Below are 142796 nucleotides of genomic sequence, written 5' to 3'. Positions count from 1 at the left end.
TGTCTAGTATAAGAATTGTTACTCCAGCTTTTTGTTTGTTTCCATTTTCATGAAAGTGGCCTTATGTAATATGTGTCCCATGGGGCTCAGTGGTGCAGTCTCTCTGGTCACTTAAGCCAGGTACTCCAGGTGTGTCCCTTGTATGGGTTGTGTGTGCCCTAATGTTGTAGTTGAAACTTGGTTGCTGTTTGGACATCAATTGGAGGGACTGACCTTCAGGATGATTCATTGTGACTATAGTGGAGGAGCTGTTGTGTAGGGGCTGACCCTATGGGGAAGGGCCCTGGTGCCTGCCTAGTCTGCTCTTTGGTTGTGTCATCCTCGGATATGGTCCCAGGTTGTGCTCCAGCTGAGACCAAAGCTGGTCACTGGGCATGCAGGCCGAGGCCTCCTGGGAGGGATCCCACTGCAGGCCAAGTTAAGCCACAGCCTATGCCTTGCCTGGGGCTATCTGGCATGAGCTACCAAGCAGTCCACAGATGGCCGCCATGCACACTGGGCTTGGATGTGTCTCAAGAGGCCAATTCACAAACTGAGGCTGGCTGCCACTAGTGCTAGGCTTAGGGCTGCTCAGCAAGAGGTAGATGGCACACTGAGGCCAGATGCTGATTATCTGGGGTTTGTGAACCTTTGAGAGATTGTAGGAAAGTTTTCAGCATGAGCTAAGGCAGGCCCTTTGTATCAAAAATCCACTGGAAGTGGCTTGCGTGGGTTCACAAGTTGGGGCTAAGTCTCTGGGTATCACCAGGGCAGGGCAATGAGTGTCAGCCAGATTGATAGAGACTCAGATATAGCGGCTGCCTGTGTCTGTATGTAGGAGGGGGGAGGGCTCAACAAAGGAACAATGACTTCTTCCAGCACTTCTGTCTGGGAGGAAAGCACCCCTCCAGCCTTTGCCCTGAAGTCAAACAACTCAGTCCCTCACTGTGTATCCTTGGCATCTTTCGAGCTGCTACCCTAGTGCTGGAGCTCAGAGCAAGTAAGTCCATCAGTGGCAAGTCCACATGAGGCCACTTAAGAGGAATGCCTGGTACTCTAACTCCCCCGCCCCATGCTACTCAGATACAGCCTCACTGGTTTTCATAGCCAGAAGTTGTGGGAACTTCTCTCCCCAGCACTAGAACCCTAGGCTAGGGAGCCTAGTGTGGGGCCAGGACCCCATGTTACTTTGAGGGGATCTCCACAGATGACATATCCCTCCCAATTTTTAACTGCCACAGGTGGGTTGTGGCGACAGCCCCTTCCACATCTCTGCTCCTCCTACAACTCCTGAGTTGGCTTCTTTGGTATGTCCTTGGTTATAGGACTTCTGTTCAGCTAGACTTCAGGCACTTCTCAGTGATGGTTGTTCTGTAGTTTAACTGTAATTTTGAGAGAAGGCAAGCACAGCATTTAACTACTCTGCCATATTAGTTATTTAATTTTCATGCAAGAATTGAGAGAAAAAATTATTGTGAGTCAGTACAACAGCCAACTGGGATCAAGGTTTTTAGATGGGAAAAAGTCACTATAATTCACCAGAGACCCAATATACAAGTATACACAATAGTAAAATACAAATACCAATGTGTTCCTGCAGGTGAGAAAGCTCATGGTTCTGAATCATAAGATGAGAAATCTGAAACCTAGAAAAATTGTGAGAAACCAGAAGAACTGCACAAATTTCGGAGTTTGGGGAGTCACATTAGAGAAGATGGGGTAATAGAAGTCTAGGACCACTCACAGGTAGGTCTTGCTTCTTGTGATAACCTTTTGCCTTTTGACATAGCCATGCTAAATTGAGTCAGAAAACAAATACATGAGAGCTCCAAGCTGGTGCTCAGGGGTACAGCAAAGAAAAATAAAGTGTTCCTACTAGTAAGGAAGGGCTTTTAAATTGTCTCTCCTCCCTCACCCACCAATCATTCATTCTTACTAACACCAAATATTAATGGTAATCCCAGATCAAAATAGTATTCAAAATGCATCTCAATCAGGGAATCCAGTTCTCGCCCTTCCCATTTCTAAATCAAGGTAGGTGAGAGTTGTCAGACTCTTGCAGGATGTCTTGTGGTGTCCCTTGCCCCAGTAGTAACTTACTGGCCCCTTAGGTATAGTATGACCACCCCTCTGGTTCTAGGACTCAGAGTCATCAACTAGAGAGGGGGCCAGGACTGTGCCTGCAGGGATGTTCATGACTGGGAAACTGAAAGTAAAGGTATAGAAAAAGATATTTCATGCTAATAGAAACAAACAAACAAAAAGCTTGAGTAGAAATCCTTATATCAGACAAAATAGATGTTAAACCAAAGACTATTAAAAAAAAGAAAAGAAGGAGATTACAGAAGGATAAAGGGATCAATCCAACAGGAAGATATAGCCCTTGACAACATTTATGTACCCAACATAGGTACCCCTAAACATATAAATATTAACAAACATAAAGGGGGAGCAATACACTCATAGTAGACTTTAACACCCCATTGACACCAATGGACAGATCTTCTAGACAGAAAATCAACAAGGAAACAGTGGCCCTAAATGAAACATTAGACCAGATGGATTAGATCGCTACTCTGAAAACATTTCACATCAAAACAGCAGAATATACATTTCGAGTGTATATGAAACATTTTCTGAGATAGACCACATGTTAGGCCACAAAACGTCTTGATAAATTTAAGAAGATTGAAATTATATCAAGTACTTTTCTGACCACAATACTATGAAACTAGAAATCAATTACAAGAAGGAAATTGAAAAACATGCAAACACAATGACAGTAATTAATATGCTACTAAACAATGAATGGGTTAACAATGAAATCAAAGAAGAAATCAAAAGATATCTTGACAGAAAAGAAAATGAAAGCACAATAAACCAAAATCTATGAAACACGAGGAAAGCAGTCCTATCAGGGAAAATCATAGCAATACAAGCCTACTTCAAGAAACAAGAAAAATCTCAAATAAACAATCTAACTTTACATCTAAAATAACCAGAAAAAGAATAGCAAACAAAGCCCAAAGTGAGAAAAGGAAGGCATTAATAAATATCAGAGCAGAAATAAATGCAACAGACTCAAAAAAAAAAACAATACAAAAGATCAATGAAATCAAGAGTTGATTCTCTGAAAAGATATACAAAACTAATAAACCTTAACCAGATTCATCAAGACAAAAAGACAGAGGATCCAAATAAATAAAATCAGAAATGAAAGAAGAGAAATGACAATGGACACCACAGAAATATAAAAGGTTATAAGAAAATACGACAATTATATGCCAACAAATTGGACAGTCTGGACAAAAGGGATACATCCTAGAAACACTCAATCTTCCAAGACAGAGTCAAGAAGAAACAAAATCTGAACATACTGATAACTACTAATGAAATCAAGTCAATAATAATAATAATAATAATAATAATAAACTCCCAACAAACAAAAGTCCTGCACTGGATGCTTCATGGGTAAACTTTACCAAATATTCAAGGAAGAATTAACACCTATCCTTCTCGAACTATTCCAAAAAATTCAAGATGAGGGCAGGCTCCCAAGGTCAATTTACAAGACCACCATTATCCCAATTCCAAAACCAGACAAAGACATTACAAAAATTAAAATTACAGGCTGATATTCCTGATGAATATAGAGGCAAAATTTTTAAAGAAAATATTAGCAAAGTGAATTCAGTAATCCATTAAAAAGATCATACACCATGATCAACTGAGATGTACCCCTGGGATGCAAGGTTGGTTCAATGTCCACAAATCAAATAATGTGATACACCACATAAACAAAACGAAGGATAAAAAGTATATGAACATATCAATAGATGCAAAAAAGTGATGAGATTCAACATCCATTTATGATAAAACCTCTCAGCAACATGGGAATAGAGGAAACATACCTTAACATAATAAAGGCTATATATGACAAACCCACAGCTAACATCATACACGACGGGGGAAAGTTAAAAGCATTTTCCTTAAGATCAGGAAGAGGGCAAGGATGTTGAATTTCACCAAATTGGAGAGGAAAAAGTAAAACTATCAATATTTATAGATGGCATGACAACATAAAAGAGAACCTTAAAGTTTCCACCAAAAATAACTGTTAGAACTAATGAATAAACTTAGTAAAGTAGCAAGATACAACATTAATATTCAGAAATTGATTGCCTTTGTATACACCAATAATGAACTATCAGAAAGAGAAGTTAAGAAAACAATCCCATTTACAATTGCATCAAAAAAATTAAATACATAGGAGTAAATTGAACCAAAAAGCTAAAAGACCTCTACTTGGAAAATCACAAGACGTTGAAGAAAGAAAGAAATGGGGCAACAATATACAACGGGGCAAAGACAATCTATTCTATAAATGCTGTAAAAACTAAAAGGACACTTGCAAAAATAAAAGAAACTGGATCACCTTCTTATATCATATACAATAATAAATTTAAATTGGATTAAAGACTTAAATGTAAGGCCTAACACCATAAAACACATAGAAGAAAACATAGGCAGTAAACGCTCCGACATTCCTCTTAGTAATATTTTTTTCTGATATATTTCCTCGGGCAAGTGAAAGAAAAGAAAAATAAACAATGAGACTACAGCAAACGAAAAAGTTTTTGCGCAGCAAAGGAAACCAAAAAAAATGAAAAGACAACCTACTGAATGGGAGGTGATATTCGCCAGTGATACATCCGATAAGGAGTTAATATTCTAATATCCAAGATTAATAAAGAACTGATACAACACAACACCAAAATAAACCCAAACAGTGCAACTAAAAATGGGCAGAGGACCCGAATAGATATGTACTCCAAGTGTGTACTCCAAGGAGGACATATGGATGGCCAATAGATATATGAAATGATGCTCAGCATCACTACGCATTGGAGAAATGAAAACGAAAAATCACAATGAAATACAACCTCACACCTGTCAGAATGGCTATGATCACTAAATCAACAAACATCAAGTGTTGGCGAGGATGTGGAAAAAAGGGGAACCGTTGTGCACTGCTGGTACAATTGCAAATTGGTGCAATCACTATGGAAAACAGTATGGCAATTCCTCAAATAATAAAAAAAATAGAACTACTTTATAATCCAGGAATTCCACTTCTGGGTATTTATCTGAACAAGTCCAAAACAGTAATTCGAAAAAATGTATGCATCCCTATGTTCATTGCAGTGTTATTTACAATAGCCAAGATATGGAAGCAACCCAAATGCCCATCAATAGACACTTAGCTAAAGAAAAGGTGGTACATATATACAATGCAACATTACGTGGCCATAAAAAAGAATGAAATCTTACCATTTGCAACAACATGGATAGCTTAGAGGGTATTATGCCTAGTGAAATAGTTAGGCAGAGAAAGACAAATACCATATAATCTCTCTTATATTTGGAATCTAAAGAACAAAATAAACAAACAAACAAAAAACGTAAGCAGAGTCATAGATACAGAGAACAAACTGATGATCACCAGATTGGATGGAGGTTGGGAATCTGATTAAAAAAGACAAAGGGATTAAGAAGTACAAATTGGTAGTTACAAAATAGTCACGGGGATGTAAAGTACAGCATAGGGAATATAGTCAATAATGTTGTAATAACTCTGTTTTGTGCCAGGTGGGTAGTAGACTAATAAGGGGGATTACTTTGTAAATTATATAACTGTTTCCCCACTATGCTGTACACCTGAAACTAATATAAAATATTATTGAATATCAACTGTAATTGAAAAGTAAAAAAATATTTTAAAGAATTGGTGAACCAGTGTAAACACAGATTTAGTAACAGACTAATTCTGGATCCATTTAAAATAATACAGAAATAACCACACCAGCTTTAGGTCAATCATTGTGTGAGTCTTACAAGAGAACCAGTATTTTTATATAACAGAATTGTTATGAGATGAACTGTGTCTCCCCAAAAAAAATGGATGTTGAAATTCTAATTTTCAGTACCTCAGAATTTGACCTTATTTGGAAATTGGGTCATTGCGAATATAATTAATTAAGATGTGGTGCCACTGGAGCAGGGTGGACCCTTAATCTAACATGACTGGTGTCCGTATCAGAAGAGACAGAGACTCACAGAAGAGGGATGGCCATAGAAAGGCGGAGATTGGAGTTATGCTGCCACAAGCCCAGGGAATACCTGGGGCTACCAGAAACTAGAAGATGCATGAAAGCATTTCTCCCTAGAGGCTTTGAAGGGAGCATAGCCTTGCCAACACTTTGATTTCTTACTGCTAGCCTCCACAACTGCAAGATAATAAAATTTTGTTTTTGTAAGCCACCCAGTTTGTAGTACTTTATTACAGTAGCAGCTAGGAAATTCAGATAGGGAGAAAGAATATTGAAAAATGAAAGATAAGCTATTTATAAGTAACAAATATATTTTTAATTTAATTTTAAATAACAATTTTTATGTCTTTCATTTTTATTTTGACTAGGAATTTGTAATCTCAAAGCCCTTTTATCCTTGACATTTCAAGACAGTGATAGCGGAATTACATCTGCAGAGTGTTATTGCTTAGTATGGTTTAACTGAATTTATCTCATGCATTTATAGACTGTTTTCCCTTTATGAATTTTTCCATTTTCAAAATTTTGAGATAGCCACAGATTCCCCAGCCATTTTAAAGATTATCACCTGTGTTCAGTTGTATTGCATAACTTCTATTTCCATATATTCTTTGCTTTTATTCTTATAATTACATAAAAGTGAACACAAACAATTTTAAGAAATTTCTCTCTTGAGAAACCTTTTACTTAAATTGTATTTGCCTTATTTTTGGAGGTTTGCATTTATATATGCACAAATATTTAACATAAATATATGTTTGTGTATAACTTGGTCAACCACATATCCATTTAACAATAAATTTAACCAATGTTCTATTATTAAAAACTTAAAATTGTGTCATGTATATCTCCCTTTATATTTATCTTTGAAGTCGTCTTTGGGTTAAAATTTATACATATGCCCAAGAAAAAAATTGCATATGTAGAATATGGTTTGACTTTTGCAGGAATGATGTGGTCTATACTTACCGTGTTTCCTATTTTCTCCTGAAAAAAACGAAAGTAGAGGGGGAGAAAAAATAGAGAAAGAAGGAAGATGGGGGGAGGAGGAGAAAAACAGGAAAACAGGGATCTTTTACTTTAAAATCCACAGCAAAGAGTCTTATTTCTTGAAATTCATGAGGTTTGGTTATTGTTTTTCTTTAATTTTCTTGCGCGCGCGCGCACGCGCGTGTGTGTGTGTGTGTGTACGTGAACGTGTACGTGTATGTCCTTTTGGAGAAAATAAAGTACCACGGTGTGTTTTACTTTCTCAAATGGATTTCTTATTTCCCTTCCATCCCAAATCTTCTCCAAAGGATGTGTAAATATTCCAAAAACTGCTATGCGCAATGATGTACGAAATATCCCCAACGTAGAGTGGGGGGCATCATCAGTCTTTATTAGCACATCTAATGTGCCCCCAATAACATGACAGCACTGTGGATATTTTCCACAAAACTTGATTTTCTCTAGGTCGGTTCCGGAATCTGGTCACTGGATTCCCCCAGTGGAAAAGAATACCATACCCTCAGGATTTCCTCTGGAGCGCGCATAACACCACGCCCTGTATTTCTATGGGTTGTGTGATAGCCTCCGCCTTCTCTCCTGGCACCTCAAAATTAATCTCTTCTTGTAGAGGGGATACCATGACTGTCCTTCACCCCAACTTCTGCCTGGGCATTTGGAAATACTTTAAAATCTGCAACGAATATGAAATTTTGCAGCACTACCTTGTATTTACCTCAGTCAGGGTTAGAACACGTTCATCTTTCCAGCACCTGGTTTCCCCCAGTGGTCAATGCAGCAAGATTGCTCTGTCTACCGCATGGTTAAATTTAGCTGACAGGGCCAGGGGACCATGTGTCTCCTGCAGACACCAAAATTTCCCTCAGCAGCCAGAGGACATCCCGCATCTCTTTTACAGCCAAAATTTAGCCACAGACAATGCCCGAAGATCCCTTACCTCTCTTCCCATGTTCCATAACTCCAAATCTCTTTAAAAGAACCCAGACTGTCTGCTCCAGACCTAAAGGATAGCCAAGAGCTCTGAAAACATTTTCAACTGTCTCTCCATTTTGCTAGATCCCAACATCTCCTCTTCAGCTGAGCCCTGAGAGCCACTAGTAGACCCTGACAGCACACAGCTCCTCCAAGGACTCAGCGAGTCCCCCAACTGACAACGCAAGAGTCTAGGTCTGTCAAAGAGAGAGAGACAGAGAGAAAGAAGTAAAAGCACACGGGCTGGCCTTCAGCAGCTGCACAATCTGCAAAATGAAATCATTTATATTAGGAGTATCTGGGGCCAAAAATTCCAATTCCATACCCTTAAATGCAGACTTTTGGACAAGCACAGCGAGCTCCACGCATTTATAGTACAATAGCCTTGAAGCATGCGTCGTAACGTAACCCTCCCCGAGCGTCCCTAGGCCAGGGATCTCAATCCAGCCAATGCATCAGCAACATCAAGCCCTCTTTCTCCCTTCCTGCTCACCTGTCCAGAGGCTCGCAGCGCCACCACTGACCTAAGAACCCACAGTCCCTGCCCCACAGAGTATCAGCGCAGCGTAGGGAGAGCGTCCCTCACTTTCAAGGAGTCCCGGTTCCGCTCTGGATCCTCCTACTGCTTCTGCAGCTCGACTTTCTCTACCCTTCAAAATTCTTCCACAGTCGCTTTCTTGCCCCAGAGCCACAGAAGTTGCACATGGGGTTCCTGGAGTTACCCCAAGACAGCCAATCAGGGCCCTGGCGAGAGAGCACCAGTTTGCTGTGCAGTCTGGCTTGGCGCGACAGGTCAGAGCCTCCTGGTAACCAATTTATAGTATTCCACGGAGAGAGAGGGAGAGGATGGTGCTGCAGCCCCTTGGTACAGAAAGAAGGGGACAGTTCTGGGCTCTCTCTCCCCTTCTCCCTTGCCACCCACGCGATGCCATTTTTAACGACTTTGAGCTGTTACTCAATTTTCCAATCCAGTCTTTTCCAAAGTTCAGCTTACAACCAAGTCAAAGTTTATGCATCCTCCCCACCCCACCCTCCACCCCACTTACCAGTTCTCTGAGGCACAGTCCCAGTCTACCGAAACACAGATGTAAAGTGGTTGTCTTGGTTGCCCAGTAGGACACCCCTAGCACTTAATCTCATGGCGACTGAAACCTAAAGGAAAATTCAGCTAGTGGCTGTGATAAGGAAAAACAAGGATGATGAGAAGGATGTGTGTATGGAAAGACTGTTTATCATGGTGAAGAAAGTTATTTCACATACATTAGCTTGCTTTCTTTTCCCTTTTTTCTCTCCTCTGTCTCCCCTCCGTTCCCCCTTCCTTAATTCTTCCTTTCCTTCTTTCATTCCTCCCTTCCTTCTTCTTTCCTCCCTTCCTTCTTCCTTCCTTCCTCCCTTCCTCCCTTCCTTCCTCCCTTCCTTCCTTCCTTCCTTCCTTCCTTCCTTCCTTCCTTCCTCCCTTCCTTCCTTCCTCCCTTCCTCCCTTCCTTCCTTCCTTCCTTCCTCCCTTCCTTCCTCCTTTCATCTTTGAGCCCTACAACACCAGCATGAATTTTTGTTTTCAGATGGGCAGTTACTTTCTCTTACAGGTGGGAAAACAGAGAGGCAAGACACTCATTCGAGATGAAAATATTAGTGACACAGTCAAGTCCATGTCTTCTGACTCCAGGTATTTCTATGGTGCCTCAACATAACTTCCCTGATGTGAGATCGTAGGGTTATTATGCTAATAATGGAGAATTATGCATTTGTGGTCTCAGGTGCATTGTGTTCAAAGCAGTTTTGTAACTTGTGTTTTGGTCACCAAGTAAATAATACATAGCATGCTAAAGTGATATGTAATATGGTAAATCAACATCTCTCATGATCTTTGTTTAGTTGTTCAACAGCTTGGATCTTGTTACCTAATTAGCCATCCAACCCTGTCAATTCTTTATTCCACAAATATCTCTCTCTCCATATTTATGCTAACACCTTATCAGACTCTTCAGATTGTGATTTTAGGAGCCTCCTAACTCAGCTTCTTGACTCTCTCTCCCTGTGTCCCTAGATGTCCATGGCTCTGGCTCACCAAGGGCAGATTAATCTGAATCACAGTTTTATCACATCATAATCACTGCGTGAGAAGCAAAAATGATCCTCTAGATCATAAACTCCTCTATCTACAGACACTCTTCTGAAATTTGCCTCCACATCTCCCCAACCAGTTTCTTATCTTCTCACCAAATTCTACCCATTTTCCATTTTCAGCTCTAATTCCACTTCCCATTAAAGTGTTCATTGACTTCTTTTTTAAACAGCTCTATTGAACTATAATTCAAAAATCACACACAATATATATATAAACAGTCCAATTCAGCGGTTATACAATATTCACACAGTTGTGCAACTATCATTGCAATTAACTTTAGAACATTTTCATCACCATGAAATTTTGCATGCCAAAATTACAGTAGTAAGACAAATAAGTTCTGAGGATCAACTGTACAGCATATGATCATATTTAATCACACTATATTATATATCTGGAAGTTGCTAAGAGATTAGATCTTAAATGTTTCCACCACACACAAAAATGGTAATTATATGACATGGTAGAAGTGTTAGCTAATGCCATGGTTGTGATAATTTTCCAATATATAGATGTATCTATCTAGTCAATATGCTGTATACTTTAAACTTACACAATGCTCTATATTAACTATATCTCAATAAAGCTGAAAAAGAAACTCTGTATCCATTTGCAGTCTCTCTCATTTCTCCCCAAGTACTCTACTCCCTCACAACCCCTGCCCCAGCCCTGGGAAGCCACTAATGTGCTTCTGTATCTATGGGTTTGTGTACTCTGGCTATTTCATATAAATGGAATCATGCAATATATATCGTCTTTTGTGACTGGCTTCTTTAATGCAGTATAATGTTTTCAAGGTTGATCCGTATTGTTCTGTGCATGAATTCTTCATTCTTTGTCACTGACAAATAATAGTCCAGATATGTATACAGATATACCACATTTGGTTTATCCATTCATCAGTGTATGGGCATTTGGATCCTTTCCACCTTTTGGTTCTCATAAATAATGGTGCTATGAACATTCATGTACAAGTTTTTGCCTAGATATATTTTAATTTATCCTAAGTATATACCAAGAGTGGAATTACTGGGTCCAATGGTAACATTATGCTTAATTTGTTTGAGGAACTGCCAAAATGTTTTCCAAAGCAGCTACATCATTTACATTTCACCACATCCTCATCACTTATTATTGTCCATCTATAGCCAGCCAGCTTAGTGGTTGTGAAGTGGTATCCCACTGTGGTTTTGATTTGAATTTTCCTACTATTTGATAATGTCGAGCATCTTTTCATGTGCTTATTTGCTATTTGTATATCTTTTTCTTGGAGAAGTGTCTATTTACATATTTTGCCCATTTTAATTGATTTGTTTGACTTTTTATTGAGTTGTAAATGTTCTTTATATATTCTGAGTACAAGTTTTTTATCAGATATATGATTCGTGAATATTTTAACCCATTCTGTGGGATGTATTTTCACTTTCTTGATGGCATCCTTCGAAGAACAAGTGTTTCTAATTTTGATGTCCAATTTATCTATTTTTCTTCTGTTTCTTATGCTTTTGGTGTCATGTCTAAGAAACCATTGCCTAGTCCAAGGTCATGAAGTTTACTACAAAATTTTCTTCTAAGAATTTGATAGTTTTTCACTCTGACATTTAGATTTTTGCTCTTTTTTGAGTTAATTTTGTATGTTGTAAGGTATAGGTCCAATTTAATTTTTTTGCATGTGAATATCTAGTCGTCCCAACACTATTTGTTGAAATAGTTATTCTTTCTTCATTGAATGGTCTTTGGCACCCTTGTGGAAAATCAATTTACCATAAATATGAGAAGTTATTTCTGAACTCTGAATTATATTCTATTAATCTGCCTATTTTTTATGCCATTACTATACCATCTTAATTATCACAGCTTGTAGTGAGTTTCGAAATTGGTATCTGTGAGTCCTCCAATTTTTTTCTTCTTTTTCAGGAATATTTTAGATATTCTGGAATACTTACATTCACTTACATGTGTAATTTAGGATCAGCTTGTCAAATTTGTTTTTTTTTCTTTCTTTTTTTTTTTAAAAAATACGGCAAGCTTGGATTTTGATAGGGGTTGCATTGAATGTGTAAATAAATTTGGGGAGTGTTACTATCTTGTTAATTAAATCTTCTAATCCATAAACATGAGATGCATGGAATGTATTTCCAATTATTTGGATCTTCTTTAACTCTTCAATAATGATTTGTAGTTGTTAGAGTACAAGTTTTTTATGGTATTGAAAATGAAATTATATATTTTAACTTTATTTTCAGATTGCTCATTGCAAATGTATATAAATACAGTTGATTTTTGTGTACTGCTTTCTAATCTTATATCCATGTTGAAATTTCTTACTAGTTCTAATATTTTTATCAGCTTCGTTAGGATTTTCTTTACATAAGATCATACCATTTGCGAATAGTTTTACTTTTTCCTTTCCAATCTGAATTCCTTTTATTTATTTTTCTTGCCTATTTGCCCTATCTAGAACCACTAATATAATGTTGAATAGAAGTCATGAGAGTTGAAATCAGTGTTTTGTTCATGATCAAGAGAAAAATAAGACAAACTTTTTCCATTAAGTATGGTGTTAGCTGAGAATTTTTGTAGATACCCTTTATTGTTTTGAAAATTTTTTCTTGTATTCCTAGTTTATTACATGTTTTTTTAATTATAAAAGGGTGTTTGATTTTGTCAAATATTGTTCCTGCAACTATTGAGATGATCACATGGTATTTGTCTTTATTGATATGGTGTGTTATATTAATTAATATTCAGATGTTAAACTTTCATTCTTAGGATGAATCCCATTTGGTCATGGTGTATACTCCTTTTCACATGTTGCTGGATCAGTTTGATGGAATTTGGTTCAGGTTTTTCCATCTATATGCTGAAAGGATTTTGGTCTGTAGTTTTCTTGTGATGTCCTTCCCTAGTTTTAGCATCAGGGAAATACTGGCTTCATAGAATGATTTGAGAAGTCTTCCCTCTTTATCTAGTTTTTGAAAGAGTTTATGAAGTGTTAATAGATCAATTACCCATAAATGTTGGATATAATTTAATAGTGAAGCTATCTGGGCATTATTTTTTCTTTGTGGGAAGACAAATTATCAATCAAATCTTTTTACTTGTCATATACCTATTCATATTTTCTATTCTTAGGTCAGTTTTGGTAGTCTGTGTCTTTTTAAAGATTTTCCCATTTCATCTAAGTTACCTAGTTTGTTGCATATAGTTGTTCATAGTATTCTCTCATAATTATTTATACTACTGAAATGTCAACAGTCATGAGCCCGTTTTCATTTCTGATTTGAGTAATGTGTTGGGTTTCCAATACACAACTTAACTTTTACGAATATACTAAGGTTTATACTAACTTATTTCCAGTGAGATATAGAAATGTTACTCCTATATATAGCTTTATTCCCTCTTCCTCTTTTTTGTGTTATTAGTTATTCATATTATATCTACAGATGTTACAAACCAAGATTACATTTATAATTATCATTTTATATAATATTATTATGTCTTTTAAAGAAGCTGAGCAAAGAAAGGAGAGTAAGTATATTTTATAGTTAGTTGTGTTAACCTTCTTAATTACCATTTCTGGTTCTCTTCATTTGTTCCTGTGACTTCGATTCACTATGTACTGTCATTTCCTTACTCAATTGTGGGTTTTTTTTCTTCCCACCTACTTTTATTGTAAAGTATTATAAAATATTACATTGACATATGCTAGGGAGACAACAATAAAATTATATATACACACAATTGCTTTTTAAATTGGATTGTAGAAGAAGAAAGATGCGATTATATTGTCTTTTTGGCATAATTACTTTTATTGGTGTTCTATGTTTTTTAATGTAAATTACAGCCTTGGGTCACTTGCTTTCAGCCTGAATAGCTTTCTTTAATATTTTCTGTAAGATGGATCTGCAAGCAATGATTTATTTCAATTTTTGTTTATATGGGAATGTCTTTATTTCGCCTTCAGTTTTGAAATATTGTTTTGCTGCGTATAAGACTCTTAGTAGACAGTACTTGAATGGATTATCTCTCTGGTTTCTGGCCTCCATTATTTCTGATGAGATATTGACTATTAATCTTTTGGGGGGACCCCTTGTGCATGAAGAGCTGTCTTTTTCTTAAAGATTTGAAGATATTTTCTATTTCTTTGGCTTTCAAAATTTTGACTATGATATTTTGGAGAATGGATTCCTTTAATTTAAGTTTAATTCGTATGTCTCACATTTCTTTAGGTTCGATTTATTTTTCTTCATTATTTTTTCTTTTTCAGATTGCATAATCTCTATCAATTGTTTCAAGGACATTGATTTTTCTGCCAGTTCAAATTTATCATTGATGGCTTCCAGTGAAATTATGATTTCCTTATAATTTTTTTAAAAATTTAGAGGTGACATTCAATATTATTTTATATTAGTTTCAGATGTACAGCATAGAGTGAAACATTTATGAAATTTACAAAGTCATCCCCCCAATAACTCTGACACCATACATAGTTATTACAATATTATTGACTACATTCCCTATGCTGTACTTTATACCCCATGACTATTTTGTAACTACCAATGTGTACTTCTTAATCCCTTCACCTTTTTGACCCAGCCCCGCAACCCCCTCCATCTGGCAACCATCAGTTTGTTCTCTGTATCTATGAGTCTGTTTATGTTGTTTGTTTATTTATTTTGTTCTTTAGATTCCACGTATAAGAGAGATCACATAGTATTTGTCTTTCTCTGTCTGACTTCTTTCACTTAGCATAATATAACATCCTCTAAGTCCATCCATGTTGTCGCAAATGTTAAGATTTCATTCTTTTTTATGGCCAAGTAATATTGCATTGTATATACATACCACCTTTTCTTTATCTAAATGTTTACTGATGGGCACTTAGGTTGTTTCCATATCCTGGCTATTGTGAATAACATTGCAATGAACATAGGGGTGCATACATTTTTTCGAATCAGTGTTTTGGACTTGTTCAGATAAATACCCAGACGTGGAATTCCTGGATCATAAGGTAGTTCTAGTTTTAATTTTTTGAAGAATCTCCAAACTGTTTTCCATAATTTGCAATTCCGCCAACGGTGCACAAGGGTTCCCTGTTTTTCTACATCCTTGCCAACACTTGATGTTTGTTGATTTATTGATGATAGCCATTCTGACAGGTGTGAGGTGATATTTCATTGTAATTTTTAATGTTCATTTTTCTGATTCTTAGTGACATTGACCATCCTTTCATATGTCTATTGGCCAACCATACGTCCTCTTTGGATAAATGTCTATTCAGGTCCTCAGCCCATTTTTAGTTAGATTGTTTAGGGTTATTTTGGTGTTTTTTGGATGAGTTTTTCGTTAATCCTGAATATTAGAATATTAACCCCTTATCAGATGTATCATTGGCAAATATCATCTCCATTCAGTAGGTTGATTTTCATTTTGTTGATGGCTTCCTTTGCTGCGCAAAAATTTTTTTGTTTGATGGAGTCCCCTTTGTTTATTTTTTTTCTTTTGTTTCCCTTACCCAAGGTGATATATTAGAAAAAAATGTTACTAAGAGCAATGTCAGAGAGTTTACTGCCTATACTTCCTTGTAGGAAGTTTATGATTTTGTGTCTTAACATTTAAGTTTTAATACATTTTGAGTTTATTCTTGTATATGGTATAAGAAAGTGATCTAGTTTCTGTTATTTGCAAGTATCTATTTAGTTTTTCAACACCATTTATTAAATAGACTTTCTTTACCCCATTGTGAACTGTTGCCTCCTTTGTCATAGATTAATTGTCCATATAGATGTAGAATTATTTTTGGGATCTCTATTCTGTTCCATTGATCTATGTGTCTGTTTTTATGCCAGTATAATGCTGTTTTGTATACTACAGACTTGTAATATACTTTGTATTTTTTGTTTTTTATTAAATTTATTGGAGTGACATTGGTTAATAAAATTATATAGGTTTCAGATATATAATTCAATAATACGCTATATATATATGTATATGTATGTATATATTACATTGTATTCACCACCCAACATTAAATTTCCTTCCATCACCACATATTTGACCCCCTTCCTTTACCCCTATTTTCCTGCCCCTCACACCTTTCCCTCTGGTAACCACAGACTGTTGTCTGTGTCTATGAGTTTTTGTTTGTCTTGTTCATTTATTGCTTTCAGTTTTATATCCCACTTATGAGTGAAATCATATGGTTCTTAACTTTTTCTGTCTATTTTACTTAGCATGATAATCTCAAGATCGATTCTTGTTATCTCATATGGCAATATTTCATCTTTTCTTATGGCTAATAGTTTATTGTGTGTGTATGTATATATATATGTATGTGTATATATATACACACACATACATGTATATATATATACACATACATATATATATATATCACATCTTTATCCCATATTGAAGGGCACTTCATTTGTTTCCATGTCATGGCCACTGTGAAAAATGCTGCAATGAACATCGGCATGCACATATCTTTAAAGATAAATGTTTTTAAATTTTGGGTATAGATACTGAGAAGGAATTGCTAAGTCATATGTTAATTTTACTATTAATTTTTTGAGGAAACACCATACTGTTTTCCGTAATGGCCGTACCAATTTACATTCCCACTAGCAGTGTATGAAGGTTCCATTTTCCCCACAACCTCTCCAACACTTGTTATTATTTCTCTTGTTGATAATAGCCATTCTAACAGGCGTGAGGTGGTATTTCATTGTGATTTTGTAATTTTATTAAATTTATTAGGGTGACATTTGTTAGTAAAATTATATAGATTTCAAGTGTACAATTCAATAATACATCATACATACATTGCATTATGCATTCCCCACTCAAAGTTAAATTTCCTCTTGTACCCATATATTTGACCCCCTTTACTCTTCTCTACCTTCCCCACTTCCCTCCAGGAACCACCATGCTGTTGTCTGTGTCTAAGAGTTCCTGTCTTGTTCATTTGTTGCTTTCAGTTTTATATCCCACTTATGAATGAAATCACTTGGTTCTCAACTTTTTCTGTCTATTTCACTTAGCATGATAATCTCAAGATTCATTCTTGTTATCTCACATGGCAATATTTTATTTTTTCTTATGGCTGAATAATATTCCATTGTATATATGTACAACATCTTCTTTATCCAATCATCTATCGATAGGCACTTTGGTTGTTTTCATGTCTTGACCACATCGAATAATGAACATCGGGATGCATATATCTTTATGGATAAATGTTTCCAAATTTTTAGGGTAGATACCAAGAAGAGGGATTTCTGGGTCATATGGTAATTCTATTCTCAATTTTTTTCAGGAACATCCATACTGTTTTTCATAAATGGCTGTACCAATTTGCATTCCCATCAGCAGTGTATGAGGGTTCCTTTTGCCTCACAACCTCCCAACACTTGTTATAACTTGTCCTGTTGATGATAGCCATTCTAACAGGTGTATGGTAGTATCTCATTGTAATTTTGATTTGCATTTTCTTAATAGCTAATGAAGTCGAGCATCTTTTCACACATCTGTTGGCCATCTGTATGTCTTCTTGGGAGAAGTGTCTGGTCAGGTTCCCAGCCCATTTTTAATTGGGTTGTTTGGGGTTTTGTTGTTGTTGTTGTTGTTGTTGTTGTTGTTGTTGTTGTTGTGTTGTATAAGTTCTTTGTGTATTTTGAATATCAGCCCCTTATTGGAGGTGTTGTTTGCAAATACCATCTCCCATTTAGTTGGTTGCCTTTTTGTTTTTGTTGATGGTTTCTTTTGCTGTGCAGAGGTTTTTAGTTTGATACAACTCTCTTCATTAATTTTTGCTTTTACTTACCTTACTTTTAAATTCATAAAATTCTCTGTAAAATCAAAGTTCATGTGTTTAGTACCTATGTTTTCTTTTATGCAATTTATTCTTTCAGGTCTTATATGTAGGTCTTTGATCCATTTTGAGTTAATTTTGGTATATGGTGACAAATAGCAGTCTAATTTCATTCTTTTGCATTTGGCTTTCGAATTTTCCCAGCACCATTCATTGAAGATGCTTTTTTTTTCTGCACTGTGTGTTTTGATATCAAATAGAATAATATCTTGACTTTATTCTTCTTTCTCAAGTTTGTTGTGGCTATTCGGAGTCTTTTGTGGTTGCATATAAATTTTAGGATTATTTGTTCTTGGTCTTCAAAAACTGCCATTGGTATTTGGAAGGAATTGCATCGAATCTATAGATTGCTTTAGGTAGTACGGACGTTTTAACAATGTTAATTCTTCTTACCTATGAGCATGATATATGCTTCCATTTATTTGTATCTTCATTTTCTTTCTTCATTCTCTTACAATTTTCCAAGTACATGCTTTTTACTTCCTTCATTAAGTTTATTCCTAGGTACCTTATTTGTTTTAATGCAATTGTAAATGGGATTGTTTTCTTAATTTCTATTTCTGATAGTTCATCATTGGTGTATAAAAATGTAACTGACCTCTGAATATTAATTTGTATCCTGCTACTTTACCAAATTCATTTATCAGTTCTAACAGTTTTGTGGTGAAATCTTTAAGGTTATCTATATATCACATATCATCTGCAAATAATGACAGTTTTCATTATTCCTTTCATATTTGGATGCCTTTTATTTCTTTTTCTTGTCTGATTACTGTGGCTAGTACTTCCCATACTATGTTGAGTTAAAGTTGACACCCTTGTCTTCTTCTGATCTTAAAGGAAATGCTTTTAGCTTTTTCCCATTGAGTATGATCTTAGCTCTGGGTTTGTAATATACGATGACTATTATGTTGAGATATATCTTCTCTAGTCCCACTTTCTGAGTATTTTTATCATAAATCAATGCCAGATTTTGTCAAATGCTTTTCTGTATCTATTTATATGATCATATGATGTTTATCTTTCATTCATTTTTATGTGGTATATCACATTAACTGATTTGCAGATATTGAACCAACCTTGTATCCCAGGAATAAATACCACTTGGTCATGCTGTACGATCTTTTTAAAGTAATGCTGAAGTCAATTTGCTACTATTTTGTTGAAAATTTTTGCACCTATGTTCATCAGGGATATTGGCCTATAGTTTTCTTTTTTGTGTGTGGTGTCTTTATTGGTTTTGAAATGAGGGCAATGGTGGCCTCATAAAATGAGTTTGAGTACCTTCTCTCCTCTTGAATTTTTTAGAATTGTTTAAGAAGTGTAAGTATTAATTCTCCTTTGAATGTTTGGTAAAATTCACCTGTGAAGGCATCTGTTTGTTGTGAGTTTTTTTTTATTACCGATTCGATTTCATTAGTAGTTATCAGTCAGATCCCATTTTCTGTTTCTTCTTAATTTAGTCTTGGAAGATTGTATGTTTCTAGGAATGTATCTATTCCAGTTTTTCCAATTTGTTGGCATATAATTTCTATAGTATTTTCTTATAATCTTTTGTGTTTCTTTGCACTTCTCTTTCATTTCTGATTTTATTGGTTTGGGTTCTCTTTTTTCCTCTTGATGAGTCTGTTTAAAGGTTTATCAGTTTTGTATATCTTTTCAAAGAACCAGCTCTTGGTTTTAATTATCTTTTGTACTGTTTTTAAGACTCTATTGCATTTATTTCTACTCTGATCTTTACTATTTTCTTCCTTCTGCTCACTTTGGCCTTTGTTTGCTATTATTTTTCTAGTTCATTTAGGTGTAAGGTTAGACTGTTTATTTGAGATTTTTCTTATTTCTTGAGGTAGAACTGAATTCCCCTCCTAGAACCTCTCTCACTATTTCCCATAGATTTTGGGTCATTGTGTTTTCATTTTCATTTGTCTCAGGTATCTTTTGATTTATTCTTTGATCTCATTGTTAACCCATTCATTGTTTAGTAGCATGTTATTTAGTTTTCATATGCTTGTGTGTTTTCCAGATTTCTTCTTATAATTGATTTCTAGTTTCATAGCATTGTGGTCAGAAAAGTACTTGATATAATTTCATTCTTTTAAAAATTATTGAGGCCTGTTTTGTGGCATAACATATGATCTATCTTGGAAAACGTTCCATCTTCACTTGAAAAAAAAATGTATATTCTGTTGCTCTAGGGTGGAATGCTCTTAAAATATCAGTTAAATCCATCTGGTCTTGTGTGTCACTTAAGTCCACTATTTCCTTGTTGATTTTCTGTCTGAAAGATCTGTCCACTGGTGATGATGAGGCACTAAAGTCCCCTACAATGACTATATTGCTGTTCATCTCTCCTGTTTTGCCACTCTATATTTGTTTTATATATTTAGGTGCTCCTGTGTTGGGTGTATAAATGATTACAAATGTCATATTCTATTGTTGCATTAATCCTTTGATCATCATGTAATGTCCTTTTTGTCTCTAATTATACACTCTTTGTTTTAAGGTCTATTTTGTCTGATATAACTATTGCTATCCCAGTTTTCTTCATTCTGTTTGCATGAAATATCTTTTTTCGTTGCTTTACTTTCAGTCTGTGTGTGTCTTTCGATCTAATGTGGATCTTTTGTAGACACCATATGTATAGGTCTTGTTTCTCACCCATTTATCTTTTGATTGGAGCATTTAATCCATTTACATTTAAAGGGGTTATCGAACCAAAACCTGGTAAGGATAACACTCACAAAAAAACTACAGGCCAATATCGCTCATAAACACAGATGCAAAAATCATAAATAAGATACTAGCCAACCAAATACAGCAACATATTAAAAAGATTATACAACATTATCAAGTGGGCTTCATCCCAGGAGCACAGGGATGGTTCAACATATGCAAATCAATTAATGTGATACACTACATAAACAACTTAAAAAATAAGAATCATATGATCATATCAAAAAGCCTTTGACAAGATACAGCACCCATTTATGATCAAAACACATAACAAAATCAGTATAGAAGGAAAGTACCTTAACATAATAAAGGCCATCTATGACAAACCCTCAGCCAACATTATACTTGATGGTGAAAAACTAAAAATCTTCCCTCTAAGATCAGGAACAAGACAAGGCTGTCCACTATTGCCACTCTTATTCAATATAACATTGGAGGTTCTAGCGAGTGCAATCAGACAAAAGAAAGATATAAAAGGCGTCCAAATAGGAAACGGAGAAGTCAAATTGTCAGTATTTATGGATGACATGATTCTCTCTATAAAAAAAAACCCTAAAGATTCCACAAGAACACTACTAGAAACAATAAGGAAATACAGTAAAGTTTCTGGATATAAAATTAATGTTCAAAAATCCATAGCGTCCCTATACTCTAATAACAAAGTGGCGGAAAAAGAAGTGGAAAAAATAATTCATTTTGCAATTGCAACAAAAAGAATAAAATACCTAGGAATAAATTTAATGAAACATATGAAGGATCTATATAATGAAAACTACAAGACCTTATTAAAAGAAATTGAAAAAGATATAAAGAAATGGAAAGATATTCTGTGTTCTTGGATTGGAAGAATCAACATAGTTAAAATAACCTTATTACCTAAAGCATGATACAGATTTAATGCACTCTCCATCAAAATCCCATCAGCATTTTTTTAAAAAATAGAACAAAAAATCATCAAATTTGTAAGTATAAATGGCTCTGAATAACCAACACCATCCTGAGAAAAAAAGAATGAGGCTGGAAGCCTCACTCTGCCTGACTTAAAATTATACTATGAAGTGACAATAATCAAAACAGCATGGTATTGGCAGCAAAACAGACACACGGACCAGTGGAACAGAATTGAGAGTCCAGAAGTAAACCCATATTTATATGAACAAATAATTTTCAACAAAAAAGCCAAAAACATACAGTGGAGAAAGGAAAACCTCTTCAATAAATGGTGCTGGGAAAATTTGAAGGCCACCTGCAAAAGAATGAAACTAGACTGTGGTCTATCGCCACATATCAAAATTAACCTAAAATGGATTAAGGACCTGAATATAAGACCTGAAACAATCAAATGCATAGAAGAAAACATAGGAACTAAACTCAAGGATTTAGAGGATTTTATGAATTTGACCTCAAAGGTAAGGGAAGTAAAAGCTAAGATAAATAAATGAGACTACATCAAACCAAAAAGCTTCTGCTCAGCAAAAAAAAAAACTGTCAACAGGGTAAAGAGACAACCATCTGAATGGGAAAATATATTTGCAAGCAATGCCTCTGGTAAGGGCCTAATATCCAATATATACAAAGAACCGATAACAACTCAATAACAACAAAAAAGCAAATAATCCAATCAAAAAATGGGCAGAGGACCTGAACAGACACTTCTCCCTAGAGGACATGCAAATGGACAAGAAATTTATGAAAAGATGCTCAACATCGCTAGCTATTAGGAAAATGCAAATCAAAAGTACAATGAGATACCATCTCACACCTGTTAGAAGAGCTATAATCAACAGGACAAGTAATAACAAATGTTGGAGAGGATGCAGAGAAAAAGGAGCCCTCATATCCTACTGATAGGAATGAAAATTCATACAGCCACTATGGAAAACAGTATGGAGGTTTCTCAAAAAAACTAAGACTTGATCTACCATATGATCCAGCAATCCCTCCCTCTACTGAGTATTCACCTCAAAGACTTGAAAACTCATATCTGGAAAGATATTTGCACACCAATGTTCATAGCAGCATTTTTCATGGTGGCCAGGACATGGAAGCAACCACAGTGTCCTATGATAGATGACTGGCTAAAGAAGCTGTGGCACATATCCACACTGGAACATTACTCAGCCATAAGAAGAGATGAAATACTGCCATTTGCGACAACATGGATGGACCTCGAGATCGTCATGATAAGTGAAATAAGCCAGACAGAAAAAGTTGAAAATCATGTTATATCAATTATATGTGGGATATAAACCTAAAAGCAACAAAGGAACAGGATAAACAGAGACTCATGGATATATACTATAGACTAGTGGTTACCAGAAAGTAGGAGGTGGGGGAGGAGGGGGGAGGTAGACAGGGTAAAGGGGGTCAAATATAGGGTGTAGGGGAGGGTGAAGTGGGTAAAGAGGGTCAAACATATGGTAGCTGAAGGAAACAGGACTTTGGTTGGTAAACACACAATAGAACATATAGATGTCAAATTACAATGTACACCTGAAAATTATATAATGTATTAACTAATGTTATCCCAATAAACTTAGTTTAAAAAAATTTTACAAAGAAAAATAAATAAATAAAGTGATTACCAATAGCTGCATAGTTATTGCCATTTTATTATTTATATTTATATTCTTTTCTCCCCTTCTTAAAGTCATCCATTTAACATTTCTTTTATACTGGCTTGTCGGTAATGAATTTCTTTAGCTTTTTCTAGTTTGGGAAGCACTTAATCTCTTCTTCAATTTTAAATGATAGCCTTGCTAGGTAGAGTAATCTTGATTGTAGGGCCTTTCTCTTCATCACTTTGAATATTTTCTGCCAATCCCTTCTGGCCTGCAAAGTTTCTATTGAGAAATCAGTTGACAGTCCTATGGGGGCTTCCTTGTAGGTAACTAACTGCCTTTCCCTTGCTGCTTTTAAGAGTCTTTATCTTTAACATTTGGCATTTTAATTATGATGTGTCTTGTTGTGGGCCTCTTTGGGCCCATTTGTTTATGACTGTCTGCACTTTCAGGACTTATATTTCTATCTCCTTCACCAGGTTATAGAAGCTTCCAGTTATTATTTCTTCAATTAAATTTTTGATCCCTTGCTTTTGCTCTTCTTCTGGTATCCCTATGATATGAAAATCATTATGCTTGATGTTGCCCCACTGGTCCCTTAAACCATCTTCATTTTTGATTTTTTTTTATTTTTGCTGTTCCATTGGATGTTTTCTGCTACTTATTTTTCCAGTTCATTGATGTGATCCTCTGCTTCATCTAATCTGATGTTGATTTCTTCTGGTGTATTCTTCATTTCAGTTATTGTATTCTTTATTTCTGACTGTTTCTTTTTTATGGTTTCTATGTCATTTTTTTATGCTTACTATTTCTTTGTTGACCAGTGTTTTGAACTCTTCCTCTGGTAGTTTGCTTGTCTCCATTTCATTTAGTTCTTTTTCTGGAGATTCTTCCTATTCTTTCATTTGGGACATGTTTCTTAATTTCTTCAGTTTGATTCCATCTTTGTGTTTGTTTCTATGTATTAGGTAGATCTGCTACATCTCCCAGTCTGCATTGGGTGGCCTTTCATAGTAGGTGTCCTGTATGACCCAGTGGCACAGTGTCCCATTCGCCTGTTCTGTGTGCTCCAGGAGTTTCTGTTGTATGGGTTGTGTGTGCCCTCTTGTTGTAGTTGAGCCTTAATTGCTTTTGGCACATCCGTGTATGGGATTGACCCTCAGACTGACAGGCTGTGAGGATTGGCCACAGCCACAGCATATGGGCTGCTGTGGGGGTGCTGAACTTCCAGAAAAGAATTTGTCCTAGTGGGCTCTAGTGCCTGCTGATACCACTCTTTGGGTGTGCTGCTTGCGGGGCTAATCAGGTTTTGTTCTGTTGTGGTCTGAAACTGGCTTCCAGGTGCATTGGTTCTGGAACCTCTTGGGAGGGGTTTCCATGCAGGTCCAGGTGAGCCTCCGCCTGTAAATGGCCTGGAGCTTCCTAGTATGTGCTACCAAAAAAAAAAACTATCTGTGGTTGCTCACTGCCTGTGCTAGGCCTCTTGGTGACTGATGGTGTCCACACTGAGAACTGAGAGCAGCTGCCATCCTTACCAGGGCTGGGGCAGCTTAACAAAAGGCCAAGGGCACCTTGAGGTCTAACACCACTGCCAGCTGTCTATAAGGCTAAGCGGCTGAAAGAGACTTGTGTGTTATGCAGTTTGGGTGAGGTAGAGTCTCTGGTAGTCACCAGGGTAGGGAAAATGTTCACCAGCATAGATTAAGATTTGGTGGCAGTGCTGAGCCTGGGGCCCCTCTCAAAAGTTTCAGAGTACAACATCACCAGCTGTTACCTGCTGCAGGCCCGCACACACCCAAGAGTCATCTAAGAAATATTTCAGCACAGGTTGGGGTTGGTTACCTAGCACCAAAAGAGCCTCCAGCGGTTCGCAAGCCAAGGCTCACTGTTCATTGCTGAAAGCATCTCCTGCAGTGTGTGGAGCAGGACCAGGTGCTGAAAGTGCCTCTGGTAGTACTGTGGGAGTTGGCATCCTAGGGTGTCACTGGGTTGGGATGAGTGGAGTTCTCCAGGCCAATGCACTTTCATATTTGGCTGTGTTGGGGAGGGTTCAATACAGGAAAGATGGTGCCGACATGTAGGCTGTGTGGGCAGAGGACTCAACAAAGGGATAATGGAAGCTATCCCTCCAGCTGTTGCCCTGAAGCCACACAACTCAGTCTCTCCCTGTATGTTTCTGGCACCTCCCAAGCTGCCATCCCTCCACTGAAGCCTAGGGTGAGTGTCTATAAGCAAGAGTCTGTGTGCAGGCCCTTTAAGGGGATGAGTAGTTTTTCATCAACCTTCTGTCTCACCGGGACAGGTGGAATCCTTGCTGATTTTCACAGCCAGATATTGTGAGGACTTCTCTTTCCAGCACTGGAAAACTGGGCTGGGGAGCCCTTGTGGGGCTGGGACCCCTCATTTCTCAGGGGGTACCTTTGCTGCTAAGCCGTCCCTCCCAATGCTCAACCACTATACATGGCTGTGGGGCCAGCCCATGACATGTCTTCATTCCTCCTACCAGTCTCAATGTGGCCTCTTCTTTATATCCTTAATTATAGGAATTCTGTTCAACTAGTCTTCAGATGGTTCTCGGGGTTGACTGTTCTATACTTTAGTTATAATTTTAATGTGGTCATGAGAGGCAGCAAGCACCGCATTTACCTACCCTACCATCTTGATTGGAACAAGCAAGGCTTAGTGATCTTTTCCCACCATTATAGGTTTTATTTTGGAATTGATCATTGCAAAAAGGGAATATTGGGCTAGAAAAACACAAGGCCTCCATGTTTTAAGTGTTCAATTTTGAAAAGAACCCAATAACAAATTAATAGCTGCTTTTCAAAAAAGATGTATTCAACACTCATGTCAAAGAGAAGCTAAGTCCAAAACCCCAAGGCACACCTCCAGGCAAAGACTGCTTCCCTTTGCCAGAGACTCTAATTGGAAAATCATCAGTTACAGAGACTTAAGGTTCAAAGTAATCATTATAAATGTAGGGCACTAAAGATAGAGAGCATGACACAACTTGCTGGAGAGCTTTCATAATAGAACATTGTTTGAGGCCCACTCAAAAATGCTATTTGATATAAAGGACTAAGCAGAATGCCCAAACAATCACAAACTGTTTCCAGTTCCAAAGGATCTAGATTGGTGCCAGGCCTCCTTTTAGTGGTGTGGGGCTGAGGAGACAATATTTCTTTGACTGCCTGAGGAGTCAGTATTGTAAATCTGCCTACACACTCCTAAGAAACGTTACTTGGCAAACAGGCTCCTGAATTTTGATGGAGGTTTTCAGCCACTCTTCCTAGGAATTTGTGATAATACCACAACCAACACTTTTTAGACTGAAGTTTCTGACTACCGACCATAGGACATGATGTATATAGTGAAATTTTTGGAAATCAGAGTATATAAACGCTTTCACTAAATTCTTACCTATTCAATTTTCATAGATGACAGTGGAGCTTAGGTAACCCTGAAGGAGTACTGCAAAACATATATCAGAGACGTTGTCACATAAATGTGAATAGATCTTGATCTTCAGGTGCCAGTAGTATGGGAAAGAAGGTGCTGTCAATGTTCAAAAGAGTGCACCATATGCCATTAGTGTGTATAATGGATTGAGTTAGAGTCACATTGTCTGCAACAGCTGTGACTATATTAGAAACAACTGGATTTAGGAGCACACATGGCTGCTTTATAGGGATCTTCAATCTCCTGCTTCCTCTGCTTCCTTTAAGTATTTAATCAGGGCTATAATTTTTGTTTTTTTCTCCAATGATTCTATATTCTTTGTGTTAAACCACCCAGGATGAGACAGAGAGGCTGGTGGGGGAACAATTTATGTTTCTCAGTAACACTTCTCTTCATGTGGCTAAATTTCATCTAGCACTTATTGGACATGGAAATATAAACATCTATTCCTATCGTATATTCAGATGTGGAGGTAACACCAAGATTGCACAGATTTGGCCCAAAAAGTTTTACTCATAATGTCATATTTGAGTACTCCCTACTCTAAACCCAACCAAACCCATTACCTGATTCTGAATGCTGATGCTTTCCATGGGTCTTATAGAATAGTGACTTGGGTATCCATATCTAACAGAGCCATAAAAGATTTATTCTCTCCCTTCACCATAATTCCTTAGCCTACTTAGATGGATGCATATAGCATTTGATCTCCATCGGGGATAGAGAGGACTCAGCCTCATCTCTAATTTTTTTTTCCTCCTCATAGCAACTGCAGTGTAGTTAAAAGAGAGGGAGGATTCAAGAGGTAGAGAATGGCTCTGTACTATTAGAAAGGCTTTGCATTAGATATAAGACCTGAAACCATAAACTTTTAGAAGAAAACACAGGCAGTAAACTCTTTGACATTGATCTTAGCAATATCTTTTTTGATATGTCTCCTTGGGCAAAGGCAGCAAAAGCAAAAATAAACAAATGAGAACACATCAAACTAAAAAGTTTTTGCACAGCAAAGGAAACCATCCACAAAATTAAAAGACAACCTACTGAATGGAAAAAGGTATTCACAAGTGATACATCTGATAAGGGGTTAATATCCAAAATATATAAAGAACTCATACAACTTAACACCAAAAAAACAAACAATCCAATTAGAAATTGGCAGAGGACCTGAATAGACATTTCTCCAAAGAGGACATACAAAGGGCCAACAGACATATGAAAAGATGTTCAATGTCACTAATTAACAGGTAAATGTGAATCAAAACCACAATGAGTTATCACGCACACATGTTAGAATGGCTATTATCAAAAAGTCAAGAGATGACAGAGGTTGGTGAGGATGTAGGGAAAAGGGAACCCTCATACCCTGTTGGTAGAATAGCAAATTGGTGCAGCCACTATGGAAAACAGTTTAGAGGCTCCTCAAAAAATTATGAATAGAGCTGCCATATGACCCAGTAATTCCACTCTGGGTATTTATCCAAAGAAAACAAAAACACTATTTCAAAAAGATACATGCAACCCTAAGTTCATTGAAGCATTATTTCCAACAGCCAAGATATGGAAAACAAATACTATATGATTTCACTTATATGTAGAATCAAAAAAAACACAAATGAATAAACAAAACGAAACAGAAACAGACCCATAGATATAAAGAACAAGTTGATGGTTGCCAAACAAAGGAAAGGGGGGTGGGTGGATGGGTGAAATAAAAATAATAATAAAGGAAGGAAGGAAGGAAGGAAGGAAGGAAGGAAGGAAGGAAGGAAGGAAACAAAGAAAGAAGGATGGAAGGAAGAAATGAGAGAAGGGGGAGGGAGATAGGGATGAACAGATGAAGAGAGACAGACAGAGACCGAGAGAGACAGAGAAAGAGGAAGGAAGGAAGGAAGGAAGGAAGGAAGGAAGGAAGGAAGGAAGGAAGGAAGGAAGGAAGGAAGGAAGGAAGGAAGGAAGGAAGGAAGGAAGGAAGGAAGGAAGGAAGGAAGGAAGAGAGGGAGGGAGGGAGGGAGGAGGAAGGAAGGAAGGAAGGAAGGAAGGAAGGAAGGAAGGAAGGAAGGAAGGAAGGAAAAAGGAGGGTTCAGGGGTAATGGAAAAGGAGAATAGCTCTGGACTATTAGAAAGGCTTTGCATTTACTTTCAATTCTGTGTGGCATATTGGCTGCTTGTGTCTCATGCAAACAAACTTTCCATGCTTTCAGCTGCCTCAATGCTCTATATCAGGAGGCAAAATTCTCATTGCTAATATCATCTATTTTAGCTTTAGACAAGGTTTTGCCTCAGCAGACACAGTCGCTATTTTTTCAGTAAAACTGGGTTGTGCACAAACTGGCTGACTTGGCTCACACAGCAATAAATTTATATGAGAAATTCGAAATAACTTAAGGTGTATGCTACCTCATTAGTAAAATAATATCTCTTATTTTCTGACATGTTTTCAACATAATAGCCAAGGAAGTTTTGGAGGGGTGAGGGGTTGATCAACAAGAATTTATCTACATTTCTTTGATTTAATTTTTCATTCTTAAATGGTTAATCTCATTAGTAAAATCTTGGGCAGAAAGAGCCCCAAATACTATTCGATGGCTCATTTATGATACACACAGGAGGTTGGTTGTCTTAGAAAATCTCCCCTAAAGGGCCAAAACTCCCTTAAGCAGATAGTAATCACTACAAAAACCACCCAACCAAACAAAAAGTAACAGTTATTTGTCGTTATCTGTGAATATATCTGTTTGTATGATAATGTGATGGATGGGCTAAATCATAAGACAGCCCAGCTGTTTACATTCTTTATTTACAAGCATTTTTTTTGCCCAGCCCTCTCATCTTCCATGCCATCTAGCAAAAGTTCTGAGGATTCTCCAGTTTCTGCCCATGCTGCTTGTGATTTAACTTCCTTTAACTAGCAGAGTCATTGTGTGTTTGTCACTGTTATCTGAAAAGAGACAAAAACTTCTCCTTACCTAGGATTAATCTTAGTACTATTCCTTACAATGGACTGAGCCTGAGGTTAATGAACACATTGAGGAGCAGGCAGCCTCAAGAAGAGTTGAATTAGCAACAAACAATACATGGATCCAGCATCTGTCTTTGAAGCCTACTCCCCGGGACTCATCCTGAAGGCAATTGCTCGATCCCTCCCTCCTCATTAAGTTTACTATTCACTGCAACAGTGATAGCCAGAGTATCAGCAATTTCACCCTAAATCCCTGAGACCCACTTACCACAGGGAGATGCAAACTGAGCATCTGAAACATCTGTACACAGTAGATACCAATAGAGGAAAGGAAACTTCAATTTAATTAACTTCATCTTTTAGAATGGTCATTAAACATGTCTTTTGCTCTGGAAGGAGACATTATACTTATGTTATGATAAGCATTCCTGCCCATTGCTACACGGGGAATCACTATCTCATCTTACACAGATGTTTGTTATTCAAACATCCTTCAAAGGAAGGTAGCAAACAAAAAACATTCAGTGGTTGCTTGCAAAATATACAGAAACGTGAACAGTGGCTGCTTGCAAAATATACAAAAACATGAAAGATCCGTACACAGTAGTCTCCCAATAACGTAACAGTAAAATTGCTGAAAATATGCCACCTTCAAACTAATTAAATAATGGCAAATTTATCTCTATCTGAACATCCACCAACAGAGTATAGACTTTCTCATGTGTTAATCTAGTTGACAACACATTTTCGAACTTCATACATGTTGCTGAGCTGATGAATATGAAATTCCATGTCCTTTGAGTGTCCATTTTTCTGATTACTGGTGAGACAAACAAAGTCAAAAAATATCACTGAGCACCTACTATGTACCAGATACTATTTTAATTTTCTGGGTAGGATACATCAGTAAAAAAAAAGGAGGAAAGTCAAATATTTATATCCCTTATATTCTGACAAGGGTAAAACCAATAAACATATCAACTAAGTAAATTATAAAGTATGTTTGAGATGATGTAAGTTATGGAAAAGACAGAGCGAGACAATGAGGAGCAAATTAAGATAATGCATGTTTATCAATGACATGATCCATTTTGTAAAATGGCTGTTAGTATTTTTGCTAAGTACATTGTAGGCTGTATGATTCATTCTTATTGGATATATTCTTATATATTTCATTTATGATAACCATCAAAATTTATAGACTAATATTTTTTTGCCTAACATTTTATATGATTGGTTAAATGAGATTCATATTTTAATTTAACCAAATGCGTCAAAATTTGCATCAATGTCTGTGAATTTTGTGCCTTTAAACAAAATTTTCCCCATTCACAGGAGAAAACCTATGAACATTCTCTTCCATTTGAATCTAAAATTTTATGTTCTTTCCAAATTTAAGTATTAATTTTTTTCAACTTGGAATTTACTATGTATATGGGGTGTGAAGAAGGGATTTGTTTATTATGTGTCATTAAAAACAGTTAATCCAGAATCATTTATTGACTAAATTGCCTTTCTCATTAATGGGAAAAGGCACTTGTTTATGATTCCAGTTTACTACATGCAATTCACTTTCTATATCACTTTTCTGCTCCACAGATATATTTTATCTCCCTCTTCTAATCTGAACATCATTCAGACCATTCAGACTACCAGCCAGAGTTCCAAGAGTGATCTTGTTAAAATATGAGATGAATCTCATCATACCTCTGCTAAAAGCACTCACATGGCTCCCCATCACAGTGTAATGCCAAATTCCATTCTGGGACCTCCAAGGCTCTAAGCTATCTGCTTCTCCCGGATCCCCATCAGAAACATGAACTCCCTTTGTGATGGTATCTATTTTGCCTACTCAGCTCCAGCCCTGCAGGTATCCTCAGTGTTTCTTCCACACGCCATGATGGTAGCGCCTTGGGGCCTCAGCACTCCCTGCCCTCTGCCTGGAATGCTCCTTCGCCAAACAGGCACAAGGCCAGGTCTCCAGTGGCATTCAGGTCTCGCCCAACAGCCATGTTCTCAGTGAGACTCTCCCTGGCCTACCTGTCTATCCAATTTCGGCCTCCTGCCCAGAATTTCAGTTCCCCATTCTTTGCGTTCTTTTCCCCTTCTTGACACGTGTCACTTCGAAAACGCTTCACATTGACTTCTTGTATCTTGGCTACTCTGACACGCTGACATCCAAGCTCCATGAGGCTCAGGTTATTTTCTTTCTTTCCTTTGTTCATACCGTATCATCAGTACCTGTGCCTAAGAGGAATGCCCGGCAGATTGCCCACCCGAAGTTAGTTTTGGTGGGGTGGACATGAAGCAAATACATTGAAGAGAAAAAGAGAAATGAGGTTGAAGTAAGGCAATGGGGGGCTAGGCAGTTTTCACTCGATCTGCTCCCAAAGCTCCAAATGCAGGAGCTTCCAGGGAACAATCGGGCATTCTATCACAGTGAAGCAGGCCAGCGGGGGGCACGGCCACTTGAGAGCATTTGGAGTCGAACTGGTCTGAGCCCTTCCTCAGACCCAGCTGTTTGTGTCCTCTTTGGAATGTGGGCTCTAATCCCCAGTTTACTGTTTTTTTTCTTTTCAGGTGAGCCAGGAGGAAGAATTTTTGTAATGCAAAAATCTCCCAAATGTCGAAGTAGCTGTTTAGACAGAGGGAACCCCAACACGAGCTCAAACGAAACATGACAGCTGACTGAAATCGGCACATGGGTGGCCCGCAGGTGTTTGCCAGACTAAATTGTGTGAAGGAAAAGTAATCTCCGCTGTGGTGAGTTGGCCTTGCCTGGCGCCATTCTCGAGGCAAACAGCTTCGGGCCATGCTGGGTGGAGAATGAGTAGGTATTGCTACCTTTCAGCTCCTGGAAGCTTCCTGCCTCCTCCTCCCGCTGTTATGCATAGAGTTGGGGAGGCTTGGACAGTGGGGAGTCCTCAGAACTCTTTCTGCCAGGGCAAGGGGCCATATTACTGGAGTGTGGGGCGCGGAACCAGAGAGACGGTTTTGAGGGGAACCGCCACAGCAGGACCGGGGAAAGGCAAGGAGCAGAAGGGTGGAGACCCACGTGTTGGGACACCGTATGGCTGAGGGACTCTGTCAGGGTTACTGTTCGCTCTCCCTATCAGCCACCACCCCCTCTGTGTGACCAGAGTCAAAGGAAAAAGGACATAGTCGTGCAAGGCTACAACTCCAAGCCCGACCGCCCCATCCCATCTGTCTCTCCTGGAAACAAAGCTGCATATAAACTCCCGCCATGGCTCCTGGTGAGCTTAGGGTGGGCAAGGCTGTCCAGAAGGTCCCCATGAAGGCTCAGTAGCCACCCACTTCGTCGGGATAGAGCCAGACAAGGGGATGCTGGAGGAAGCAGACCTCAGCTTGGTGTAGCATCGTGTGGAGTCACCTGTGGTTTAGGGCAGCTACTGAGAGGAGGGAGGACTGTCAGGGACTCCCCATGCCCCAGAGAGATGGTGAGCTCGGTCCTCTGATGCCCCTCCTCTGAAGGGGACCAAGGTACAGTCCAGTGGGAGGAAGGGCAGTGAGGGGACTGCTGTGCCTGGGTCCATTCAGCAAGGTGCCATTGTTCTGGGTAAACTACCTCCCAAATGCAAGGTGGAGCATCTCCTGACTTCTGAGTGGCCCACTGACCCACGGCCCACAGAAGTGGCTTATGCGGAGAAGGGAAAATGGACCGGGACGTTCGGGTCTGAGCTTTGCTGCACCGGAGTCCTCTGGGAGCCGTGAGGAGGCCACCCTAGCCCCGTGTAGTGGGGGGCCGTGTTTAGCGTGCTTGGGCTGAGGGCCGAGAGTGCTCTGCAGGCGTGGCATGAACTCCCTGACATAAGTGTTTGAGGTGTCAACTTGGCTCCTGCGTAAGTCATGGGTCCAAATACCCTTCTCGGGAGCCTGCACTCCATCTGGCTCCTCTGACTCCATCTGGCTCCTTGACGGTTGCCCCATCTTTTGTGGCCAGAGACACGGATGCTGTCAGGAGCCCAGCCTCGCCCCGGGCCTTCGCCTCTCCCGTGTGCCCCACTGCCCACAGCTCTTTTTCTGCATTCTCACGCCCTTCGCCAGGCTTTCTTCTTAGAGGCCCTCCTTCCCCAGTGTCCCTGGCCTCTGGCCCCTACAGGAGCAGAGACCCTCCCTCCCAGTGACCCTTTCGCCTCTCCCAGATGCCTGCCTACCCACTTTGTCTCCTCCCCCTGCTCTGGACCTCTTCTAAGCTTCTTCGTGCCCCCCTCTCTCAACGGATTGCCTCCGCTTTCCTCTAAGCCCCAGGAGCTGACTCTCCCCCTGGGTTCCAGGTTCCACTTCGCCTCCTCCCAGCTGGGGACATCCCTGCCCCCAAGGAGCCTCTCCACTTCTGGCCCCTCCTCACATCCCCCGGGGCGGTCACCTCCCTCCCCCCCACCCCGTTCCCTTCCCCCACAGCCCATCTCCAGTTCCTTCTCCTCCCCCTCCCTGGACCACACCAGCTAAGGCCCATTCCATTTTTAGATGACCGACCGATCATGAGACTAGCCGAACTTTATTCACAGCCTGAATCTACAGCTGTCCCTTCCTTCCGCGCCCCGTCCACCAAACACACCCGATCCTTCCAACGCGATAGAGTCCTTGCACGCGACTCGTCGTGCCCACATACGTCTGTATCTTTCAGAACAAAACAACAGTTACGCTGGCCAAGGTGTCCGGCCAAAGGGTCCGATCGACGGGGACCCTTACGCTTCCAGTGCACTGCAAGGCGACATTACTCTGCATGTCTACGAAGCATACATGTGTCTCCATCCACCCGTGTGGCCGAGTTCGCCCTGAGACTTAGGACTTTTTCACCAGATCGTAGACGTAGATGTGGAAGTCGTCGTCGAACTTGATGAAATACACCGAGGGTTTGGCTTCCACTTGGTGAATGACCATGCCGATCCGCTTGGAGCCGTCTTCTTTGGTATACTCCACGTGTTTCCCTATCAGGCCATCCACGACCCCTCCCGGCTCCCTCTCTGCGGGAGGAGACTCACTGAACTCCGGCATGATCCGGAGGTCTCCCTCCTTGTAATCATCTAGGAGCTGGTACATGTACAGGACGGGATCTTTCTCATAGGTGATGTAAAACCAGGCTTTCATGATCGGGGCTTGGGCTAAGACCATGCCCCTCCATTCATCCTTGGAACCATGCTCTCCCTCAAACATATGTTCCACGGCTTTCCCGATTATGGCGTTGGCGAGGTTGGCGTCACTGACTTGAGGGGACGCCACCCTGTCGGAAAGAACTCTGAGGGACAGGACCCTTTCATCCCTGTGAAGTTCCAGGCCATAGACACAGTCGATCCCATCATACTTCACCAGGTAAAGAGACGGGTTGATGGGCACCTGGTCCAGAACGGTGCCCTTCCACTGCGTGATGGGCTCGCTGCCTTCCTTCCATCCGTGCGAAATCCTGCAGCCCACGAGGCTCCTGCGGGGCTGGGACGAAGGTCTGCCCCTCGGTTTCTTTGGGAATGTCTTTTTCTTCGTCACGTTTGCCGGCCCCGGGGCCCGGCCCGCAGGTGCCCGGGGCTGCTGCCCGTCGGCCTCCTGGGCGCTGGGGGTCTTCATGCCTGCAGGAGGGGCGAGGGCACAAGAGGGGGTAAGAGGGCACTCGGCGCGCCACGGGGCGAAGTTCTCCGGACAGCGGCGCGTCTACGAAGCTCGCGCTGCCGGCGCCCGGATTCTCCCCGCGAGCGAGCGCGGCAGCGGAGCGCGAGGTGCCGGCTCTGCCCCCGCGCGCCTCGGGGCTGCGGCGAGGGGCAGCGGCGGCCGGGGTCGGGACTCCGCGGGAGCCGGCGCGCTGCCCCCCCCGTCCACAGCCCGCTGCCCCCGCCGCCCCGCGCCGGCTCCGACCCGCAGGCGCTCCGCGTCCTCCGGGTCGGAACGCGCCCGCCCGCCGCCCCGCACGCCCCCGGCCAGCCCCGGTCGCTTCCCCCGGCTCCCGGCGCCGGCGCCCCGGCCCCTCGCCCGCCCCCTACCGCCGCCCGCCCGCCCCGGGGCCCCTCGCACCTTCGCACCGCAGCCCGGGCTGCAGCCCGCCTCCCCCGCCCACCCCCGCGGGCGTCCGTCCCATCTCCCTCGCCCATCCCGCCGCCCGGCCACGGCCTCGGCCTACCTGGCGTGCACCGCTCGGGATCGCGGGCCTCACGTGCCCACACCCGACACCTCGCCGCAGCCTTCGCCGTGAGCCCGTGTGGCGGCGGCACCCGCGGGCGCCGAGCAGCGCTTGCACGAGCCGGGAGCGGCGGGTGCGCGGGCGGGGAGCGCGCTAGCAGGGCGGCGCGGCCGGCGAGGAGGATGGCGGCGGCGCGTGCAGCACCGGGCTCGCGGGCTCCCTGCCTCGCTGTCGGCGGCAGCGGCCCCTCTGCCACATCGGGCTCCCACCGGCAGCTACTGCGGCAGCAGTCTCCTCCCTCTTTTCCGTAGCGCAGCTTCCTGCCAGGCGAAAGGCCTCCCCTTCCTGCCAAACATTCCGTGCCCCCCGCCCCCAACTCTCAAGCCCACCACTGCCTTTGACATGCGAGGTATTCCTTGTCTCCTGCCCGCCTCTTTCCAAAATCAGGAGCAGCTGTGCTCACAATGCTGCTTCTCCTTTCTCCCTATTTCAGGTCCCTTTGGCTCCTGTACTCACCTCTGCCTTCACACTCTCAATGCCCCTGCCCATCTGCTTTCCATCTTCAAGGAATTCATTCTTTTCTTTTTAGTGCGCTTATGTGATTATTCTTTACACATAAATCTGTCTTACCTGTCATTTGCAAGGATCTGGGATGGGAAGAGAGAAGTGTGCTAGTTGTCAGTCTGTCATCTTGACCCAGTCTCTAGACTGGTCATTCCTGGAGTTTAATTCTTAAAGATTATCCCTGCCTTTCTCTTTTCCCTAGTCTATTGCAAATGAGTTACTTGCACAGTGTTATCACCGTGTAAATTTCAGAAATTTTCTATGAAAAAATAATCAACTGCAATTCCTGCTCCCATTCCTTTGGAGTCACTACAAAATATTAATAATCGTTTCTTTTGCCATTTTTCCCAAGCTCTTACAAAACTGGGATCCATTTACATATACAGTTTTATGTGCTGCTCTTTCTCAGAATAAACATTTCCTCGTGACATTAGATATTTTTTAAAACATTATTTCTCTGAATCAACAAATACTTCTTGAGCACCTATTCCATATCTGGCAGTTGGCGTATAAAACTCAATTTTACAGTGATCACAACTTAACTTTTCTCTCATTACCGAACATTTGGGAAAATATATCTATATAATAACTGGTAATGTGATCTATTTATCAGAAAGTAGAGCTTAAGAAAAAATTACTTTACAAGAAGCAATTAGGTAAAATGACAGTTTTATAATCAGTGGAGAAATATAGAATGTTCTTTAAGGAATGCTACAAAGATTACTTAAATATTTGGGGAAAATTTTTACCGTAAATTTATCCTCAAATCAATATTTAATTTATTAAAATTTAAAACTCGACAAAATAAAACTGAAGAAAAACAAAATGAATAAACTCAAAACCCAGTAAACAATATGAATGTTTAATACTTATAGTATCTGAATCTGTTGGTGGGATGCATCTTAACAAATAAGCTTAAAACAATGAAATAATTCCTCAGAGGAAAAATAAAATCAGTAAAAAAATTGATTCAACAAAATATGGAATATCATTAAAATATTAATGTCATTGAGCATGAGGAAAGAGCTTTACATCCAGTCCTGATTTAAATGAAAGTTCATATGATTTTTTTATGGAAAGCAATGTGCAGATACACTTTAGTTCATATACGAGTTTATTTAGTTCTGGCTAACCCTTATTCCTTGGATATTACCTTTATAGTCCCAGAGAATGGTGAAGAGGGTTTACCAGGGCTCTGGACTCCAATTTCCGTATCCTTGGCTTCAACGGGAAGTCATAACTTCTCCTGAGCTTCTAAGACTTTCAGCAGTTCCCTTCCACAATAGTTAAACTTCCCCAGTGGAAAAAACATCCAACAAATTCACTGTTTATCTCTTGTACTTGTTCTCCTTCATACTTTGGCTGAGTAATTATTTCCTACCTTCTTGGTTTTCAGATGCCTTTCAGTAGATTTATTTTAACTATTTCATCCAGCTTTTATTGTTTCTTTAATGAGAAAGTTCTTTTGAATTAGTCTCTTAAAAACTCTATATTTTATTATAAAATATATGTGTTCAACTATTTCTAATAGCTACAAACTAGAAACCACCCAAATTTTCATCAACGGTAGACTGGATATGTTGTGGTATATTCATACAATGGAATATCATACAGGAGTGAGAATGTGCAATTTACAACTACTTGCCACACAACATGAATGAATCTCACAAATATGTTGGGAAAAAAAAGAAGACAACGAAATGAAACACATTGTTTTCTATGCAATTTATTTAAATTTCAAAAAATAGTCAAACCGATCTATTGCCTTAAAAGTTTAAACAGCAGTTATTTTTGCAAAACCATTTCCCAAATGGATGGTAATAAGTCACATTTAATTAGCAATTGATGAAAGCATACTTTTGTGGAGACATTTTTGCAGGTGTATATATGGCCAGAAGGGTTCATATAGAAACTGAGCAGCAAAACGTGTTGAATTGCAACATCATTTGGTATTGTGGCCTCGCATCCAATCACACTTCTGGTAATAGTGTCCCCATTTTCCTTCTGTGAATAAGCTACGTCTGACCTTTTAGAGCACTGAAATACTGTTAAAAAGATTGTTTTAGGACTAAGCCCCCAACCTAGTCAAAGCCAACGAGACACAATGATATTTTGCACAAGCTCCTGAATATGAGGTAGATGGTCTTTTTCAATGGACATGAGGGAACCTGAGAAGATGTGAGATTCAGGCTGCTCTATTCACCTTACCATCATCTGGAGACTGAGGATGAGAGCAGGGCAGAGAGGAGATCAGAGCCAAGCTAAGCAAAAGGGGGAGACTGTTGTTCTAGTGACACATTTTGTACCTGTAGGTGGTCATGGTCACTGACTTCCCAATATTCATCCCACTCTAAAAGGTTACTATAAGCTAATCATGGTTATGTCATTCCCCCATGACTGCTTTAGTATTTGGCATATGAATCTAATCCTGGCCAATTAAACATGATAATGTGTCTACTGGGTGACTTCTAAAAAATCTATTTACTCTTAAGAAAGAGAAACAGGACATGATGTTTCTTTTTCTTATTTAAGATAATGCTGTGTTTGTATATGACTCTTAGAATCTCTGTAACCAGCCTGAGGGCAAAGCCAGCATAATGAAGAAAACAGAAGAGGGAATGGGAATACTCTGAGCCCTTTGATCATTAAACTTAGCTGCTGATTAATTCATCCCGAGTCCTACTTTTGACTCCAAATAAACAAGTTAAGAAATTTCTTTATAGTTAAAAGCAACTTGAATCTGGGTTTTCTATTACTTGCAATCAAAACTATCTTAAATGACAAAGTAAATGTGTGCATATATGTGCTTAATACATAAAGATACATACATACGCACATAAAAATAAGCTTTATGTAAGGTTAAGAATAAGTAAAGTTTGAAGATAGATGTTAAATTAAAAATTAGGAAAATATTAACATCTAACAACTGTATTTGTTGAATGACTTACAGCGGAATTCATTTATTTACATGACTTATAATGTATACAATTTACATATGCAAATTAGCAATTTATATACATATCAGTATAATCAAATTTTTAAAAATAATTCAAAACCTATTTTTCCAGAAAAGCAAACGAACTGAAAAAAATTGATTTCTTAAATATTCTTAGTGAACTAGAGTTGTAACTTTTGCTTAATATGAGAAAAGAAGTTTTAACTAGCTGCTAGATATTCATTCATAAATCATTGACTTTTTTCACACACAAGGGTGTGGAGGACAAAATATAATGGCGGTCAATACCAGCCAATAGGCACACACAGGCCACTTCTCATGACATTATTTCGGAATGAGCAATGGATTGAAAGTCCTCCAATCACAGTCAGCTGTTTGCCATGGTTTTGTAGCACTGGCCTTGCATACATTTTGTATATTTCCCATGAAGTCTGTGTCAATATTGTTCTTGTGATATACATAAAACTTAAAGAGAGTATTTAATTCTAAGGAATATGATTTTGTCAGATATAGTTGAGCTTTAGAGGGCCACAAACCATTGTAATAGCTAAGATTTTTTTTTTTACCTCCCACACAAGGATCAATTTTCTCTCCCTTGTGGCCAATATCATCCTGGTTGAAAATGCATGATCTAGGGCTTTCAGTGTAAAGCAAGAAGATTGGACAGTATATCAACTGTAATAGAAAACCTTTGGGGAGTTTTAAGCAGGAGGATGATATAATCTCATTTATATTTTTAAAAGATTAAGCTTACTATTACATGGAAAAGCAAGGAGACCTTAGTTCCCAATACCCAATTTAATAATGCTTAAAGCTTTATTTTCTTTTCTAAATTCTGTAGTTACTGAGACGACATCCTTCTCCCTCCATGCTACAAAAGCATCAGATCATATGCTTACTGCTTTTTTTCAGTTCTCTCTTCATTGTTGGTCTCCGGGGATTTTACTCACACTCTTGAAAGCTTAGCTATACATTTAAAAGGAGGATTGTCATATTTTATCTGAGATTTTAAAGTGATTTTAGTGAAAGAGTGTTCCTCTATCCATATTTTACTCTTTTAAGCCAGTAGGTTTATTAGTGACTCCTGTGGTCAACCAGTGGTATTGTTCTCTCCTTTCATGATGGAAACAAGATTATAGGGGAGTCAGAGGAGTCATGCTCACACTTGATGAGGCCCTCCTTCAATCTACCGTTTCTTCTTTAATGAGTGAGCTAGGAAATTCACAGTTTATCTCAGAAGCCTCTTGAAATGATTTTTTCAAAGGACATTAAAGCTGCGCTAAAAATATCAATGGCTTAAACTATAACCCATTGCAAATTTTGCTCGAGGATGTTATACAAATATTAACTGCACAAAATTAAGACGTGGTGGACCAAATGGGTGAAGGGAGTCAAAATGTGCAAACTTCCAGTTGTAAAATAACTAAGTCCTGAGGATGTAATGTACAGCATGATGACTATGGTTCATAATACTGTGCTGTATATTTGAAAGTTGTTAAGGGAGTAAGTCTTAAAAGTTCTCATTGTAAGGAAAAAAATTTAGAACTATGTGTGGTGATGGATTTTAACTAGACTTATTCTAATTATTTCACAATATATATAAATATCAAATCATTTTGTTGTACATATGAAGCTAATATGTCATATTCCAATTATATACCACAATAAAATTAATTTAAAGAGATTTAATTTTTGTTTCTCCTACAAAGTAATATGTATAGTGGTTGTGAAATAGAGTCCTCATTCCACTGGCTTCATATCTCCAAGTGACGTCTCTAATTGATGAGTTTGAGAGGAATTGGAAATGCGAGAAACTTTTTGAGTTGTCTCTTGAATTTCTCTCTCTTAAGCAATTTAATTTATTCTCAAAGAGAGAGTAAGCTTTGTGGGTCAGGGGCATCTGTCCCTATCTGGGAGTCCTGCAGTTATCTAGCTCTGCCTATGGCTTGATGAAGTATGAGGAAGTCCTTGTGGCCTCATAACTAATCCAGTTTTTATGAACTGTAAAGGAGATATCTTGAGCTCAATTTGTGTGATTATTGTGCCTGTCTCTCAAATGGTGACAAAACTTGCAAAGAGAAAAAAGGTTTTATTTATTAGTCCTCTGAATCCTCAACTAAAACATTATTTTGAGCTGTGGCTCGATTTCAATCTGGAAAAAAAGGTATACCCATTACAAATATGCCAAGACCAAGCACTACTTCTGTTAAGAAAAATACAGGACGAGGATTTCTATCTCTAAGATAAGAAAATAGACTTTTGGCATTCCAAATTAGCATTTTGCAATTATTACTAGTAACGATCTGAAGGAAAGGGTAAGAAGATTCTGACATTTCATACTAATTCATGCACAAACCAAGACTGATTGACTATGTAATCCCATCACTAATAACTACTCATTAATACCATACCCACCTCCATTTTAACTCACTTATGCTTAGAAAGGAGAATGTGGACTGAGTTGTGACCTAGACAATGAACATGAACAATTCTATGTTAGTATAGGCATCTGTCCTTAAACCAGACAGGGTGCGATTTCAAAGCCAGTCTGAATCATGCCTCCTTTTGAACAGCCAATTACTTTAAATCCTGTACTAACCATTTTAAATGCAAAAACCACTGTTTAGAGTATCTGACTCCCATTATTAAGATGGCATCTTTTAGTTTTCACCTGGTTTTAATAGAAAGTTAAAAATTCCAAGGCTGTGAGGCTGACAGTAAAATTTTATATATTTTTTTTATCAGTTTCTCATGCTCTAGTAGGCGACTTCATCAGCATTATACACCCAACAAAGGCAGTGTGAGAGCTCGAATCCTTCATCTGTTTTATCCCTTGGAAGGTTCAGTGGTTCAACGATATCGCAAAATGTACTGTTGTCATCAATATCTCTTGTATTTCTCTTAAAATAGATATCTCATCCAGGGTCAAATCATGGAGTTTTGCTTCAAAACATAACCAGAATTCAAACAATTCCCATCACAACTACAACCACCAGACTGGTTTACACACCATTATCTACTACATATATTATTGAATAGTACCAAAGTGAAATGACTTTTTCCATCCTTGAACCTCATACAGACTACCAGCCAGAGTTTCGAGAGTGATCTTGTTAAAATATGAGACGAATCTCATCATACCTCTGCTAAAAGCACTCACATGGCTCCCCATCACATTCAGTGTAATGCCAAATTCCATTCTGGGACCTCCAAGGCTCTAAGCTATCTGCTTCTCCCGGATCCCCATCAGAAACATGAACTCCCTTTGTGATGGTATCTATTTTGCCTACTCAGCTCCAGCCCTGCAGGTATCCTCATTGTTTCTTCCACACGCCATGATGGTAGCGCCTTGGGGCCTCAACACTCCCTGCCCTCTGCCTGGAATGCTCCTTCGCCAAACAGGCACAAGACCAGGTCTCCAGTGGCATTCAGGTCTCGCCCAACAGCCATGTTCTCAGTGAGACTCTCCCTGGCCTTCCTGTCTATCCCATTTCGGCCTCCTGCCCAGAATTTCAGTTCCCCATTCTTTGCGTTCTTTTCCCCTTCTTGACACGTGTCACTTTGAAAACGCTTCACATTGACTTCTTGTATCTTGGCTACTCTGACACGCTGACATCCAAGCTCCATGAGGCTCAGGTTATTTTCTTTCTTTCCTTTGTTCATACCGTATCATCAGTACCTGTGCCTAAGAGGAATGCCCGGCAGATTGCCCACCCGAAGTTAGTTTTGGTGGGGTGGACATGAAGCAAATACATTGAAAAGAAAAAGAGAAATGAGGTCGAAGTAAGGCAATGGGGGACTAGGCAGTTTTCCCTCGATCTGCCCCCAAAGCTCCAAATGCAGGAGCTTCCGGGGAACAATCGGGCATTCTACCACAGTGAAGCAGGCCAGCGGGGGGCCCGGCCACTTGAGAGCATTTGGAGTCGAACTGGTCTGAGCCCTTCCTCAGACCCAGCTGTTTGTGTCCTCTTTGGAATGTGGACTCTAATCCCCAGTTTACTGTTTTTTTTCTTTTCAGGTGAGCCAGGAGGAAGAATTTTTGTAATGCAAAAATCTCCCAAATGTCGAAGTAGCTGTTTAGACAGAGGGAACCCCAACACGAGCTCAAACGAAACATGACAGCTGACTGAAATCGGCACATGGGTGGCCCGCAGGTGTTTGCCAGACTAAATTGTGTGAAGGAAAAGTAATCTCCGCTGTGGTGAGTTGGCCTTGCCTGGCGCCATTCTCGAGGCAAACAGCTTCGGGCCATGCTGGGTGGAGAATGAGTAGGTATTGCTACCTTTCAGCTCCTGGAAGCTTCCTGCCTCCTCCTCCCGCTGTTATGCATAGAGTTGGGGAGGCTTGGACAGTGGGGAGTCCTCAGAACTCTTTCTGCCAGGGCAAGGGGCCATATTACTGGAGTGTGGGGCGCGGAACCAGAGAGACGGTTTTGAGGGGAACCGCCACAGCAGGACCGGGGAAAGGCAAGGAGCAGAAGGGTGGAGCCCCACGTGTTGGGACACCGTATGGCTGAGGGACTCTGTCAGGGTTACTGTTCGCTCTCCCTATCAGCCACCACCCCCTCTGTGTGACCAGAGTCAAAGGAAAAAGGACATAGTCGTGCAAGGCTACAACTCCAAGCCCGACCGCCCCATCCCATCTGTCTCTCCTGGAAACAAAGCTGCATATAAACTCCCGCCATGGCTCCTGGTGAGCTTAGGGTGGGCAAGGCTGTCCAGAAGGTCCCCATGAAGGCTCAGTAGCCACCCACTTCGTCGGGATAGAGCCAGACAAGGGGATGCTGGAGGAAGCAGACCTCAGCTTGGTGTAGCATCGTGTGGAGTCACCTGTGGTTTAGGGCAGCTACTGAGAGGAGGGAGGACTGTCAGGGACTCCCCATGCCCCAGAGAGATGGTGAGCTCGGTCCTCTGATGCCCCTCCTCTGAAGGGGACCAAGGTACAGTCCAGTGGGAGGAAGGGCAGTGAGGGGACGGCTGTGCCTGGGTCCATTCAGCAAGGTGCCATTGTTCTGGGTAAACTACCTCCCAAATGCAAGGTGGAGCATCTCCTGACTTCTGAGTGGCCCACTGACCCACGGCCCACAGAAGTGGCTTATGCGGAGAAGGGAAAATGGACCGGGACGTTCGGGTCTGAGCTTTGCTGCACTGGAGTCCTCTGGGAGCCGTGAGGAGGCCACCCTAGCCCCGTGTAGTGGGGGGCCGTGTTTAGCGTGCTTGGGCTGAGGGCCGAGAGTGCTCTGCAGGCGTGGCATGAACTCCCTGACATAAGTGTTTGAGGTGTCAACTTGGCTCCTGCGTAAGTCATGGGTCAAAATACCCTTCTCGGGAGCCTGCACTCCATCTGGCTCCTCTGACTCCATCTGGCTCCTTGACGGTTGCCCCATCTTTTGTGGCCAGAGACACGGATGCTGTCAGGAGCCCAGCCTCGCCCCGGGCCTTCGCCTCTCCCGTGTGCCCCACTGCCCACAGCTCTTTTTCTGCATTCTCACGCCCTTCGCCAGGCTTTCTTCTTAGAGGCCCTCCTTCCCCAGTGTCCCTGGCCTCTGGCCCCTACAGGAGCAGAGACCCTCCCTCCCAGTGACCCTTTCGCCTCTCCCAGATGCCTGCCTACCCACTTTGTCTCCTCCCTCTGCTCTGGACCTCTTCTAAGCTTCTTCGCGCCCCCCTCTCTCAACGGATTGCCTCCGCTTTCCTCTAAGCCCCAGGAGCTGACTCTCCCCCTGGGTTCCAGGTTCCACTTCGCCTCCTCCCAGCTGGGGACATCCCTGCCCCCAAGGAGCCTCTCCACTTCTGGCCCCTCCTCACATCCCCCGGGGCGGTCACCTCCCTCCCCCCCACCCCGTTCCCTTCCCCCACAGCCCATCTCCAGTTCCTTCTCCTCCCCCTCCCTGGACCACACCAGCTAAGGCCCATTCCATTTTTAGATGACCGACCGATCATGAGACTAGCCGAACTTTATTCACAGCCTGAATCTACAGCTGTCCCTTCCTTCCGCGCCCCGTCCACCAAACACACCCGATCCTTCCAACGCGATAGAGTCCTTGCACGCGACTCGTCGTGCCCACATACGTCTGTATCTTTCAGAACAAAACAACAGTTACGCTGGCCAAGGTGTCCGGCCAAAGGGTCCGATCGACGGGGACCCTTACGCTTCCAGTGCACTGCAAGGCGACATTACTCTGCATGTCTACGAAGCATACATGTGTCTCCATCCACCCGTGTGGCCGAGTTCGCCCTGAGACTTAGGACTTTTTCACCAGATCGTAGACGTAGATGTGGAAGTCGTCGTCGAACTTGATGAAATACACCGAGGGTTTGGCTTCCACTTGGTGAATGACCATGCCGATCCGCTTGGAGCCGTCTTCTTTGGTATACTCCACGTGTTTCCCTATCAGGCCATCCACGACCCCTCCCGGCTCCCTCTCTGCGGGAGGAGACTCACTGAACTCCGGCATGATCCGGAGGTCTCCCTCCTTGTAATCATCTAGGAGCTGGTACATGTACAGGACGGGATCTTTCTCATAGGTGATGTAAAACCAGGCTTTCATGATCGGGGCTTGGGCTAAGACCATGCCCCTCCATTCATCCTTGGAACCATGCTCTCCCTCAAACATATGTTCCACGGCTTTCCCGATTATGGCGTTGGCGAGGTTGGCGTCACTGACTTGAGGGGACGCCACCCTGTCGGAAAGAACTCTGAGGGACAGGACCCTTTCATCCCTGTGAAGTTCCAGGCCATAGACACAGTCGATCCCATCATACTTCACCAGGTAAAGAGACGGGTTGATGGGCACCTGGTCCAGAACGGTGCCCTTCCACTGCGTGATGGGCTCGCTGCCTTCCTTCCATCCGTGCGAAATCCTGCAGCCCACGAGGCTCCTGCGGGGCTGGGACGAAGGTCTGCCCCTCGGTTTCTTTGGGAATGTCTTTTTCTTCGTCACGTTTGCCGGCCCCGGGGCCCGGCCCGCAGGTGCCCGGGGCTGCTGCCCGTCGGCCTCCTGGGCGCTGGGGGTCTTCATGCCTGCAGGAGGGGCGAGGGCACAAGAGGGGGTAAGAGGGCACTCGGCGCGCCACGGGGCGAAGTTCTCCGGACAGCGGCGCGTCTACGAAGCTCGCGCTGCCGGCGCCCGGATTCTCCCCGCGAGCGAGCGCGGCAGCGGAGCGCGAGGTGCCGGCTCTGCCCCCGCGCGCCTCGGGGCTGCGGCGAGGGGCAGCGGCGGCGGCGGCGGCCGGGGTCGGGACTCCGCGGGAGCCGGCGCGCTGCCCCCCCGTCCACAGCCCGCTGCCCCCGCCGCCCCGCGCCGGCTCCGACCCGCAGGCGCTCCGTGTCCTCCGGGTCGGAACGCGCCCGCCCGCCGCCCGCACGCCCCCGGCCAGCCCCGGTCGCTTCCCCGGCTCCCGGCGCCGGCGCCCCGGCCCCTCGCCCGCCCCCTAACGCCGCCCGCCCGCCCCGGGGCCCCTCGCACCTTCGCACCGCAGCCCGGGCTGCAGCCCGCCTCCCCCGCCCACCCCCGCGGGCGTCCGTCCCATCTCCCTCGCCCATCCCGCCGCCCGGCCACGGCCTCGGCCTACCTGGCGTGCACCGCTCGGGATCGCGGGCCTCACGTGCCCACACCCGACACCTCGCCGCAGCCTTCGCCGTGAGCCCGTGTGGCGGCGGCACCCGCGGGCGCCGAGCAGCGCTTGCACGAGCCGGGAGCGGCGGGTGCGCGGGCGGGGAGCGCGCTAGCAGGGCGGCGCGGCCGGCGAGGAGGATGGCGGCGGCGCGTGCAGCACCGGGCTCGCGGGCTCCCTGCCTCGCTGTCGGCGGCAGCGGCCCCTCTGCCACATCGGGCTCCCACCGGCAGCTACTGCGGCAGCAGTCTCCTCCCTCTTTTCCGTATAGGACTGAGCTCTTAGTTTCCTGGCAGTAAGAGGCCTCTTGCCTTTCTGTTAAACACTGTGCTGCCAGCCTTCCCTGCCCTGGAAGAAAGCCCGAGCTCCTCCCCCTTCTTCAAAATCCAGACCTGTTTGACCTGTAGGTGGTCCTTTACTCTCCTTGTCTTCCCCTCCTCCACCCTCTCAGGCTCTCTAGCTCCACCCCTCAGTTCTCCAGCTACACTGGCTCTTCATTTTTAACACATTCCTCACATTTTTGGAAATTCACTCACAAATACCTATTCATAACATACATGGATATAAAAATTCTTTATATTCACATACTAATATATGTACATGTATATATGTGCATTATCTCTATCTATTTGCACATATTCATGTACATACACACATAATTCCAAATACATACTTCTACTCAAACACAATACACAGATACCATACTTCATATACACATACACGGAAATACACATTAAACTTCTTTTAGATTTGTAGACTAGCTTTGCAAAAAAAGTGCCTTATTTTAAGCTTAGGGACTTATTCTGGAATAATTGCATTAATTGCAAACCATATATAGTTTTGCATAAAGTGGCATCCATTTTGAATCTTGTTTGTGGCCTTTCTTGTTTTTTATAGTTTTTTTTCCCCCACAATATCCCATCATCTTGTAAAATATCAGTATTATTGTGGTGCTATTATCAGGCTATAACATAAACTTCTATCACTTATATGCAAGTCAAAGCCATCTCAATTGATTTAAAATAAAAGGAAGGTATTGACTACTTATTTGAAAAATCTAATACATGTTAGATCAGACTTAACTTAGGTATTCAGTGTTATGGGCTGAGTCTTGTCTCCTCCAACTTCATATGTTGATCTCCTAGCTCCCAGTACTTTAGAATGTAAAAATAAATCCCTGTGACTATTTTGTAACTGCAAAATTGCACTTCGTAATCCCATCACCTTTTCACCCAGCCTCCCAACCCCCTCCCATCTGGAAACCATCAGTTTGTTTTCAGTATCTATGAAAAAAAATTAAATAATTTTTTAAAATTTTAATTGCAGTTGGCATATATTATATTAGATTCAAGTGCACAAGATATTGATTAGATATTTATATTGCAGAGTAATCCCTGATAAATCTAGTACCCATCTGAAACCATACATAGTAATTACAATATTATCAACTATATTCCTAATGCTATACCTTACAACCCCATAACTATTTTGTAACTACCAATTTGTATTTCTTAATCCCTTTTTTCACCTGCCACCCTGATCCCCTTCCCATCTGGCAATCATCAAAATGTTCTCTGTATCAATGAGTTTGTTTCTGTTTTGTTTGTTTATTTTGTTCTTTAGATTCCACATGTAAGTGAAATCATATGGCATTTATCTTTCTCTGTGTGGCTTACTCCTCTCAGCACAATACCCTCTAGGTTCATCCAGGTTGTTGTAGATGGCAATATTTCATTATTTTTCATGGCTGAGTAATATTCCATTAGCTATATATGTATATATATACATATATAGATAGATATAGATATAGACATATAGATATATATATATATTTCTGTCTGAATAACCTTTTCTTTATCCATTCATTCATTGATGGACACCCAGGTTGTCTCCATATCTTGACTATTATAAATAATGCCTCAATGAACATATGGATGTACATGTCTCTTCAAAAGAGTGTTTTGGATTTCTTCGGATAAATACCCAGAAGTGGGATCACTGGGTCCTTCTTTGTCTCTTGCCATAGCCTTTGTTTTAAAGACTATTTTGTCTAGTCTAAGTATTGCTACCCTGGCTTTTTTGCTTGCTTATTTACATTTTCATGAAATATTTGTTCCATCCCTTTGCCTTCAGTCTCTGCATGCCTTTCACTCTGAACTGAGTCTCTTGTAGGCAGCATATGTAAGGGTCTTATTTACTTATCATTCAGCCACACTTTATTTTATTTTTTATTTTTAATTAACTAAGTTATTTATTTATTATTACCTTTTATGATGACATTGGTTAACAAAATCCAGTAAGTTTCAGGTCCACAATTTAACAGTAAGGTATATACATACATTGCATTGAGTGTTCACCCCCCGTAGTTAGATTTCTTTCTATCACCACATATTTGACCTCTTTTACCTCATATATCTCCCTCCTCCCCGCCCCCCCCAACTACCTTCTGGTAACCACTAGTCTTGTCCATGTCCATGACACACTTCCTTTTAATTGGAGCATTTAATCCATTTACATTTAAAGCAAATATTGATAGATATGTAGTTATTGCCATTTTATTATTCATATTTTTAATCTTTTTTTTTTCTTATTTTTCTTAAGGAAGTCCCTCTAACATTTCTAGTAATACTGGTTTGGTGGTGAAGTCCTTCAGCATTTTCTTTTCTGGGAAGCTTTTTATATGTCCTTCGATTCTAAATGATAGCTTTGCTAGATAGGATAATCTTGGTTGTAAATCCTTGCTTTTCATCACTTTGACTATTTCCTGCCAATCCCTCTGGCCTGAAAAGTTTCTGTTTAGAAATCAGCTGGCAACCTCATGGGAGCTCCCTTATAGGCAACTAATTGCTTTTCTCTTGCTACTTTTTGGCATTTTAGTTATGATGTATCTTGGTGTGGGCCTCTTTGGGTTCATCTTGTTTGGGACTCTCTGAGCTTCCTGAGCTTGTATGTCTATTTCCTTCACCAGGTTAGAGAAGTTTTCTGACCTTATTTCTGAAATAGGTTTTGAAGTCTTTGCTCTCTCTCTTCTCCTAGTACCCCTATGATGCAAATGTTGGTATGCTTGATGTTACCCCAGAGGTCCTTTAAACTATCCTCATTCCTTTTGATTCTTTTTTCTTGTTGCTGTTCTGATTGGTTTTTTTTTTTGATATCTTATCATCTAAATCGCTGATTTGATCTTCTGCTCATTTAATGTACTATTGATTCCCTCTACTGTATTCTTCATTCCAGTTATTGTATTCTTCATTTCTGACTGGTTCTTTTTTATGTTTTCCATCTCCAATTTGATGTTTCCCATATCTTTGTTAGAGTTCTCACTGAGTTCATCTACTCTTCCCCTAAGTTCATTGAGCATCCTTACAACCAGTGTTTTGAACTCTGCATCTAGTAGATTGCTTGTCTCCATTTTGTTTAGTTCTTTTTCTGTAGTTTTGTTCTCTTCTTCCACTTGAGACATGTTTCTTTGTCTCCCCATTTTGGCTGCTTCTCTGTGTTTGTTTCTGTGTATTGGGTAGGGATCCTAAGTCCTTCTGGTCTTAGTAGAGCGGCTTTACATAGTAGGTATCCTGTGGGGCCAAACCTGAGCCTAGTGCTGCAGCTGTGTTCCTTGTATGGGTTGTGCGCCCTCTTGTTGTAGCTGAGCTTTGGTTGCTGTTTTCACATCGGTGGGAGGGATTACCCTCCAGCTGATGGTTGTGAGGACTAGCTGTGACTACAGTGGCACTGTTGTGCAGGAACTGACCCTATGGAGCAGGAATCTCTTTAGCAGGGCTCTGTTGCCTGCCCTGTCTGCACCTTGGGTGTGTTATCCTCAGATATGGCCCCTGGTTGTGCTCCAGCTCAGACTGAAGCCAGCCACCAGACATGCAGGCCGGGGCCTGCTGGGAGGAGCCCCACCACAAGTCAAGTTCGGCCATCGCCTGTGTCCTACCCAGGGTAACCTGGCATGAGACACCAAGCGGTCCACAGATGGCCACCATTCATGCCGAGCTTAGATGTGTCTGAAGATGCAAAGCCACAAACCGAGGCTGGTTGCTGCTAGTACTGGGCTTGGGGCTGCTCAGCAAGGGATACAGGGCACCCTAAGGCCCAATGCTACTTATTTAAGTTTTGTGAACCTTTGAGAGGTTTTAGGAAAATTTGCAGCATGACAAGACAAGCTGTTTGTATGGAAAAGCCACTAGAAGTGGTTTGGGTGGGCTCACAGTTTGTGAAGGGCAGGATCTCAGTCAGCTAGGTTGGTGGACACTCAAACGTGGCAGAGCCTGCATCTGCATGCCAGGAGCTTGGAGGGCTCTATAAAGAAACAGGGACTTCTTCCAGCACTTCTGTTTGGGAGAAAGCTGCCTCTCCAGCCCTCACTCTGAAACCAGACAGCTCGGTCCTTCCCCATGTGTCTCTGGCACCTTTTGGGCTGCTGTCCCAGAAATGGAGCTCAGAGTGTGTGAGCCCATAAGCAGTAAGTCCATGAGTGTGCCCCTTAAGAGGAATGTCTGCAACTCCACCTGCCCTCTGTCTCACTCTTCTGCAATCTCCACTGGTTTTCACAGCTAGAAATTGTAGAGACTTCTCTTCCTGGACTGGAATCCTGGGCTGGAGAGCCTAGTTTGGGGTAGAGGCCCCTTGCTCCTCTGGGCGTGGCGGGGGCGAGTCTCTGCAACCCAGATATCCTTCCCAATTCTTGACTGCCACATGTGGGTTTGAGACCAGCTTGTTCTGCATCTCTGCCCCTCCTGCAAGTCTTGAGGTAGCCTCTTCTGTGTCCCCAGTTGTAGAACTTCTGTTCAGCAAGACTTCAGGAGATTCTGAATTACGGCTGTTCTGTAGTTTACTTGTAATTTTGATGTGGTTGTGAGAGGAGCCAAGCACAGTATTTTCCTAATTGTCCTCTTGACCAGACACCTTTGAGATTCTATTTTAATAGATTGTATGTTTCAAGAATTTATCTACTTCTAGATTATCCAATGTGTTGGTGTATAATTGTTTACTGCAGTCTCATGATTTGAATTTCCGTGGTATCAACTGGAATGTCCCCTCTTTCAAATCTTAATTTTTTTTAATTTGTCTTTTACTTATATAGATAACATTTTGTCAAACCTCTCTTTGTTTCTTTCATTTTTTGTGTTTTTCTGGTTCTATTTTACTTCTTTTTGTTGGAACTTTATTTCCTTCATTCTACTAACTTTGGGCTTAGTTTCTTCTTCTTCTCATTCCCTAAAGTGTAAATTTTAGACATTTGAGATCTTTTTTCTTAATATAGGTATTTATCACTATAGATGTCCCTTCTATAACTGCTTTGTTTCATCCCATAAGTTTTGTTATGTTGTGTTTGAGTTTTCATTTCTTTCAAGATATACTTTGATTTCTTCTTTGATCTATAGTTTGTTTAGAAATGTATTATTCAATATCCACGTATTTGTGACTTTTTCAGAAATTGGTTACCGATTTCTAGTTTCATAACATTATGGTCAGAAAAGATACCTAGTATATTTTCATTCTTATTAAATTTGTAAAGACTTGTTTTGTGATCTATCATACAATCTATCCTGGAGAATGTTCCATGTACACTTGAGAAGAATGTGTATTCTCTTGTTGTTTGATGGAATATTCAGTGTTAAATTACTCTATAGTTGAAGTTCAAAGTTTCCTTATTAACTTTCTGTCTGGATAATTCATTTATTGCTGGAATGGGATATTTAAGCCCCTTACTATTATTGTTTGTTGTCTGTTTTCTCCATCAATCTATTTTTATTTGTTTAATATATTTAGGTACTCTGATGTTGGGTATAGATATGATTAGTATATCCTCTTGAATTGATAACTTTATCATTATATAACTACATTTTTTGTCTCTTATTCTTTTACAGCTTTTGGCTTTAAAAAGCTTACTTTGTCTGATATAAATTATATGTGTCCTTGTTTTCTTTTGGTTTTCTCTTGCTAGGTCTACCTTTTCCCATTCCATCTCTGGAGCCCACGTGTATCCTTAAAGTTGATGTGAGTCTCAAGTAGGCAGCATATAGTTGAGTCTCTTGCTGTCTAATCTTTTCATCCACTCTCTGCCTTTTGATTCAAATATTTAATACATTTACATTAGAGTAATTATTGATATGTAAGGACTTACTAATGGCATTACATTCATCACTTTTTGCTGCATTGTAGTTTCTTTATTCTTTTTTTTTCTTCTTCCTTTGTCATTTGATAATTTTCCATAGAAGTATGCTTTGATTACCCTCTGTTTTTTTGCATATCTACTGTTGAATTTTGCTCTGCACTTACCATGAGGCTTAAATAAAACATTTAATAGATATTACAGTCTATTTTGTGTTGATAACAAATTAATTTTGATCCCATACAAAAACTCTACCCTTTTACTCATCCTTTAATATTTTTGAAGTCAAAATTTGTCTATTTTTATATTGTATATTTATTAACATATTACTGGACCTGTAGTTATTTTTAATACTTTTATTCTTTGAACTTTATACTAGTGTTAATGGTAATGCAACACCATTTGACAGCTTTAGAGTATTATCAGTTTGGCTGTATACTTACCAACTAGTGTGTTGTATAGTTTATGTTTTTATTTTTACTAATTAGTGTCTTTTTATTTCAGCTTGAAGAACTCCACTCATTTCTTGTAAGGCAGGCCTAATGCTGAGGACCTCCCTCAGCTTTTGTTTGTCTGGGAAAGTCTAATCGTCCTTAATTTCTGAAGGGCACCTTTGGTTGGTAGTGTCTTTCTTTTAGCACTTTAAATATATCATTCATCTCTTTTCTGACCTGTAAGATTTCCACTGAGAAATCTACTGATAAACTAATGGGCTTCCCTTTTAAGTTATAAGCTTCTTTTCTCTTGCTGCTTTTAAGATGTTTCTTTGATGTGTAACACTTTAGTATCCTGTCTTGAAGATCTCGTTAAGTTGACTTGATTGGCAATCTGTGGCTTTCCTGAAACTGGATGTCCAAATTTCACCCCAGATTTGGGAAATTCTGAGCCATTATTTCTTTAAATAAACTTTATGCCTCCTTCCTCCTCGCTGCTCTTCTGGAACTCCAATAATTCACAAATTATTTCTTTTTATGGTATCCTATTGATAACATAAACTTCTTCACTCTTTTTTATTTATTTTCCTCTAAATTAATAATTTCAAACTTCCTATCCTTCAATTTACAGATTTTTGCCTCTGCTTGATGCATCCTGCTGTTGATGCTCTTTGTTGCATATTTTGTTTTGTTTTACTTCATTTGTTGTATTTTTCAGCTCTAGAATTTCTGTTACGTTATTTTTAAATGATTTCTATCTCTTTGTTTAACTTCTCATTTTGTTCCTGTATTATTTTGCTATTTTGTTGAATTATCTTCCTGTGTTTTCTTGTGGTTTATTGAGTCTCCTTAAAATAGCTATATTGAAATCTTAGTAGGATAAATCATGCATTTCCATGTGTTTTTTTTTGGTTCAGTTACTGGAAGATTATTATGATCCTTTAGTGGTGTCCTGTTTCCTTGATTTTTTCATGTTCTTTAAAGTTTTACATTGCTGTCTTAGCATATAAAGTCATTTCCTTCAGTATTTCCTAATTTCCTTCAGGAAAGAAATACCTTTCATCAGCCTTGTAGGGATTCTGAGTCTTTTCAAACCATCTATATGTGTGGCTACTCCATACTTCTTCCCCCTTCTTGTGGCAGAATTCTTAAACTTATATGCCTTCTATCATTCCTTCATTGCATCAGGCTTGGTGCTAACAGACTCTCTTTTGTTTTAACAATTGCAGAGCTAAAGCTCAAGTATGGCTACACCCACTTTACTTTGAATGCCATTTGCTTGGAGTATCATCTACCACTTTGAGCATATGTCTGTATTTGGTCTCCTGAAATTGGTCTCCTGAAGGAAGTATATAGTTGAGTCTTGTTTTTTTATCTATCCAGATACTACGTGCCTTTTGATTGGTGAGTTCATGCCATTTAAATTTAGGATGATTATTGATATATGAGGGCTTAGTATTGACATTTTATGTTTTATTTTCTGATTACTCTGTATCTATATTATATCTTTCCCCCATTTTTCGGTCTTCTATTTTGGTTTGGTTGTTTCTCTAATGTTTTTCTCCATTTTCTCTTTTTTTTTGTTTCATGTCTCAGCTCTTGATTTTTGTTTTGTGATTATCATGGGGTTTGTATAACATGTCTTATAGATGACATAGTCCTTTTTCTTTGGATACCACCTTATTTTCATTTGCCTGTACAAATTCCATCACTTTCTTTCTCCCCTTTTATATTTTTGTTGTAACAAATTATCTCTCATGTTGTATGTTCATTACCAAATTAAAGTAACTGTAGTTATTCTTAACACTTTTTCTCTCTTAACCTTCATGTTATAATTAAATGTTTAGCATCTTATTCTGAAACAGAGTTGTAATTTTTTTCTGTCTCTTTGTAACCTCACTCAAAATTTTGGTTTCTTTTTTCTTTTTCTTTTAAGGCATATAGCTCTTTTCAACATTTCTTTTAATGCAGGTCTTGGGGAGGTAAATTTCCTCAGCTTTGTTTGTCTGGGAAAGCCTTTATTTCTTCATACCTAAAGGATAAATTTCTTGGATAGAATATTCTTGACCGGTGGTTACTATCTCTTAATATTTTGAAGATATTATTCTATTTTTGTCCTAGTCTATAGAGTTTCTGCTGAGTAATCTGATGTTAACCTGATGGAGTATCCTTTGTAAGTTACTGTTTTTCCTCCTTCGCTGCCTTGAGAATTTTTTTCTTTATCATTAAATTTTGACTGTTTTAACAGAATGTGTCTTGAAACAGGTCTTTTTGTATTGAGAAAATTAGATGTTTTGTTAGCTTCTTGTATTTGTATGTACATTTCCTTCCCTAGGTTTGGAAAGTTTTATCAATTATTTATTTAAACGGGCTATCTGTTTTCTTCTCCCTCTATTCTTTTTTGGGACACCCATTTTTATTATATTGCCCTTTCTAATAGAGTCATTCCATTTTTTTCAAATCTCAGTTTTATCTTCTCTGTTACTTGAATGATTTCTATTTCTGTCTTTGAGCTTGCTAACTTTCTATTCTATATGGTGTGCTCTTTTTCCAGTGCTTTTCAGTGCATTCTTTGTCTCATTTATTGAGTTATTCAGCTCTAGAATTTCTGATTGTTTCTTTTTTATAGTTTTAATCTGTTTGGTAAAGGACTCCTTTTGGTCATTAATTTTATTACTGAGCTCACTGAACTATGTTTCTGAGTATTCTTGTATCTTGTTGAATTCCTTCACCACTCCTATTTTGAATTCGCTGTCATTGAAATCACAATCTTCCAATATTTTGAGTTTGATTTATAGAGAATTGTCATTTCTTTCCGTGTTATTATATTACTTTGGTTGTTCATGGTTCCTGTTGGGTTATTACTCTGCTGACACACTTGAAGGAGTAAACACCTTATTTAGGCATCATTTTGATTTTAACAATGCAACAGGTTGATAATTAGAGGACATTCTTTTGTTTTCCAGTAGATGGTGCTATAGCTCAAGTTTTTCAGTTTTCTTAAATGGGTTACTTGTGCCTTAGAAGTCATGGTGAGGGAATAGCTGTGGTTGTTAAAGTCACTACATGGGTGATAGGTTTGGTAGGTTGCCTGGGTCTTTGGACATCACCACTGAGCAGGGTGACATGGCAGGTGGGGAAAGTCATGTGCACAAGCTCACCACACTGCTACCTGGTTCTTTGTGGCCACTGGCACAACTCTGCTGTGTCTGGGAGGCTGGAGATACATCTCTGCTGCTGCTTCCAGTCTCTCTAGTGGTGTGAGCACCATCACAACTGGGGAAAGGAGCTGGATAGTCCAGGGCCTATGCTGCTGCTTACCCGTCTTAACCTCCACCAGTCCATGTAGTGGGAGCCACACCCTGACTCCTCCACCATGTTTTCTGTGCCTACAGGTTCAACTGCAGCGGCCTGGGAACCATGTATATATAGGCACTGTCCCTGTCCTTCCCCTGTCCTGCCTGCCATACATATTCCAATACAGCAAGCTTTTGATATACCGATATGTGGATATCTTATACATCATAGTCTGTTGAGCGGAGAAAACTTCATTGCATCATAGATGTCCAAATAGTTGTAAATTTAAGAGAAAATGTAAAGGAACTGTCTCACTCTGCCATGATGCTGATGACTCTAGCTTGTTTTTTTAAATCTTTTTATCTGACATCAATATTAGAATAATACTAGTCTCATAAAATGGGTAAGAAAGTACTCCCTGATATTCAATTTTTAAAAAGTTTCAGGACTATTGATGTTATTTCTTCATTAAATGTTTAGTAGTATTGACCAGTGAAGCCATCTGGTCTTGAATTTTTTGTCAGAGGTATTTAATTACTGATTCAATCTCCTTACTATTTACTGGTTCCTTCAGGCTTTTATTTATCCATGGCTTAGTCTTGGTAGGTTGTGAGTTTCTAACAATTCATTCCTATCTTTTAGGTTATCCAATTTTTTTGGCATAGAATTGTTCATAGTACTCTCTTAAATTCCTTTTGAATTCCATGGCATTGTTTCTAATGTGTCCTACTTTGTTTCTGTTTTTCTGAGTGTTCCCCCTTTCATTATTAGTTAATATAGCTAAGAGTTTGTCAATTTTGTTGTTATTAAAATTATCATTTTTATTGATTTTAATATTTTTTCCTGTTTTCAGTTTCATTTATTTCTGTTCTAATCTTTACTATCCCCCGCCCCCTGCCCCGCCAGCTCCGAGTTTATTTTGTTCCCCTTTTGCTAGTTCCTTCAACTGTAAACTTAGGTTATTTATTTGAAGTCTTTCTTTTTTAATATACCTACTTACAACTATAAACATTACTCTTAGTGCTTCTTTTGCTGTATTTTAAAAGTTTAGGTATGTTATGCTTTCATTTTCTTTTGTCTCAAGGGATTTTATAATATCCCTTGCTGCTTCATCATCGACCATTAATTGTTTAAAAATATTTTGGAAACATATGATTTCAATCTTCTTGATATTTAAGACTTTTTTGTGGCTTAACTGTTGTCTATCCTAAAAAATGTTTCCTGTACACTTGAGAAGAGCGTGTACTTTTCCATGTTGGCTGAAGTGTTCTGTATATGGCTGTTTGGTCCTATTGCTCTATAGTGTTGTTTAAGGCCTGTATTTGATCTTCTGTCTGGTTATTCTGTCTGGTTATTCTATTCATTATTGAGAGTGGGTTATTAAAGTCCTACTATTATTATATTTCTGTCTATTTATCTCTTCAATTATGTCAAAGATTGCTTCATATATTTCGGAGTTCTGTGGTTTGATGCATAAATATTGTTTTTTTCAATTAGTTGATATTCGATATTATTTTACATTAATTTCACATACACAGCATAGTGGTTAGACATCTGTATAATTTACAAAGTGATCCCCCCAGTTAGTCTAGTACCCACTTGGCATTATACATAGTTATTAAATATAATGACTATATTCCTTATAATGTACTTTACATCCCCATGACTATTTTATAACTATCGATTTGTACTTAATTCTTTCACTGTTTTCTCCCAGCTCCCCAAATCCTCTCCCAACTAGCAACCATAAGTCTGTTCTCTGTATCTCTGAGTCTATTTCTTTTTTATTGTTGTTTATTTTATTCTTCAAATTCCATATATAAGTGAGATCATATGGTATTTGTCTTTCTCTGTCTGACTTATTTTACATAGCATGTGTCCTCTAGGTCTATCCACGTTGTCTCAAATGGTAAGGTTTCATTTTTCATGGCCAAGTACTATTCTGTTGTGTATATGTGCTATATCTTTGTCTAATTATTTATTTATGAGCACTTAGGTATAGCTTTCATATCTTAGCTCTGCAGTGACATAGACGTGCATATATTTTTTCAAATTAGTATTTTGGTCTTTTCAAATAAATACCTAGAAGTGGAATTGCTGAGCCATAAGGTAGTACCATATTCAAATTATTCATTCATTCATTCATTCATTTATTATGGTGACATTGGTTAATAAAATTAAGTAAGTTTCAGGTGCACTGTTCAACAATAAAGCATATATATATATATATATATATAATTGCATTATCTGTTCATCACCCATAGTTAGAGTTTCTTCTGTCACCACATAGCCATTTTTAATTTTTTGAAGGACCTACAAACTGTTTTCCATAGTGGCTAAACCAATTTGCAATCCCACTGACAGAGCACGAGGGTTCCCTTTTCTCCACATCTTCACCAACACTTGTTGTTGGTTGATTTATTGATGATAGCTATTCCAACAGGTGTGAGGTGATATCTTATTGAGGTTTTAATTTGTCTTTCTCTGATTAGTGATAAGTATTTTTTCATATTCTATTGACTATCTGTATCTCCTCTTTGGACAAATGTCTATTCAGGTCCTCTGCCCACTTTTTAATTGGATTGTTTGTATTTTTGGTGTTGAGTTATATAAGTTCTTTTTAAATTTTGGATATTAACTGCTTATCATATGTATCCTTGGAGAATATCTTCTCCCATTCAGTGGGCTGTCTTTTCGTTTTGTCAATGGTTTCCTTTGCTGTGTAAAAATTTTAACTTGATATAGTCCCATTCGTTTATTTTTTCTTTTATTTCCCTTGCCTGAGGAGTTATATCAGAAAAAATGATACTAAGAGCAATGTCATAGAGTTTACTCCCTATGTTTTCTTCTAAGAGTTTTATGATTTTGGATATTACATTCAAGTCTTAAAACCATCTTCAGTTTATTCTTCCATATGGTATAAGAAAGTAATCAAGTTTCATTGTTTTATACTTTTCTGTTCAGTTTTCTTAACACCATCTACTGAAGAGACTCTCTTTACCACACTGTATATTCTTGCCTCCTTTGCTATAAACTAATGACCATATAGGCATGGGCTTATTTCTGGATACTCTATTTTGTTCCATTGATCTATGTGTCTGTTTTGATTAGTATAGTCTTGCAGCATAGTTTGATATCAGGGAGTGTGATATCTCCAACTTTGTTCTTCTTTCTCAAGATTACTTTGGCTATTCGGGTCTTTTTGTGGTTCCATATACATTTTTGGGTTACTTATTCTAATTCTGTAAAAAAAAAGTCATTAGTGACAAGAATTACATTGAGTCTATAGATTGCTTTGGGTAATACGGACATTTTTAATGATGTTGAGTCTTCCTATTCATGAGCATGCTATATTCTTCCATTTTTTTAATATTCTTTAATTTCTTTCTTTAATGTCTTATGACTTTCTGAGTACAGGTCTTTTGGTTAAATTCATTACCAGGTATTTTCTCTCATGCAATTGTATATGGGATTGTTTTCTTAATTTCTCTTTTTGATAGTTCTTTATCGATGCATAAAAATGCAACTGAATTCTGATTCATCTTGTATCCTGGTACTTCACTGAATTTATTCATCAGTTTTAATAGATTTTTAGTACAATCTTTAGGGTTCTCTTTCTAGAGTATTATGTCATCTGCAAATAATGACAGTTTTACTTCTTTTCCAATTTGGATGCCTTTTATCTCTTTTCTTTCTTCTTTTTCTTTTCTTTCTTTCTTTTTTTTTCTCTGATTGCTGTGGCTAGGTCTTCCAATATTATGTTGAATAGAAGTGGTGAAAGTCAACATCCTTGTCTTGTTCCTGATCTTAAGGAAAATGCTTTTAGCTTTTCCCCATTGAATATGATGCTAGCTATGAGTTTGTCATAAATGGCCTTTATTATGTTGGGGTATGTTCCCTCTATTCCTACTTTACTGTGGGTTTTTATCATAAATGGATGCTGGATTTTGTCAAATGCTTTTTCTGCATCTACTGATATGATCATGATTTTTATTTTTATTTTGTTTATGTGGAGTATCACGATAATTGATTTGCAAATATTGAACAAACCCTGTGTTCCAGAAATAATTTTCACTTCATCATGGTGTATGACTTTTTAATGTATTGCTGAATTTGGTTTGCTAATATTTTGTTGAAGATTTTTGCATCTATGTTCAGCAGGAATATAAACCTATAATTTTCATTTTTGTAATGTATTTGACTAGTTTTGAAATTAGGGTCATAGAGGCCTCATAAAATGAGCTTGGGAGGTTTTCCTCCCTCTGAATTTTTTGGAACAGTTTGAGAATGGTAGGCATTCTTGGAATGTTTCGTAAAATTAACCTCTAAGCCATACAGTGTTGTAAAGACATTCTTAGTAAATGGTGTTGTGAAAAGGCAAAACATGAAAATAGACCAATTTCTTACACCATATACAAAAGTTAACTTAAAACAGTTTAAAATCTTAAATGTAAGACCTGAAACCATAAACTCCTAGATGAAAATACAGGCAGTAAACACTTTGACATTGCTCTTAGCAGTACTTTTTTGGATATACCTCCTTGGGCAATGGAAACAAAAGAAAAAATAAACAAATAAGACTACATTAATAAATAGTTTTTGCACAGTGAGGAATATCATCAACAAAATGAAAAGACAACAGACTGAATGGGAGAAGATATCTACCAATGAAACATTCTATAATGGGTTATTAATTTCAAAAATATATAAGGAGCTCATACAACTTAATGACAAAGACCCCCAAATGGTCTAATTAAAAAATATGCAGAGGACCTGATTAGACATTTCTCCAAAGAAGACATGCCAATTGCTAAAGACATATAAAGTGATGCTCAACATCACTTATCATCAGGGAAATACAAATTAAAACTACGATGTTATATCATTGTACATATAATGGAATGACTAAAATTTTAAAGCACTAACAATACCAAGTACTGACAAAGATGCAGAACAACTGGATCCCTTATACATTGCTGGTGGGAATGTAAAATGGTACAGTTACTCAGGAAATATGTTTGTAAATTATTAATAAAGTTAAATGTACATTAGGCAACCCATCAATGGTACTCCCTAGGCATTTATTCTAGAGATAGAATAACATGTTCTCCTAATAGCTTTACATAAACATTTACAACAGCTTTATTTGCAATAACACAAAATGAAAACAACCCAAATATCTTTCATCAGGTGAATGGATGAACAAACGATGGTAATCTGTAAATAGAACATTAATCAGTAATAAAAAACAGATTGAGTAAGCAACAATTTGGCTGAATTTCAAGGGCGTTATGATGAATGAAAAACAAAGGCCCATCTCAAAATATTACATACTCTATATTTTCATATATATAACATTTTCAAAATGACAAAATTATACTGACTACAAACAGATTTTCATTGCCAGGGATTGGAGCATAGGGGGATATTATGGATATTAAGGAATAGCAAGAGGGGATTTCTTTGGGGGTAATGAAATAGTTTTGTATCCTGATTTGATGGTGGTTACACAAAACTAGACATGCAGTAAAATTTTATAGAACTAAATACCAAAATAGGAAAAAAAAATGGTAACAGGTCCATGTAAAGACAGAATAAGGTATATAGTTTAGTTACAGTATTTTATCAGTGTTAATAATCAGGATTTGATTGATTATGGCTTTGCAAGATGTTAGCACTGGGAGAAGCAAGATGATTGATACTATTTTTGAAAATTTTATGTAATTTTCAAGTTATTTAACACAGTTTTAAAAAGAGAAAACAAAGGTTCCTCCCACATCGTTTTTTTTCTTAAATATTTAAATAAGATTTGAATGTCCTAGGCTAGGATAGGATTTTGTTGGCTCATGAATTAAATTTGGGCTACAGATGTAGTTTTGTTCAATTAACAAAATGTTAGGCCACATAATGTTTTTAAACCCATTTAAAACCGTATTTATAGATTGTAAAAGTTCAGATGTCTGGATTATGTTCGAATTCTAATCTTTTTGGATTGGAGCATAAGGTTTGTATTTTAAACACGTTTCTTTAGAAATTCTGATGTACACCAGTGTTTGAGAACCACAAATCTAGTAGATATATCCAAAATGGAAATGAAATCTAGCCGGGCCACCCACTGACAAGAATTTGAAAGACCTAGCATCAGTGTTAGTTTAATTAGACATCTGGATGCCTCACAAGTAAAGTTGCTGGAGGGAGCAATATTTTTCAATATGATACCACTCATGACTTGTCTCCTAGGAGATGGAGACACGCCCTCCTTCTGTGTCTGTCAGTTGTTATGGTGATAGGCATAACAAAAGGCAAAAGCAAAGCTGATTTCCTAAGGGATGGCTACTGACTGAAGATTCAGGTAAGACCTGAAAGACTGCTTGGAGTTTTCCATTATACCAGTACGTGAGTAAGGGAGACCATTTAGAATCCAGGCAAAACTGTTTTCTGGATTACTGTTTTGCCATATGTTAACCTTCCTTGTTCAGACTTCTTCCCCTGTCCCTCATGAGATCTAATTCTGCCTGTATTCTGACTCATGACTACCCATAATATCAAAAGTTTTCTTTTTCTTTTTTTACAGGGAGATAGATTTATTGACAACTGTCTTCCTTCTGTTAATATACCAGTGCTAGTATATTAATTATCCTTTATTAAGTTTTGCTGTTATTACTATCCATCCAACCCCCAAAGTGAACTGCTGTTCTCTAAATTATCATTTTCCTGCCTTCACATAGCTATTATAGTGAAAATTCTCAAATACAGACCTGAAAATTCACTCTATGGCTGATAAAACTCCAATGGTCCTAGGAGACCTCCAGCATGAAATCTAAGTTCCCCTCTTAATATGGTACCTGAATTATTTTCCATTTTTATCTTTAACATTCATCAGCATTTATAGTAGACTACAGCCACACTCAAATAAAGTGTGCCTTATGTGGGAAGGGAAGGAAGAATTGTGTGTGTGTGCGTGTGTGTGTGTGTGTGTGTGTGTGTGTGTTTAGGTGTATGTGTGTGTGGTGTACAGTATGTCACTGTTCAAAGAAAACTATAAATAAAGGTCCACTGATAGGTTTTCCTAAGACATTCTTCACGAAGTTACATATTTTAAAAACACCTTTTGTTCTTTAACCTGATAGGATATGGAACCAAACTAGTCCAGTTTTCTTTCCTGCTACCTCTTCAGTTTCCCTGATATCTAAACTCTACTCTGTGGTTCCACAATCTGATTTTGATGACACACAGCAAGTCAGAAGCAAGGGTGAGCTGGATGCCTTATAGGTGGGAAATCTAAGGCTGAGAAACAGACTCAGTATCTGAATTCTGACTCTGGCTCTGATTTGAGTTTAGATCTATATTTTCCCCAGACTCTTTGGATATATCACTTCCCCTCCTTTGTTACCCTTAGAGTTCTGCTATGGAAGAGTTGACATCTAAGGTGAGAGAAGTTGTCTCAGAGTCCACAGTTACCATGGCAAATGAGGTAAAGAATAACAATGTACCAACTACCTTAAAGAAGGGGAAGCCAAACAAGAAAGTGGAATGGTCAAGTGACACTGTAGACAATGAGCACTTGGGTCGTCGTTCATCTAAATGCTGCTGCATTTATGAAAAGCCCCGAGCCTTTGGTGAAAGCTCTTCAGAGAGTGAAAAAGAGGATGAGGATAACTGTGATGTTGTACTATGTGTCTGGGGTCATCACAAGGGGCGGCAGCGTGCCCTTCCAGCCAGAGATCCCAGCACCTCATCTACAAAACCTTGAGACCAATCTCAACCCCTTCTTTCCCCTATGAAGAACTAAGCCTCACTTAGCCTCCCCCATCCCTGAATCAGACAGGAGTGCAATATATCCATGTTGCTGTTCAGGGATTAAACAAGCAGTTTGACTCTCTTTTGATGTGTACTTTGTCCCAATCTATCAACCTCCTGGGTTCAGCTTATTTTCCACCCAAACCTATGACCTTTCACTTCAAAAGCATTCTTATCAGTTCTCACATCCTCCACCTTTTGGATAACTTCTCTTACCAATTTTTAGGCATGATACAGATCTTAGAAATACAAAAATGAAATGTTTGTGAACTTGGGGGAAAGGCGATATCAAAGAATCATTAGGAAGGTGTTATGAGATAGAATAAATAATATCTTGAATTTATTGAATGTTTTATGTGTCTAGCACTGTCCTCACAGATTTATGTATATTCACTTCTTTTGGAAATGAGTTCTGAGAAAGACTCAGCCCCTGTCTCTTCAAACACTGCTTTTGCTACATTTTTTCTTTTCCTTCTGAGTCTCCAGTTTAAAATCATATTAGACATTATTCTATATTTTATTTACCATCCTTATTTTCCATCACTTTTCAACTTTTATTTGAATTGTGTCTTCTTATCAGTCTTCTACTTCACAAATATCTTTTCAGATATACCTAATAAACTGTTAAACCCATATACTCAATTTTGTTTTTTGTACTTTTCATTTCTAGAAATTCAATTTAGTACTTTTCCCAATTGTTATGTCCCGTATTATCTTTTTGAATTCTCTGCTTAAAATTTCTGACTTAGCTTTTATTTTCTTGAACATACTAAGCCTAATTGTTTTACAGCCTGTTATTTGATAATTTCAGCATTACAGTCCCTGTAGATTTGCTTCTGTTATCTGACTTTGTTTCCTGGTTTTCGCTCAGAGTTTCTTGTTTCCTTGTGTGTCTGTTTTTTTCCTTGATTTTATGCTAGACTTTGTTTTTGAAAAATTATTTGTAGAAATTTGAGGCCTAAGATGACAGTGTGTTCCTCCAAAGAATTTTTTTTCTTTAGCTTTCTTAGGGCACTAGAAATCTGGTATTATTTTAACCTAAATTCAGGACTCAATATTTTCTGAGCTTTCTAAATGAATCGAAGTAGGATTACAGTCCATTAGAGATCGAGTTTGGTTCATATTTATCCTTATGAATGTGGTTTCGCCCATTGTGGGTCAAGACGAAAGTCATCTACTCTTAGACTGAATTTTATAAGCATAACACAATGAAGTAGCCAAAAGTACAGATAAACTTCTTAGCCATAACTTTAGAATAAACAAATGTTCCCCTTCTTCAGAGCTAAGTCAGTCCAAAGTAGTGAATTTAACATGATTCCTATTTTTATGGGTTTTTGTCTAAAACATTTTTTACTGTTTTGTTGGCTCTTTATTAATTTTAGGAAGATTTAAAATTCTTTCATTGCTTTTTGAGTTTGGTTTCAGTTTCAACCCAAGGAAGGTTGGTCTAATTTTCCCATTTTTCCCTCTGTGTTAACTCATTTAATACTCACAATAACACTGCGAAGTAGATATTATTGTTATTCCAATAAAACAGCTTAGGAATTGAGGAACAGAGAGATTATTTTAACCTAGACCACACAGATAGTAAGTGGAAATGGGATTCGAAATCAATCCCATCAGACTGTTTAGCTCAACAGTCTGAAGACCTTAATATGTATCCTGTATGAACTACTTAACAATTAATCCCTGTGGAAGAACAGAAATTGTTCTGTCTCTTAGGTTAGAGCTCCAGAAGAAAAGAAGTTAGAAACTAGAGATTATAATCAAAACACTTTTTAGAGATTCTGGAATAACCTCTTAGAAAATTCTCGGATGTCCTATCTATGAGGTTTAAAATTTAAACAACACATATTACATTCTTTGGATTCTTAAATCATTGCAACTTTTTCAAAAGACAGCCCAGAATTTATACACATTGAACCTTAATAGATACGGTTATAATTTTAATTTATTGCAAGTTTATGCAATTTTTAAAAGAATTTTTAAAGACTTGATCACTTATATCTGATATATGTTATTTTGGTTGTGAAATGCTGTAACATAGCTGTTGTAGGAAGAAAAGGAAGCATAAAATACCTAGAAGAAATGTTTTGATGCAATTTTTCAGCTGAGATCCTAGAAACTTAAAAAAAAACATGCAAAGCACAGGCTCTGCCCAAAGAACAACTGAAAAAGGGCTTAAGAAAATGAATCTATTAGAGATTTTATTCCCCTAAGATCTAGAATTTCTCTCCAAATAAGGGAAGGGATTCTGGTCACTACATATACAAACTCTCACACACATATTTATTTTCTTGCCATTGCCTGATATTTTAGTTACTGTATAAAATTCCTGGGTATACTTAGAAGATATAATAAGTAGGAGATATATTTCTTAAAAACAAAAGTCAATAAACATCTTCTGTAAAGGGCCAGGGAATAAATATTTTAGGATTTGTGGTTCAAGAGACTAAATTAAAGCTATTACATAGACGCCTACATAAGAAGGGGGAAATCTCACAAATTAATATTAATAAAAACTCAAAAAAACATTAATAATAATTTAATACACTTTTTTGTAATGTAGCTTTATTACTGAGAGGAATGGAATTATTCTTTTTGAGATAACATCTTGGTCCACTGATATTCAAAGTTAGTGTTCCCTATCATCAAAATAGATGTCGAATGTTTATTTGTTAATGCTGATTTGTATTAAGATTTTACATATTTAACCTTGGAAAATTTCTTTTTACACAGATAAGTACTGCCAAATACTATCAATTCATGTCCATGTTATTTTAATTAAGCATATCCGTCACATAAAACTACAAAAAAACCCTCATATATATTATACTACTATCTTGATATTTGCCTTTTAGAATGTTATTACATTTTGAATTAATTACTTTCAATTGAAAATTAGATGGGAACTTCTCAATTTTATAGTTAATGAATTTTGAAATACAAAAACGTATTTTGCACTTACATCAAGGTACAATATATCCTGCTTAGACTATAGTTTGAGCTCATAAAATGTATCTGTTGAAATTTGTGGGGGAAATGGAGACCTTGCTGTTATTTATAACTTTTGACAGCACCAGAATTCAAAGAAGTCTAACATTACTTGTGATTCAAGCCAAGTTAGTTGTTGGAATGACTCTTAGTGTAATTTTTACACGTAAGTACTGTTTCGAAATATAGAGCAAAATTAAAAACAACATAACAAGCTTAGCATATCTAATGGTTCCAAGCCAAGATCCCAAACCTGAAGGTGGTGAAATAAAGAGTCTTTACTGTCTTAGTTCAAAGCTCTTAATGACAGATCAAACAACCAGAGAGGTTTCCCCCTTTTGAAATAGATTGCGAAATGTTCAAGTGCATTTTCCTTTCAAGAGAGAGAAGTGGAAATAAAGTAAAAAGCAAAATTAACAAATGAGTGTGTGGGCATGGCCCATTTGCCTTGAGAAAGCTGTCTCCTTTGGATGCTGCCTGCTTCAGTTTTTAGACATCTTTAATTTCAAATCACTGAGTGTTGTGCAAGTCCAGTCTGCGTTTGGTGCCTTCTTTAGGTTTGACATGCAAATCCAAAAGTCTACTGCCTGGAGTTTATTGACAAAAAGGTTACTCAATAGTACCTGATAAGACACTTTCCCACCAAGCTGAGAAATTCTTTATGGAGTTGCCTTTTCTAGTATACAAAATCCCCAGGTTTCAGACTGTGCTCTTTGGAGTTTTTATCTTTTTGAATACACTGTGAAAATATTCTCTACATGGCCATGAATCCTATCTAAATATGGGTGCAGCCTTTCTTCTGATATAAGATGTTCTAAATACTGAATCTGGATTTGGACAAAACTGCAACTTTCCTTTGGAGACTTTTGTGTCCCTTCAAGGCCAAAAGCCCCGAATAGATGGATGATGTTTCCTTGTGTGAAGGCTTGGGAGGAAGAACAAAGAAGCAAGTTATCTGCATACTGCAACAGAGTAGAACTCCTAGGGAAATTTATACAATCTAGATTAGCATCAGGATTTGTGAGAAATAAAAAAGGGTCCTTAGTAAAACCCTGAGGCATTATTGTCCAGGTAAATTCTTTTTCTGTCCAGGCGAAGGCAAAAATATATTGGCTAGCTTCATTGACTGGAATACTAAAGAATGCACTACATAAGTCAATCACAGTAAAAGATTTACTTTCAATTGGGATGGATGCTAGGAGGATATGAGGGTTAAGAACAACAGGGCGTCAAGGTCTAACAATGTTCCCTATTGCCCAAGGTCTTGAACAAACCTCCACTTTGTCCCTTGAGTTTTCTTACAGGTAAAAAGCTAGTGTAAGAGATAACAAAACCCTGACTTTGGTCTTTTGTATTATGGGCTTTATGCCTTGAAGGGCCTCTTATGAGATCTTGATTGATTTGGAGAAGGAGTTTTGAGGGATCTATTTGAATCTTGATAGGTACACTGTGGATCCTGCCAATATCGGTTGAAGATTTTGCCCATAAAGAGGATGGCAACTGATCCAATGGCACAAATTAATATTGCTCCCAGATTCTCCTATACTGTTGTCAGAAATGGAGCAAACGAAAAATGCTCAAGCTCATTTAATTCACCTGAATAGGCATTTCGAAGACTACCTTCAAATTCTAAGTTTATTTCCTTCTTTTGGGAGAAAAGAATGTTGGCATTATACTTTTCTAAGAAGGCTTTGCCTAATTAATGAATAGGAGCAAATGAACTAATGATAAAACTAATGAGTATTTCTTAAAAATCCTTTAAAAAGGAGGTAGGTTTATATACAAGGACTTATTGATGTTTATTAGCAATTCCCAGAACCTGAAGTGTTTTATTACTCTGAGCCTGTGGCCTGCCTTATAGCTGTAGGTTTGAGCACTGGGAATGTAGCTCTGGTGTCAATAAATTGTTCCCAATTTGGAGAAAAGATAGTCAAAGCCTATTAAGAGGGAGGGTTGAGAAGAGCCCCTGTGTTTCCTTAGAGCCCCCTCATTTGAAATTAGGAGGACTTGGAAAGGCTGGTTAGAATGCTGAGGGCATGTAAAGTGGTTAAATTTATGACAATGTCTTCCAGTGTTCTGGCTTTTTGCAATAATAGCAGAAACTGGGTTTTTAGTTTTATATTGGAGTTGAAAATTAAGAATTTTAATGGTCTTACCTTAGCTGACTCATCTAGTCTGTGAGCAAGCTGATTTGCCACATTAACTAAACCTTGAGTAGACATGGTTTCCTATTCAATTTTGGTTGTTTTGAGTAAGAGAAAAAAATATCAATTCAACCTGTTAATAAACAGAGTTGAAGGCTACCTGAATGGAATCAGCAACTAAAGGAAAACCAGAATATCTTTTGAAAACAATCTGAAGTCAATTATACTAATTATGAACAGGTTCATCAGGCTTTTGTGTACACGCCTAAATGTTATTCCCATTAGTTGGTTTTGGGGAAGTCCTAGGTATTGCTCACTGACGGTGTTTAGCAATTTTATGGCCCTAAGCATAAGATCAGACTCTCAGCTGCAATGCTAATAAGTCTTCAGGATCTCCTCAACTGGCAGTTATCATCCAATGTTGAGCCTGACCCTCACCTTAGTCTAGGAAACAAAAGAAATGTAGGGTTTATAAGGATACTCAGAAGGCTTAAATATAAAGAAGCACATCCGATAGTTTCAGAGAAGAAGGGAGTGGAAAAAGGTTTAGAGGGGGAGGAGGATAGCACAGGAGGCAGAGCTAGAGACAAAGAAGCTTTTAGAGACAAAAAGATGGCACTTGAGGTTGAGACTGAGACAAAGAAGCCATGGAAAAGAGGCAAGGTAGTACCAGAGGCAAAGAACACAAGGCTTTGAAAAAAAATCTCTTTCTTTAAATGTTTGTTTGCCTCAGTTATCTTAAAACTTTACTTTGCAAAGAGACAACAGACTCCTGGCAACATTTGGAAGCCTCAAAATACTCATCGAAATATGTGTTTCATTTTGTTTGGCCAATTTCAGAGCTATGGTTGTCCAATTCAGTTTAAGAAAAGTAAGTTTGAGTATCTCAAAAGTTCCCCATAGTGACCATTGGTATTCTGAATTTCTTTTGTCAAATCAGTCCATTTAGTTAGATATGAGCATGAGAAATGACCATAGCTTCTAAACATAAAATTGCCCAGGGTCTCTGTAGGGGAGGCACCCAGAATGTATTTAGATAACCAAGACCTCATTTCCAGAGGATTTTCTCTAAAGCAAAGGCCCAAAACAGCTTAAACAATTCAAAAAGCTTAAACAGCTCAAACAGCTCTCAAACTGAATGCTGATCTGTCCAACTTAGAACAGTATGATCTTGAAGGGGTTAGGCCAAGGGCCAAAGCAGCACAGTTTCAAAGTCACAACTCAGTCCTGAGGGAGTCAGGCTAGAGGCTGAACAGCAAAATTCTATTAGAAAAGTATGATCTTGGATAGGTCAGGACGAAGACTGAAGAACACTGAAATGAGACAGTCTGGTCTAGTACTAAACTAAAGGCTAGCTATTTTCATTAGAAACAGTTTTGTTTCAAGGAGATCATGCTGGAGGTTAGCCAGTTTTAAGCAACAGCCTAATACTGAAGGAATCAGGCCAAAGTGTCAGAAGACAAACAGTGCCTTTAACAGAAAAGTATGACACCTCTGAATAGACCATGAATAAAGCCTGGAGAGCTTCAAAATGTAAACAAAGTACAATCTTGGATCCAAGAGAAAACTTTCCCTTAAACTACTTTGTGGGCAGGAAAAACAGTGAGATCAAAGGCCTGTGTGGGCACCTCACCTATTTGCTCACCAGCCCTAGAGTTATTGGAGGTCCTTCTCTGGATCCACATATGAGCAACCAATGTTGACCTTATTTAAAAAGTCAGCTAGCTCTTGCTCCAACAAAAAGAATTTATTCAGGGAAAGAGAGAGAATTGCACTTAGGAACTTGCAGCCATGATGAGCCACATGCAAGTTTGCTAAAATAAAGAAAAGAAAATTATTTTATAGAGAAAAAGAAGGAAAGAGGCCTATTATAAAAAAGAATTCTTCCTATATGGCTTTGCAATCAACATAGGCACAATAGCTCCCCACTACAAGTCCTCCTGATTCCAGTCTTAGTTGAGGTCTTTTTATTATTATTATTATTATTATTATTACATGTAGGAATCTCTCAAATTTACAAAATCACATTTTCCTTTAGTCAGCAGCCTCTATGCTAGGCTTTGGACCTTCAGGTGTGTGAGTCTGCATGTGAGCCCCTTACAAACTTTTTCAGTTTGCTATAGCCTTGTGAGTCATGTGGACACAAGCTCCTTTTAAAACTATATGTTTTGAAAACAAAACTATATGTTTTGTGGGTATGTCTCTCAGGTGAAATTCTTAAAAGTTGAGGTATGAGAGTTTCAAAGACTTAACTCCTCCGGAAGAAGATTGAGCTTGTGAGTTCCCTACTGATTGTGGGTTGCTGTGCTGGGGGAGGGATTTAGGGTGAGATTTTGTTTCAGCATCTCCAATCCACATTGACATGGGTTGTTTCTTGTTTACCTCTTAATGTGTTAAGATAGACCATCTAGTTTTTTTGTTGTTTTGTTTTTCAAAGGAAATTGATCCTTATGTAGCTATAGATTTGGTGTCTCCATGGAAAAGGGGTGAATTCAGGATGCTTCTACATTGCTTCCTTGAATTGGATTTCACAATAAGGTTTTTACACTTCACTTGAACTCATATATTATGACACCAGCAGACTTAAGTTATGTACATATAATGTAATACCTAGAGCAAATACTAAAAATAAAAACTATCCAAAGACGCATACTCAAAATTAATAGAACACTCTACCCAAAAACAATAGAATATACACTTTAAAGTTCCCCTAAAAGATGCTGGCCAGAAAACCTCAACAAATTTAACAAGTGAGAATCATGCAGAGTGTATTCTTTGACTACTATAGAACCAAAATAAAAATCAATAACAGAGAGAGAACCAGAAGTTCTCTAAACACAAAATAAACAACATATTCCTAAATAATCCACACACCAAAGAAGAAGTCTCAATAGAAATAAATACATTGAAATTAATGAAAATTAAATTAGAACATATCAAGACTGTGAGACATAGGTAAAAGCAGTGCTGAGAGGGAATTTTATAGCGCTAAATGCACATATTGCAAAAGAGGAAAAGTTTCAAATCCCTTATCTAATCTTTCTCCTCAAGGACTTAGAAAAAGAAAAGCAAACTAGAACAAAGCAAGTGTGAGAAACATACAGAAGAAAATAAAGATAAGTGCAGACATAAGTGAAATTGAAGACAGGCAGATGATAGGAAAAATCAATGAAATAAAGAACTTGTTCTTGGAAAATATTGATAAAATTGATAAAACTCCAGGAAGGCTTATAAAGTAAAAAGAGAAAATACAAATTGCTAATATCAGAAGTGAAACGAGGGATATCACTGCAGAACCAGCAGACATCAGAGGATAATAAGGGAATATTATTAACTCATAATTTTGACAACTAGGTCAAAAGGAGCATTTACTCAAAAAACATAATCTACCACAGCTCATCTAAATGAAATAGATAACTTGAATACCCCTATAATTTAATAGTTAATTGAATTTATAATATAAAAATTTCCCCGACAGAAATCTCTAGGCCCAGATGATTTCAGCGAAGAATTATAGCAAATGTTTAAAGAAGAATAAACACCAATTCTATACAACCTCTTCTAGAAAATAGAAGAGGAGGCAACATTTCAAATAAAGAAAGACTAATAAAGAAAATTAAGGCCAACATCTTTTGTGAATATAGATGAGAAAGTCCTTAACAAAATATTAGCAAATAGAATTCAGCAATATATAAAAATAATTATACAGCATGACCATGTGAGGTTTATTCTGGAGATACAGGGCTAGTTAAATATTTCAAATCAATGAATGAATCCATTGTATTGGTAGACTAAGGAATAAAATTTACATGAGCATATCAATTAATGTAGAAAAAGTTGACAAAATTCAATACCTATTCATGATAAATATGTTCAGAAAAATTAGAATAAAGGAGAATTTCTACCTGATAAAGACAATCTAAAAAACCTGTGGGTAACATATACAGTAGTGTAAATCTGAGTGCTTTATCCCCAAGATCAGGAACAAGATAAAAATTTCTGTTCTCACCACTCATTCGAAATAGTGCCAGAAGTTCCAACCAATGCAATAAGGCAAAGTTAAGGAAAATCCATACAGATCAGAAAGGAAGTAACAAAACTACTCTAGTTTCAGTTGACATGACTGTTTATATAGAAAATCTATATAGAATCTATTTTAAAAAAAACTCTTAGCTGTAATAAGTGATTTCATCAAAGTTGCTTGTATTTGTATATGCTAGCAATTAACATATGAACACCAAAATTAAATTTACATTACCATTTCAATCACTAAAAAATAAAATATTTAGCTGTAAATGTAAAAAATATATACTGGACTTGTTCCTGAAAACTACACAATGCTGGTGAAAGAAATTAAGGACAATATAAATAAATGAACAGATAAGCAACATTCGCTAATTGGAAGACCCAACATAATAAAAGTGTGCATTCTCTCCAAATTAATATAGATTTAACCAAATTGTTATAAATAGGGGTAAAGATAGGCCTTTCAACAAATGGTGCTGGAACAGTTGAATATATAGGCTCAAAAAAATGAATCTATCTGAGTCTACCTCCTAAAATTTAGCTCAAAGTGGATCATGAAGTTAAATGTAAAATTTTACTAAATTTTAGGAAAAAATAGAAGAAAATCTTCAAGATCTAGAGTTCTCGGAATTGACACCAAAAGCATATTTTTTAAAGGGAAAAAATAATAAGTTGAATCGAACCAATATTAAAAACTTTTCTATAAAGTTTTGGTAAAGAAGATAGAAAGACAAGCTATAGATATCGCATGTCTGACAAAGAACTAGTGTCTGGATTATATATAGAAATCTTAAAACTCGACAGTTAAGAAAAATACAATTAGAAAATAGACAAAGAAATGAAGAGAATTTTCAGTGTAGATGGATCTTGAGATATTATACTAAGCTAAATAAGTCAAACAGAAAAAGTTGAGAACCATGTGATTTCACTCATAAGTGGCATATAAAACTGAAAGCAACAAACAAACAAGACAGAGACTCTTAGACGCAGACAACAGTTTAGTGCTTACCAGAGGGAAGTGGAGGAGGTAGATCAGGGTAAAGGGGGTCAAATATATGGTGACAGAAGGAAATTTAACTTTGTGTGGTGAACACACAATGCATATGACATATTATTGAATTGTACACTCGATACCTATATAATTTTATTAACCAATGTCACCCCAGTAAATCTAATTAAAAATGCAAAAAAAAAAGAGAATATACAGATGGCATGAAACATCATTAGTTCTCAGGTAAATGCAAGATTAAACCGCAATGCGATATCAATATACACCTATCAGAATTGCTAAAAAAAAATAGTGACAGTAGCAATCGTTGGTGAGGATATAGAGAAACTGCATCACTTATACTTTGCTGACGGGAGTATAAAATTGTACAGTCACTCTGAAAAACAGATATCTTTTTTTTAACTTTTTAAGTTTCTTAAAAAGTTAAAAAAAAGATATCTATCAGATGACATAGCAATTGCACCCCTGGGCATTTATCACAAAGAAATTAAAATTATGCTCACACAAAAACCTTTATATAAATGTTTACAGCAACTTTATTCATAATAGCCCCAAATTGTACAAACCCAGATATTCTTCAATAGAAATATGGTTAAACAAACTGTGGCACATCCACATCATGGAATGCTACTAAACAATGAAAAGGAAAAAGCTATCAATATCCATCGTATGAATATCCAGTGAATTATGCTCAATTAATTACAAGACCGTATGATTTATCTTATATAATATTCATGAAATAACAATTATAGAAATGGAGACTAGATTAATGGCTGTCATGAGTTAAGAAGCCGATTGTGTAACGTGGACATGGGTGTGGGTTGAGCGTTTTGTGTACATGAGAGACGACACTCTGTTAGAAAATCTCAGACAAAATTAGGGTACTTCCATTCATTCATTCAGTTATGAAATGAACACTCCTTGAGTGCCAATCTTGTTCCAGGCTCCGGTGATATAGAGATGACTGAGTTAGGGTCTTAACCGTAGGGAATTTCTACTCATTTGAGGAAGGAGATGTTTAGTCCATAGGATATAATCTTAATAGTTGTATTAGCACAATACAATGTAGTCTATATATAAATACACGCACATATATCAAGGAGCATGTTAATTATTTTAAATAGCAGTTGTAGTTTTTGGAAATTGCAAGTACTTTGGTATAGCTGGAGAAAAGGATGTGTGTATGAGGAATTGGCAGGTGGTAAAACTAGGAAAGACAGCAATCACTATATCCTTAATGGTCTCAACTCCATGCTAGCATCTATCTGTACAGTAGGAAGAACTTTCTGCAAAAAAAGAAGTCCAAACAATAAGATAGTACAGATGAGTTGTTACTGATAAATAGTTGAGAAGGAGTACTAAGGATAATAGTGGTGAATGTAGTCACAACGGGAAAGTTAAACAGACTTGTTTATATCAACATTTAAACTACTTTATGATTTGACTTAATTTTTAATGATATTAAAAGACAACTCACTGGGGAAAATATTATAAATATATAAAGTATATACAAGGTTAATACCCTTACTAAATTCAGAACTCAAACAAGTAAATTTTAAAAGATGACTGAATAGAAAAATTGACAGGGGACACGAACCAGCAATTCACTATAAAAGAGTCACAAATGAGCCATAATCATATCAGAAAGGTGTCCACGATCACTTTAAATCAAATAAATATAAATTTGAACAATACCCGAGAATTAATTCTTCACCTATGAAACTGTAAAAATGATAATACCCACTTTCATGAGGATATGAAAGACAGGCCAAATAAAACGGTATGAATAGAAGCATAAATTACTTAATCAAAAAATAAAATTTAAGTGTAATGAATGGTTTTGAAAAGGGACAGACCGAAGGCACCACTTAAGAAACTATTACATAATTCATGTAGTAGCACTGTAAATGGGGAGTAGAGAACAGGTTTCAGACACACTAAGATGTAAGATCTACAGTGAAAACTGAAATTTAGTAAGGAGTCAAGGATAATTCTTGATCTTCCACTTTTAATTCCTAAATACATTGTGGAATTACATAAATCCTCCCCAACTTTAATAGGAAGATTAGACCCACACACCCTCCCACACACAAACAGCATTTCTCATTCTTTTTCCTCTTCGAGACAAAATATAATTTCTCATCTCTTTTTCTTAAACTTAGACTGTGTTTCTTTGCTCAGTACAAACAAATATAAAGATCTATGATGCATTGGGAAGGCACTATCAGAATCTTTACATACATAGTTGATTTACTCTTTGTAACACCATGAAGTAGCTGTTATTTTTATTTTAAGATGAGGAAACACACTCAAAGCAATTACAGTGATTTGCACAAGGATGTGTGTGTGTGTGTGTGTGTGTGTGTGTGTGTAACTTAAGGATTAGGATTATACGATTTGAATCCAGATCTATCTGGTCAATAAGAGGTGTTCTTTGTACTATAGACTCACATGATAGTCATTTACAATCTAGATAAAGTATCGAAAGTTAGACAAAGGAAAGATTTTGACAAAGACTCTGCCTGGTAAAGATGATTCACTCAGCTATAGATTTTGCTCAAAACTGTAATTGAGCCTAGATTCTGTCCATCTACTCTCTCAGCTGTGTTTAAGGATCTATCAGATGTGCCTGTCCTGGTTAACCTGCATTTTGCTGGGTGCTAGAAGGAAGCTAGAGGTGCTATAGTGATGCCTTCAGTATCCACCTTAGTTACGCAGATGAAAGAATAGTTCCTGGGATCCTTTTACATTTGGCCTGCTCGAAGTCTTAAATGCCAAACTCAAGGCCTATGTATCTTCAGCCTTCAATCTTTCATAAACTCATATATTCAATTTACAAACTTGTACTGACTACAAGACAAGCTATGTGTTGGACTCTGACAACACAAAGATGAATTAGAGTGACCTTGTTCTTCAAGGAGTTCACATCTGGATGGGTGTCAGGAGCTGTTTTAAGGCAAGATTAAACTGCCAGTAAAGCTGGGAGTTTTGCAGAGTTGGCAAGCTGTGCAGTCTGCTGACTCAGGAGGAAGTACACCTGGCTTGGGGTGAGGAGCTACAAAGTTTCAGTGATTGTTTGTTACTTAGAGGTGTTTTGCTTCTTACTACTCTGTAGGGTATAAATATGCTGTGCTAAATAAACTCAGGGCTGCAGTATTCACTGTTAGCGGTCCCAAATCTATCTCTTGTCTCTGTCTTTTTTCTTAATCCTCACTCCCCCTCTCAGGTGCTGTTTGACTTAGGCCAGCTGGCTCCGGCAGATACGAAGTAGATAGAAAAATCTAACATGTAAATAGAGGGTTATAATTGCTGTGATATTGTTACTCTGTGGAGTGCAGAGTTACAAAAGAGTGGGACGGAACCTAGTTTGATGTTCAAGGAACATGTCCTGGAGAAGATGGGTCTTGTTTTGAGTCAGATGAAGAGGGAGTGAGGAAAGCATATGCAAAGATACGGCAACAAGAAAGGCCATTTAGGCAATTTAGTTTGGCAGGAGCATAGCACATGAGGAACAGAATTACTAGGGATGGGGTACAGAGTCACAGATACAAATCATTAGATAATTCAATACCAGCCAAAGTGAAGCCTAAATCTGAGGAAAGTGGAGAATCAGTAAAGAGTCATTGCCAGAGAGTAACATGGTCAGATCTCAATACTAGTAAGAACACTCGAAATAAAGGCAGGTGGCCAATTCGTTATTTGTAGAAATTCAAAGAAATGTCAGCAAAATCTGAGCAAGGGCTGAGACAGGAGGGAAAGTTATTAACTAGACTTGGTGACTGACTATTCATGAAAAAGGAAGGACCTCGTATGATTTCCTGATTTTTGGCATGGCTGACTGGCTGGATGAAAATGCCATTTATGACCCCGCAAAGCAGCAGATTTGGGAAAGTGATGAGTTTGGGACGTGTTAAATTTGAAGGATCTGTGAGACATTCACGTAGAGATGTCAAACATGCAGTGGGTTCATGTATTTGGAGTGTAGGAGAGAGATGTGTGCTAGAGATGTTTTTATTCATCAGTAGTATCTGTTTGTGATCTTACAGGGATTAAATGATACAGATATAGACTATACGTATATACTTGTTATTTAGTTATTAAACATACTGAATATTTACATGCAAAAGTATACTTATAACACTTTCTTCACAGGTACAACTGAAATAAATGATAACTGCCACTTACACTATTTGCTATGATTTGTGCTAATTACCTAGTGTGTACCATAACTCTTTGATGTAAGAGTAATTGTCATTTTTCGTTTGAGCAAACTGAGCACCAGAAACACAGTGTAAACTGACCAAGGCCAGCGAGTGGCAGAACTGGCAACTCCAAAGCCACTGTGCCTTGTCATATCTCTTTCTGGGTGGAGTTACAGCAGCATTGACAAAGTATTACACTGCTCAAATAGGCAGTTGCTGGGAAGGTTTTACTCCGCCCCCAGCTCTAGTCAGGGTACATCAGGTGATGACAAACGAGCTCCCGTGGAATTGTGGGTACATGCGGGTAGTTGCTGATAAAACAAAGGCTTCCTAGACATCTTCTTGCTTAGCCTTTCCTCCTCATTTTGTTCAGGGTGCACGCAACCCTCAAGCACTAGGACCGTGAGGAATCCAGCTGGCTATGGCATCTCTGTTCACTGTCAGAATCCGGATTCTGCTCCTGCAAGTTACAGGCTTTTTTATAAACCTCGTAGGCCAAGCGGCTCGAGTCTTTGGCGGTCCCAAGTTGGGCTCAGGGATCACACGACCTGTGAGCGAACCATTACTCCTGCTTTCGGGGGTGCAGCTGGCCAAGCTGATCCGACAGAGGAAGGTGAGAGTGAATACAGGCTGATTCAAAAGAGGGTGGATAAACAGGTCTTTTAGTGTAACTAAATGCCAGAAAGTTTAGTGCTGGTAATAGTTGTAACGAGTTTGGGTTTGGCGGAGAGCAATTTCCTTTCTGATCTCTACCAGGGAGATAAAGGACAGGCATTCATTGTGGGCTAAAAAGAGATTTCTGGGAGTTGTAGTGTGCTTATACCCTGAGCTTCTGCTGCGGGCTACAGTTGGACTATTTTGGTATCTCCTCATAGTCCTTCCTGTCCATTTGTCCCGTTTCTGTGTAATAATTGTACGGGGATAAATCAGGTGAGGTTTACAAACTGTTTCTCAGGGAAATGCATTCCCTCTTAAGCATATGTTCTGTCTCTCCCTCAACCCCCGCCCCCGCCCTACATGCTGCTGCTTGTTCCAGTGATTTTTATGTTTAAAAGATGTATACGTGCTTCGGTAGTACCTGCCCTAGGATAAAAATAGCTGTAGCTGCCATATATTCAGTGCACAGTACCTGTCAAATGCTGTGCAGGGCACTTTAACGTATTCCGTCTCACTGGTGCAGTTCTCTGGGTACTGTTCCCATTTTACATATGAGAAACCGAGGCAAAGCGATTTGCGCAAATACACACACACACACACACAAAAATGGCGGAAATTCTTAATCCAAAGATTTAAGTAGCTCAAACAGTTGTTCTTCCTACAGTTATACAAGCAGGGCCATCTATTTCTGTCTTGTCTTTATCCCTCTGTTGTCTCTTTTGTTTTGTCTTATTGCTTTATTATCATAATACAGAATGTCTTTTTTACACTCCCGGTAACCTTTCAATGACATTTCCTGCCTTTTTCCTGTATGCCCTCCTAGCCTTTTGTGCTCTGTGCTTGCTTTTGCTAACAACTGGGGAGTAGGATGGAGTGGAGAGACCATAGGTTTCAAATTTTGGCCTGTCCCTTTATAGCTCTAGAACCCTGGGCAAGAGTTGCCGTGACATTTACAGATAATGAGTGTCAAGCACCTGGCATATAGTAGACTGTGTAGCATAGTGATTAGAAGGCTGGCTTCTGGAGTCACACTGCCTGGGTTCAGAAATCCTGGCTCTCCTACTATTTAGGTATGCAGTCTCGGAAACATTCCATAACCTTTTTGTGCCTCTGATATTCCGCAGGGAAAATAGACTTGATAATAGAATCTACCTTATAGAGTTGTCATGAGGGTTAATTAAATTCATATATGTAAAACTCTTAAAAAACACTGCTTAGCATAATAGTCCTATATAAGTCTGGGCTATTATCATCAGGTTTTTGGAAATGACAGCCATTATTACTATGTTTATGCTCACCCACGAGAAAAGATTGTCTGCAGAGAGTTTATATAAAAGTGTTCTGAAAGTAATAAGTGGACAGGTCACGAGGTCTTATTTGTCCTGATCTTCCTTCAGTCCCTGCAAGGTTCTGCCTGCCACAATGTGGACAATAACAGCTCCTGCCCTTTCTTGATACTTCCTTCATTTCTCTAGAGAAGTGGCTCTCAACTGGGGCAGTTTTTTTTCCCTAAAGGAACATGTGACAATGTCTAGTGACATTTTTGGATATCACAACTGGGTGAAGGTGCTTTTGCATTGAGTGAGTAGAGACCAGGGATGCTCCTAAACATACTACAGTACACAGAATAGCCCATGCTGTAACAGAATTAACTGGCCCCAAATGTCAACAGTACCAAGATCGAGAAACACTGCCCTACATCACTGAATATTTGAGAAAGCTGGCTTCCTGTTGGTCTTATTGCCAGAGACTGGGAGGAAGCCATTATAAAATTAATAATGGTTTGACCTAATATTTTATGTGAAACCAGGTCAGCTCCAGTTGTACTTTTGTTCACGTCTAGGGTTCTAGATGGAATAATAAACACCTATCCTTTAAAAGAGTGCTTACTGTATACTAGGAGCTTTGTATATTTTATCTCCATTCTCTTTTAAACAGCAAGAAATTACTCTAAGATCAAGAAAGAAGTGTAAATATAAGGGAATTGACAATATTACCTATTCAAAGAGTATTAGCTAACTCCAACAGACTGTACATATTCACACATATTTTCCATATGCATTTATATGTTATCATTTGGTGCCTAATTACGTGAATGGGTAAATCCTGTACACTGAAGAAAAGTTCTAAAGTACAGATATCTTCAGTTTACCTTGAGACCCTCCTCAGAAAATTCAAGTATTTTTCTGTCTCTTACTTACCATGGCTTTGCAATTGAGATGGCACTTGTCTTCTTCAGTTTTTATACTATTACTGCAGGCTCGAAAAGGCCATTAAGTCGCTACTCTGTTTTCCCTATGTCTCTGAAGGCCAAAGGTTACCTTTTATTTAGAGGATAAAGTTTCTTTATTATTAAAAATATTTATTTTTTCAAAATTATTATTTCCATGCCGTTAGGGGTCTTTATAAATTCTTTAGTAATGGGAGCATAGTCTATACAATAAAAAACAAAATGAATAATATTACTACCCCAATAAATATAAGATATACTGTCAAACAATTTAGACAATTACTTACAAAATATAAAATTGATATACATCCAGTAAGTAAACTTTGCATTTGATAATTGACTTTGCATCTAATAATCACACAATATATACTTTTTAATTTTTATTTTTTCAGTTATAGTTGACATTCAATATTAAATTAGTTTCAGGTGTATAGCATAGTGGTTAAACATTTACATACTTTACGAAGTACTCACCCCAATAATTCCAGTACCCATCTGACACCATACATATTTATTACAATAATACTGGATATATTTCCCATGCTATACTCTACATCCCATGAATATTTTATAACTACCAATTTGTACTTCTCAATCCCTCGCCTTTTTCACCCAGCCCTTCAACACCCCCTCCCATCTGGCAACCATCAGTTCTCTGTATACTCTGCTTCTGGAGGTTTTGTTTGTTTATTTTGTTTGTTTCTAGATTCCACATATAAGTGAAATCATATGATATTTGTCTTTACCTTAATTCGCTTAGCATAATACCTTCTATGTCCATCCATGTCACAAATGATAAGATGTCATTATTTTTCATGGCCGAGTAATTTTCCATTGTTTATATATACCACCTCCTCTTTATCCAGTCACTTACTGATGGGTACTTAGGTTGCTTCCACACTTTGACTATCGTAAATAATACTGCAGTGAACATAGGAATACATGTATCTTTTCGAAGTACTGTTTTGGATTTCTTCAGATAAATACCCAGAAGTGGAATTCCTGGGTCATAAGGTAGTTCTAGTGTCAATTTTTTGAGGAACCTCCGAACTGTTCCCTAGTTACCAATTTGCAATCTCAAACAGTGTTCGAGAGTTCCCTTTTCTCCGCATCCCCACCAACGCTTGTTTTGGGATTATGATGAAAGACATCTGATAGATGTGAGGTGATATCTCATTGTGGTTTTAACCTACATTTCTCAGATGATTAGTGACCTTGAGTACCTTTTCATATGTCAATTGGCCATCCATATGTCCTCTTGGGAGAAATGTCTATTCAGGTCTTCCACTCATTTTTTTTTAAATTGGATTGTTTGTTTATTTAGCCTTACATGTTTTCGTTTTCACGTGTCTCAAGGTGTCTTTTGATTTCTTCCTTGATCTTATTGTTAACCCATTCATTGTTTAGTATAAAGCATGTTTTTTAGCCTCTGTGTGTTTGTGTATTTTTCAGGGTTTTTTCCCCTTTTAATCAGTTTCTAGTTTCATCCCACTATGGTCAAAAAAGATGCTTGATATGATTTCGGTCTTTTTAAATTTATTATGACTTATTTTGTGGCCCAACATTTGGTCAGTCCTGGGAAATGTTCCATGTGCACTTGAAAAGAATGTATATTCTCTCACTTTGGGATGAAACACTCAGAATATGTCAGTTAAAGCCATCCCAGTATGTCATTTAAGGTTGCTGTTTCCTTGTTGATTCTCTGTCTGGAAGATCTGTCCGTTGGTGTCAATGAGGTGTTAAAGTCCCCTACAATGACTGTATTACTGTTGCTCTCCCCTTTTATGTTGGTCCATAATTGCTTTGTATATGAAGGTGTTCCTGTTTTGGGTGTTTATGTTTACTAAGGTTATATCTTCTTGTTGTATTGATCCTTTATCTTATGACATGTCCTTATTTGTCTCTTATTATGGCCTTTGTTTTAAAGTTATTTTGTCTGGTATAAGTATTGCTAACCTAGCTTTTTAAAATTTCCGTTTCAGTGAAAAATCTTTTTCCATCTCTTTACTTTCAGTTAGTGTGTGTCTTGATCTAAAGTGGGTCTCTTGTAGACAGCATGTGTGTGCGTCTTGTTTTCTTATCCATTCAGTTACTCTATGGCTTTTATTTAGAGCATGTTATCTATTTATATTAAAGTGATTATTGATAGGTATATAGTTATTGCTGTTTCTTTATTCACATTTATGTTTTTGTTTGCTTTCCCCCTTCCTTTTAAGGAAGGCAGTTTAACATTTCTTGTAGTACTGGCTGTTGGTGATGAATTCTTTTAGCTTTTTCTTGTATGGGAAGCTCTTTATCTCACCTTCAATTTTAATTGCTAACCTTACAATGGAAACAATCAACAAAATGAAAATACAACCTACTGAATGGGAGAAGATACTTGCCTATGATACATCTGATAAGCGATTAATATCCAAAATAAAGAACTCATATGACTCAACACAAAAAATATAAACAGTCCAATTTAAAAATGAGCAGAAGACCTGAATTGGTATTTTTTCCAAAGAGGATATATAGATAGCCAACAGACATAGGAAAAGATGCTCAAGGTCACTCACATATACCATGGATTAGTACTCAGCCATAAAAAAATATGAAATCTTGCCTTTTGTGACAATATAGATGTATGTGAAGGGTATTACATTCTAAGTGAATTAAGCTGGACAGACAAAGACAAATACCATATGATTTCATTTGTATGTGGAATCTAAGGAACAAAAGAAGCTAACAAACAAAATTAAAATAGACTCACAGATACAGAGAACAAAGTGGTGATCGCCAGAGTAGAGAGGATGGGGGCTGGGTTAAAAAGGTGAAGGATGAAGTACAAATTAGTACTACATGAGGAATACAGTCAGTAATATTTTAATGGATGCGTGTGGTGCCAGCTGGGTGCTAGAGTAACTGATGGGATCACTACATAAATTATATAAATATTTAACCACTGTGCTGTTTATGAAACTAATAAAAAATGCCAATAGAAAAGGGAGAAATGCATAATCAGCTTCCCTCCCTAAAAAAGAAATTTGCTTTATCTGATAGTAATGGTGCTGTCCATGCTTTCTTATTGTTTAAATTTACCTAATATATCTTTGCCCATACCTTTATTTTTAACTGTTCTTTGTCTTTCTGTACCAGGTGAATTTCTTTTAAACAATGTATAGCTGAGCTGAGTTTTTTTCCCAACCAAATTTGATACATCTCTGCTCTCTGATAGAGGAATTCATTTCTCACTTATTACAGTGTTATTGGTTTAATTCTTTCCATTTGATATCATGTTTACAATTTATTATACTTACTTTCTCTTTTTCCCTTTCCTTATTTTTTTCTGGCTTGATCTAGTTTCTTTTTACTTCATTTTCTTTCCTCTTTATTTGGGAGTTCTACTTTGCTTTATAATTTCTTAACGCTTATTGTCCCATGTATAAGAATTATCATTAAAACTGTAGTTGTACTTAATAAGTAAATACTAATCCTAAGATTCTCCCCAGGTGGCTTATCTGTCTTACTCGTCCTCATATTCCTAACCTAAAGATCCTTGGCCAAAGGTTGCCAGAGTAAGCAAAAAAAAATACAGGACAATAAGTTAAATTTTAATTTCAGATAAATAATGCATGATTTTTTGTCTGATTATCCCCATGCAATATTTGGGACATACTTATACTAAAAATTATTCTCTATCCATCTGAAATTAAAATTTAACTTGGTGTCCTTTATTTTATTTTGAGACTGTGCCTTAATGCATTTTTACATCTCCACTCCTCAACTCCTAGACTTGGCAAAGATTATGTATAATGTTTAGTTTTAGGGTATTACTATAAAATGATATTTATCATTATGTTAGTTATTCACTAGAAAACTAGGTACTAGTTGAGTACATATAGATAATATCTCTGAACTCCAATTTCTATTTACTTAGATGGGAGTTTATGCTTTTCATCCATACCCATTTTTCATAGCCTTCTAATACTGGTATATTTCTGACTTCTTAGCTTCAAAGAAAATATCTTTTACCCCCTCCCAGTGGACTGCACTGGATAATTCATTGAAGATGTCCTAAATAAAAAGTGGTTAATGCACATAGGAGGCTTTCCTTACATATTGTTAAATGGATAAATTGTTTTTTAAGTAAACACCTGTTAAATAAATTATTATCTTTTGTAGGTGAAATGCATAGATGTTATTCAGGCTTATATCAACAGAATTGTGGATGTGAACCCACAGATCAACGGAATTGTAAAATACCGGTAAGCATTTTTACTCTTTCGTGTTTTTTCCATTGTTTTGGCCATGCCATCTTGGCATATTTCCTGGATTCCTCTTCCCTGCGTCCTTCCTTTGGTTTCCCACTGGGACCTTCCCTGACTTACAATTCAGCACTTCCTGCCCTTTGTTGAGCTTTAATGCTTATGCATCTGCCTCTTCTCACCCCTCACCCCTCATCGACTTTAAGATCTTTGATGGTGAGGAATACATTTCCTTGGTTTTTACATATCCAACATCCAGAACAAGGCCTAAAACCTGGTAGGCATCACTGAACGCTTACCGAATTAATGAGTCTGATAGCTACTCTAATAGGAGAAACTTCTCTTACTACTACATTTTCTGATGTGGATTTAGTATAGCATATGCTATTTTAAAAAGGTATTAGGTGTCTGATTTATATGTCTTATTTGCCAAGTAAACCCTTCCAGGGAGCTGTGAGGTATTAGGAAGACAAAATTTGAATTTGTTTTTCTGTGGCATCCTACACAACACAGTTCTTATCATACTATGACAAAGGGTGGCATTTTCCTGATCTTAGTCATTCATATAGCACCTTTAACATTGTTGTCTTTTTTAGTAAGCCACATTGCTTGTAAGTTTTTATGTGTTCTTGTTTAACATCTGTACCGGTCTTGGTTATGCTGTCATCACAGTCCTGTGGCAAATCAGTTTTCAAAATTCGATCAAAGATATTAACTAATTTATAGAACCAGGAATAGTTAGCTTCAGATTCAGGCACCAAATGGTATCTACCTATCACATTCTCTGACAAAGTTTAATAAAAATGATTCCTATTTAAAAAAAGATTCTTGTCTTTTTTGCACAGCAGCTCTGAAATTGTTAATATACTTATTAGAACTGAATCACCTATTTTAACTTAAGTCAATCAGTTTTAAGTGAAAGTTTATATTGCTACAAAAATTTGAAAATTATTATCACCTGACATAGATGGTTACTGTATATATAAATAAAATAAAAAATAACCAGTATTATAAAATTATAAACATTTAAAATATCATTTATGAAATATGAACACTACACCAAATGGATTTTTGCTTTATAGTTTACTATATATATTCTTTCTTATTTAACACTTCAACAGCTTTTCCAAAAAAGTTATATTTCCTACGTTATGGTTGTGAAACATGTGTCCCAGAGAAGTTAAGTTAATCACCTAGGGTCACACAGCTACTATGTGACAGAGCCGTAATATAAATGTACAGACATCCAAAGCTGAAGTTCACAGAAACAGATACAGAGAGTCTTTATGTTCCAGGAGCTCTTCCTTGCCCCTTTCCTTCTTCTATGGACCAGCTCTGTACCAATCCCATCGTCCAAAGATATTTCCCCAGATTCTGCACTGGGTTTTTATTTGAAATGTGGTTTGTAGTTAATTCATTGACAGAGTATATATTTAAACATCTGAGAGAGAGAAGGAAATTCTCTTAATATTTTTCTATTGTATTGTAAGGAGTGTGAGTCCTAAGGAGGGGGTTCTTTTGTTGTGGAACTTGTTTCTGTGTGAAATAATTAAATCGCTGCCCTCATTGAAAGTGAGTGATGATGCGGGCCTACAAAGGAGAGAGTGGAGAGGCTGCTTGGGGGGATGGGTGGAGGAAATGGGGCAGAGTAGTATTTTTCAAGGGATTGAAGATTTGGAGATAGAGAAAACATGGATAAATACCTCTAGGAGAGATTTTCAAATATAATTTTGTTAAGTTTGTCCATGCTGTGTGTAACATCAGTGTTTTTTTTCTTGCCTCCCTTAGCACGTTTGTTCCTAGCTGTCTTCAAACATCTCCACTATGGTGTGTTCTCTCTAGCAATCCTTTCTGCATGGTTATTTTTTCTTAATTGGATTCTTGAGTCTTCCAAGGCCTCTTTTGTTTCATAGGTAGCTATCTAATTGTTGTTTTATTTTGTGGGAGGATGAGGGTTGGTATTTCCTGCTGTGCTGGCTTGCCGATGTATCTCCTCTAGAATAGAATTGTTCTCTTCTATTATTTTGTTACTTGCCTCTTCTATATTAAGATACACTTTATCGTTCCTTAAATTTCTATTCTATAATTTCATGTATACCTTTATATTTTATGCATATAATTATAAATATATTTAGCCTCTGCAATTGTCCATGACTTCGAATACTATTTAGAAAATGCTAACTCCCAGACCTTTCCACTAAGCTCCGATATACATCTGCCTGTTTGATATCACCACCTAGATAGCCTTTGGACTCCACAAAATCAAAGTAATTAAAATGGAACTCATCACCTTCCCTCTTTCTGTTTTTATCTCAGTGGATAGTACCATCATGTACCGTCATCTAAGCCAAACTAAAACAAAACAAAAAACTTGATTTTTCCTTCTTCATCCATCGGATTCTAATTTTCTATCATTCTCTATGAATCCTACTTCTAAATACTATCTCAATATACACTGTCTGTATAGCTCTCCATATTTCTCTATCCCAACTGTTGACACTTTAGTCCCAAAACTGCCTACTGAAATAGTCTCCTTGCTCTCATTTTTGCGCCTTCAATATCCTTTACTTTGTAAAAGTCAAAGGATATACAAATCACAAAATAGATTATGCCACTTTCCTGTTTTAAATGTGTCCATCTCCAAACTCCTAAATATTCCATGTAAGAGCCCTTGCACTCCTTAATTTTTCAGTATTATCTTATGCCTTTCTCCCATGAGCAGCTGCTTGTTACCCCCACTGGAGTCTTCTTGAAATCATCTGAAGGCTTCCTTTTAGTTTAGGACCAATTTCCTGAGTTATTTTCACCTCCTAGTCACAAAACTTTCCTTTAGCTACTGCGTCCTTCTTGTGTCTATCTCTTCCTAGGTCCTCCTTTTTCCCAGACTGGGACATTGTTCTTTGAGGTCCTCTTTCCTGACCCCAGGCCGTTTTCCTGACACACAGGCCCTTCTACTTTGGATAAGGATTCACATCTGGAAAAGCTTTCAAGAAGTAGCACTCTTAGGCACATGGGTGCTTTACTGGAGTTATAGTCTTCTTCCTGTTGGAGATGCTGGTCTTAGGTTCCCCAGTCTCTCGAAATTGGTAACTGAAACCCCTTTTATTTTTAGGCAGTGGTAGTCCCTAGCTTCATATCCTTCTGACCTCCTTTATGTACAACCAAAATGAGAGGGATGAGATATAAGAAGGGCGGAAAGTACCTGCTTTTCTCAGGTAGACAGCACGTGGCTACAAGGTCCCTGGAATGTGCAACACCCAGAGCATTAGGCTTTTGCTTGACAAATGATAATGAATTTACCATGTACCTAGCTCTAGACATGCAGAAACATCTGTAGTTTCTAAATAGTTATGTGCATTAAGATTATGTTGGTTGAAGTATAGTCTGTGACTATGACTAGCTTAAGAGGGGAAAGGTAGTAGTGGGGTTAATAATCATAAATATTCTAGTAACTTTACAGACTTCAAAAGATATTTAAACAAGTAGAGCCTGGGAAGGTCATGAACTGAGGTAGCTCTGGGGTTCTCAGAAGTAGATGTGTGAGCCTTCTTTTTAGTGTCCTGCCATTAATTCTTAATTTCAGAACCCTGTATTAGCGCTAAACAACTGAGGTACCTATTTCTTTTGGTTGAACTGTGTGTGTGTGAGGGGGGGGGGGGGGTGGGAGAGAGAGAGAGAGAAAGAGAGAGAGAGAGAAATTCGATTTGTATCACTTTGTTCAGGTGTCCAACACACAAGAATAGCAGCATTCCATAGTATAGATCTGACAGCAGGGTTCCCACCCCTTTTGGTGAGTGAGTACTTCTCAGTAAACACAGGTTAGAGCAACACTTAAATAGATTTTCTTGAAAGTGGGTCGTGTTTTCTTATTGGATCATTTTTTATTCCCTCTGCTTGGGGTTCCCTTTGTCTTTAATAAGAGGTATTAATAATACCAGTAACAATTACTATTTTACTGTTTACAATGTTCTGGACACTACTGTAAGTATTTACAAATGTGTTAGCTCATCAAGTCGTATCAACAATCCTATGATGTAAATACTATTAGTTTTATTACTCAATGAGGAAACTGAAATGTAGAAAGGTTAAGTAACACTCCTAAGGAGACAGTAAATAATGGAGCTGGGATACAAATTTATGTATTCTCACTGTAAGTCTGTATTATACAATAGAAATAAAATGTGAGCTATACATATAATTTTGAATATTCTAACAGCCAAATTTAAAAATAAAATAAGTAATTAATTTTAATAACATATTATTTAACCATGTCAAAATATTATCATTTCAACATATTACACTAGTCAATTTTTTAAATGCTCCATAGAAACATGTGGCTTATGGCTACTGTATTGGACAGCTCAGGTCTGGAGTCTATGTTCTTAGGCTTTAGAACCAACTAAACCTTAATATAAAATCATGGTTCCATCATTTATTAGCTGTGTGATCTTGGACACAATTCTTAATGTCCCAGAACCTGACTTTCTTCCTGTGTAAATTGTGTATAATAATGTTACCTACCTCACATGATTGTTAAGATTGAGTGAGTGTACAGTGTTTAGAGCAGTGCCTAGCACTATCAGTGATTATTAACTATCATTGTTATCATCCATCATCCATTATGCTGGTACACTCTAAAATTCATGTTTCTTCCTTTTCTAGCATACTGTCTTATACACATGGCAGTGATAAATCCTCCTTAGAGACTACCAGCTGTACTTTGTATCCATTTTTTCACTGTATCTTCACAACCATCCTGCTAGATAGAGATCCCAAATGTACAATTGAGGCAACTGAAATCCAGCAAGATAAAAGAACTTGTACAGATCACAGAAGTAAGAAATGATAGCTCTAGAAGTTTTGTTCATTTTGAAGGCACAGATTTTAATATACTTATTTTTGTTTGAATACTTTGAATATTTGTTGAAGTAATTAATAAACATCAATACTGCTTCCAGTGAGCCCAAAAATTCTTTATTAAAGTTATTTTTAAGTTACATGGCAGTTTATTTAGAGGATTTAAAATTCCTATTTTGAAGAATTACTGCTTGAGATGCTGAGAAGTTCCACTGGTATTATGTAATTTAGTGATTATATTACCACATACACTTGAACTGTGTTATTTTTGGCATATTGATTTAATTTTATGTTTCTGAGCATTCCTGTAATATATGCCTATTGTAGAACATTTGCAAAAGACAAGAAAGTAACAAAAATAATGTACCTATAATCTTAGCACCAAAAGTTGTTATTCATTATTAACACTTGGTTGCTTACAAATGCATGTATATTTTTCACATTATCGAGACTAGACTAGAAACATAACACTGTGTCCTCCTCTTTTCATTAAAATTAAATGAGTTTACATCATAAGAATTTTTGAAGAACAATAAAAACTCTTAGAAAACATCACTATTATTGATAGTATAGTCGTCCATAATAGTTTAATAATATAATAATTTATAATGTAATATAACATAATATGATATAAATAATATAATAATTTATTTTGTGATGAGCCAATTTCACATTTTTCCCAATACAAATCATGATTCAATGACCATCTTTCATATATACTTTTTCAGTATGTTGGATTGTTGTACTTTAGATAAATTTCTAAAAAAGGAATCACTGGTTCAAAGGGTTAGCTTTATATTATTAATAGGACAAGTTGTAAAAAGTGTTGGAGAGGATGCAGAGAAAAAGAAACCCTCATACACTGCTGGTGGGACTGCAAACTGGTACAGCCACTATGGAAAACAGTATGGAGGTTCCTCAAACTAAGAATTGACCTACCATATGATTCAGCAATCTCTCCCTCTACTGGGTATTTACCCCCAAAGATTTGAAAACCCAAAGCACACCGATGTTCATAGCAGCATTATTCACACTGGCCAGGACATGGAAGCGACCGAAGTGTCCTACGATAGATGATTGGCTAAAGAAGCTGTGGTACATATATATAATGGAATATTACTGAGCCATAAGAAGAGATGAAATACCGCCATTTGTGACAACATGGATGGATCTTGAGATAATTGTGCTAAACGAAATAAGCCAGACAGAAAAAGTTGAAAACCATACAATATCATTTATACATGGGATATAAACCTAAAAGCAACAAACAAATGGGACAAACAAATAGAGACTCATGGACATGGACAATGGACTAGTGGTTACCAGAGGGTGGAGAGGAAGGAGGAGGTAGATGAGGTGAAAGGAATCAAATATGTAGTGACAGAAAGAATTTTAACTAAGGGTCGTGAACATATATTTTTTTATATATAACATATAAAATATATATTAAAGATATTTTAAGTCACACGACAGTTTATTCAGGTGTGTGTGTGTGTGTGTGTGTGTGTGTGTGTGTGTGTATGCCTTACTGTTAAATCATACACTTGAAACTTACTGGATTATGTTAACCAATGTCACCATAAAAAAGGGGGGTTAGCTTTATAAGTATCTTGACAAGTACATTAATTTCAATATGCTAATCTATGTTCTTTTAATAAGGTAGATGACTACTTTGTGTGCTTGATACACCTCTGCTTTATTTTTTCTAGGTTCGAAGAAGCTAAGAAGGAGGCTCATGCTGTAGATAAGAAGCTCTTGGAGAATAGGGAAGATGATGCCACCCTGGAAAAAAAATGGCCCTTCCTAGGGGTTCCTTTCACAGTCAAAGAAGCCTTCCAGCTGCAAGGTACTGTTTTTTAGATACATGGGTCTTTAGATACATGGGTCAAACCCACAAATGGCATATATATTCTGAAGTTATAAACCGGAAAAAAAATGTTACCAAAGAGAAAGACTAATGTAAGAGTTTTCTTCATTTTTGAATTGAGGGGAAATATTCTGCAAGTTCCATTGTGAAGAGAGACAATAGTGACCATCATCTGTTAGAAATGTATGGCACATGAGGGGCTATGCTCAGTGCCCACTAATTCTCAAAGCAGACTATAAGAATAGTATTATTATCTCATTTAAAAGTAAATAAAAATCCCATACTTCTAAGTAATACATGGGTCAAAGAATAAAGCAAAATGGAACTTTTGAACTAAAAAGAAACAAAGCAGCAATATACTGAAACGTGTGGGATACAGCTAAAGAAATGATTAGAGGGAAATTTGGACCTTTGGATGAGTATATTTGAAGAAAAAAAATATTTAAATATTTAACATCAATGATCTACATTTCCACCTTAGGAAACTAGAAAAAGGAGAGCAAACTAAATCTAAACCAAGTAGAAGTAAACAATACAGATTAGATTAAGCTAGAAAACAATAAAACAATAGGTGAAATTGATGAAACTAAAAGTTGGTTTGAAATGATCTGAAAACTGACAAGATTTTAGCTACAGAAACGAGAGAGAGAGAATAAGAGTAAAATCTAGAAAGAGGTAGAATGAGTACACTTTTTAATCATATTAAAGGGATTATAAAGTAATAGCAGTAACTTAATATAAACACATTAGGCAACACAAATGAAATGTACAGATTCCTAGAGAGACAGAAATAAACAAAAATGATTGAAGAGAAAAGGAAAATATGAGGGTGATGTCTGAAGCACAGCAGTGTGAGGGATCCCCTTGATCTCTCCCCTTGAAACTACAACAAATTAAATAGATACAATACAACAAAAGATTTCAGCCTAACACACAAACACTTCTGAGAAATCTGCGCATCAGAACATCTGAAAGTGGGCAGATCAGGTGAGCAAGGGAAGAGGAAAGGGAAGAGAGCAGAGACAGGTGCTGTGGAAGCAGCCTGGAGCTCCCTGCAGTACTGAGGGAGAGGGGAAGAATCGGGTTGTGGAGTACTCTGTAGCCCTGAGCGTTCATGACTGAGTGATCAGCATATACTAAGGCAGAACCCAGGAATCAGAGCAGAGGCCAGGGCAGAGACAGAGTACAGAGGTGCAACAGCTGTGTGTTCTAGCAACTGCCATTGTCAAGCAAAAAGCTGAGCCATGGAACCTGACTTCCCTCTCCCACCCTCACTGAGTTCACCTCCCTGCATCATCCCAGAGCTAGCAGCGAGTGTTGGGCTATAGAGCAAGAGTCTGCAGCCTTGGGAACTGAGATGCACACTGCAGCTGGTTAGGGGTGACAGGTGGTGAATGGAAGCCAGGCAGCTGAAGTCTGGTGATCGCCATTACTAGGAAAACAAAGCCATAGGCACAGTAGTGGGCTTTCCTTCCCTACCCCACCCCCTCCTATCCAGGATGAGCCTGGCAGAGGCACTGGAGTACCTTAGGCAGCACAATACTGCACCTTGCTGCTAGGGTAGCACCAGGACTTCAGGAGCTCTTTAAGGGCTCAGCACCCCATCACCCACCACATTTCCTCATGAGGGTAGAGCCGTGGGACCAAGGCAGCTTAGTCACAGACGAGACACCTCAGGGAATAAAGGGCATTTTTTTTTGCCCACCAGAGAAGCCTGGCCAGTGCAGGAGGCCTGTATGCCACTTACTGGAAAACAAAAGAAAAACCTCTTATCAACCTGCTAAAGAGATATCACTCAATATTTTTTTTAAATAAAGTACATTCCCATAAATGCCTATGTGGATAAATAATTCATCAAATACCATGGACAACCATGGTGACAAGGCAGCTCAGAAAGAAAATGAAAAATCTCCAGAAAATAAAACTAAAGATACAGAAATATGCAATCTAAATGACAGAGAATTCAGGATTGCAGTTTTGAAAAAATACAGTGAAATGCAAGAAGATACAGGCAGTTTAACATATTCAGAAATAAAATCAATGAGATTGAAACTTTTTGCTAAAAGAGATCGAAACTTTTAAAAAGAACCAAATAGAACCTTTGGAGCTGAAGAACTCAATAGAAGAGATGAAGAATGAAATAGTGAGCTTAGGAAATAGAGCTGACCAGATGGAGGAAAGAGTTAGTGATATCGAAGACAGAAATATGGAAATGATGTGGATAGAAGAAGAGAGAGAGACCTGACAGTTAAAAACAAAAGAAAAAAAAAAACCTATAGAACTATCAGAAAGCAATATAAGAATAATGGGTATAACAGAAAAAGAGAAGGAGAAGGGAACAGAGATCCTATGCAAACAGTCAATGAGAACTTCCCAAACCTATGGAAAGAACTGAATCATTAAATCTAAGAAGGAAACAAAACACTTAATTATCTCAATCCAAAAAGGCCTTCTCCAAGGCACATTGTATCAAAACTGCCAAAAATTAATGACAAAGAAAGAATTCTCAAGGCAGCCAGGGAAAAGAAGATGATAACCTATAAAGAAAAGCTCATTAGATTATCATCGAATTTTTTTTAATTTCATTATTAGTTTCAAGTATATAGTACATTGGTTATGCGTTTATATAGTTTCTGAAATGATTCCCGTGATTACTCTATCACCAATCTGGCTCTACATATAGCAGTTACAATACTACTGATTACATTTCCTATGCTGTACTCCCCATCCACATGAATATCATTGGATTTTTTAGCAGAAACTCTACAAGCTAGGGGAGTGAAATCAAGTATTCAAACTATTGAAATAGAGAAACTACCAGCCAAGAATAATATATCCAACAAACATCTCTTTTAGATACGAAGGAGAAATAAAGTCCTTTACAGACATACATAAGCTGGGGGATTTTTCCACCACAAGGCCTGCACTACAGGAAATACTGAAGGGGGTTATTTTACCTGAAACAACAGGCAAAAAGATATAAATCTATGAGTAAGATGACTAACAGACAGAAACAGAGTATTGCAAATCTTATTCGAGGTATTATAAATTTAAATATTACATAATGGTTCAAGAATATAAAAACATTTTTAAGAGAGAAGATAGTGGCTACTGCAAATCAGAAATGAACTCACAGCATAAATAGGGATAATTTCAGACGACAAAAACAGAAAAGCAAAGAGGGTAAAGGTCTGAATTTGCAAAGGGAAATGGAAATAAGACATATGAGGAAGAAGAAGGACTACTGTATATATGAAACTTTTTTTTACATAAACTTAATGGTAACCACTCAAGAAAATCTAGAACTGAGACACATAACTTTAAAAAAGAGGGAACAAGAGGGAAAAACCATAGAATACCATCAAACTAAAATAACAGACAGAATCACAAGGTCAAAGAAACAGTGGAGACACTGAACTATCAGAAAACAAAAGATAAAATGACTATAGGAAAACCTCATATATCAGTAATCACCCTAAATGTAAATGGACTGAACTCGCCAATAAAAATGCACAGAGTAGCAGATTTGATCAAAAACCAAAACCCAACCATATGCTGCCTTCGAGACACTTCTCAGCTGCAAGGCCAAATATAGACTCAAAGTGAAAGGATAGAAAATGATACTCCAGGCAATGGCTTCCAGAAAAAAATCAAGTATAGGCATCCTTATATCCAATGAAATAGACTTCAGGATAAAAAAGGTAACAAGAGACAAAGATGGACACTTCACGAAGCTAAAGGGGACAATACATCAAGAAGACATAACACTTATCAATGTATATGCTCCCAATCAGGGCACACAAAAATACATAAAGCAACTACTAACAGAACTAAAGGGAGAAACTAACAAAAACACAATCACAATAGGAGACCTAATGTGTCAGCCTAAATGACACATTAAATGAACTGGACATAATCAACATTTACAGAGGCTTTCCTCCTAAAACACCATGTTCTAGCACACATGGAACATTCCCAAGGATTGATCATATGTTGGGACACAAAACTAGCCTCAACAAATTTAAGAAGATTGAAATCATACTAAGCATATTCTCCAACTACAGTACTTTGAAACTGGAGATCAAGTGCAAAAAAATAATAATAATAAGTGGAGGAAACTATACATATGTGGAGATTAAACAACATGCTACTAAAGAATGACTGGATCAAAGAAGTATTAAAAGGAGAGATCAAGAGATACATATAAACAAATGAGAATGATGCTACAACATATCAAATATTTAGGGATACTGCAAAAGCAATAATGAGAGGGAAGTTCATATTATTACAGGCCTATCTCAAGAAACAAGAATGAGCCCAAATCGACAACCTAACATTACATTTAAAAAAAATAGGACTAGAAGAACAAATAGAGCCCAAAGTCAGCAGAAAGAAGGAGATAATAAAAATTAGAGCAGAATTAAATGATATTGAGAACAAAGCCTGGTAAGGATAACATAAAAAAAGAAAATGTTAGACTAATGTCTCTGATGAATACAGAGGTAGAAATCCTAAACAAAATACTAGCAAATCAAATACCACACATTTAAAAAATTATACATCATGATCAAGTGGGATTCATTCCAGGGGCACAAGGATGGATGGTAAATCGATCAATATCATACACCACATAAACAAAATAAAGGATAATATTCATATGATCATATCAATAGATTCAAAAAAGCATTTGACAAGCTACAGGATCCATTTATGATCAAAACCATCTATTTATGATTAAAACAATAAATGGGTGTAGAAGGAAAGTATCTCAACATATTAAAGGCTATATATGACAAACCCTCAGCTAACATCATACTTAATGGTGAGAAACTGAAACCTTTTCCTCTAAGGTCAGGAACAAAATAGGTTTCTCCGCTATCACCACTCTTATGGATATATCCTGTAAATGGAATCGTACCATGTATGAGAGGAGCTCCTTTCACATATCATGATGATTTTAGGTTCATCCATGTTATAGCATATATTAGTACTTCATTGCTGTTTATTTCTGAGTGGTATTCCATTATATAGCTATATGACATTCTGTTTATCCATTCACAGTTTGATAGAAATTTGGGATATACCCTCATTTGGGCTATTATGAGCAATGCTGCTATGAACATTTGTGTACAAGCTTTTTGTGGAAATGTGTTTCCAGTTTTCATGGTTATATATATAGGAGTGTAATTGCTTCATTATCTAATAACTTTATGTTTAACATTTTGAATATCTGTAATTTTTTTTCAAAAATGCCCGTACCATTTTACACTGCTACTGGAAGTGTGTAAGGATTTCCATTTCTCTACATCTTTACAATTTGCTATTGTCTTTTTTTTATTTTGACTATCATAGTGGCTATAATATGATGTCTCATTTTGGTTTTAATCTGCACTTAATTTGTACTTCCCTGTAGGCTAATTATTTTTCTTTTTAAATAGAGTAAAGTAGTACAGAAAAAATTTATGTCTCCTTTGCAAGTATATTCTTAATACTTTCATGTGCTTATGAATTCAATACTGAATAATAAATATTCTGTCTGCTTTGTTTTCATGAATCTTGTCATACTGTACATCTTCTACAGTGTTTTTTACTTCAAAATTATGTTTGGAATTATCAATATCTATATCTCTATCTTTACTTATTTTAACTTTTGATTATTATTATTATTATTATTATATGAATAAATTACAACCTATTTTTCCCTTATCCTTCTTAGATCGTTTCTGTTTTTTCCCACTATAAGAAATATGCATATGTGTGACAATTTTTCATGGCAGTATGTATAATATTGGGATTGCTGGTTCATAAAGTATGAAACATCTCCTACTTCACTAGATATTGGGACATTGCTTACCATAGTATTTTATCAGTTTACATTCTCTTACAGGTATATGAGTAGTTCCATTTCTCTATGTTTTTGCCAAAACGTGATGTCCTTCAATTAATTTTTTTTGTCAGTGAGGTAGATGAAAAATGATATCTCATTATTGATTTAATTTTGGATTTCCTGGATTATTTTTGAGATTTAGCAACTTCTCATGTTTTTTTGGCCTTTCAAGATTCTTTGTCTGAAATTCTTGTTAACTTTCTTTGCCTTTTTTTATTGGTGTTTTTGTCTTTCTCTTGTAGAGCTATGGGATTTCTTTATATATTTTGGATACTCATTCTTTGATATTTATAATGTAAATAACTTCTCTGGTTTTTGCCTGTCTTTTATCTTTATGACTTGTTGAACAAAATTAAGATTTTGAGTGAATAAATTTTGTTCTACAATTTCTGCTTTTATGTCATTTAAAATTTTTTGGAAACCTGAGGTTATAAGATATTTGTATATATTTTCTTTTAATATTTTAATGATTTTCCACCTTCACCTATTTACTGTAGTTTTATTTTTGTGTATGATATATATATATTTTTTTTCTTTTTCTTTTTCCATATGAAGGCCAGCTTTTTAGTACTTTTACAAGGTCTTCCTCTCCTTATCGATCAAATTGGCACTTTTATTTTATATCAAGTTTTCATGTATACCTAGATCCTTTTCTAGCCTCTCTCTCGATTTTCTGCATGAGCTTGATTCTGTCTTTTTACTTCTCTAAACTATTCTCTAAGATGGGTTAATAAAAGTACTTAACAGTTTGGGTTGTTGAATGGTGGAATTCATAATAATAGCTTTTATTTATTAAATGTGTTCATATACTTTGCATTCAATATTTAATTTATTCCTATAAAAACCAAGAATCAGGAAAGTTAAGTGACTTTGCCAGTGTTTGTAGAGTTGGGAAGCTACAGAGATGGGCTTTGAACTCAGTTCCATTTCCAAAGTCTGTGCACTTTCCACAGAGTCACACCACCTATCAGTACTAAGCAATCACTCACAAATTGTTGGATTGGTTCATTAAAGGTACTCAATAAATTGTTCCTATTTTTATTTAATAACATTTTAACTTTCTTATCCTGTGGACTTTACAGGAATGCCTAATTCTTCTGGCCTTGTGAATCGTCGTAATGTCATTTCCAAATCTGATGCCACTGTAGTGGCTTTACTGAAGGAAGCTGGTGCCATTCCCCTTGGCATAACCAACTGTAGTGAGCTGTGCATGTGGTACGAATCCAGCAACAAGATCTATGGCCGATCAAACAACCCATATAATTTACAGCATATTGCAGGTGGAAGTTCTGGTGAGTTGAACATTTCAGTGAGTCCCTTTGAGGAGGTGGTACAGATACTATTGCACAAACCTCTGGGAAAATCATAATTAGGTGTTTATGGTAAAGTCAGTTGCAAAATTTGTCATGGATTGGTGAAGTGTATTGTAAATAATGAACATTCATACTCTTGGTTTGAGGGTATGTGTGTATATGTGTAATGCAAGAGAGGGGGAGGAAGGAGGAGAGAAAGAATGTGAGTTAGTAAGCTGGTTTAGCTCAGGACCACCTATATCTTCTTGAAATTAAGGTGATAAAATAACGTAAGGACAGTGAGCTCTGATAACTATGCTTTTGCGCTTGAAACTGTGCTAATGCAGGAGTATAGCACATATGGTCATGGAAATTCTCTCTAAGGAGGTGATATTTATTATGAAACCCAACAGATCAGAGATAACTAATTATTCTGGGTGTGGGGGTAGTCGGTCAAGCAGAGAGCATTCTAGGTAAAGAATACAGAAAGCGCAAAAGCCTGAGGTTGGAACATGCTTAGTGTGTTCAGTGAAAGGAAGCCAGTGTAGTGAGTAAGACAGAGAGGAGTTAGAGATGAAATCAAAAAGTTTCATCCAGGTCAGATTATGTAGAGGAGCAAAAGCTGAAGCAAATAGAGAAATTACAAGTCAATTTAAGTTTTCTGGGAGATAAATGATAGTGGCTTCAAGTAGTGTTTGTGGAGATGATAAAAACAAAGTAAAAAATAACTCTTGGGTTTCTGACCCTCAAAAAGATGGTGTAGCCATTCATTCAGATGGAAAAAAACTGGAAAAACAGAGACAAATGGGGACAACATGATTTAGGAATACCACTTTGAACATGTTATATTTAAGATGTTTTTATGACACCCATTGGAGGTGTCAAGTAGCCTATTGGATATGTATATAAGTCAGAGTAATGATCTGGGGTAAAAAAAGTTTAGGAATTGTCATCATAAACATGGTACAATGTCTAATCTATAACCTATAAGAATGAATGCAAAAAAACCAAAAACCAGGGTATGTGTTTTAATGGAGAAGAAATGGGGTCCATGACAGTGCCCCATCATTATGCAGGTTAAAAAGAGGAGACATGTCAAGCAAAGGAAATTAATAATTAGCAATAAGTGATATAGGAACAAAACAGACAGTATTAGGGGCTAGAGTTTACATGACTTTTATCAAACCTGAAGGCATGTATAATGTGGGTTAGTGAAATATGGTGTTTAAGTTTGTGGTTGCTAGAGCCAAAGATAACATTGACAGTTGTTTGCTATGTGACCTTGGTAACATAATGAAGGTACTCAGTGGGTCAGTTTCCTCAATCTGTGAAATAGCCATATTAAAGAAACCTGTCTTGTAATGTTATTGTAGTAATTATAAATGTAAATGTGACTTTAGGTTTCTGGTCCATCATGTTAGAAGCTTGGAAGTTCCTACTCCCTTCCGTACACCAAGATACAAGCTGAACAAACTGAAAATCAGCAACTGTTCTCAGAAACAGTGGAAAACTGATGTCATAGGACAAACCACTGTCTCAAAAACTGAAGAGAAAGAAAGATAGATAAAGAGAATCAAAACTTTCCAGAAGACCAGAAACAGAAAACTTTGTGAGAATCAGTACAGGGGAAGGAAAACTTAAACTATAATTGATCAGTTGCCTGATGTTCAGTGAGTAAAAGTTTGAGAGTTAAAATATCTAGGGGCCTTGAACACATTCATGAATTTTATAGCCAGGAGCCCTACTAAGGTTATCACAGTGAAGATAGGAGAAAAATCATCTTGTGCTTCTGGCAGGGGGAGTGGGGTAAGTAGCAATCTTGAAATATGACCAAAACATTCTGTGTTTCCAACAAGGAGTGCCTTAAGTTAAACTATCTTATCAGATAGTTAACTGGGGTTTTACCAGAGACTAACGGAACCTACCTGGAAACAGGAAAATACCTAACTCCGGCCCCCTCTAGGCTTCTTGTCCCAACAAAAGAGGAAAAGCAAAACTGAGAAACATTTATTAAGGTTATAGGCCAGGAGTGCAGAATAACTAAAAGATCGAGATGTAGGACTATAGAATGCTTTCTCTCTCCCTAGATCTTAATACACATAAATAGGGCTTCTGTATAACAGATGGATATAACTAAATGAACTGTGGAGCATACATGGTATTTGATACAGCTCTAGGAAAACCCAAAGACAACAGTAGAGACAAAGGCAAGGATGCAAATTTAGCATCTGACACTTACAGATACAGAAAACAGTAAATACAGCCTAGCCCTTAGCCAGATAAATATAAAATTTCACACTACAGGCCTATTTATTTCAGTTCCTTTTACCCAGTACATCACATCTGGCTTTCTACAACAGATTAAAACCATACAAAAAGATACATATCACAGTTTGGAAAAGACAGACTTAGATATGGCAGTGATGTTTAAATTATCAGACCATAAATTTAGAACAACTATGATTAATATGCTAAGGATGATAATGGAGAAAGTGGACAACATGCAAGCACAGACGTGTAAAGTGAGCAGAGAGATGGAAGCTAAGAATCAAAAGACTTCCAATCTAAAGACACAGAAAGGTTTAAAATGAAAAGATGATAAAATATACTTCACGTAAATAATAACCTAATTTGTTTATTTAAAAGGAATATTTTGCATTTCCCATAGGCGGTGAGGGCTGTACCCTGGCAGCTGCCTGCTCAGTGATTGGTGTGGGCTCAGATATTGGTGGCAGCATACGGATGCCTGCGTTTTTCAATGGCATATTTGGACATAAACCTTCGGCAGGTAATACTAATATGGTGATAAAGGTGGTTCTACTTTTATAATTCAAAGCAATGCAGAAATCTGGTTCCTACCAGGATAATCTTACCTATAAGCATGGTTATCATATATTTCTCAATGTTCTTAAATAAAAATACCTATTGTTTATTTAGCACCAACTCTTTGTCAGGCATGGTACAAGTTTTGTCCATAACTAATTTTGTTTAACCCCCACAGTAATTCAGGAAGAAGTTATGCCCATTTGGCACATGACAGATTCAAAATTCAAGAATATTAAGTGAACCTGCACATAAGGGATGCACATAGGTTTTCAAATTATTATTTTTATTTTCTTTTGATAGATATCCAGTAGTGGAATTTATGGCTCATGTAAGTTTTAGTTTTTTGAGGAATCCCCAAACTGTTTTCCATAGTGACTGTACCAGTTTGCAATCCAACCAGCAGTGTACAGGTGTTCTCTTTTCTTCACCTCCTTGCCAACACCTGTTATTTCTTTTATTTTTGATAATAGCCAGTCTGACTGGTATGAGGTAATATCTCATTGTTGTTTGCATTCCCTGATGAATAGCGATGTTAAGCATCTTTTCATGTGTCTGTTGGCCATCTGTGTGTCCTTTTAGGAGAAATGTTTATTCAGATCCCCTGTCTATTTTTTAATTGGATTCTTTTAATTTTTTGATGTTCAGTTGTATGAGTTCTTTATATTTTTTGAATTTTAACCCCTTATTGTATATATCATTTGCAGATATTTTCTCCCATTCAGTGGTTTGACTTTTCATTTCGTTGATGGTTTCTGTCACCATGTAAAAGCTTGTTAGTTTTCTGTAATCCTATTTGTATATTTTTGCTTTTATTGTTCTTGGGGAGACATATCCAAGAAAACATTACATAAGCCTATGTTTTCTTCTAGAAATTTTATGGCTTCTGGTCTAATATTTAGTCTTTAATATATTTTGAAGGTATTCATATATATGGTGTACAAAAGTGGTCCAGTTTCATTTTTGGCATGTAGCTGTCTAGTTTTCACAACTCAATTTATTGAACAGAATGTCTTTTCCTCACTGCATATTCTTGCCTCCTTTGTGGCAGGCTAATTGATCATTTAAGCCTGGGGTTATTTCTGAGATCTCTATGCTGTTTTAGTGATCTATGTGTCTGTTTTCATGCTAGTACCATATTGTTTTAATTACTATAGTTTTGCAGTATAGTTTGAAATCAGGAAGCATGATACCTCCAACTTTGTTCTTTTTTTGAAGATTGCTTTGGATATTTGAGGACATTTGTTTTTACATAATTTTATGATTATTTTATAATTTCTTTGAAAAAAACATTGATAATTTAATATGCATTATGTGGAATCTGTAAATCACTTTGGGTAGCATGAACATTTTAGCAGTATTGATTGTTCCAATCCATGAGCACGTAATATCTTTGCATTTACTTGTGTCAGCTTAAATTTCCTTCATTAATATCTTACAGTTTTTTGGCTATAGGTCTTTCACCTTCTTGGTTAAATTAATTTTTAGGTATTTTGGTCTTTTGATGTAATTGTAAATTGAATGTTTTTCTTGATTTATCTTTCTGATATTTTGTATATTAGTATATAAAAACCCAACTAATTTCCACATATTAATTTGTATCCTGCAACTTTACTGAATTTTTTATCAGTTCTAATAGATTTTCGGTGGAGTATTTAAGATTTTTTTATATATATAATATCATTATCTGCATTTCGAATTTAGATACCTTTTATTTCTTTTTCTTGTCAGATCGCTGTGGCTAGTTCTTCTAATAATATGTTTAATAAAAAGTGGTAAGAGTGGGCATCGTTGTTTTTACTTGATCTGAGAATTAAAATGTTCAGTATTTTACCATTTAGTCTTATGCTGTGTTTTGCCATATATGGCTTTTATTATGTTGAGGTATGTTCCTTCAGTGCACACTGAGTCGAGAGTTTTTTCATAAATGGTTCTCAAATTTTGTTAAATTTTTTTAATGAAAATGTTGATACCATTATATGATTTTATTTTATGTTTTGTTGATGTGGTATTTCATGGTGACTTTGTGAACATTGAACCATTCTCGCATCTCTGGAATAAATCCCACTTGATTGTGGTGTGTGATCCTTTTATTATATTGTTGAATTTGCTTTGCTAATATTTTGTTGTTGACTTTGGCATCAATGTTTATTAGGGACATTGGCTTATAATTTTTTGTAGGAATTTTTTTTGGTCTTGTTTTAGTAACAGTGTAATGCTGGCCTCCTGAAATGAATTTGAAAGTGTTCCCTTATGAACACGTGTGCAAAAATCCTAAATAAGATACTAGCTAACTGAATGTACCAACATATTAAAAAGATTATACACCACAATCAAGTGGGCTTCATCCCAGGGGCACAGGGATGGTTCAACATGTGCAAATCTATTAATGAGATATACCATGTAAACAAATTAAAAAATAAGACTCATATGATCATATGCGAAGATGCAGAAAAAGCCTTTGACAAGACATAGCATTCGTTTATGATCAAAACACTTAAGAAAATTGGTCTAGAAGGAAAGTACCTTAACATAATAAAGGCCATCTATGACAAACCCTCAGCCAACATTATACTTAATGGTGAAAAACTAAAAACCTTCCTTCTAAGATCAGGAACAAGGCAAGGCTGTCCACTATCGCCACTGTTATTCAATATAACATTGGAGGTCCTACCGAGTGCAATCAGACAAGGGAAAGACATAAAACACATCCAAATAGGAAACAAAGAAGTCAAACTGTCACTATTTGCGGATGACATGATTCTCTATATAGAAAACCCTAAAGACTCCACAAGAACACTACTAGAAACAATAAGCAAATATAGTAAAGTTTCTGGATACAAAGTCAATGTCCAAAAATCCATAGCGTTCCTATACTCTAATAACCAAGTGTCAGAACAAGAAGTGGAAAAAATACCTAGGAATAAATTTAATTAAACATGTGAAGGACCTATATAATGAAAACTACAAGACCCTATTAAAAGAAGTCGAAGAAGATACAAAGAAATGAAAAGATATTCCGTGTTCTTGGATTGGAAGAATCAACGTAGTTAAAATGACCTTATTACGTAAAGCATTATACAGATTTAATACAATCCCCATCAAAAACCCATCAGCATTTTTTAAAGAAATAGAACAAAAAAATCATCAGATTTGTATGGAAGCACAAAAGACCCCATATTGCCAAAGCCATCCTGAGAAAAAAGAACGAGGTCGGAGGCATCACTCTGCCCAACTTCAGATTATACTACAAAGTGACAGTAATCAAAATGGCATGGTATTGGCAACAGAACAGACACCTGGACCAGTGGAACAGAATCGAGAGTCCAGAAGTAAATCGATATTTATGTGGGCATATAGTTTTCGACAAAAAATACCAAAAACAGAGGGTGGAGAAAAGAAAACCTCTTCAATAAATGATGCTGGGAAAACTGGAAAGCCACCTGCAGAAGAATGAAACTAGACTGTTGTCTATGACCACACACTGAAATTAACTCAAAATGGATTAAGGACCTGAATATAAGGCCTGAAACAATAAAATGCATAGAAAAAAGCATAGGAACTAAACTCAAGGACCTTGGACTTAAAGAGGATTTTATGAATGTAACCTCAAAGGCAAGGGAAGTAAAAGCTAAAATAAATGAATGAGACTACATCAAAGTAAAAAGCTTCTGTCAACAAGGTAAAGAGACAACCATCTGAATGGGAAAACATATTTGCAAGCAACACCTCCGATAAGGGCCTAATGTCCAAAATACACAAAGAACTCATACAATTTAATAACAACAACAAAACGAAACGATCCAATAAAAAAATGGGCAGAGGACCTGAACAGACACTTCTCCCTAGAGGACATACACATGGCCAACAAATATATGAAAAGATGCAGAACATCGCTAGCTATTAGGGAAATGCAAATCAAAACCACAATGAGCTACCATCTCACACCTGTTGGAATACCTATAATCAACAGGACAAGTAATAACAAATGCTGGAGAGGATGCGGAGAAAAAAGGAACCCTCATATACTGCTGGTGGGACTGCAAATTGGTACAGCTACTATGGAAAATAGTATGGAGGTTCCTCAAAAACCTAAGAATTGATCTACCATATGATCCGGCCATCTCTCTACTCGGTATTTACCCCAAAGACTTGAAAACCCATATCCGAAAAGATATTTGCACACCGATGTTCATAGCAGCATTATTCACGGTGCCCAGGACATGGAAGCGACCAAAGTGTCTTACAATAGATGATTGGATAAAGAAGCTGTGGTACATATATACAATGGAATGTTACTGAGCCATAAGAAGAGAAGAAATACTGCCATTTGCGACAACATGAATGGATCTCGAGATAATCATGCTAAGCAAAATAAGCCAGACAGAAAAAGTTGAAAATCACGTGATATCACTTATACGTGAGATGGAAACCCAAAAGCAACAAATGAACAGGACAAACAAACAGAGACTCATGGACATGGACAGTGGACTAGTGGTTACCAGAGGTTAAGGGGTGGGGGAGGAGAGAGGAGATAGACGGGGTAAAGGGGGTCATATATAAGGGGTAGGAGTAGGTCAAAGTGGGTAAAGGGGATCAAATATATGGTAGCTGAAGGAAACGACTTTGGGTAGTAAACATATAATGGAATATATAGATGTCAAATTGTAATGTACACCTGAAAATTATATAATTGTTTTAATCAGTGTTACCCCAATAAACTTAATTTAAAAAAAGATAAAGAAATGCAACAGATTTCTGTATGCTGATTTTTTTTATCTGTGAACAAAAGAAACGGGGCCATATACTAAACCTGCCATCTAACAAACTCAGTGAGCAGAAGCAACCACACAGGATGATCTGAACATTAAAATTACTAACTGGGCAGACCATGACAAGTAGTCACATCCCAGGCCAAAGCTTTCTTAGTAAAGGTCAGTCTTTACCTTAAATGAGCCCTGTCCACTGTGCTTATGCATTTAGGATAACATACCTTTGAAATGTCAGAGTGATTTTGTTTTCCACATCCCTCAAAGGCATAACCACATGCACAGGACTACCAGAGCATGAGACCAGAGAAGCCCTCATGTGCTCTTATTCCTGGCATACTATCTCTATGTACTACCAATATTAATTATTAACTATCTTGAACCCATCAATATAAAATACATCAAAGTATGTATTTCTCCATTTTGCTTTTTATCCAGTCCTACTGATTTCTCCTGATTTGCTTTCTCCCACGTCCTTAATCACGTGACACCCCCCCTTATGTCTTCTCCTTTGATTCTTAGGTATAAAATAACCTGCAAAACTGCCATTCTCTGGGGTATTTTCTCAATCCATTGAGATCTTGTTTCCAGATATATCCTCAAAATTTTGGCTAAAATAAATTTTTGTAAAACTTTAAAAAGAAAAGAAAAAAAGTGTTCCCCTTTCAATTTTTTTTGGAATAGTTTGAACAGTATAGGTATTCTTTGTTTTTATTTTTTATTTCATTAAATCTATTGGAGAGATATTGGTTAATAAAATTATATTGGTTTAAAGTGTACAATTCAATACTATATCATATGTATATTGTGTTGTGTGTTCACCACCCAACATTGAATTTTTTTCCATCACCATATATTTCACCCTCTTTATCTTCTCTTCCCCTCTCCCTTTCTCTCTGGTAATCACTAAACTGTTATCTGAGTCTATGAGTTTTTATTTGTCTTGTTTGTTGCTTTCAGCTTTATATTCCACATATAAGTGAAATCATCTGGTTCTCAACTTTTTTAGTCTGACTATTTCACTTAGCATGATCCTCTCAAGGTCCATCCATGTCGTTACAAATGGCAGTATTTCATCTTTTCTTATGGCTGAGTCATATTCCATTGTACATATGTACCACAGCTTCTTTAGCCAATCATCTGTCAAAGGACACGTTAGTTGTTTCTATGTCTTGGCCACTGAATAATGCTGCAGTAAACATTGGGGTGCATATATCTTTATAAATAAATGTTTTCAGAGTTTTGGGGTACATACCTAAAAGAGGAATTTCTGGGTCATATGGTAATTCTATTCTTAATTTTTTGTGGGAACCTCCAAATGTTTTATAGAATTTGCCTGTTAAGCTCTCTGGCCTTGGATTTTTGTTTTTTGAGACTTTTGAATTACTAATAAAATTTTGTTACTGGTAATTTGTTAAGATTTTCTGTTTTGTCTTCATTCAGTTTTAGAAGATGTATGTTTCTAGGAATTTATTCATTTCTTCTAGTTTGTCTAATTTGTTGGCTTATAATTGTTCATAGTATTCTCTTATAATCCTTTGTAGTTCTTTGTTATTGATTATAACTTATTTTTCATTTCTGATTTTTTTAGGGCCCTCTTTTTTCTTCATGAGTCTTGCTAAAGAGTTTTCAATTTTGTTTCTTATTTATCCTGCTTTTGGTTTCATTGCTTTTTTTATTCACTTTATAGTTCCTATTTTATTTATTTCTCCTATGATCTTGATTGTTTCCTTCCTTCTACTAACTTTGGGGTTTGTTCATTCTTCTTTTCCTAGTTCCTCTAGGTGTCTGTTTAGATTGTTTATGTGAGATATTTTTTTCGATTTTTGTTTTTGAGGTATACCTGTATCAGTACAAATTTTACTCTTCGAACTGCTTTTGCTGCATCCCACAGATTTTAGAAAAACATGTTTAATTTTCATTTGTTGGAGGTATTTTTAATTTTTCCATTGATTTCTTCATGAACCTATTGATTATTTAATAACATGTTGTTTAGCTTCAACACTTGTATTTTTTCTAGTTTTCTTCTTGTAGGTAACTTCTAGTTTCATACCATTGTGGTAGGAAATTATGTTTGATGGAATTTCTCTGTCCTTGAATTAATTGAGACTTGTTTTTTGGCCTAACATGTGATCTATCCTGGAGAATGTTCCATGTGCATTTAAAAGGAATATGTATTCTGTTTGAGGGTGGAATATTCTAAATGTATCTATTAAGTATATGGTAACCTTTTTCATTTAAGACTAATGTTTTCTTATTAATTTTTTGTTTGGATGAAGCTATCAATTGATTTAAGTTGGGTGTTAAATTTCCCTACTATTGTTCTAATACTGTCAGTCTTTCTTTATGTCAGGTAATATTTATTTAATGTACTTGAGTGCTCCTATGTTGGTTGCATGGATGTTTTCAATTGTCATATCCTCTTGTTGGATTGATCTCATTATCATTACCCTTCTTTGTCTCTTATTACTTACATCGTTTTAAAGTCTATTTTGTCTGATATAAGTATTGCTACTCCAGCTTTCTTTTCAATCCCTTTTGCATGGTGTATATTATTTCATCCTTTCACTCTGCGTGTGTCTTTAGATCTGAAGTGAGTCTCTTGTAGGCAGTATATATGTGGGTGTTCTTTCTTATCTATTTAGCTACCCTATTTCTTTTTGATTTGTGCATTTATTCCATTTACATATAAAATAATCATTGATACGTTTTTACTTATTGCCATTTTATTAATTTTTTTCTATCTTTACAGTTTTTCTGTGTTCTTTTCTTTGCTGTCTTCCTCTGGGTTTTGATGAATTTCTTTAGTGTTATGTTTGGATTCCTTTCTCTTTATTTTGTGTGTACCTATTTTTTTGGTTTGTGGTTATGAGAGATTTATATATATCGACCTATGTATATAACAATTTATTTTAAGCTGATAGTTGCTTAAGTTTGAACACATTCTAAAAGCATTACATATATACTTCCCCACATTTTATGTTTTGAAGTCATATTCTACATCTTTGTGTGTGTGTGTGTGTATGTGCATCTCTTAACTATTGTTGATATATACGATTTTAGGACTTTTGTCTTTTAACTTTCATACTAACTTTATAATTGTTTGAACCTCTACCCTTACTATATGTTTGCTTTTAACAGAGAGACTCCCATTTTTCTGTCACTTAATAGATATGTAATCTTAAGGAAGATACTTTATCTCTGCTTCAGTTGTCTCATCTATAAAATGGGTATAGCCAAAATACCTACTTCATCAGGTTGTTATGAGAATTAATATAGTTAAAGTTTCTGAAGCTCCTAGAAGAGCATCTAGCACATGGTAAACACTATTAAATATTTTTATGTTAAAAAAGAGGGCATATGTGAAAATACCCATAGCTACCATCATACTCATTGATGACAACTGAAAACGTTCCTCCTCATATCAGGAACAAGAAAAATATGTCTAATTTTGCTGCTTCTATTAAATATTGTACTGGAAGTTCTACCCTCCAAGTTTAAGATAGATTAAACATGACGATACAGTACAACATTCAGGGATCATGTCTTATTTTGGACAGCTAACCTAAGTGTCTAACCTTTCAGGTGTAGTTTCCAACCATGGTCAGACTCCTATGGTCAGGGGAATCCAGGAGCTGTTTCTGAGCACTGGTCCAATGTGCCGCTATGCTGAAGACCTGGTCCCCATACTGAAGGTCATGGCAGGACCTGGGATCAAAAAGTATGTTTGTTTCTTTTCCTCTCTTTCCTGTCCAGACACTTATTCTCCCTGTTTATTAGACATAGAAGTAAACTTCCAGTGATCAAAGAATTATTAGAGTTTTTTGTTTGTTTTTTAACAAGAGAGTTTTTGTATATGTGGGTATCATGCTTCACAAATTGGGAAGATAGTTTGTAAAAATATTTTTTCACATGCCTGTTTTGGGATGAAAGCTGTGGATTTTTGTTGTTCATTTGGTAATTTGAATATATAGATGTATCTCACTTTAAGGCTTTCTGGTACCTCTGCCACCTGTCGTCACACATGTTTTTCAGTCTTACCTGGGACATTGATACTGCCTAGAAATCTCTGTTTCCCTAGATAGCTCTTTATTACATTTTCCAGCATAGCAATTTCACAATGTTTTTATTTCCAGTAACACTGTGATTTCTTCATCTAGCTTTTACATTCAGCAAATGATCCCACATCCTACCTCACAAAGAAAATACAATCTGTGGAACTTTCTTCAGTTCCATACATCAAACTTTACTAGTTCCCCAGACATTAATTTCTCTTTTAAGAGGGGGGAAAATGTTTTCCTTTTTGCTTTGATATATAAAAACTTTGAAATATGCTTTGGATCTCATGTTCTGAAATTCTCGCAGCTCTTTATTCCATTGTTTGTCTCACTTTCCTATGATTTCAACTTAATATATCTATACACACACACATACCATATACATAACTATATGTAAAATTAAAAAAAGAAAACAGATCAGAGAACTTGGCAAAAAAAATTTTAGTGGTGGAAAGCTGGAAATCAGTATGTAGTTTAGGCATGTTTAATGATAATGAAGAAGTGTTTTATTAAGTTCTCTTATCTTTTTTATTTTATGCTAATGTTAATAACTACTTTTCAATACTTGTATGACCTCATTATATCTGGCAACACTATTGACTCTTCTTAAAACAATCTATACTTTTGGATTTTGTAATTCACACTTTTTTGATATAGCTTCTATATATATATATATGCCTTTCTCTTTTTATCTCCCTTGGTGACTCTTCTCCTGTTCATCCTTTAAATATTGGTATTCTAGGGAGTCTTGACTCATTTCATCCTTCTCTCTTTCCCCAACCTCCCAGGATGACTCCATTTACACCTGCTCCTTCGATTACCTTCCGTACTTACAGGATTCACAAATCTGTATCCCCAATTTCCTCTTCTCATCTAAACTTCAGGACAATGTATTAACTGGCATACTTGGCATCTCAGGGGCTTGGAACTCAACATGACCAAAACTGATTTCATTCTTTTCCCAAGCCCGACAAACCTAATTTGGTACTTCTTTCCTTCCCCAATTTCAGTGATTGCACCTTGATCAACCCAGTCATTAAAAGCTTGATTCCTATCTCTATGACTCCTTATGTCTAAGCGATCACCAATGAAGATTACCTTCTAATTATTTCCTACATCATTATATATCTATCACCATGGTTAGATTCTCATACCAACTACACTGATTTCTTATCTGGATTATTACCGGAGTCTTCTGACTTATCACTCTATCTTCAAATTTGACTCATTCCAAACTGTTCTCTCTCTTGTAGGCAGAGTAATATTCTTAAATGAACATCTAAGTTCTAAAGGGTCATCATTATTTCTGGCACACAGTTCTGGGGTGGGGGGGACTTCCACTAGCGTAACTCAATTGTTAGCATTGAACTAGTGAGCATATATAAGTAACTTGTTGATGTCAGTTTCTTTTTATTCCCCTATAGGTTAAAACTAGATGAAAAGGTAAATGTAAAGGACTTGAAATTTTACTGGATGGAACATGATGGTGGCTCAATTGTCACAACCAAAGTGGACCAAGAACTCATTATGGCTCAGAAAAAGGTAATTATAAATAGAACCTCTTCAATGGAATTCATATTTAGGCAAAGGGATGCCATTCTCACTTTTTTCCTTTACTGTCTGCCAGGTATTTCTGTGTCAGCCTACAGAATTAAGGTGATCACAGTAATTGCACTAAGTACTTTTTGGCATGATTTTCAGAGTTATTTTTGATATTTTATTTATTTTTTTAATAATGAAAAAGAAGATTTTTCAAAATATAATAAATCAAATAAAGAAATTGCTCAGAGGTAACTGCTGTTACTATTTTGTCATATTTCTGTCCAGTCATTCTATGCCTATGTATAGATGTAAATTTTTTATGGTTGAGATCACATTGTATATGTAACAATTTTTGTATATACAAGAAGGATGTGTGCCACCTTCATCTTTCCCAAGCTATTGCCAGAAAAATAACATTTTGGGGTGTGGGGAGGCCATATTTCATATAGACTAAAACCAAATTGGTTATTTTTCTATGGAAGGTGAGAAAATGATGTTAATCTTCTGCCAGAATAAACGAGTGTTTGGTATTCTAGAGTTTAGAAGTGCCATATTTTATTTATATATTTCCCTAAGATTAATAACATTATTAAGCAATTCTAACTTTAGCCATTTCCAGGTTCAATAAAAAGAGAGAGTTGCTTTGATTTTATAGCAAAAACTCGATAGCTGCTAACTGATGTTGGTATGAAGGAAAAGAAAAATGTTAGAGCATCTAACTTTGTTGAGAATATTTTATGGTTCAGGTCTTGTATCATTCCTTTATTTTGTAACAGTAGTGAGAGGCAGGTATTATTATTACTCATTTTCTACAAGAAAGGAAGCCAAGACCGTCTGTGGTTAAATTTTTTATTAAGACTTCTTTTTAGAGCAGTTACACATTTACAGAAAAATTGAACAGGTAGTACAAGGTGTTTACATTTATCCCCCCTTTTCTGCATACAGATTCCTCAATTATTACTATATTACATAAGTGTGCTACATTTGTCACAACTGATGAATTGAGACATTATTATTAACTAAAGTCCTTAATCGATATTAATGTTCCCTCTTTGTTGTACAGTTTCTATAGCTTTTAACAAATGCATAATAACATGTATCCACCATTGCAGTATCATACATAATAGTTTCATTACTCTAAAAATCCTCTATCCTTCACATATTCATTTCTGTTCTCTGTACACTCTACACTCCCCCTTGAAACTACTGATTTTTTGTTATCTCTATAGTTTTGCCTTTTAAAGAGTGGTGTATAGTTAGGATCATGCAGTATGTACCCTTTTCAGATTGGCTTCTGTCATTTATAAATGTGCATTTAAAGTCCCCATATGTTTTTTTATGGCTTGATAGTTCATGTTTTTTTTTATTGCTGAGTAATATTTCATTGTAAAGATGTATCACCATTGGTTTATCCATTCACCTAGTGAAGAACATCTTGATTGCTTCCAGGTGTTGCCATACATGAACAGAGCTGCTATAAACATTTGTGTGTAGCTTTGTGTATAGATATAAGTTTTAGATTCTACTGGGTAAATACCAAGGGGAACAATTTAGCTTTTCGAGAAACTCCTGACTGTGAACTGTCTTTCAGAGTGGCTGTATTAGAGTCCTCCAAAGAAGCCGACTTCTGTGTGATGAGAACACTTAAAATCAAACTCTTATCAAATTTCAAGTACACTATATAGTGTTATTAACTATAATCACCACGTTGTACATTGGCTCTCCAGGACTTACTTATCCTGCAAAACTGAAATGTTGTACTCTCTGACCAACATCTCTCCATTTTCTCTATCCCTGTTAAATACCATTTTACTCTGCTTTTATGAGTTGGAGTATTTTAGATTCCACATATAAATGAGATCATACAGTGCTTTTCTTTCTGGGTCTGGCTTATTTCACATAGCTTAACCATTATAAGTAGAACCCTTGTCACCTACACACATCTCCTTAAACCATATTTAACCTCCAAATAAAGACAATAATGAGGTCGTACTTCTACACAGCATGATACAAATGTTCTTCATACAACAAGAACATACTTTCCCCAGAAGAGGATGTAAAGTTCATGGGTGATGTTTATGCTTCTCCTTGATATTTTATAACCTAAATAGTTTGATGCAAAATTAATAACCTAAATACTATGATGTAAAGTCAATATATCTTATGTTATGATAAGGTATAAGAGAGGGGAGAAAAAAAGATATTTCCTTAATTAAACACACACATATTTATAAAAAATAAGGAGGAAATACTCGGGGCAATTACCGTCCTCATTTCTGTATTTAGTCACATGGTTGTAGATGGTATTTATAACTACCTTCTTCCACTACTCATTTTCTATTTCCTTTGCCTTCAGCAAGCACCTCGACTTGTCATGGTTCTTTACCTGGTGAGGTGACCTTTGAAACTAAGACCTTTAAGCCAGCAGAGAATAAGGTCATGGGACATGAAATAAAAATTGTGCTAGTCAATCACTAGGGGTAATAGTAAGGGTTCCACTCTCCTTTCCACCCTTTGATTACTGTACCCATGGATCTTGGCTTGGAAGAAACAGCACCACATATTGGACTCTGATTCAGAGCATATAGAGACTCCTAGAAACCTTACCACGGTTTTCCAGTGTATTGCTAACTGGCTAGCAATGTAACTGAGTCTTTGAAAGGCAACTCCACTGTTCTACCAATTGCTTCAGGACGGTGAGTGTATTATACAACTCAGGCTGCCATAACAAAATACCATAGATTGGATGGCTTAAACAACAGAAATCTACTTGTTTTATAATTCTGGAGGCTAGAAGTCCAAGGTCATGTTACCAGCATGGTCAGCTAATGCTGAGGGCTTTCTTCCTACCTTATAGACAGCTGCCTTCTCACTGTTTATTCACATGGTGGAGAATGACCTGCCTGTCTATCTGTCTCTGTCTCTGTCTCTCTTTCTCACCCTTTATCTCTATCTCACACACACACAGCCACACACAACTTCTTATAAGGCCACAGTCCTATTAGATTCGGCCCCACTCTTATGACCTCATAGAACCTTAATTACTTACAAAAGATCCTATATCCAGATACAGTCATATTGGTCATTAGAGATTCAACATATGAATTTTGAGAGGTCAAGTTTCAGTTCATTGCAGTGGTAACATGGTAAGACCAGTGATTTCCATGTGCGTGGGACCATTGGTTTTACTTCATTTGCTATGAAACGAGTTTCTTGATCAGAAGAAATCTCGTGTGGAATAACACAACGGTGGGTAAGGCACTCTGGCAGTCCATAGATGGTAGTTTGGGCAGACAAATTATTTTCAGGGAAGTCAAAATTATATCAAGGTGTTAAGTATTCCAGTAAGAACAAAAAAGGCTGCCCTTTCCATGATAAAAGTGGTCCAATGTAATCTAACTTCCATCGAGTACCTGGCTGATTACCCTAGAAAATGGTCTATATTTTGGATTTAGTGTTGTTCTATGCTGCTGACAGATTAGGCACTCAACAGTGGCTGTATTGAGGTCAACCTTGGTGAGTGAAAGTCCATGAATTGAGCCCATGTATAACATCCATCCCTGCCACCATAGCCACTTTGTGCAAGAATCTATTGGGCAGTGACAGAGATGGCTGCGCAAAAAGACTGATATCAACAGAACAAGTCATTTTATCCACTTATTAAAATCTTCCCCTGCCTAGGTCACCCTTTGGTGAGCATTTATATGAAACAAAAATATCTGTAGGTTTTTCACTTGGAGAGATTTATACACAGATCTCTTCCCCATACCTCTTGCCTTGAATTTCCCAATCATGTTGCATCCCAGTCCCTGACAGCCAGACAACACATTGGGCATAGCCCATGAATCTATACATGAGGGAAGAGTGGGAAAATGTGGGCATTTTTTATTTCATGCCAAGTGAATATCGAAGAGCACTATTTAAAATTCTGCTCATGGGGAGGATCTCCCTTCACCACTGTCCTTTAGAAATGTCCCAGAAAAGGGCTTCAGTGCTGCAGCTGTCCACTTTTGGGTAGTGCCGGCATGTCACACAGAACTATGTGTAAAACAGGTGTACCTTTTTTCTTCCTCTGTCAACTGATGCCAGAGAGCTCTCTATGAAGCCACATATGAAGGCTCAGATCGAAAGGGCAGTGTAGCAGGAATGGAGACTATAAGCAGATAAGCCACTTCTTCATGTAATTTTTTTTTTGTGCCTTTAGGGCCTTCTCCAGCCTAATCTCTTATAAGTGATTCCATTTCATGATGTATTGTTGCTGTGCATGCCTATCTTTATGGATTGGTGGGCCAGACAACATTCAGTTCATGATGGTCAACTCAGGCCACGTGGTAATTTCGTAGCCCGTGGTTAGCATTTAGTCTCTACTAGGGACCAATGGTAAGGCAAAAGTAGGTACTTAAAAGGAGAGTAGGCATCTCCAGAGGATGGCAGTTCTTTGCTCCTAAATCCTAAAGGCATAAACTGTGATTCACCTATGGGGACTAGCTGAAGACTACAAAGAACTCTTCTTTTTGCCACTGACACTTTAAGCAAAATTGAATCTGCTGGATCGTGTGGACCAAGTGGCAGAGAAGTTTGCACAGCAGCCTGGAGCAGTTATACAGCCTTCTTTTTCTGGGCCCCACTCCAAACTAGGTTACGTAGTAAATGGGCTAGAGTATCACACTCGAATGAGGAATACTTTATCCCCTAATTCATAAAAGGACCTCCAGATATCGTACCTCTTTTTTGATTTTGGGATGAGACAGATGAAACAACTTATCTTTCACCTTAGAAGAGCTATCATGACACACACCAATGGACAGCTATACATTTCAATGAAATGGAGTGGTACTGAATTTTTTTACTCATTTCTCACCATTAGATATGCAAATACCTTTCCAAGAAGTCTATAGTAGTTGCTATTTATTGCTCACTAAGTCCAGTGAACACAAGGCCATTAGAATAATGGAGTGTGATATCTTGTGGACGGGAAGGACAACCAAAATTTCTGCAAACCAAATTATAACAAAAGGTTGGAGAATCAAATACCCCTATGGTAGGATAGTGAAGGTATATTGCTGGTTTTGCCAGCTAAAAGCAATTGCTTTTGGTGGCCTTTACTAACAGGTATAGAGAAAAAGAAAGCGTTTGTCAAATCAATCGTTGCATACCAGGAACCAGGGGATGTGTTAATTTGCTCAAACAATGAAATCACATCTACTATAGCAGCTGTGTTTAAAGTCACCGCCTGCTTAAGTTTATGATACTTAACTCTCATTCTCCAAGATCCCTGTTTTCTGCAAAGGCTAAATAGGTGAGTTGAATGGGCATGTAGTGGGGATCCTTTAATTCCTTGATGGTAGTACCAATCTCTTCAATGTCTCCAGGAATGTGATATTGCCTTTGTTTTACTGTTGTCCTAGATAAAGGTAGTTCCCATGGCTTTTACTGGCCTTTTACACCATAATAGTCCTTCCTCTATAGGCCAGGGAATCAATGTGGAGATTCTGCCAGTTTTGAGTGTATAATTTCAAATAGCTGGTATTTAGGAAAGCAATTGAATTTTTCAAATTAGCCCTATATCCTGTACCTTTGTCGTGATTTCTTATTAATTCCACAGTTTTTCCGCCATACTTTTGGGATTTTCTATGCAAACAATAATGTAATATGCGAAAAAAAAGTTTTGTTCCTTACCAATTTTTGTACATTTTGTTTCCTTTCCTTGTTTTATTGCATTACCTGTAACTTCCAGTACAGTGTTGAATAAGAATGCTGAGGAGGGACATCCTTGACCTTGATCTTTTGGGAAACGCTTCTCCTTTCATGTACTGCCAGCTGTAGGGTTTTTTTTGTAGATGTCCTTTATCAAGTTGAGTAAGTTTCTCTGTATTCCTAGATTGTTTAAGTGTTTTTATTGTAAATCGGGGTTGAATTTTCTCAGATGCTTTTCTTCATCTATTAATATGATTATATGATTTTCTGTTTAAGCCTACTGATGTGATAAATTATGTTAATTGATTTTCAAATGCTGAACCAGTCTTGCATACCTAAATTAGTCCCATTTGTTCATGGCATATAATTTTATTTTATAACATTGTTGAATTTGCTAATATGTTGTTGATGATTTTTGTATCAATATTTATGGAAGTCATTGGTTTTAGTTTTCCCTTTTCTGTAATGTGTGCCTGGCTCTTGTATTAGGGTCATGCTGGCCTTGAAGAATGAGTGAGGAAGTATTTTATCCACTTCTATTTTCTGCAAGAGAATGTAGGAACTCACATAACTTTATCCTTTAATGTTTGGTAGAATTCACTAGTAAAACCATGTGAGCCAAATTTACTATTTTGCGTAAGGTTCTTAAGTACTGATTCAGCTTCGTCATAGTTATAAGCTTACTTAGGTTACCTGTTTCTCCTTGTGTCAGTTTTAGTAGAATGAATCTTTTAAAGAATTGACTCATTTCATCAAGGTTGTCAAATTCGTGGTCATGGTGTTGTTCACAACATTCCTTTATTATTCTTTTGTTGTGCACAGTAACGATGTTTGTTCTTTCATTTCTGATGTTAGAAATTTGTTAGTTTGCCTGGCTAGAGCTTTATCCATTCTGTTTATCTTTCAAAGAATCAGCATTTTGTTTTCTTGATTTTACTTATGGTTGTCTTATTTTCAATTTAATTAAAATATGGTTGATTTTTAGGCTTTCTTTTGGTTATTTTGGGTTTATTTTACTTTTCTTTCTCTACTTCCTAAGGTGAAAGGTTAGAGTGTTGATTTTAGATCTTTCTCTTTTCTAGTATATGCATTCAGTAATGTAAATTTCTAAGTACTGTCTTTATTGCATCCCATAAATTTTTATAAATTGCATTTTCATTTTAATTTAGTTAAAATATTTTTTATTTCCCTTCTGCCTTCTTTGATCCATGTGTTATTTAGAAGTAAGTTGTTTTATAACTAAATATGCTGGGATTTTTCGGCTAGTTTTCTGTTACTGATTTCTAGTTTAGTTCCACTGTTGTCTCAGAATCTCAGTGTATACATTGTATGATTCTAATATTTTAAATTAGTTAAGGTCAGTTTTATATTCCAGAATGTACTCTATCTTGGTGATTATTCTGTGTGAGTTTATTTTGCTGTTGTTAGATGAAGTGTTCTACAAATTATTTTAGATCCACTTGATTGATAGGTCTGTTCAGTTTGACTGTTAGATCTGTCAATTACTGATAGAGGAATGTTAAACACTCTAACTGTAATACTGGATTCATCTATTTCTCCTTATAGTTTTCTCGGTTTTTGTCTCATGTATTGTGATGTTCTGTTGTCAGGTACAGACATGTTAAGGATTATTAGGTCTTTTCTAGTTTTAAGTGAGCATTTGATAAAATTCCATTTTCTCTCAACTCTTAGCATACCAATTGTGATTTTACTTCTTTAGAAGAAAATAATGGTTGCTCTAGGAGTTTACAATATATGTTTACTACTATTCTAAGTCCACTTTCAAATAACACTATACTGCTACATGGTAAGTGTATGTACCATACAACAGAGCGCTCCCAGTTTCTTCCTTTGTCCCTTGCACCATTACTGTCATTATTTTTACTTACCCATAAACTATAATCACACAACACATTTTTAATTTTTTTTATTGTGGAAAAATGCACATAAAATTTACTCTGTTAACCAATTATAAGTGTACGGTTCAGTGGTGTTAAGTACATTCATATTGTTGTACAACCATCACCACCATCCACCTCCAGAATTCTTTCCATCTTGCATTACTAAAACTTTATACTCATTAAATAAAAACTCCTCATTCTCCCCTACCCCGAGTTTTTAACTGGTTTACAGAGGTCTCACAGAGCTAATTTAGTCCGTAGGTTGGTGTTTCCACGGAGAAATGAGCACCTGGAGCTTCCTCGTCTGCCATCGTGCTGTTATCACTCTCAACTAATATCTCTTTTCCCTAATCATGTTGCTCTATTTTTATATCTTCATTTTCTAAGGTTGTGGCTCACCTGGAGACTGTGCTGGGAGCCTCAGTTCAACATGTTAAACTGAAGCAAATGAAGTATTCCTTTCAGTTATGGATCACAATGATGTCTGCGAAGGGACATGATGGAAAGGTATGTCCACTTTTTTCCTTTCTTCATTCCTTCTGTACGTATTTATGGAGCCTTTATTGAGTGCCATATTTTATAGATACGGAGAAATAAAATTCATAAGCAAATAGGTGACAGAGTCAAATAATTAAAGACTACACAGTTTGGTGAGTGCTACACTGGTATCAGCATATATGGTTGCAGGATCACAGAAGGTGGGCCCATCTCTATGTGGAAGTCAGTGAAGACTTCCTAGTGGAAGAGTTGCTATCTTCCAATAATCGAATAATTTGGAGACCTTAACCAGGTAAAGAAGTTATAAAAAGTGATCCATGCAGAGGGAACATCATGGACAAGGGTACAGGAGTGTGAGGCTTATTTCACTATGGTGTTTTCTAGGTAACAGAGATTTAGGTTTCAAAAAGCATAAAATGATTAAGTAACCCCGATTGTCAAGAGCCCACTTTGCCTCCCCCATCAGAGTTTTTTAGAGACATGCACACAGTTACCTGGTTTCTATAATGCATTTTCAATGTGTTATTTGCTAAGTTTGGATGCCAATGTGGGTACTTATGAAAGATGCTTTACTTATGCTTTCTTCGGGCTTCTTGAGCGTTTTAAAGATGAGCTCTTTAAGAGGAATAAGTTAAATTGACACTATGAAGAAATTTTAAAAATTATTTTCAAGACTTCTGTACACATGCTCTGCATTTGGAATGTGTGTTGGAGTGTGACAGAGCCAAATCCAAATTTCAAGCTACTTCCTTGCTTTCTTTTCTTTTTGAGTGGGTAGTTAGTTACTTTATCTATTCTTCGCTTTACCCATCTGTGGAATGAAGCTATTGATACCTGTGTTACAAAATTATTTTGAGAATTAAGATTTCTTGTAAAGAATGTGACATATAGTAGCCCTTCAATAAAGCAGAACTCTTATGATCCCTTTCTACCTTAAGGAAAATAAATTTTCAGTCACTATACTTGTGTTTAAGAAACAGTCTGTTTCTTTTATATGAGCACCTTGGAATTAGAATTAGAGTATTAGTAACAAAATTAGAGCTTAGTAACAAAAGAGGTATTTATTCTGAGTTCACTTGCAGGAGATACTCTCTTGTAACTTGGAGAAACCCTTAACATAGGTGCTTGTTGTTAAAATTGGTCCTGAAATTAAAAACCTGAAATAAGACAAAAGGGTAAAAAAACTGGTCTCTTTTTACCTTGAATGATGATGCCTGACACAGAGTTGGTAGTCGTAGGCACTCTACTATGGTGCTCAGTAATGGTTTATCTCTTAAGAACAGGTAAATTATATGATTGGCACTTGAAGCTTTTACTGTGATAAAAGGATGTGGCCATTTTCTCAATCATACGTGTTTATGGCAATGTAGCTGTTTTATTATGAGTGCTGTTGAGGTATAAATTACATACCATATGAGGCATACAATTAAATTATTTTTAAAACATTTACAGAATTGTGCAACCATTACCACAGTCAATTTGAGAACATTTTCCTCGCCACTAAAAGAGACCCATACTCATTAGTAACTCCCTCCAATATCAATATCACTCCTTCCCCCTAACCTTAAACAAAAACTAATCTGCTCTGTATTGATTGGTTTGCTTATTCTGGACATTTCAAATAAATGGAATCGCATATTGTGTGGTGTTTTGTTACTGGCTTCTTTCACTTAGCATAATTTTTTAAATCCATGTTGTACCTTTTATCAGTTACTTATGTCTTTTTATGGCTACATAATATTCTATTATATTGACATTTTATTTATCCATTCATCAGTTGGTAAATATGAAGCTATTATTAAATTGCTGCTATGAATATCCCGATGTATATTTTTGTCTTACCCATACTTTTTTGAGAGAATATTTGTATTTCATTTATTTTCTTTAATCTTAGGAACCTGTTAAATTTATAGATATGCTTACGAACCTTGGAAATCCTATCCGCCCTCTGTGGGAATTGATCAAATGGTGTCTAGGCCTATCAGTGCACACCATTCCTGTCATTGGTATGTAAATTTTGTTCTCTAAGACTGGTTTGATGTCTTTGGGGAAGAGAAGAACATTCTACAAAAAATGTTAATTATTGGTCATGTAGAGTAAGTTTATTTGAAGCTGCTCACCAAAGAAATTAGTGCAGCTATGGACAGTTGTTGCAGAGTTAAGGATTGCTATTATTGTAAACAAATGCCCATTGAGTACCTAGGTGCCAAATATTAGATTTTTTTTGCACCTTTGCTCTCCCTTTAAACATTTAAGAGAGTCTGATAGTATAAGTAATGCTGTCTTTTTATAGTGAGAAACTGAGACTAATAGAGATTTGTTACCTTATTTCAATCCGGGATCTAATCTTTAATTTTCTAGATACCAGCTCGCTTAACCTCCATACAGTTACTTATCATGTCAGTGATTTGTTCTTCTCATCTATAAAATGGGATTAATAAAAGTATGTATTACCTATGTAGTCAAGTAGATTAAATATGTACTTCCTTGCGTTGTTTGCTATTTAAATGACATTATGCATCTAAAGCATGTGAGATACAACCTAACCATACACATACTGGGAATTTCAAGTTTATGAAGATGAAACCACAAATCTTAGAACATCATAAAGACTCAATAAATAGAAGCTATTTTTGTTGTTGTTATTACATGGCTCTACTAATGAGGTCTCTATCATCAGGAATTGTTTTGTTGTTGGAGAAAGACACTACTTTCAATGGCTATAATATTCTGATGCCATGAGGAAAATACTTTTAAGGACACTGAGCACTCAGAGCACTCATTTGCCAAAATTTGTCAGAGTCACTTTTTTTTCAAAAGAATCTTAACAATACTCTATTCACTGATGTCCTCTTTCTTGCGCACAGCCATGAAAATTCAAGGACAGTGATGTACTGATATCAAGTCTTTAAACAACTCTTGAGTTGTCTGATGCCAGCTCAAATAATGCAAAAGAAATCACATTTTATCATCTTAGGTAATATCAGGGGCTTAGCCTAGTTGTCAACGTGTTGAGGTAGCCAGTTAAAGCAACGCACCAAAATAAAAGTAACAGTGAAGTCTTTAGTCACAGTGATAGTATAAGCAAGAGGCTAAAACTGGAGAAAACACTGACTCTTTCATTTTCCATTTTCCTCTTAAAAAATTTGCACCACTCAAGGGTCAGATGGGCCAGCATAGATGTGGAGATTTTCTCACTGTTTAAGCATCCCTGAAAAATGAGATTTTCTCACTGGTTAAGCAGTTTTATGGACCCCGAGGTCAGGAAGAGGATGAGGGAGAGAAACAAGGAGAGGAAAAGTCCTGAGTAGCTATTCAGAATGGGGGAAAGTGTCTTCAAGGTTTCCTCTACCTCTCCTTGTGAAGAGGCCTCAACAGAGACACCCGAAGAAGACCTGCCAAAAGCCTCAGACAGAGCAATCTAGGAATGAAAGTGCCTTGGCTAGGAATACAAATAAGCACAAGAACAGCACAGGCCAGAGGAGCTTGGGTCCTTGACTGCCACACGCTATAGAGGTTCAGTGCACTGGTTGTGTACCATATTTGGTTTGGGGAGGGCAGCTTGCCCCCTTGAGTCTTGCCAGATAAATCTTTTGTAATTGCTGATGGTCACTCCTGAAAAATCACTCATAGGGATTTTGACCAGAAACTACACTTCTCAGATAAAAATATCTCAAACCATATTCAAAACTTCAGTCATAGAGATGTACATTGTGTCATGTTTTACAATAACAAAAAATCGAAAGCATGATAATGTTTAATGACAGAGGAATAGGTAGTGGATTATGGTTTGTATATAGGATAAAATTGTACGCAGGCTCTTAAGGCCACGTTTATGAAGCTATATTGATAACATCTATATTTCTGTATGTTAAAATGATGATTGGAAATGTGGAAAATTTTGCATACAGTGTGACCTACTATAAGACCTAATATTTGCATAGAAAAGTACATGAACTAATGTATTTACAGTTATTTCCCCTGAGTACTATGTTTTTTTGTGAGTTGTTCATTCTACTTTAATCTTTTTTTTGTATTTTCTATTAGACTTAAGTGTTCCTTTTATAATCAGAATGATAAACTTTAAAAACAAGTGAACTTTATTTTAAAATACACATTTAATATAGATACTAAATATGTATGATTTATTAAGCACTTTGGTGTATACTTAACTAATATGTAAAATATGTATATGTGTATGAATTCATTCTTTTCATAAAATAATTTAAAACTTGAAGATATATTAGAATCCTCTAAAATATAGTTCTATTATAAAATTTTGCTAAGAATTAATTGCATGAAAATATTTATTGCAGCATTTAAATTTTAGAAATAGTTTATATGCCCAACAAGCATGGGCTAGCTAAAGAAAAAAAACATGGTATATTCCTACCATTAAAATATTATGTACTCATAAAAATCATTATGATATAATATTCTATGGGAGAAGCTTTGAACTCTGTATACAGCATTATCAAAAAGACTGGGAATTAGCATTAAATAGTCAATAATGCTCGTGTATGGCAAAGTTATAAGGTTGCTCTTTCATCACCTTCTTTCTCAATATTCTAGAATGAATATATATTGAATAAGAAAAGATAAAGAACAATAAGATTTAAAATGAAATTTCATAACTTGACTTGTTATATATCATCATTCTGTAGGATTGGCCATGTTGGAAAAAAACCTCGACTATGACTCCGAGAAATCCAAAAAGTTCCAGGCAATGAAAGAAAGCCTGCTTAAAGAGTTGGTGGAAATGCTAGGTGATGATGGCGTTTTCTTATATCCCTCCCATCCTACAGTGGCTCCCAAGCATCATGTTGCTCTGACAAGGCCTTTCAACTTTGCTTACACAGGTACCTAATTGCACTCCTTGTAGTCTGTAATTGTAATGTAAAGAAATGATATGTTTTTCAAGAAAATCATAATTTTTTTTGCTGCTGGCCAAGTTTTATACATGCACATCGAAAAATGATGTGTCATTTAAAACAAATTCCAGAAAACAGTTGCTATTTTCCTATGTAGAAGATAATTTGCTAATATCTGCTTTCTTCCCAACAATCCTGCAAGTGTGGGTATGAATATCCATGTTTTTACAGCACTGAGCTTCAGGGAGATTCAGTGACTCATCTTCAGTTACACAGTGTGAACGCAGTGAATCCAAAGGCTGCCTTGGCTATTCTGAAACATGTTAAAGCCAGGTTAGATTTTTCCTAAGATTTGTGGCTTCTCAGATAATGATAGCACAAAATATAATTCTCCAAGATAGTCATTTATTTGCCTTTTCTATTATCCCTTCTGGATTTGATTCATTTTATTATTCATCCAATTAATTTGTTTCAGTTTCAGCTGGTTTGTGAATAGTGTATGGAACGTGATTGTGTGAGGTCTCAAGGCCCCTGGAAATGTACTAGGTCATTTTCTGTGATTTCCCTAGCATCTCTTCCAGGGAACCATACTAGTCATGGTGATAAGGTAGAAAGGCCTTTATCAAAAATACTTTCCTACTATGGGAACCTGTGGTCCACTTTAACTTGCTATTCGCAGATTGGTTTACTCGAGTTCAAATATTTGGCTCCATTAGTTTCTACCTGCGTGTCCTGGAGCAAGACATTGAATGTTTCTGAACCCATTTACTCATCCAGTAATTCAGAGTAATCCAAACCTTGTACTGTTGCTATTAAGAGTAAATTAAATAATACATGTAAAGTACTTGGCATAAGGCTATGGAGAATGAGAGGGAAAAGGTATCAAATAATAGTTTCTATCCTCTATTTATTCACCTTTGCTCACATTCTTGGCTTTGGTCACTCACCTCCAATTCCTTGAATCTTTGAAATTTTGTCTATAGGAGAGAACCCAAGGAGGAAGTTACAAGTTACAAATTTTTGATTTTGTCTTGCTTTTGTTTTTATTTTTTATTTAATTTATATTTATAAACATTGATATGTTATTTAGTAGGTTGCTCACTAATTATTAATTATTCACAGCAGAAATTAGTCTAGCCTGATATTCCCTGAGATTGAAAAGGGCAACTCAACCTGAATTTTCACCCAAGACTAACTCATCTTAGAAAAGCTCTTTCATATCTCAATTCTGCCCATTCCCATACTCAACCCACAGTGAAAAATCCATCTTTTAAGATTCTCTACCACTTTTCATCTAAATCACGTTTGTTGGCTTCTGAGAATATTCTTGTTTTATCAGAGATCTTTTCATGTTGGTGTCTTAATTCTCTGTCTAGACTGCATTGTTTGAGGAAAGGGGTTATATTGCAAGGCTTTTTTAGTTTGAGGCTTCTGTGCGATATTCAGATGGAAATGTCAAATAGGAATCTGGTCACATAGGTCTGAAATGTAGGTTGGGGGATATAGATGTGAAGGTCATTCACTCATAGGTGATAGCTGAAATCATGACAATGGCTGAAATTCCTTAGTATGTGTAGTGTTATAAGAACAGAAAAGGACAGACTAGCCTCCTTTATATTCCTTTCTGATATTTGCTTCTTCCAACAGCCTCAGAAACCTCCTGTTCTTCAGAGTGCAAATGTCTTTGCCTATTTAATCTCATTGGCCTCCCTATCAACAAAGACAGCTCAGGAAAGCTGGCCCCGCATAGCCCATTTATCCCACTCTGTTTATTCATGATGTTATAGATGTAGGAAAACCAATACATCCCACAGGGCCTTACAGAAGCAGATAGCAAATCCCACTTGTTTACCCGAACACTTGCTCCCACTTCTTCTGGCAGAATTCCGAGGAAGAAAAGACAAGAATGTTTAGTATGTTTTATTAGTGAGGCACAGCAATATCCAGCTGTCTCTCTAGTGATTTTTTGTATTCATACAGAGATCTGTTCAACTAAGAAATTCAAGCTCAGATGGAATTCCTCCTTGGTAATACTGCAGTCCTACAAAATGTTTTCCTAATTTACTATATCTCTGCCCAGGGGCTGTTTGAAGCACAAGATGTAATTCAGATCTTCTAAGAATAAATAAAAGTTGAATCCTGTTCTATAGTTAAGGACAGTGAGTTATAGAGACCTGCCTGGTAACTCCCCCAAAGGTCAATTTTCACACCAAAAATCACACTCTTGCTTCCTAATTTTTATTCCAGAACTCTTCCTATATCCTAACAATAGTTTCCTAAAACTTTAATCTACCTTCTAAAGGTTTTATTGGTCTCAGCTCATGAAGCAATATTATACTATTCGAGGGTTATTCACTAAGCTGAAACCAAGTGAAAGATGATTTTATACCGAACTAGCCTCAAACTATTCTGTCTATAAACTTCTCTGCAACTCTTATACCCTATCCATTATACATTGAATGTCAAGGTTATATATTAGAAATCATCTATCCATATGTTGTTTAAATTCCTTTCTACAATTGCTCATGGAGTGTTCATTCATTTCTGCTTGGGCACTCTAGGAATGTGAAATTCACTGTCTCCTTGGTTAGTGCACTTAATTTTTAGGTAAAACAAAAAAATTGTAGCTTTGGAGGGATTTTCTTCAGACTAAAGTTTGCCACAAATTGGAACTTTTTCCTCTAGTTCAATTCTAAGCACATTTACAGAGTGTTCATTGTGAGCCAGGTTATATGCCAGGTGATATGGACACAAGATCCATGATACATAATAGCACCATTGATCAAATATTATGTGCCAGATACTATAAGCTACAAATGCTATAGATTATCTCATTGAAGGCTCCCAGAAATCCTTCTACTAGTAGGTACCGTTATCCTTGTGTAAAAGATGGAGTAACAGAGTGACTTAAGAGTCAGTCAGGACAGGAATCCACCTGTATTTGATCTGTCTTCAGAGCTAGTGGGATTTCCAATATGTACTTGGGTCAATAATACTTAGTCTTGTTTTGCTTTTAATCTCTCCACTGAAGCTGAAAATGTACCAGGTTTGGGAGACCTTCTGTCAATGACATAGAATTATAGGATGCCAAATTGTAGGATGTCTGTTATTTTCCCCTTTATGTATCCTAGGCATTGTTCTAAGAGTTTTCTAGGTCTCGTCTAATTTTATCCTCACAGCAGTTGTAAAAAGGAGAAACTGTTATTATCCTCATTTCATAGGTGAGGGAATTCAGACACAAAGAACTTCAGTCCCATTTCCAAAGGCACATAGCTAAGGTGATATTGGAAAAGAGAGTTGAATCCAAGTTCCCCATCCCAGAGTTTGTGAGTTAATTCACTACACAGAGGAGGAAACAAGAAGTTGGCCAGGGCTCTTGAGCTCTGAAGTAAAGGAGATAAGAATTTAAACACAAGTCTGACTCCAAATCCCCTTAACTCTTAACCCTCCTTCCCTGTTCTTCTGCCCCACTCAGTGGTCAGTAAATGGTAGGTCCTTTTACTACTATATTTCATTGATGCTCTACAATGAAGAAATATTTATTGAACACATAATGTGGCCAGACTGTGTGCACTGGGTTAGAGAGGTGATCCTGACACATTTGACACCTACTTTAGTAAGAAATACAAAAATGTAACCAGGGTTTCACTAGAAGATGGCAAATACAATGGCAAAGGAAGAATTTCTGGAGGAATTGACACGACCTGGGTCCTGAGGGAGAATTGGGAATTATCCAGGTGAAGGGGGCGGGAAAGGGGGACAATCATCCAGAAAGTAAGAACCTTATGAGAAATGGTAGAGAATAGGTATATCGGGAATCTTGAGGGTGGGGGAACACAAGCATTACACTATCCACAGAGTGTGAATTATTAATGGAGGGGTAGGAGGATGGGCTTGAATTTGGAGAGGTAAACAGATCATGGAGAGCCATGCTAAAAACTACAATACAGACATGTATCATGCTACCCATCCTGGAACAATACCCATATCCCCTGTTCTTTGTATGGTGTCACTGGAATAACACAATAATAGAGAATGCTCTCGTTTGCAGAATCTCAGAATATTTTTATTATCCTTATTGTATTCTCTGGAAACATAGGGTTAACAATGTTACAATTTAAGCTTTATCTCAACAGTGTCATTTATAGTTTTCTCCCACCTCAGCTTTACCACATTTATCACAATACCTACATGCCATAATAACTTGGAGAAGTCATTACCAGAGGTAGGAGGAAACAACTTACAAAAGTGGCCTTCCACTGGATTCCCCCTTACCCCAAATTTAGTTTAGGTGTCTATACTTATATATCTCTAGGGCTATTTATGTCTTGTGATGAGCCACATTAGAGAGACCTCATGTGGGAAACTCACTGCTTTTGGTACCAGGGATTCTTCCCAGAGATTCTATGACCCCCATGGCATCTGGCATCAAAGTAAATCTCAGTATTTCATGGCACAAGCATAGGACTTCATCATCAAGGGTCCCTCATGGCAGGTATTGATGACCAATCATGACATTATTGAAGACCAATCATGGCATTATTGATGACCAATCATGACATTCTTTTCCTCTTAAAACAAACTTGGCCTCATGATGTTTCAATACAATGTGCTTAGTAACTTCACTAATACTGGTAGGCTAGGCACGCAAGAGGAAACTTTTGTACATTCTGAACCCAGATTTTACATAACTCTACTATATGGTAAACTCTATGAAGGTTGCAGTCTGTGCCCATCTTGTTCACCTGTGCAATTCCCATTGACCAATACAATGTATCACTGAACATATAGACAAATATGAATTGGTAAGCTTGGGCTTACTAAAATGAGTGTGTGAGGAGCTTGACAAGTCCCCTCTCTAAAAAAAAAAACAGCAATAAAACGGAACAAAATCATCAAATAAAAAAAGCGTTCCGAATTTTGAATTTTTTCAAAAGGCGTAATAACTTGAGAAGCATTCGTTCAAGAAAATCTACTGATTCTTGATAAGAGTAGTTGATGTCTATGGTATTTAAGCTGGAGAGTATTTCCATCCTTCCGTCCTCAGCTCCAGCTCTGACAGCTGCCATCCTGCCCAGGCCCATGTTGCAAAAGGTCTATTGTGGACAGGTGTGAAAGGCCATGAGATCCGATATCTTCTATCATTCACAAAAAGATGTTTTGGAAGTTCTAAATAAGGTCATGGCAGGGCAAAAGTACTGGAAACTCTGCAGCCCTGCCTGAGAGGGCTGATTTTTCATGGTGAAAAGATACACAGTTACAATAAGTCAGTGAAGGCTTAAATTTCTATAGTACTCACTGAGCCAAAACAAACAGCAGAGTGGCCATAAACTTAACAGAAAGTCAGGGAAACAGACAGCCAAAGAAAGTCCTGCTAAGATCACATGACTTCTGGTCAGGAAAGCTATGTGCATGTGAAAACCTGCACTTGTCAGTGAACAACTCAGGAGAAATACTCGGGAACGGGCATTAGTCCCTGCTGAAACATGGGGTAGATTTCTAAATTCCCCAAACTTTGAAAGCATTTCCAAAATTACACCCATATGCATAACAAAGGGTAGAGGGTTTACTGCTTCAAGGTTTGTTTAAGAGCAATCTCTGACCATTTATTTATCGCTTAACTTTGTTGACCTAGGGGGTAACCTGTAGCCAGGCTTAAACTTAAAAACAAGAGGAGAGCAACAGAGTAGTTACATCAGAGGCTGCACCTTTTAGGGAGAAACAAATTTCACAGCAGTCAAAACAAGTCATTAAATAATCTAGCAACCAACAAGCCCAGAAGGCAGGGAAGAATCAGAATTGTAGGTTGATAAAATATATTATTTAAAATGTCTAGTTTTCAACAAAAAATGAGTTATACGAAAAAAGAGGAAGTGTGACCCATACACAGAAAAAAAAAGCAGGAAATAGAAGTCGCCTTTGAGTTGGACTTAATAAATAATTCAGATCAGATATTTTAAATAGATTCAAAGAACTAAAGGTAACCATATTTAAATAGCTAAAGGAGAGTATGAGAAAAAATGTCTTATTAAAGAATATCAGCTAAGAGTCATGTTACTTTTAAAATGCCCAAATTGAAATTCCAGAGTTGAAAAGTACAGTAATTGAAATGAAAATTTCACTAGCAGAACTCAAGAATAGATTTTAACTGGCACAAGAAAGAAAGAACAGACTTGAGTAAAGATCGGTAAAGGTCATTTAATCTGATGAACAGAGAGAAAAATAAAGAAAAATGAACAACCCATATACAAAAATTAACTTAAAATGGATCACAGACCTAAATGTAAAAGCTAAAACTATAGCAAATTAAGAAAACATAAGAATAAATCTTTATGATCCTGGATTTGGCAAAGATTTCTTAGATCTGGCACCAAAAGTAGAGGCAATACAAGAAAAAATGATAAATTGAACTTTGTCAAAATTAAAAACTTTTCAGAAGACACCTTCAAGAAAGTAAAAAAGACATAGACTGGGAGAAATTATTTGCAAATTAGATATCCACTAAGTGATTGATATTCCAAATACATGAAGAATTCTTGCAACTCAATAATAAGACTAAATAAAACTCAATTTAAAAAAAGGACAATGGATTTCAAAAGACATATTTCCAAATAAGACATTCAAATGGCCAATAAGTGCATGAGAAAATGAATGCTCCGCATCATTAGTCATTGGGGAAGTGCATATTTAAAACCACAATGAGATTTCTGTGTTGCAGAAAAATTGCAAAATTCAGATCAGCAAGAAACCAAGCAGTACTCAGAGGGTTGGAGAACTCAGGATTATTATACCAGCGGTCCCAGAAGTGCTAGTGTTCTGAAAATCTGGGCCCCGAGCTTAGGGGCAATTTTGCTTTTATACCGCATTGTTACAGTTAGCATGGGCTGATTTACAGACCCGGGGAATTGCTATAGGCTACAGGCAGTCACAGAGCATGAGTTTTGTTTTTTAAAAACAGGCACTAAGGCAAAACATCTGTTCAAACAAGCACTAAGGCAAAACATTCAAAGGGGAGGATGAGTTTTCAACTGATCCTGAGATCTTTGGCCTGAGCAGCAAACATGTTTACAGAAGGAGAGCAAAGAACTGATTATAAAGTTAGCCATTTAAATGGGAAATTCCTCTTCACCTGCACACCTACTAGAAGAGCTATAATAAAAACATACTTATTAACAAAGAGGTGAATTAATTGGACCTGCCATACGATGCTGGTGAGAATGTTATAAAAATGGTACAGCCTTTTTGGAAAACAGTTGAGTATTTCCATAAAAAGGTTAAATATTAATTTACCATATGATCCTGCAATTTCACTTCTATGTATATACTCAAGAGAAAAATATGTCCATTCAAAGACTTGCACATGAATGTTTATCACAGCACAATAAATAATAGCCCAAAGGTGTTAACCCAACTGTCCATCAACTGGTGATTATATAACCAAAATAAAAACTCTTTGTCAATAAAAAGAACAATAGACATAAAAAAATAGATTAGTGGTTTCGAGGGAATTGTGAAAAAGGGGAAAAGAAAGTAACTGCTTAATTGTATGGAATTTCTTTTTGGGGTGATGAAGGTGTTCTAAACATGGATTGTGGGGATGGTTGCACAGTTCTGTAAATTTACTATCATTAATTTGTACATCTGAAACAGGAAGTCTTATTTTATGTAAATTATACTGCAATAAATCTATAAAAATGAATAAGGTAAAGAATTACAATTTACAAATCTAAATTAGTACAGAATTATTATATTACCAATGTTCATAAGTAAAAGTAAAATTTTTTGCTAAAAATACTACAGAGGGAAATTTAGGAGTAGCCCTGATTTCAGCTTTTACTAGCCCAGTAATTGTGGATATGTTATCTAAATTCTCAGTTCTTCAGTTCTTTCATACATAAAATAGGAATAATTAATAGTTTCTATCTCATGGGTTTGTTGGGCTAATTCAAATGTTTAATACACATCAAATCCCTAGATGAGTCCTCAGCAGATAGCAAACCGTAACTATATGTTTTTAGCTTTTGTCATCATTATTGTACAAATAGAGGAGAGAAAATAAGTTTTCAGGGGCAGGTTTTGACGTCTCACATTTTTCCTGTTTGTTTCATTCAGGTATCTTCAATGTCCTGTGTTTGCCTGTGACCCAGTGCCCATTGGGTCTGAATACCAAAGGACTTCCTCTAGGTATCCAGGTCGTGGCTGGACCCTTTAATGATCACCTGACCCTGGCTGTGGCCCAGTACTTGGAGAAAAGCTTTGGCGGCTGGGTCTGTCCTGGAAAGTTTTAGTATGACCTTCTTGAAGTCATATGTGTGTATGTGTTAGTATTCGAGAATGTGGGTATGTTTCTATAGGTTGAGTGAGATAAAGTACCAGCAAAGAGGTTGAGAAAAAACAACTGCAGAATTATCTACTTGTTCAGTTATTCATTCCAGTTTTCTTTCCTTTGATAAGTGCTGACTTTAATGAAATGATAAGATTTGATCCCCAACCTTAGTTTACTAGAGAAGATAGTCATGTAAATGAATAAGTGCAATCAGGTTTTCTGTATGTTGTGATGGTGTACCCTTTAGGTACAATAGGAAGATCAGAGAAGAGAATATTTAATTTTAATTAGGGAATGATTCATACAACTCTACAACAACAAAGAAAATCCAATTAAAAAATAGGCAGAGGACCAGAACAGACACTTCTCCCAAGAAGACATGGAAATGGCCAACAGACATATGAAATGATGCTCAACTTCACTAGCTATTAGGAAAATGCAAATCAAAACTACAGGGAGATGCTATCTCACACCTGTTAGAATGGCTGTCATCAACAAGACAAGTAATAAGTGTTGGAGAGGATGTGAGAGAACAGAGAACCCTCATACACTGCTGGTGAGACTGCAGATTGGTCCAGCCACTATGGAAAACAGGATGGGTTCCTCAAAAAGTTAATAGAATTACCATATGACCCAGCAATCCCTCTTCTGGGTATCAACCAAAAATCTTAAAAACATTTATCTGTAAAGATATATGCACCGCAATGTTCATCGCAGCATTATTCACAGTGACCAAAACATGAAAGAGGCCGAAGTGTCCTACAATAGATGATAGGATAAAGAGGCTGTGGTACATATATACAGCGGAATACTTCTCAGCCATTAAGAAGAGATGAAATACTGCCATCTGCAACAACACAGATGGATCTTGAGAGTGTCATGCTGAGCAAAATAAGTCAAAAAAAGTTGAGAACTGTATAATTTCACTCATATGTGGGATATAAAACTGAAAGCAACAAACTAACAAACAAAAACTCATAGACACAGCCAATGGTTTAGTGGTTACCAGAGGGAAAGGGGGTTAGGAAGGAGGTAGGTAAGGGTAAAGAGGGTCAAATATATGGTGACAGAAGGAGATGTGACTTTGGGTGGTGAACATGCAATGCAATGTACACATGATGTATTACTGAATTGTATACTTGAAATCTATATAATTTTATTAACCAATGCCACCCTAATAAATTTAATTTTAAAAAAATAAAATATTTTATATTTAGGTATAAAAATAATAGAGTTAGAAATATATAACAGCAGATTCAGAAAATCATCTCGCAACTCAAAATAATTCATATGTGACTCATCAGTGGACACTAAAACCATTAGATAAAAGTTGGGGAACTGAAAAGTTGTTTCAATCTCAAAGTCTCTCTCCACCTAGACTTTCAGGTGGCTATATATGGCAGACATCACTGTAATCAAATGATCAAAATTAACATGAACAGTAATAAGACGTATCACATCTTCTGGTGAAATACACTAGGAAGGATATATCATTACTTCTGTCATGTTCCTTCCAAAAACTGCATCACTTGGATCTAATCATAAGGAAGTATCAGACCAAACCAAATTTATGGACCTTTTAGAAAATAAAGGGTCCATAATCTTAAAAACAATTCAGTGAACTAGAGCCAAAGAAAGGCTGAGAAACTTTTCCAGATTAAAGGTGACTAAAAACACATGATAACTAAATGCCATGCGTGATCTTGGTTTGGAAAAATAAAGTTGGTACAAAGGACAGCATTAAGACAATTGGCAAAATATGAATATGGGCTTTATATCAGATAATGTATTACTGTGGAAACTAATTTTATAATTGTACTTAATTATGTAAGAGACCATTTTTATTCTTAAAAAGGGAGGAGCTGAAAGCCAGATGAGGGGGCTTGCTGCATGGGTGTAACATTATAGCAGGGGAAAAAACTAGGAAAGAGGAGAGAATACAGATATATAACTGATTTGATGTTTTCTGTCCTCAGGATACCTTTATAACAGTAATAAAGAGCTAAGGGTTCCTCAGGTGCATTTGATGCGCATTACGTTAAAGCTTGCAAGAGTAACTCTGTGAAGTAAGTACAATTATTGTTGTTGCTTCACGGATGAGAAAACTGGAGCACAGAGAGGATTAATCCTTTATCCAAGATGACACAGCTTGTAAGTGGCAGAGTGTAATCCATATTGTCTCCTGTGGTCCGGAGGCTACCTCCCTCAGCAAAATCTACATCATTTATTGTGTTAAGATGCTTTTCACTTTGAACAACAGAAAATCTTGATTCAAACTAAATTATAACCTTATGTAACAGGCATTTCAGTGGCAGGGTGAGTTTCAGGCAGGGTGGTTATCAGTGCATTAGGGACCCAGGTCTCTTCTGTCTCCATGCTCTGCCATCCTCAGTGTTGGCTGCCACCTCTGCTGGTCCCTAGATGGCTGTCCCGGTTCCAGCCTTCACATCCAAATAGGCTAATATCCAGAGGCAGAAAAGACCATCTCTGGGTTTATTTTCTATGGGGAAGGAAACTTTTCTAACACCAACCCCTCCAGGAAATTTCACCCATCAGCACATTGGGCAGCAGTGGGTCACACACTCATTCCCTAACTGCTCTGTGCCTGAGTCTAATTTATGAAAGTGACTGAATGACAACATGGAGATGTCAGTGTTATTGAAAGAAAAGTTCAGTGTTATTCAGAGCTGTCTTAGTAATGAGGCCCCACTCACTGTGCGGGACCATTCTCACAACGAACTTCAAGTTTTGGTCAGGAAGCTGAAGGAGAGCCTAAGCCAGAAGCCCTTATTGGGGTTTCTCAGAGAAAGGCAAAGCAAGATAAAGTAAACAGCTTCAGATTGTCTAGTTTGAATAATGTCAGTGGGCCTTAGGCTATAAAAGTGGTCCCTAGTTGCCTGACACCTGGCCCTGGGCTTGATTAAGGCAGAAGTATATTACCTTGTGGGGTACAATGGCCAGATGGAATTGGTGTGGCTCTGGGGTGATTAGTTTACATATTAGAGACATGCTCTAGGCCGAGTCATTTGCTGTTTCTGAGAACCAGCTAGTTCTGGGAGAAGCTGTTTCTCCCCAGCCAAATGTTTTTTTTTTAATGTGAAAACATTATACAAAAAATAAAGACAACAAAACAAAACGTTAATACACGAACCAGTCCCTGACAATGAGAATGGCATTACCTTGACTTGTTTCAACTAAGGAGTTCGCAATAGAATGGATATGGGGATATTAATCCTACTGTCCATGGCACAAAACAAGGCACTAATGTGTGTGCGTTCATTGTGTGCGTACATATGTATAAAGCAGAGCTAATTTCCAGAGCCAGGCTGGCGGAGTAAAAACTCGCATGCGGTAACACAAAAATCAAAGGATGAGTGTGAGGAGAGCTAGCATCTCATTGGCATATAATTTGATGTTCAATGGCAGCAGACTAAGAAGCTTAACCAGTGAAGTACAAAAATTCAACATCCCTAGGCCTATATTTGCCCTTCCCTTGAAAGTGCTTTGGTTGAGTATTACCCAGGTGTCATTCCAGGGGCGACCAACAATCCTCCTTCAGACTGATAAATTCTGTCTGTAGCTTTTCTGACACTTAGTCAAGACTAGGTTTTTCTCAAACAGGAGAAGAAAACTTACTCCTTAAAATGATTTTTACATATCTCTGCTCTGATATTGTAACATAATCTTAGTAAACTAATTCCCCTTATTTCTGAGTTCTCCTGCGGAGTGGCATTATCCCCCACCCCTTTTTCTCACTATGGAAACAGTATAGCTTACCTACTTGGTCATTTCTGGCTTCCACATTTATATAATGCTAGTCATAGAAGTCCTTTTCCATTGAATGATACTACCTCAAGTTACAGACATCTTGGGAATAGTGTAACATTGTGGAGTATTATTAAAGAGATTTTGCTGCCTCCTAATCAGTAGTTTAAAGATAACTAGTTCTTCACAAGATGAGTAAATCAAGGATGAGAGCTTGAAAAACTTGCTCAAACCACTGCTGGTAGCGATGGAATAACTTTTCAATTCTAGGTCTGTTGTGCTTTAAGCCATTATATGTTTTCAGTGAAACCTATAAAAAGTATTTGCCTTATAACTAGAAATTTGTACCTTTTGACTTCCAGTCAAATAAATAAGTACTGGAAATGTAAAGTACAACATGGTGACTATAGTTAACAGTACTGTGTGCTGTATTTGAAAGCTGCTAAGAGAGTAAATCCTAAATCTTCTCATCGCGAGAAAAAGAAAATTGTAAATATACAAGGTGATGGATGTGAACTAAACCTACTATAATAATCATTTTGGAATATATGTATGTCAACTCATTCTGTACACCTTAAACTTATACAGTGTTTAGGCAATTATATCTTAATATAACTTCAAAAAAACAAGCACTTGCCTCATCCTTACTTGCTTCTAAATTCTTCAGATGTGCTGAACAAAGTTAAGACACGTGATCAAGAGACAATTTCCAAAGAGATATTACTGGAAGCCTCTCTGTCTTTTCTTGGTACCTCCCAGCAGGTGGACCCTAGAAGTGAATGCTCTTCTCATGGTGCAGGGCTCAGAGTTAAGACTTTCATGCCCCATTTACCAGGTTTCAGCTGTTTTCAGGGAACTGGTCACTCTGAAGATTTGACCCCACTTGAAAGGTAGGAAGAAATTCATCTTCCTTGCACTTAAAATTCATTTATGCATTTCTTTACTGAAAGGGGCCTCAAAAGTTGAACCATGCAATTTCTTGATTCAGAAGACAAGTTTTGACAGTAGACCCCAATGGTTTCAGCACATCTCTTCTGAGGTCTTATCCAAAGCATCCTGAGCATCCTGGAACTTTACATTGATGTTATTGTCGTGTGGTTTACTTGAATTTTCTAGTTGGAAGGAGGATATATATATCATCAGGAATGACTTACTCAACTTAAACAACTGTAACATAAATGAAACATTGTCAGAATGGACCAGAACTGAAAATTACTTTTAATTCATATTTCATCAGCACAATATAAAATGCCACAATGACTTATTGCATTCAAGAATGTTTACTTCTTGCTTACCTCTCTTATCCATCCTCAGATACAACTTTAAAAGTATTTAGTATACAAATAGCAACTGGAGAGACACTGATCTTCTCAAAATCATTCAAGGAAATATATAAAAGTAGAATTTTATTAGATTTTGGGAACTCATATCTTTGAGTTTCCACTTTTTGATTCATACCATTGATATACACTGGTTTTGCATTTTCCCTTGATTCTTCACCTTCCCAACTTCTACTCATTCTTAAGGTCTCAATTTATAGGTCACTTTCTCAAAGATTATATCCCCACCTCCTCTCTCCAAATGAGTCGGTTTTTTCAGCTATGAGATACTAGAACACTGTATTTCCTGTAACATAGGAAATAAATAATTTCGTATCCATCCGCCGGAGGTTAAATCTTGATGAGAAAATGCAAGGAAGTCTAGACATTTTACCAAAATAACATGACGGAGGCTGATTTTTTGTATTCTAAATTAAGAAAGTTCTTATTCAGGATCAAGAACAAGTAACTGGAAATATAATCTCTTTCACATTATTGATAGTTGTAACCTAAGAGATATCATGCTGAACAATTTTTTCCTTTTGTATTTCCTAGATATATCACTTGTAGAGACTCATAATGCCACATAATGGCAAGAGGATATAAGGTTTATGACTCACATAATGAGGCTTCTGGAGAGAAGCTTCCCATTGTGGACCTCCGAACCTGGTCCAAAAATGCCATGAGAGAGTGAGGAAGGAGACTGGCAAGTGTGTAGGGCCTTGTACAGTGTTAATCTCCCACTGGTGCCAAAGAGGAAACCTAGGAAGGGCAAGAAGGGGGGTGAGGCTTAATCTGTTGGCAGTCATATGTCACAAAATGGAATTTTACTCTTTATTACAGGAAGGTTAATAAAATAAAAGTATAAGTGAACACATTAATAAATCACCCATCATTCAAATCAATTATTATTAACATCTTGACATATTTCCTGTTTCTTTTTTATACTGCTATGATGTGAGAGGTTTGTTTATTTTACTATATTGTAGTGTATGTGTGTATAGATTTTTTAAATTTTTCAAAAAGTAAAATCATTTGTAAAAACAATAATGGGTATAGCACTCCTATTATCTTTTAAATGCAATTAAATCTATAATAAATAAACATTGTGCCACTGGTTTAATAATAACATGCAGCCACATATAATTTGAAGAACATGTAATTCCATTCTACAAATTGGACGTAAATCAACATAAAAACACTTACAAAAAGTTTAGTGAAGTGTCTGGATACAAGAAATATCCCAATATAAAAATTATCCCTTTAGACCAAAACAAAAAGGTAAATCATCCTACTCACAATAGCAACAAAAGCAGGACACCTGTGAATAAACTGAAAAAGATGAATGGGTACATTATGAAACATATAAAAAATGTCCTACCTAATTGTAAATCATGTGTCATGTGTATCGGGTATGATAACTTTTATCATATATTAAGATCTTATATATTTTACATGGCCTATATCTCTTAATGGCATTAATAACATTGAAATGCAAATGATGAGAAAACATTGGTAATTAAAATGGCAGATGTTTATTATCCGTATGCAAAGATGTCCAATAGAAACATCAATTGATCAATGACCCAGGAAATAAAGCAGTTTACAAAGCAAGAAATATTCCAACAAATCTGATGTACATATAAAAAATATTAAATCTCATAATAATCAAGGGTATACAAATTAATTGTGTCCGTTTTTATTTTGAAAGTGGCATAAGACTAAGAAAAGGTTTAGTACATGCCTGCATGTAGTAACACTGGAATATTCATATACTGTTAGCAGCAGTGCAAATTGGAACATTACTTTTTAAAATAAATAGGTATTACCAGGGGCTTGAAGAAGAGGGAAATGGGGAGTGGTTGTTCAATGGGAATAAAGGTGTAGTTATACAAGATAAAAATTCTAGAGATCTGCTGAACACATCGTACCTTAAAAATACTGTATTGTGCACCTAAAATATTGTTAGGAGGGTGATCTCAAGTTAAGTGTTCTTACCATTATAAGGAAATGAAAGAAATGCAATTTGTAATATATTAAGAAGTTCACAATGTCTTTATTTTGATCTAGGAATTCCACTTTTCAAAATAATGTGAAATAAAGCATAAAATCTTTAATCTTGAAATAGTCATTCTAATATTCTAACATGGAAAAATTAAAAATATCCTAAGAAATACCTCTTTCAGCTGCCTGACTCCTATTTTAACGAGTGAAAGTTTGCTATTCAGCCCATTTTTAAAGTTTTGTTTTCAGTTTTTTAGATCTCCAACTCCTTTTTAGAATTCCCCCTTTTTATTGAGTTATAACATATACCTTAAAGGGCACAAATCTTAATACATAGCTCTTTGCATTTTTACATATGTATATTTCTATGAAAACATCACCCAGATCAAAATGTAGATTATTAGTATCATGAGAGTCTCTGTCATCTGGCCAACCAAGCTCTCCTCCAAAGGTACTTTCTGTTCTGACTTCAGTTTATGTGTGTGTGTGCATACACACACACACATATACACATATATAATATTTTTTATTTCCATATTATATATAAAATTATGGTTTTAGTAAATAAACATCGTACTACTGGTTTAATAATATACAGCCACATATTATTTGAAGAAAATGTGATTGCATTCTACAAATTGGAAGTAAAATCAATAGAAAAACCTTTACAATAAGTTTAGCAAAGTGTCTGGATAAATGGAATAATACGGTATATATTTTTTGGCCTATTTTACTCAAGAAAATATAAGTAGTATTTATTCATTTTATTGCATATAACAGTTTGCTCTTTTTTTGGTAGCTATGTTGCATTTTCGTGTTTGACTATTTCACAATTTATAGTTCATTCTGTTATTGATAGAGATTTAGGTTGTATCCAGTTTAGGCTACTGTAAATACTTCAGGTATTAGCATTCTTTTTTAAGTTCTTCGTTGGTTCTAAGAACCCGTTTCTGTTGGGAAGATCTAGGAGTCAAATTGCTAGGTTATAAGGAATATTGATGTTGTGCTTTAATAAATAGTACAAAATGGCTGCACTGATGTACATTGCTACCAGCGATACATGAAAGTTTCAGTTACTCCACTAGCTGAACATTATTCATTAACACTTGGT

The 142796-nt window shown here is 37.2% G+C and overlaps 3 protein-coding genes across 3 annotated transcripts; 1 reads left to right on the top strand and 2 right to left on the bottom strand.

Annotated features, from left to right (window-relative positions):
• Window positions 1-34286: 34286 nt before the first annotated feature.
• Window positions 34287-36204, bottom strand: LOC107521548 (spindlin-2). Its single transcript, XM_016166340.2, has 2 exons — window positions 35919-36204; window positions 34287-35373 (listed from the first exon to the last, which is right to left on the bottom strand). The coding sequence occupies exon 2, from the start codon at window positions 35369-35371 to the stop codon at window positions 34595-34597; it is 777 nt and encodes a 258-aa protein (XP_016021826.2). The 5' UTR covers window positions 35372-35373; window positions 35919-36204; the 3' UTR covers window positions 34287-34594.
• Window positions 36205-45374: 9170 nt separating this feature from the next.
• LOC107521541 (spindlin-2) lies at window positions 45375-47474 on the bottom strand. Its single transcript, XM_016166327.2, has 2 exons — window positions 47013-47474; window positions 45375-46461 (listed from the first exon to the last, which is right to left on the bottom strand). Exon 2 carries the CDS (start codon window positions 46457-46459, stop codon window positions 45683-45685), a length of 777 nt encoding a protein of 258 aa, XP_016021813.2. The 5' UTR covers window positions 46460-46461; window positions 47013-47474; the 3' UTR covers window positions 45375-45682.
• A 31880-nt stretch (window positions 47475-79354) lies between these two features.
• Window positions 79355-134821, top strand: FAAH2 (fatty acid amide hydrolase 2). The gene is made up of 11 exons (XM_016166276.2): window positions 79355-79688; window positions 86127-86209; window positions 92776-92912; window positions 99903-100112; window positions 102781-102900; window positions 111290-111425; window positions 113187-113304; window positions 121290-121409; window positions 123295-123406; window positions 126065-126259; window positions 134384-134821. Exons 1-11 carry the CDS (start codon window positions 79497-79499, stop codon window positions 134557-134559), a joined length of 1599 nt encoding a protein of 532 aa, XP_016021762.1. The 5' UTR covers window positions 79355-79496; the 3' UTR covers window positions 134560-134821.
• The last annotated feature ends 7975 nt before the right edge of the window (window positions 134822-142796 follow it).

The sequence above is a fragment of the Rousettus aegyptiacus genome, unplaced genomic scaffold (assembly GCF_014176215.1).
Source record: "Rousettus aegyptiacus isolate mRouAeg1 unplaced genomic scaffold, mRouAeg1.p scaffold_m13_p_9, whole genome shotgun sequence".
Taxonomy (NCBI): domain Eukaryota; kingdom Metazoa; phylum Chordata; class Mammalia; order Chiroptera; family Pteropodidae; genus Rousettus; species Rousettus aegyptiacus.
Note: the sequence above shows the minus strand (reverse complement) of the source record. Positions and strands in the feature narration are given on the sequence as shown.

Bases quoted from the DNA above. Each gene is read 5' to 3' on its own strand.
- LOC107521548 (XM_016166340.2), bottom strand. From the start codon at position 35,371: ATGAAGACCCCCAGCGCCCAGGAGGCCGACGGGCAGCAGCCCCGGGCA.
- LOC107521541 (XM_016166327.2), bottom strand. From the start codon at position 46,459: ATGAAGACCCCCAGCGCCCAGGAGGCCGACGGGCAGCAGCCCCGGGCA.
- FAAH2 (XM_016166276.2), top strand. From the start codon at position 79,497: ATGGCATCTCTGTTCACTGTCAGAATCCGGATTCTGCTCCTGCAAGTT. The intron at 113,305-121,289 runs GTAATTATAAAT...TCATTTTCTAAG, and splicing joins TCATTATGGCTCAGAAAAAG to GTTGTGGCTCACCTGGAGAC. The intron at 123,407-126,064 runs GTATGTAAATTT...ATCATTCTGTAG, and splicing joins GCACACCATTCCTGTCATTG to GATTGGCCATGTTGGAAAAA.